Source organism: Haematobia irritans, chromosome 4, assembly GCF_050003625.1.
Source record: "Haematobia irritans isolate KBUSLIRL chromosome 4, ASM5000362v1, whole genome shotgun sequence".
Classification (NCBI taxonomy): domain Eukaryota; kingdom Metazoa; phylum Arthropoda; class Insecta; order Diptera; family Muscidae; genus Haematobia; species Haematobia irritans.
This window is the reverse complement of record NC_134400.1, coordinates 227,480,103-227,624,281: the sequence shown is the minus strand read 5'-3', so window position 1 is coordinate 227,624,281 and position 144,179 is coordinate 227,480,103. Positions and strand designations below refer to the sequence as shown.

The 144,179-nt window shown below is 34.0% G+C and overlaps 6 protein-coding genes and 2 long non-coding RNA genes across 21 annotated transcripts; 5 read left to right on the top strand and 3 right to left on the bottom strand.

Moving 5' to 3' along the window:
- Positions 1-30,536: 30,536 nt before the first annotated feature.
- On the top strand, positions 30,537-76,023 carry tna (Zinc finger MIZ domain-containing protein tonalli). 6 transcript variants are annotated; one of them, XM_075306316.1, is made up of 11 exons: positions 30,537-31,655; positions 60,763-61,309; positions 63,644-63,886; positions 68,236-69,044; positions 69,107-69,225; positions 69,508-69,640; positions 69,717-69,930; positions 70,001-70,803; positions 70,871-71,021; positions 71,084-71,470; positions 73,930-76,023. In XM_075306316.1, the coding sequence occupies exons 1-11, from the start codon at positions 31,591-31,593 to the stop codon at positions 74,059-74,061; spliced, it is 3,603 nt and encodes a 1,200-aa protein (XP_075162431.1). In that variant the 5' UTR covers positions 30,537-31,590; the 3' UTR covers positions 74,062-76,023. The 6 variants fall into 6 exon arrangements, with proteins under 6 accessions (XP_075162431.1, XP_075162433.1, XP_075162436.1 ...); XM_075306318.1 differs by lacking the exon at positions 30,537-31,655 and adding an exon at positions 32,519-32,646; XM_075306321.1 differs by lacking the exon at positions 30,537-31,655 and adding an exon at positions 58,039-58,133.
- Positions 76,024-86,789: 10,766 nt separating this feature from the next.
- Positions 86,790-91,365, bottom strand: LOC142233398 (ATP-dependent RNA helicase DDX42). The gene is made up of 2 exons (XM_075304298.1): positions 89,989-91,365; positions 86,790-87,935 (listed from the first exon to the last, which is right to left on the bottom strand). The coding sequence occupies exons 1-2, from the start codon at positions 91,357-91,359 to the stop codon at positions 86,904-86,906; spliced, it is 2,403 nt and encodes an 800-aa protein (XP_075160413.1). The 5' UTR covers positions 91,360-91,365; the 3' UTR covers positions 86,790-86,903.
- Positions 91,366-96,584: 5,219 nt separating this feature from the next.
- On the top strand, positions 96,585-97,488 carry Blos4 (biogenesis of lysosome-related organelles complex 1 subunit 4). Its single transcript, XM_075307362.1, has 3 exons — positions 96,585-96,741; positions 96,948-97,019; positions 97,074-97,488. The coding sequence occupies exons 1-3, from the start codon at positions 96,676-96,678 to the stop codon at positions 97,401-97,403; spliced, it is 468 nt and encodes a 155-aa protein (XP_075163477.1). The 5' UTR covers positions 96,585-96,675; the 3' UTR covers positions 97,404-97,488.
- A 2,282-nt stretch (positions 97,489-99,770) lies between these two features.
- On the top strand, positions 99,771-101,708 carry LOC142236287 (uncharacterized). Its single transcript, XM_075307552.1, has 3 exons — positions 99,771-100,061; positions 100,116-100,582; positions 101,405-101,708. Exons 1-3 carry the CDS (start codon positions 100,050-100,052, stop codon positions 101,433-101,435), a joined length of 510 nt encoding a protein of 169 aa, XP_075163667.1. The 5' UTR covers positions 99,771-100,049; the 3' UTR covers positions 101,436-101,708.
- Positions 101,709-113,402: 11,694 nt separating this feature from the next.
- LOC142236418 (uncharacterized) lies at positions 113,403-114,018 on the bottom strand. The gene is made up of 2 exons (XR_012722023.1): positions 113,662-114,018; positions 113,403-113,616 (listed from the first exon to the last, which is right to left on the bottom strand). It is a non-coding gene; the product is annotated as an uncharacterized LOC142236418 (long non-coding RNA).
- A 581-nt stretch (positions 114,019-114,599) lies between these two features.
- Positions 114,600-115,683, top strand: LOC142232944 (selenoprotein F). Of its 3 annotated transcripts, none has more exons than XM_075303669.1 (4): positions 114,600-114,816; positions 114,911-115,027; positions 115,079-115,203; positions 115,260-115,683. In XM_075303669.1, the coding sequence occupies exons 2-4, from the start codon at positions 114,980-114,982 to the stop codon at positions 115,627-115,629; spliced, it is 543 nt and encodes a 180-aa protein (XP_075159784.1). In that variant the 5' UTR covers positions 114,600-114,816; positions 114,911-114,979; the 3' UTR covers positions 115,630-115,683. The 3 variants fall into 3 exon arrangements, with proteins under 3 accessions (XP_075159784.1, XP_075159785.1, XP_075159786.1); XM_075303670.1 differs by having other exon boundaries at positions 114,895-115,027; XM_075303671.1 differs by having other exon boundaries at positions 114,601-114,816; positions 115,082-115,203.
- A 4,822-nt stretch (positions 115,684-120,505) lies between these two features.
- Crtc (CREB-regulated transcription coactivator) lies at positions 120,506-127,912 on the bottom strand. 7 transcript variants are annotated; one of them, XM_075303884.1, is made up of 4 exons: positions 126,884-127,615; positions 126,575-126,751; positions 126,161-126,387; positions 120,506-123,618 (listed from the first exon to the last, which is right to left on the bottom strand). In XM_075303884.1, exon 4 carries the CDS (start codon positions 123,506-123,508, stop codon positions 121,037-121,039), a length of 2,472 nt encoding a protein of 823 aa, XP_075159999.1. In that variant the 5' UTR covers positions 123,509-123,618; positions 126,161-126,387; positions 126,575-126,751; positions 126,884-127,615; the 3' UTR covers positions 120,506-121,036. The 7 variants fall into 7 exon arrangements, with proteins under 7 accessions (XP_075159999.1, XP_075159996.1, XP_075159998.1 ...); XM_075303881.1 differs by lacking the exons at positions 126,575-126,751; positions 126,884-127,615 and adding an exon at positions 127,630-127,912; XM_075303883.1 differs by lacking the exons at positions 126,575-126,751; positions 126,884-127,615 and adding an exon at positions 127,634-127,912.
- Positions 127,913-137,622: 9,710 nt separating this feature from the next.
- On the top strand, positions 137,623-138,150 carry LOC142236124 (uncharacterized). The gene is made up of 2 exons (XR_012721910.1): positions 137,623-137,872; positions 137,941-138,150. It is a non-coding gene; the product is annotated as an uncharacterized LOC142236124 (long non-coding RNA).
- Positions 138,151-144,179: the final 6,029 nt, after the last annotated feature.

Below are 144,179 nucleotides of genomic sequence, written 5' to 3'. Positions count from 1 at the left end.
TTCTTTGGCTCGGAATCAATACCAAATTTTTTAAAGTAAAGACAAAATCTTTGGAACCGAGTATGTTTTTTTTTTTCAGTGTGAGAGACATATTTTGTTGTCAATAAATATGCTTGCATTCATGTTGGTAGGTGTCTGGCACATGAACGAAGAACCCCAAAAATTTGAAATGTTTAAGTCTAAACATAATAATAATAGCGGAGAATTCTACATATTTCTGAACAAATTTATTTAAACAAGGAAGTAATTAACTATTTGGGGCCTTTCCACAGTACGAAAAATTTTTTGTTTGAACATATTCTGATAATATATATGCTTAAAACTGAATATGATTGGGAGTACACGCAAAAAACTAATTCTTTCCTCCCAAACGAAATTTTAGACAAACAAAGTTCGTTTCTCATTTGCTTTTCGTTGAAAGGAAGTGTATTTGGAAGAAAATTATATATTTTTTTTTTTTTTGTGATAAACGTTTATTCTTTTCCGGGATGTAAAAACAATTTCATAAAGACTAACTCAAAAAAATTTTTTTCTGGCTAATTGCATTTTCCCTCACATCTTTCCCACTTCCACGAAGTTTTTTAGTTCTTAGCACCTTTTTCTGTAATACAAACAATGTAGAAGAAATTATACGATTTTATAAATTTTTAAAATTTTTTTTACCTTTCGCCTGGACGGAGAATCGAACCGCGGACCATGCAATTTGTAAGCCAACACACTATCCACTGAGCCATGTAGCCGTTAAGAAAAATACATTTAGTTGGGCACCGTGGAGCAGTGGTTATTACGTCTGACTTGCATGCCAAGGGTCGTGGGTTCGATCCCTGCTTCGACCAAAGTTTTTTTTTTGTTTTGTTTTTTTTTTTACATATATTCCAGATATGATCGGAAGATTCCGAAAAAATTTTCAACATTACATTCTACTATATTACATTTTTACTATGAACTGTAAAATGTGTCTTATTAAAGACCTAAATTTAGAAAAGAACAGTGTTTGATATAAACGAAATGGACTGTGTTGTTGGTTCAAAAATAACTTTTTTTACTGAAAAAATAAAAATTTTGTAACAAACGAATTTTTTTGGTGATAAAAGTATACTTTTCGAAGCAATTCAAAAAAGCTCTAACAAAAGAAAAACGTTTTCGGTACACGTTTTCCAACCGTTTTTTTTTTTTTCTTTGCGTGTATATATTACAGAGGCGATGTTTTTTGAGGGTTGCACGCTTAATATACTATACTAGACAGTGTGCGACAAAACATATGCACGAACTCATACATAATTCGATAGGTAGCTAATGACTATGAAACCTTATGTGGATTAATATTTTTTACTTTATTCATAAAGAAATTATCTAAATTGAATTAAACAAAACAATAGTAACTCTATTTATTGTATCCGACAAAACAAATGCACATAATTTATTAATTATATAAAAAAAATAAATTTACTACTAGTGATACATCCACACTCAAAAAAAAGTTTACTTGGATCCAAAGATTTTGACCTTCTCTTAAGGATTTTGGTATTGATTCCGAGCCAAAGATGCGGCTTATTTAAAATAAAGACATTTTTTAGCGACCTATCTGGACTTAAATCTAGGATCAATAAAATTAAAATTAGGATTCAGATCTCATTTATCGAATTTTCATTTTCTTTTCACGGTATATTATGAAAGTTATTCACGTACAAACAAATGCCAGTTTAAAAATCCAAACTATAGCGGCTACCTCAAAGTAACAACGTTTTCTTAATTCTAAAAAAAAATCCAAAAAACTTTAAACCAAAGATGCTAAATCCGCAAAATAAGTCTTACCCTATATTTGAAGCTTTTTTATCTTAAATCTTAGAATTCAATATTTCAGTTAATTTAAGGATGATTTCTTTAAATAAAAATGTGTTTCTTTATATTAAGGAAAATTTTCCTTAGTTCAAAGATATACGACTTTAACGCAGGGACGCAATTTTGTAAATTGCGCATCCTAAAATTTAGGTTGCATAATCTTTAATATCACGTAAATATTTTTTTTTTCAGTGCAGAGAAGGAATATGATCACTTCAAATATTTTCCAAGAGCAAAATGTTAGTTTTACACGGTGAACATGGAACATTCATAGTTTACGGAATCAGATACATACTTTTCCAGAAAATAACATGGTTGCGACAAACATGTTACATGTTTCTCGTTCAAAAATAACCTTTTCCTCGTGAAACAAACCTTTATTATTAATCGGATTATTGAACGATCTTCCCGTTTACTGGTTTTTCTCTGTCGTACTTTATTTATGGGATCTTGTGAACCTCAAGAACCAAAACGGCTCACAGTTTGCGAAATAACATTATAAAGGATTCCAAATTTGTTTACAAACTTGGATTGCACCTGTGGCCATTTGTATGCAGGGGGGGGGGGGGGGGGCAAGTTAACAATTGTTTTTTTTTTTTAAGAATTCTAAAAACATTATTGTGGTGTAGTTTACATTGAACTTACATGTTTGGAAAACGGGTATAGTAAACGCTGTTCTTTTGTTGTACCCCCGTAAAAAATTATACGTGCAACATGTAAATTTATATTCTAGTCTTATAAAGAACTTTAATTGAACAGATTTTTTTCTCATTTTATTTACACTTTTGTACGTTACTAAAATACATAAACTAAATCTTTACTTAAATTATTTAAATTTTTAGCCATAGAAAATATTTATATGTGCAAAATTATAAAATTATATAGCTATGCCAAAATAAAATTAAGATAGTTTGATTAACTAATACGATATAGTATTGCCCTTGTTTATTAGTACTTGCTGTAATCGGTGAGGCATAGAACATAAAGGGTGATACGGTCAAAATTTGGTCAAGGGAAACGCGTGTAAATCGGTGAAATCGTTTATTTAAAAAATCAAATTAATTTTCTTTTTCAAGTTCAATTAGTATAAAATTCAGGAAAAATATTCAGTTAAGCTTTCGCTTTTCCAAATCCGAATTGCCGGGCCTCACGCTTGACACCTGCCATCAGATTTTGTACAGACACCTTGTCCACCTTCTTCGCCGCAGAAAGCCAGTTTGCCTTGAACTGCTGCTCGTCCTTAGCAGTTTTTTTGGTCTTCTTTAGGTTCCACTTGACAATAGCCCAGTATTTCTCAATTGGGCGGAGCTCTGGCGTGTTGGGAGGGTTCTTGTCCTTGGGAACCACCTGCACGTTGTTGGCGGCGTACCACTCCATGGCCTTTTTACCGTAATGGCAAGATGCCAAATCCGGCCAAAGCAGTACGGAACAACCGTGTTTCTTCAGGAAAGGTAGCATACGTTTATTCAAACACTCTTTCACGTATATTTCTTGGTTGGCAGTCCCGGAAGCTTTGAAAATGCTGCTTTTCAAGCCACAGGTACAGATGGCTTGCCAAACCAGATATTTCTTTGCGAACTTTGACAGTTTTATGTGCTTGAAAATATCTGCTACCTTTCCCCTTCCTTTTGCCGTATAAAACTCCTGTCCCGGAAGCTGCTTGTAGTCGGCTTTGACGTAGGTTTCGTCGTCCATTACCACGCGTCAAACTTCGTCAGCATCGTTGTGTACATCCTCCGGGATCGCGCTTTGGCCGTCGTATTTTGTTTATCATCGCGATTTGGAGTCACTACCTTCTTGTAACTCGATAGTCCGGCTCGTTTTTTGACTCGATGCACGGTTGTAGATGATACACCCAGCTTATTTGCGGCATCTCGGAGAGAGAGGTTAGGGTTTCGCTTTAAACTACCGGCAACTCTCTTTGTCGTCTCAGTGGCTTCCGGTTTTCGATTTCCACCAGATCCAGACTTCCTGGCTGTCGACAAACGTTCCCCAAACACTTTAATTACATTTGTAACGGTTGATTTGGCAACTTTTAGCGATTTTGCCAGCTTTGCGTGCGAGTAGCTCGGATTTTCGCGATGCTTGGACGGCATTTTGACAACTGAAGAGTGAATTCTACATTCTACACACACACACCTTCAAAATGAGGGGCGTTCAGGTTTTTTTAAATGCAAAATTGAAAGAAATACGTCAAGTTTATATTGACCAAATTTTGACCGTATCACCCTTTACCAAGTTTTTCTGAGTTGCCATATCGATTTTTCCCATTCTGCCGTAATTGCAGACTTCAGTTCTTTGGGTGTTGTATATTGCTTGGACTTCGCAAATATCTTAGCGGATAATATGCCCCAGATCTTCTATAGGATTTAGATCGGGACTTAGCGCTGACCAGTCCAGTAAAGGTATATCACGAGACTTAAAAAAGTTTTTTGTGATGCATGCAACATGGATGGGACCATTATCTTGTTGAAAAGTCCAAACTTCACCATATAACTCATCTGCAAAATCTATTAAATTGTTCTCCAATAAATCGGCATATATCTCTGCTAATCGTATTGCGGTGTCGATTTGTCGCCGATGCAATTTCTCCAATTTTTATGCCAGCTAAGTCCACTCCGATAATTTTCCCGCGTTTTTCCTCTAAAAGTTCACTTCATCGAGGCATTTTTCACTAAAGATTAAAAATTTGCACTAAATTTCTTCTGAATACATAAAAAGAACATAAATGTAACTCACCCACAATCTATATTTATTATTCACAACGAAACTGTAATGAGCCTGTGCACTCTTCAGCGAAAAAAATGTAAATGATGTACAATGCACATATAACTATTTTCTATTGAACTTCCAACTTTCATTACAAATTTCATATAACGGTACATCGAATTGGTGTCTAGCGACAAAATGGCTAATGATAATCATAGCATATATGGTTATAAACATCGTACCGTTATTTTCGTCCAAAAGAGAAATGAAACAATTTTTGCACATATATTTATTTCACAGTGCTAGTCTTTTGAATTTCTCAGAAAATTTTAAACCTTTATCATCAAAAAAATTTTTGTGTTACAGAATTTTTATCATTGTTGTTGTTTTTTGATTTCAGCTTAAAAGCATGCATTGACTAAACTACAAGTGTAGCTTAACCAACAGAGGAAAAGAATGTTTGTCAAATTTATTTGGACAAAGCCCTATAGACTGCAAGATGGTTGGATGGATGCACGTTTCGGAATTACCATATTCCTCATCAGCATCCTCTACTTGCAGCAAAACTATCAACCAATTATCAGAATAAATTCAGGCAGTTCATTGAACCCAACAATGAACCACACTCGAACCTTCCGAAAAAAGGTTTTACATGATAGCCAGCTTATGCCGAAATAAATTCGTACAAACATATCTCTTTTCCGTTGCCACCGTCAAATCATCGATTTGAGTGCAGTTGGCTGGGTTTATTTTGAGCGTGCTTCCTCTTCTTTCATTCGTTTTGTTTTGTTATTGTTGGTTTTGTTCTTTAATCATTGTTGTCGTTTTTTTTTTATTTCAGCTTAAAACCATGCATTGTATGGGATTCGGAGCAGATTTTTTATTGCACCATCATATTACTGCACCATCACTTTATTGATCTACATTTTCGTTACCATCTTAAATCCATCAATTTTGTATAAAAAATTATGTTTCAAGACAAAATTCTAAATTCGGTCGGGGCCGAACCTGCACCATCACTTTATTGATCTACATATTCGTTACCATCTTAAATCCTTCAATTTTGTATAAAGAATTATGTTTCAAGACACAATTTGTTAGATTTTTTCAAAATCTATAGACTTAAAATTTAAGTCGGCTCTGGAGTGGAACACAATGTTAGCAAAAAATATGGGAAATATTTAAATCTAAAGCTAAGTGTAGGCAACTTCGCAAAAGTGCAAGATAATATGAGTCATTTTTACAAGTTTTCGTCTTACACAGAAAAAAAAGTGTCTCGTAAATTTAAGAAGATTTTTACAATAATTTATTACAAGAATTTTCCAGAATTTTAGTTCATTTTTCGTATCTTCAACGAAAATTAACTACTCGAAAGGAAATTTTACAAATTCTAAGTAGCAATCGTTTAGTTCATGGCCTACAAAATACGATGGAAATTTCCTTATGAAATTTCTTAACTGGTAGTTAAAAAATCGTTTGTCATGCTATAAAACTACTTGTGAAATGTAAAGTATTTTCTAAATAATAAGTGCAATTTACCATAAGATTTTTTGTATGAGAAAATATTTTTTACGAAAAATTAACTTGAAAGTGGATAGCAATTTCTTACTAACAATTCCTATTTATTGATCTACATTTTCGTTACCATCTTAAATCCATCAATTTTGTATAAAAAATTATGTTTCAAGACAAAATTCTAAATTCGGTCGGGGCCGAACCTGCACCATCACTTTATTGATCTACATATTCGTTACCATCTTAAATCCTTCAATTTTGTATAAAGAATTATGTTTCAAGACACAATTTGTTAGATTTTTTCAAAATCTATAGACTTAAAATTTAAGTCGGCTCTGGAGTGGAACACAATGTTAGCAAAAAATATGGGAAATATTTAAATCTAAAGCTAAGTGTAGGCAACTTCGCAAAAGTGCAAGATAATATGAGTCATTTTTACAAGTTTTCGTCTTACACAGAAAAAAAAGTGTCTCGTAAATTTAAGAAGATTTTTACAATAATTTATTACAAGAATTTTCCAGAATTTTAGTTCATTTTTCGTATCTTCAACGAAAATTAACTACTCGAAAGGAAATTTTACAAATTCTAAGTAGCAATCGTTTAGTTCATGGCCTACAAAATACGATGGAAATTTCCTTATGAAATTTCTTAACTGGTAGTTAAAAAATCGTTTGTCATGCTATAAAACTACTTGTGAAATGTAAAGTATTTTCTAAATAATAAGTGCAATTTACCATAAGATTTTTTGTATGAGAAAATATTTTTTACGAAAAATTAACTTGAAAGTGGATAGCAATTTCTTACTAACAATTCCTATGGTTAATAATTGTTGGTAAAAAATTTCCCAATGAAATATTTTTAGTTCACATGTAATTAAATTTATAGACATTTTCTTCAAAAATTGGTAGATATCATTTCATGAAGTTTTTGCTAATTTTAAGTTAAACGTTTCATCGTTCTTATACTGATATGCATTTAAGAGTATTGTTTTTAGAGTAAATTGTGGACAGATGCGATGAACTAATGCATAGTACAGAGATTTTTCTCGTCAAAGTGGAATATGTTTAATGTAAAGATGATGTTACTTGATTTTTTTTTTTGAGAGTGAGAGCATGCAATGCAATAATGAGAAATGGTAGCGAGTGATGGGGATGTTGTGTATATCTGAGCGTGGGGTTGTTTTTGATCTTTCAGTGGTTTGTGTGTGTTTATTATTGGCGAATGGTTTATTTGTCTGGATGAGGTGTTGTTTTCAATGAAGGCACATGTGTTTTTGTTGTTGTAGGAATGTTTTGGTTTTGCTTGGTTTTGTTTGGCATGCTTCAGTTATATAGTTGGCGTTGGCGTGGGCTGTTGCATCTTTTTAGCAAGTATGTTACAAGGGAATATAAAGGTATGGAATATTTTGGTTTTTTTTAGACATATATTGGTGTTTGTTTATTAAAACTTTGAAATGAAAGTTATTAATATTTTAGCGATGAGATGTACGATGGCGAAGTGATGATCGGTAGCTTAGAAAAAAAAAATTATTAAGAATGTTCAATATTTAGGAAAAAATGCTGAAATGGAAAGTATATTGAAATTGTTTTATCTAATTTAATTTTTATTATTCAATGTAAAAAATAAATATTCAATTTCAGAGTAACTCCAGATGAATTTGGAAAATTGTTTGTTACACCTCAGCGTATAGTTTAATGATAAATAGGTAAGAGTTCTTTTTCAATGTGGTTTTCTTTTAAAAAATAATATTCTTTATGTATATTATTATTTGCTAATTATTATTATTATTATTTTTTTAACAAGTTTCATGTTTTTCTTTGTTGTAAAAAAATATCTAAGTTAAGAACAACCCCAGATGGATTCGGGCAAATTTTTATATTTCTCCTCAGCGTATAATTTAATAGAGAAGTGGCAAGTTTTCTTTTAAAAATTGGCTTTCTTCTCACTAGAATATTTACGTTTTAATGACATTTTTATTGTCAAAAATTACAGGTTTTAATACCTTATTTTAGTATTACTTTAATCAAATATTTTTGGAAAATGTTTGTTACACCTCAGCATATAGTTTAATCATAAATTGGTAAGTATTCTTTTTGAAATGTGGTTTTCTTTTAAAAAGGATATTTTTTATTTATATCATTATTTGCTAATTATTATTATTATTATTTTTTTTTTTTTTTGAAACTAGTTTAATGGTTTTCTTTGTTGTAAAAAAAATATTTAATTTCAGAGCAACCCCAAGATGGATTCGGGCATATTTTTATATTCCTCCTCAGTGTATAATTTAATAGAGAAGTGGTAAGTTTTCTTTTATAATTTGGCTTTTTTTCACTAGAATATTTAAATTTTTATGACCTTTTTATTATCAAAATTACATGTTTTTAATACCTTATTTTAGTATTGCAATAATCAAATATTTTTGGAAACAAATTTAATATTTTTATTGTAAAAAACAAATATTTAATTTCAGAATAACAATTTGGAAACATTTTTATGAATTGGTAAGCTTTCTTTAACATTCTTTTAACCAGAATATTTAGTTTTTTTTATGCATATTATTTCTTTAATTAGATTTTTTGGAAACCAATTTAATGTTTTCTATTTAATGTAAAAAATAAATATTTAATTTCAGAGTATACCCAAATGAATTTCGATAACTTTTTAACTTCAGCGTACAATTTAATAGAGAATTGGTAAGTTTATATTAAAACTTTGGCGTTCTTTTAACAATAATATTTATTGTATTATGTCCTTCACATCGATAACAACACAGTTTTATGAGTTAATATATTACTTAATTCATTATTTCTCTAATTGTTTCAGGTACAAATTTTATGAGGTACGTTTATCTAAGAAAAGTTGAATTCCTTACACCATTTAATAAAATGCCCCCAAATATGGTAAGTTACAAGCTAATTTAAAGAGATTAAAAATTATATTTTATTACATGTTAATTTTTAACAATTTTCATTATTCCTTCCATTTTTTCCAGAAAGATATGTGAATATAAAGGGTGATTTGTTAAGAGCTTGATAACTTTTTTTAAAAAAAAAACGCATAAAATTTGCAAAATCTCATCGGTTCTTTATTTGAAACGTTAGATTGGTCCATGACATTTACTTTTTGAAGATAATTTCATTTAAATGTTGACCGCGGCTGCGTCTTAGGTGGTCCATTCGGAAAGTCCAATTTTGGGCAACTTTTTCGAGCATTTCGGCCGGAATAGCCCGAATTTCTTCGGAAATGTTGTCTTCCAAAGCTGGAATAGTTGCTGGCTTATTTCTGTAGACTTTAGACTTGACGTAGCCCCACAAAAAATAGTCTAAAGGCGTCAAATCGCATGATCTTGGTGGCCAACTTACCGGTCCATTTCTTGAGATGAATTGTTCTCCGAAGTTTTCCCTCAAAATGGCCATAGAATCGCGAGCTGTGTGGCATGTAGCGCCATCTTGTTGAAACCACATGTCAACCAAGTTCAGTTCTTCCATTTTTGGCAACAAAAAGTTTGTTAGCATCGAACGATAGCGATCGCCATTCACCGTAACGTTGCGTCCAACAGCATCTTTGAAAAAATACGGTCCAATGATTCCACCAGCGTACAAACCACACCAAACAGTGCATTTTTCGGGATGCATGGGCAGTTCTTGAACGGCTTCTGGTTGCTCTTCACTCCAAATGCGGCAATTTTGCTTATTTACGTAGCCATTCAACCAGAAATGAGCCTCATCGCTGAACAAAATTTGTCGATAAAAAAGCGGATTTTCTGCCAACTTTTCTAGGGCCCATTCACTGAAAATTCGACGTTGTGGCTCGTTAGTAAGTCTATTCATGATGAAATGTCAAAGCATACTGAGCATCTTTCTCTTTGACACCATGTCTGAAATCCCACGTGATCTGTCAAATACTAATGCATGAAAATCCTAACCTCAAAAGAATCACCCTTTACTAATGATGAATAAAAAACTAAGGAAAAGTCAACATGTCCAAATAGCGAGTTAAAATAAACTACTTTCTTGTTCCACGTGGTCATAATTTTTATTCACAAAAACATTGTATTAAGAACTCTCATCATAAGTTTTTATAATAAAGTACTTTTGCTTAAAGAAAGTTGAATTTTAATGTATGAAAATTTTCATAATAGTAAAACGGGTTGTTGTTCTTTTATTTATTTCATTTCTCTGTACTGTGGAATGATTGATTTAAAAATAGTTTAGTCGTCGACATTTTAAGGAGACTGTTAACCACTTTTTATTATCGGGTTTCTCAAAAAGTAAGCAGGTAAACCAAAATAATACTGACATTTTAACTTGGTAGGCGTATATAAATCTTATGGTGTTGTAAAAATGAACTAAAATACAATGTTGTAGATTAACTAAAATTTAAGAGAATTATAAACTAGACAAGTTGAAAAAAATCTTAAGGGCTAAATCATGGTCAATATTACTACAGTTTAGTTCATTTTGCAATGGAAAAGGGTTCACTGTTTTTTCAGTGTAGCTACGGTGATTTTACATGGAAAATGTGGGTATTTTGGGCATTTTTGCCCAAACTGTATATTGTACTCCTTGTGCAAAATTTAAAACAAATTATTCTAAAACCCTGATTTCTGGGGTCTATAAGTGGATATCGGGCGAAAGATATATATGGGAGCTATATCTAAAACTGAACCGATTTAGGGTTCTATTCTGAACCAAAACATATACTTATGCCAAATTTGAAGTCGATTGGACTAAAATTGCGACATAGACTTTGATTACAAATATGTCTTTACAGACAGACGAACATGGCTGGATCCTTCTGAGTGTTGCAAACTTTTAATACCTTGTTCCACAGTGTGGCGCAGGGAATAAATACTTTTTATTCCAAAATCACAGTCCACTTAGTTTATATAAAATACTGTTCTTTTCTGGCTTTTAGTTTTGAATAAGACACATTTTGAGGTTTTGTAGTAAAAATTTAATGTACACTGAAAAAACAGTGAACCCTTTTCCATTGCAAAATGAACTAAACTGTAGTAATATTGACCATGATTTAGCCCTTAAGATTTTTTTCAACTTGTCTAGTTTATAATTCTCTTAAATTTTAGTTCATCTATAACATTGTAGTTTAGTTCATTTTTACAACACCATAAGATTTATATACCCCTACCAAGTTAAAAAGTCAGTATTATTTTGGTTTACTTGCTTATTTTGTGGGAAACCCGATAATAAAAATTGGTTAACAGTCTCTTTAAAATGTCGACGACTAAACTATTTTTAAATCAATCATTCCACAATACAGAGAAATTAAATAATTAAAGGAACAACAAACCGTTTTATTATTATGAAAATTTTCGTACATTAAAATTAAACTTTCTTTAAGCAAAAGTACTTTATTATAAAAACTTATGATGCAAGTTCTTAATACAATGTTTTTTGTGAATAAAAATGATGACCACCTGGAACAGAGAGTAGTTCATTTGAACTCGCTGTTTGGACATTCTGACTTATCCTTTTTGTAGTCATCGTAGGTAATTTTTTCACATATCTTGCTGGAAAAAATGGAAGCAGTAATGAAAATTGTTAAAAATTAACAACATGTAATGAAATATAATTTTTTAATTCTTTATTTTAGCTTGTAACTTACCATATTTAGGGGCATTTTATCAAATGGTGTAAGGAATTCAACTTTTCTTTGGAAAACGTATCTCATAAAAATTGTACCTGAAACAATTAGAGAAATTATGAAGTATTCTATATAAACTCATAAAACTGTGTTGTTATCGATGTGAAGGATATAATAAAATAAATATTCTAGTTGAAAGAAAGACAAAGTTTTAATATAAAACTTACCAATTCTCTATTAAATTGTACGCTGAGGGGAAATATAAAAAGTTGTCCAAATTTATTTGGGTTACTCTGAAATTAAATATTTATTTTTTACATTGAATAAAATTATGAAATAGGTTTTCAAAAAATATAATGAAAAAAATAATAATATGATTAAAAAACCAAATATTCTTGATAACCCTAGACAGTCATTATTCGTCAAAATGACGACACGTAATTTCATTTTCGATTTAAAATGCATTTTAGTCTATTGAGAAATGGTAAATTTAAGTTATACTAATTCGACCGTTTCAAACCGAATTGAATAAGAAAATAAATTCAAGTTTGGTTCACTTTTTCGCTCACGATGAAAATTATAGCGTCTTGAAATCAGCTGTAGTGAAAATGACGAAGGATGACGTTAATGTACAAAAAATAAGGATGACTGTCGAGGGTTAAAATAAAGTTAAAGAATCCTTACCAATTCACTATTAAATTACAGGCAAAGGAGTACTAAAAATTTGTCCAAATTTTTAAGGGGTTATTCTGAAATTAAATATTTGTTTTTACATTAAAAATATTACATTGGTTTCCAAAAAATTTGATTAAAGAAATACTAAAATAAGGTATTAAAAACCTGTAATTTTGATGATAAAAAGGTCACAAAAACGTAAATATTCTAGTTGAAATAAAGCTAAGTTTTAAAAGAAAACTTACCAATTATCTATTTTTTAAATTTGTTCGAATCCAACTGGAGTTGCTCTGAAATTAAATATTGATTTTACAACAAAGAAAAACATTAAACTGGTTTCCAAAAAAAATAATTAACAAATAATAATATACATAAAAAATATTATTTTTAAAAGAAAGTCATATTAAAAAAATACTTACCAATTTATGAATAAACTATACGCTGAGATATAACAAAAATTTTCCAAATTCATCTGGAATTGAATATTAATTTTTTACATAGAATAATACAAATTTCAATACACTTTCAATTTCAACATATTTTCCTAAATATTCTTAATAACTTTTTTCTAAACTACCGATTAAATATTAATAACTTTCATTTAAAAGGTTTAATAAACAAACACCAATATATGTCTCAAAAATCCAAAATATTCCATGCCTTTATATTCCCTTGTTGCATACCTACTTAAAAGATGCAACAGCCCACGCCAACGCCAACTATACAACTGAAGCATGCCAAACAAAACCAAGCAAAGCCAAAACATTCCTACAACAACAAAAACACATGTGCCTTTATTGAAAACAACACCTCATCCAGCCAAATAACCCTTCAGTTCTAGGGACTGGTCACAAACCGGTCGTTTCACCTGTCCTTTATAACCGGTACAGGTCCTTTAACCGGTTAGGTGACCGGTGAAATTAACATGGAGTTGTCATAGGAAGGGTCAATTGACACCTACATAGATACCTACAAACCAATCCTTTGACCGTTTGTTTTCAACCCATCAATTAACCGGTTCAAATAGACATGTTAGAGAGACAGTTCTTAAAAAAAAGTTTTTATTTTCTTATTATCTAATTTTTACAAATTGGAAAATTTTTCGCTCCGACCAGGTTTTGAACCTGGGTTTACTGGCACCATAACAGAACGCCTTAACACACTCAGCCCCAAACGCCATTGAACACATAGCGTCGAAACGTCAATTTAAATGTTAGTGATATTGGTAGGAAATGAACAAATGTAGGGAAATTATAACTGAAGAAACATATCTAAAAATAGAACTGTCCCTGTTATAGATGCAAAAGGGCCAGAAAAGTGTGAATTAACCCCATGATAGACACATTTGAACCGGTTGTGTTCTAAAGACAATTGCATGAAGTGGCTACCAATTGGCTAAATATAACCAGTCCCATGACCAGTATAAAATTCCAACTGCTTGGAAAAAGGGATCAATTGGCACCAAAAAAACTGAAGGGAAACCATCCGCGAATAACAAACACACACACACAAACCACTAAATGAACAAAAATAAAAACAACCCCACGCTCATGTATACACAACAAAACTCAAGTAACATCATCTTTACATTAATCACATTCCACTATGCCGATAAAGATCTCTGTACTATGCATTAGTTCATCGCATCTGCTGACAATTTACTCTAAGAATAATATTCGTAAAGGCACACCAGTTTATGAACGATGAAACGTTTAACTTAAAATTTGCAAAATTTTCATGAAATGTTATCTACCATTTTTGACGAAAATGTCTATAAATTTAATTACATGTGAACTAAAAATATTTCATTGGGTAATTTTTTACCAACAATTATTAACTATAGGAATTGTCACTAAGAAATTCATATCCACTTTCAAGTTCATTTTTCGTAAAAAAATATTTTCTCATACAAAAAAATCTTATAGTAAATTGCACTTATTATTTAGAAAATACTTTACATTTCACAAGTAGTTTTATAGCATGACAAACGAATTTTTAACTACCAGTTAAGAAATTTTTTAAGGAAATTTCCATCGTATTTTGTAGGCCATGAACTAAACGATTGCTACTTAGAATTTGTAAAATTTCCTTTCGAGTAGTTAATTTTCGTTGAAGATACGAAAAATGAACTAAAATTCTGGAAAATTCTTGTAATAAATTATTGTAAAAATCTTCTTAAATTTACGAGACACTTTTTTTTCTGTGTAGTAGTATGTAATGCCGATCATTTGAAAGCTTTGGAAATTTTTGGAATATATGTAAAATTCCATTATTTCTGTTTCCAAAAGTTTTATTTAGGGCATCGTTTGTAAGAAATTGGCCGACTAAAGGGTATGTTTCTATTAAGTAAAGTTTCTCTAAAGATTCCAAAACCGTGCTTTATAAATATAACTGCTAGACTGTATGCGTTGCTTGTTCCTTGATGGCTACATATAGCGATAATTGTCTGTTGATGACAATAAGAACTACATGGCCCAGTGGATACACTAATAGAAAAAGTTTCGTTATATTGAAAATGGATGAAACAAATTCGTTAAAGGTGAGTACTATGTTCGGGTTTTTCACCAAAACACTAAACTAAAAGTACAAAAATATGTATGAAGACGATTATATTTTGATCAAGTCTTACCAAATAATGGAAGGAAAAGGTAAAAGGAATTGATTGCAAATAATTTTATATTTCTATATTAATTAATTAAAAAAGTAACCGTGAAAATAAGCTGGTTTTCAGCTTGAAAACTGAACATAGTACTCAGCTTAACACGACAAAATTTTTCGTTATTATAAAGAATTTTAATGAAATTTTGTTTGTGTGTAGTGTGTTGGCTTACAAACTGCATGGTCATTGGCTCGATTCTCTGTCTTGAAGAAAGGTAAAATTTTAACAATTTATCCCTCTCATGTCCAATGTTGCCTATAGGAATATTGTTCTTATAGCTTCTAAGTCCCGTTAGTTTGATTGTTCGGGATGCGATTTTTTGCATTACGTGACGAACCAGGATAGCAAGGACTTTGTTTTTTTTCATTTCATGTGTGAGTCAAGACTAACATGTATAACGCATAAACAATTTTTAAGCCCGTGCATTTTAATTCGGGCATAAAAGGGTTAAAAAGTCGAATATTTGTTTCTACACCCAGATAAAAGTGTCTTCGAAACTGTAGGAAAAAATGTTCATCAATTTAGTTTAGCCATTTTATTTTTGTGTGAAATAATAAAATTTAAAAAAAGTTGATCAATTTAGTTTAGCCATTTTATTTTTGTGTGAAATAATAAAATTTACTTGTTTCAGTAAAAAATCCTAAACTGAAAGCAGTTAGGAATAGTTCATTAACTAGAATAAGGCATGGAATTTTACTAATACCGTTTTCTACGCTGGGTATAAGAATTTACTACTGAACAAAAAAAATTTTATTCACTGATAACAAAGCATTCGTAAAAATAAACAAAAACCGAACTAAAACCAAGTTTCCTCAAATTTAGTAAAATGTCTTGTAAAATGATAATTCTGACTTCCTTTATTATAGAAAGCTTATCATACACTCGAATAACACATAGAAAAATAGTTTAGTTCATTCGTACTAAGAAGTATTCAATCCTTTCAAGTGATTCACACTTGTTAGAATATAGGAAAATTTCCTACATATCTTTTATCTACCTGTAATCGATACCTGTGATCGATGTAATCGATATGTTTGCGCGTGGGTTGTTTTTTTTTAGTTGAAATCGCGTTGTTATGGAGAGATTGTTAAAAAATAATACAGTAAAATAATATAATAAAAAACAAATAAAATATATAAAATTTTTGTTATTTTAAATTAGTGAGAAAAATTTTTGTTTTTTGAAAATTGGTTTATAAAAAAGAAAACACCAGCAGAATAACAACCCCTTCATTCCTCTTCATTTTAGAATCTTCAATTATCAGGCAATATTCAGTGATGCTAACCTTTTGTGAAAAAATTGGTTTAGGATTTTTTGTTTATATTTGTAGGTATTGAAATTGTAAAAGGTGTACAAAATTGCTAGGCAGCAACTTATTCAAAGTGAACGGTACTAGAAGAAGAAAAAAATACGTTTTAATATTTCAAGGCCAGTCGATACTTTTGATTCTAAATAAATATATTTAATATATTAATAAAACATGTCTTTTATTGAAGAAAAAATTGCTTATATAAATACATAAAATTGTATTTAAAAACGAAGGTAAGCAGTTCTAATTTTGAAGTAAAAGGTTTACCACAAATATGTAAGATTTGTCCAAATGAATGAAAAAAGTTCAATAAAATCATTCCATATGTGAATTCAATTCAGTTAAATTTTTTCATTCTGTAGTATAGTGGTACATAAATATAGGAAAATGTTAACTAATATATGGAATGCATTCTACCTAATTTCTACGAAAATCGTATCGTTCAAACAAATAAAAATGTCTTTGGCGCTATACGAAGTTCAACTTTCTTCACAATGAGTTCATTTTAACATAAAGAAGGGTCATTTTTTTCTGGGTGTACATTGTTTGTACCGGGTGATTTGTTAAGAGCTTGATAACTTTTTTTTTAAAAAAAACGCCTAAAATTTGCAAAATCTCATCGGTTCTTTATTTGAAACGTTAGATTGGTCCATGACATTTACTTTTTGAAGATAATTTCATTTAAATGTTGACCGCGGCTGCGTCTTAGGTGGTCCATTCGGAAAGTCCAATTTTGGGCAACTTTTTCGAGCATTTCGGCCGGAATAGCCCGAATTTCTTCGGAAATGTTTTCTTCCAAAGCTGGAATAGTTGCTGGCTTATTTCTGTAGACTTTAGACTTGACGTAGCCCCACAAAAAATAGTCTAAAGGCGTCAAATCGCATGATCTTTGTGGCCAACTTACCGGTCCATTTCTTGAGATGAATTGTTCTCCGAAGTTTTCCCTCAAAATGGCCATAGAATCGCGAGCTGTGTGGCATGTAGCGCCATCTTGTTGAAACCACATGTCAACCAAGTTCAGTTCTTCCATTTTTGGCAACAAAAAGTTTGTTAGCATCGAACGATAGCGATCGCCATTCACCGTAACGTTGCGTCCAACAGCATTCCACCAGCGTACAAACCACACCAAACAGTGCATTTTTCGGGATGCATGGGCAGTTCTTGAACGGCTTCTGGTTGCTCTTCACTCCAAATGCGGCAATTTTGCTTATTTACGTAGCCATTCAACCAGAAATGAGCCTCATCGCTGAACAAAATTTGTCGATAAAAAAGCGGATTTTCTGCCAACTTTTCTAGTAATAAAATTCAATGATTTGCAAGCGTTGCTCGTTAGTAAGTCTATTCATGATGAAATGTCAAAGCATACTGAGCATCTTTCTCTTTGACACCATGTCTGAAATCCCACGTGATCTGTCAAATACTAATGCATGAAAATCCTAACCTCAAAAGAATCACCCTTTATTACAGACAAAGTGCTGAGAACTAAGTAGACAACGTAGAATTGAGAAATATATATGAGAGAAGATGCAATTAGTCGGAAAATTAAAAAAAATACTTATTTTTGAGTTAGTCTGTATTAACTTGTTTTAACATCCTGTAAAAACTCAACGTTTATCACAAAAAATCCTTAGTTTTCTCACAAAAAAAAAAACTTCCTTGCAGCGAAAAGCAAATAGTAAACGATATTTGTCTAAAATTTTGTTTGGTTCGAAAGAATTATTTTTTTGCGTGTGTTTGTACGGTTCTATTCACCAACATTTTTTATTAAATTTTTGAGATATTCTTGTGGTAGAGAAAATGTCATTGGGCTGAGGACATTTTCTTTTTTTTTACATTTTCAGCGAAAAGAAAAAATGAGGTACTATATTATATATTTGGATCGATTGGAACGGAACTCGTTAAAAGAGATACAGTGCTGAAGTGACAGGATAAGGAATGTGCAAAATGGTACATAGTACAAAGTTTTCGACGTTTTGATATAGTGAGTTAGTACAAACACGTTCTACACAGTATCCTTTGGAGTGTATATTTGGTATAATCTCAAAAGTGTCGAAGGAAGATAAAGTGTGTTTGTGCATTATACATTGATACATTTTACTTACAAGAATTCCTTTCATGATTCGACTATGATAATAATGATGACGATAACAACGATGGTGGCGACAGCGACAATAATAATGATTCTGCCTTCGGTTACGAGGATTATTAGGAGGAAAATGTAAACAAGACGAAAAAAGGTCCGATAAAATCCCTCAACATATTCACTTTGTCATGGACATAAAGGAGAAAAAAGCATCATCGTCATCGTCATCATCAACATCATTCCCATTGTATACAGATGTATACACTTAAATACATACTAGATATATATGTATGGCTATGAGTGTAAGTATTAAGTACACAGCTTTCACATACATACACTCACACAAGGGTATTCGTATTCTTAACTACATCGCTTCTATGTGGGAACCTGGGAGTTTTCCCCAACCTTTCATTTGATACAGACCGTTTGACTGACTTACAGCGACATTTCTATGCCCAGCCATCCACTCAAGACCTTCGTATTTCTGCCACCCATCAACTACTCGCACTCACACAAAATCGCAAGAGACACCTTCATCGAATAATGGGACAACAAGAGTAACAAAAAATCTCCACCACCCCCAATTCACACATACACACAAACACCAACACACTAATATCCAGTGGGGAAACAATAAGTCATCACTTCACTGTTGTCAGAACTTGGTGTGGCAGAAAAAGACTGAATAACAAGCCAAAAGGCTAAAAAGGCATTTTAATCATCCCACAAAATCCAATTTAGCAGGGATGCCTAGTTGGTCTCCATTTCGCATTAGTAAATCAAAAACCCGCTAGGGCAGTGTTGGGCACACTCCCTCCCTCACCGGAAAATTTCCAAGTCATTTCGAAAATGCTATTTAGCTATATAGTTGACATTTTGCTCGGTCGAGACCACTTTTACGGATGAGCTAGAGTTGGGTAGTTCGCGAACGAACTAGTTCATTTGAACGGTTCACTGCACCCAGAAAAAAGTGCCTTCGAAACTAAAGGAAAAAATTTTCATCAATATAGTTTATCCATTTTATTTCCATTAAGGTACATTTTTGTGAAAAATAATAAAATTTACTCGTTTCAGTAAAAAAATCCTAAACTGTAAGCAGTTAGGAATAGTTCATTAACTAGAATAAGGCATGGAATTTTACTCATACTATTTTCTTCGCTGGGTATAAGAATTTACTACTGAAAAAGAAAATTTTATTCACCGATAACAAAGCATTCGTAAAAATAAACAAAAACCGAACTAAAACCAAGTTTCTTCAAAATTAGTAAAATTTCTTATAAAATGATAATTGCGACTTCCTTTATAATAGAAAGTTTTTCATACATACGAACAACACTTGGCATAGAAAAATATTTTAGTTCATTCGTACTAAGAAGTATGCAATCCTTTCAAAACTTAAGGAAACACACTTGTTAGAATATAGGAAATTTTCCTACATTTCTATTGTCTACCTGTAATCGATACCTGTCATCGTAATCGATGTGTTTGCGCGTGGGTGTAATCGATATATTTGCGCGTCGGTTGTTTTTTTAGTTGGAATCGCGTTGTTTTGGTATACGGAGAGATTGTTAAAAAATAATATGGTAAAATAATATAATAAATAACAAATAAAAAATATAAAATATTTGTTATTTTAAATTAGTGAGAAAAATTTTCGTTTTTTTAAATAAATCTATCAATGTTCGTGATAGTCTATAAAGAAAGTAAACACCAGCAGAATAACAACCCTTTCATTTTGGAATCTTCAATTATCAGGTAATATTCAGTGACGCTAACCTTTTGCAACAAAAATGTTTTATGATTTTTTTATATTTGTAGGTATTGAAATTGTAAAAGGAGGACAAAAACGTTAGGCAGCAACTTATTAAAAGTGAAAAGTACAAGAAGAAGAAAAAGTGCGTTTTACAGTTGATAATATCACACGGAAATTGGAAATAGTGGAATAATAAACTAATATTTCAAAGAGATTCGATGCTGTTGATTCTTAATAAATATATTCAATATATTAATAAAACATGTCTTTTATTGAAGATAAAATTGTATTTAAAACGGAGGTAAGCAGTTCTAATTATGAAGTAAAAGTTTTACCACAAATGTGTAAGATTTGTCGAAATGAATGAAAAAATTTCAATAAAATCATTCCATATATGAATTCAAATTAGTTAAATTTTTTCATTCTGTAGTATAGTGGTATATAAATATAGGAAAATGTTAACTAATATATGGAATGCATTATTCCTAATTTCTAAGAAAATCACATCGTTCAAACAAATAAAAATGTCTTTGGCGCTATACGAAGTTCAACTTTCTTCACAATGAGTTCATTTTAACTTAAAGAAGGGGTCACTTTTTTCTGGGTGTGCAATGAGCGAGCTGAACTAGTTCACATTTATCGTTCTTTTCCGTTCATGTCAGTTTAGCCAACTAAGCACATTGTATCACTTTGTTCGCTCAGTTATTTTCACTTTCCTTAAAAATTTGACAATTTTCTGTCATTACGCTTATATCGATCTTTTTACACATAACCTGTTCAGGATTCTTGTTGAATGTGTTTTTTGGGATGAATAAATCAACGCGAGGCTAATATGTATCTTCTATGATGAACTGGAAGAAAGCAACAACAGAAGTTGAAATGAACCGGTCACTGACCGAAAGTGAACTAATGATCTAACTGACCGAACTAGTTCGTTGATCGAAAAAGAGCTGAAGTGAGCGATCACTACACTGAACTATAATGTCCAACATTAGGATGAGCTAATAACGAACACGTCGTGATAACATGTTATCTATGTAAGGGGTAAGAACCTCTCATAGTTTCACCAATTGTTTCCAGATTTGCAGATTTCAACCATGAGGTTATGTCACGGTTTCACAATATGAAATAATTTCTCTGTTTTTCTTAGCAACCAAACAAGTGTGACATGTGTACAAATACCAAAAAATAATAAAAAAAACATTGCCTCTCTAACATACGTCCCAAGCCTGTTTTGAAAGAAACACGTATATTTTTGGATACTACGGAAACATTATGTTGTATATGAACGTATAATATATTTGGAAGCACTTTGCCTAAACAATATTATGTTTTTGGCAACAAAATGAGCGTGTTCTTAGGTTAGACAGCCATTGTGTTTAGTCTATTGTGATACCACAAGTGGGGAACTCTCTATCTCTATCAATGAATGGTGCCTGATTCCATATTTATCTCAATGACAGGGACCTCATTTTTATAGCGGCGTTTCACATAGCCTATTTGTATGCAGTTTCGACCAAATATCAAAAAACTTTTTTTATTATCCCTCCTCAGTAATGCTGGTGACATTACTGAGTGTTTCAAAGCTTCTCTAAGTGGTTTCTCCGCAATATGGAACATAGTTTAGACTCGGTCCCTTGTCATTGAGCTAAACATGGAATCGAGCAGCACTAAGTGATAGGAAAGAAGTTCACCGCTGTGGTATCACAATGGCCTGAATAGCCTAAGTTAACGTGAAATATCGGGCTGTGACTATACCTAACCTGACCTAACCTAACCTAGTATGGGCCTATCACAGTACTATCCCACAAACCCTCGCCTCAACCAGCAATCCCAAATGCTTATGATAATGTGTCAGAGTGTGACATTAAATTTTGTGGTTAAATTATAAAATGTGAAATGTAATCAATCTCTTATCGCTCAGAGAATATGGGTTAAAACATACCTACATAATTTAATTTCACCACCAGTACTCCCGCTTAGAGCTCCGGCGTTATGACTACCTACCAGCTATCCCCATATCAGATTCGTGTGACAAAACAACAACCTTAACGAAAGAAGAAAAAATAAAACATATTTCTCGTAACGCTCGTTTCCATGTCGTTTCTGTTTACATTAAATAACCGACAAACCTTTTTTGGAATGCTTTGCTATGGGACGGAAAAGTCGCTGCCGAAGACAAACAACCCACTTGCCCACCCTCTCTTTCCACTTCACAAAACACAACAACCATAGGAGAATAATTTTACATTCACACGGCCAAAAGCCAACATCGACAAGAACAATGGCCTCGACAGCGAAGAATTTACCAACTATGTATCAGGTTTTCATTACAGTTTATCATTCATTCTTTCACTGAGTCTACTACTACTATAGCAAGCAATACACCACAATACAGGCCACAAGCATTCATACCCTGTTTGCCTGTCCGTTCATCTGGATGTCTGTCTCATTGCAGACGATTCTTAGCAGAGGGCGAGGTGGTGATACCCATCCCTCTTAGCCTTTTGTTAAGTGAAACAGTTATTGAAAGATACACAAACAAATACATACACACAATTATGATGATAAGATAGCAAACAATTCCTCCATTCATGCATCTGAGCATGGATGATGAGGATGGGTAGCAGTGGAATGAGTGAGTGATAAACAGCACAACATTTGAATAAGCATTACTGAGAGCATATATTTATAACTCATATCGTAATCCCGAAGAGAGTTAATGCCAACGAGAGAGAGAGGTAGAGTACTTCCGAACAAGTGAGAGAGTGCGATTGAGTAAGTGCGAGATGGCTTCATTTGTGTGTCGACACGAACGTCCTTAATAGCAGCTCTACAATGTAGTCTTCATATTATTAACAGGTATTGTCATTACGTATTTGTTGCTGACGTTTGGTGTTATCTATCAGTTACCTGTTTTCACAAACACACCATGCACCCACACTTGTGCAGAGTACGAAGAAGCTCAAATTGCACACTTGGCCGTTTCATTACCCGTCGTACGTTCATGAGTCTGATTGAAATATCACTTTGTATGACTTGTGTGAGATAGTAATACCACCAAGTGGAAGTACTTCATGAAATTAGGGTGATCGAAACCTACGGTTAACCGACATTATTTGCAAAGCAGTTTGTCTAGATAACTCCGATTTACGAAAACAAAAAGAAGATTAGCAGCATTACACAAAGGTACGAGCACTGTACACGCATAAGAAAACTGAAACTACGAAATAGCCAGATTCAATCCCACTCAAAAATAATTAGCTGAAAATAGGTTGATTTTAAAATCACATTTCATTCATAGTAGCCAATTTTAGTGACTACATCCTTTCCAATTTGTATCGAATTCGTACCATTCTAATGTGCAATACCTTATTCTAGGTATATATGAGATTGATTTGCATGTTTATATGTCTGTCAGAAATATTGATCATATGCTCAAATTTATGTTCTGTTTGGCTGAGAGTCAACTCGTAAGTCAATGTATCACACCTGTTCTGGCAAACGTTTTCCAAAATATTTTCCAAATTGGCTGTTTGCGTAGCCAGATTATTAACATAAATTTTAATACGCGCTATTTCAAACCGTTCCAATTACGCGACAATATGTGAAAACCAGAACAGGCCCGTATCATGTTAAAATGTCCACCCGGTAATACTCATTTGAACACGGAATATATCAGTCATACCAGTTCAGTTCACCCAGAAAAAAGTGCCTTCGAAACTAAAGGAAAAATTTTTCATCAATTTAGTTTATCCATTTTATTTCCATTAAGGTAAATTTTTGTGAAAAATAATAAAATTTACTCGTTTCAGTAAAAAAATCCTAAACTGCAAGCAGTTAGGAATAGTTCATTAACTAGAATAAGGCATGGAATTTTACTCATACTATTTTCTTCGCTGGGTATAAGAATTTACTACTGAAAAAGAAAATTTTATTCACCGATAACAAAGCATTCGTAAAAATAAACAAAAACCGAACTAAAACCAAGTTTCCTCAAAATTAGTAAAATTTCTTATAAAATGATAATTGCGACTTCCTTTATAATAGAAAGTTTTTCATACATACGAACAACACTTGGCATAGAAAAATATTTTAGTTCATTCGTACTAAGAAGTATGCAATCCTTTCAAAACTTAAGGAAACACACATGTTAGAATATAGGAAATTTTCCTAAATTTCTATTATCTACCTGTAATCGATACCTGTCATCGTAATCGATGTGTTTGCGCGTGGGTGTAATCGATATATTTGCGCGTCGGTTGTTTTTTTAGTTGGAATCGCGTTGTTTTGGTATACGGAGAGATTGTTAAAAAATAATATGGTAAAATAATATAATAAATAACAAATAAAATATATAAAATATTTGTTATTTTAAATTAGTGAGAAAAATTTTCGTTTTTTTAAATAAATCTATCAATGTTCGTGATAGTGTATAAAGAAAGAAAACACCAGCAGAATAACAACCCTTTCATTTGTCTTCATTTTGGAATCTTCAATTATCAGGTAATATTCAGTGACGCTAACCTTTTGCAACAAAAATGTTTTATGATTTTTTATATTTGTAGGTATTGAAATTGTAAAAGGAGGACAAAATCGTTAGGCAGCAACTTATTAAAAGTGAAAAGTACAAGAAGAAGAAAAAGTGCGTTTTACAGTTGATAATATCACACGGAAATTGGAAATAGTGGAATAATAAACTAATATTTCAAAGAGATTCGATGCTGTTGATTCTTAATAAATATATTCAATATATTAATAAAACATGTCTTTTATTGAAGATAAAATTGCTTATAGAAATAAATAAAATTGTATTTAAAAACGAAGGTAAGCAGTTCTAATTATGAAGTAAAAGTTTTACCACAAATGTGTAAGATTTGTCGAAATGAATGAAAAAATTTCAATAAAATCATTCCATATATGAATTCAAATTAGTTAAATTTTTTCATTCTGTAGTATAGTGGTATATAAGTATAGGAAAATGTTAACTAATATATGGAATGCATTATTCCTAATTTCTACGAAAATCACATCGTTCAAACAAATAAAAATGTCTTTGGCGCTATACGAAGTTCAACTTTCTTCACAATGAGTTCATTTTAACTTAAAGAAGGGGTCACTTTTTTCTGGGTGTTCATATTGTTTGCCGTTAACCTTTATATTGTAAAAAATTTCATGCAGCTTCCATGCAAATTTATGTCCAGATATATCATCCTAGATATTTGTCTTTAAATATATAACGTTCCGATGGTCTAAAATGTGTGTGTTCCAAAAATCATAATTCAACAGATGAAGGGACGTCCCTATATCCAAATTCCACGACAATAGACTGGCTAAAAACTAATTTGCAATTTCTTGTAGTGATATCGGTAAATACAAATTTCACAAAATACGTGAGGCTTAAAAAATAGAACTCTACTTTGAACTTTTGAAAAGTCTATGTTTCGAACATAAAACAGAAAGTAACAGAGCATTTCAGCAAATATTGAATCCTAATTAAATAATGGACTGATTTTTTTAATTTCAACTTTGGAAAATATCAATCCATGTGACGGAGATACATTTAAATTAATGCTGAAGGTTGCATGACACAAGCGTTTAGTGGTGGGGTCTTCAGTGAACGTCACTCAACTTTGAGTCGAATGCAAAAAACTTTTGCATCGATTTGCCAACTGGCCATAAAATCGATTTCAACCACATATCACATTCAAAAAATAAATGCATTGAAAATATGGCAACAACAAATAAACAAACAAATGACAGGCACACATACACACACATTTAAATATGTATCCATTCAAATATGCACCAAGTGATGGCGACTGTAAAAATGATTTAAATCAAAGGAGAGCAAAACAACGACAACAACATCAAATAAAAAGACCAACAACCGAAAACAGTCAGCAGCCAGTAGCCGAAGCCAGCAGAAGCGAAAAAAGACGAAAAATTTATAAAAGCCAAAAGTATTGACATATGTGCACATAATTACGAATATACACGAGAATAATACTACCACCGCCACCACCAACAACAACAACGACGACGACAGCAAAACAATGCCAACAGCAGCAATCATAATAACACCAGCAATAGCAACAGCACAAGCAGCAGCAGTCAAGGCAGCACCATGAAACCAAAGCTTAAAATAAAGTGTATTGTTTGTATGTAGCACGGGAATATGGGCGACATACAAATGTCCATACATACAGACATTTGTATCTCCTCAGTACACACGTTCTGATTAATGCTGTTGCTACATATCAGAGTGCCAGTGTGTATGTGCAGATTTATGCGACGTGGTGTTGTGTGTACATTTCGGAATTGTAATATTGAATTAAGTGTGTATAAAAGTTGCGTCGCCCAAAAGACTACCAACGACCGACCCCGAGACCAAAATACAAAATAAATAGCTAAGGACGGACAATAACAACGGATGGCTATGCCATACAAACAATCGCTACCATACACACACACATCAACTCAACGTTGTCACACACATCCAACCAAATGAAGAGAAACAGAAACAAATCGAACAACGAAGAGCGATAACACAATGAAATGTAAAGCAAGAGCACTACAACAAAAACCAACAAACAAACAAGTAGCAGACGGACGGACGGACGCACGGACAGACAGACAGACATTACAGAGGCCGAGAGGAAGAATCGAACCGCACTTTAATGTAGTACTCACATCACACTCCACTCGATAATAATGGAATAGTGGATGTGCCAACAGCCAACAAACAATTTCATACCCGGTATCGTGTTGTATCTCAAATACAACAACAATGACGGCCACAACGCCAACAGCAATTTTCGAACCTCGAATACAAATTCCAAATGCATACAACAAAACGATGAAATTAAATCAATTTGAATTGAAACAATTGCTTATTTAGTGTTTGTATGTTTTCGCATATAGTTTGCGTGTATGTGACGGGCAAAAGACTACTACTCTGTCTGCTTGTCGTCGCCCGTGCATAACCCACATGTTGCAAACACCAAACAAAGTATGTCAAACATCATCTCCAACACCGAACTATTTATTACACAATGCCTTCTTCTGATAGCTTTAATGAGCCGTTTTGCCATTTTGCCACATTGCATGAAGTCAACAGCTTTACGTTTCACTTACTGAGTTCTGCTCGTCATATTTATTTATTTTTCAATGGCATTTATAATTTGAGATTATTTGCTTTTGACCATTTAACATCTATGAAATAGGGTTTCCGTATTGACGTGAATATTGCAGACAACTTTTCGGCACAACAGCTTTTAATGGGAAATAAACATATTCTGAGTCGATCTAGCGATGCCGGTCCGTCCGTGTGTTGAAATCACGCTAGCTTCCGAACGAAACAAGCTATCGATTTGAAAATTTGCACAAGTACACACAAAAAACTATGACCAAAATTCTTCCAATTAAAATTTTAATTGAGTTCTACAAAATTTTCAATAAAAAATTGAATTGGTTCAAGAAATTTTTTAATTGAAACAAAAATCAATCACAGAAATGAATAGTATCAATTAAATATTTAATTGGATAAATTAATTGTTTAATTGATGTTGGCGATTGATTCTATCATTTTTGTAATTGAAAACATTTCAACTAAAAATTAATTGGATCAATTAATTTCGTACACAAAATAAATTTCTTTCTTTGTAGGTGTTATTGATATAGGTCGGATGAGCCATATCAGACCACTTTTTAGTATAGCCGCTTAGAGCAAACAATTTCATCCGATCCGGTTGACGTTTGGTACGTAATGTAAGTCTATACCTTCTAGCAAGAAGAAATTGACCCATATCGGTCCATATTTATATATAACCCCTATATAAACCGATCCTCGGTGGCCATGTCGAAATTCGTCCATATCGGACCATTATTATGTATAGCTAACATATAAAGATTTGGCTTGTGGAGGCGAAAATTTCATCCAATCCATATCGGACCATAGGTATAGCCCCCATATACACTGATCCCCATATTTTGATTGTGGATCCTCTTGGTCGAGCCGTTTCACCATTTGCTAGGTTTATATTTTACTCGTTTGAGAAACGGACATGGAAGTTACTACTTGAATTGGGTGGCATGTACTTGAATTAACTGCTTGTGTATTCGTTGCAGAGGTTTGATACAAATATTGGTACGAGATCGTATGATGCTCCGATGCCAACCCCCGAAGGAGAAAAAGCACAAAAATATATTATAAATTCTAACATACCAGTTCCCACCACAAAAACTACTCCAGTCAGCTAAAATTCAATGTACTACTACTACAAAAATTTTTGGTATTGATTTGATTTGAAGCATTTTTACTTTTATAAAATTATGAACCTCTATCCAAGTGTACAGCTTTATAATTTTTAATGCTTATTTTACATTCATTTTGATCAGTAATGATGTTCTAATTTCAAAATATGTTTTTTTCAGAGGAGAAAATAAATGTTTCGACATTAAATTTGGAAATATTAATATTTGGAGGGAGTATATTTCTTATTTTCTTATTTCAAAATTGCGGAGTTTACAGCTAAAACAAAATTGCATACCCCCGAAGTGACTAATTTGCAACGTCTACAGGTCAGCCCGTGGACCCACTAGTGATCCACAAATTGGCAAACTTAGAGGAAAACACCTCGCTTTCATACAAAAAGTTATGTTAATACCTTTATCCACTGTGCGCCGTTCGTTCTCGGCTATAAAAAGGAGATCCTCTGTCATTGAGCTTATCATAGAATCGGGAAAGACTCTGCGATAAGAGATAAGTCCACCACTGTGGTATCACAACGGACTGAATAGTCTAAGTGAACCTGAAATATGGGGCTGTCACTATACCTATACTTAACCTTCCCAGAAAAAAAATTTGGAAGTTCTTCCAAAGGCACAACTTAAAAAGCACTTGTAGAAGATGCACTCCCAATGATGTTCTTTATTTTAACTACTCAGGAAGTTCTTTTAATTCAATTTTTTATAACTTTGTTTTTTCATACTTTTAATGGGTAATTTTAACTTTTTTTGTTTCAAATAGGTTAAAAACAGAGTAAGAATTCATAAAATGGTACAAATCATTTAAATTTTGTCAAAAAAAATGCTTAATCCAATCTGAAAAAATGTGAATTTTTAAAAATATTTGAGGTCAAACGTTTCCGACAAGCGTTAGAATCCATTAAAAATTTAAAAAAAACTATACAAATTATTTATTTGACAAAATATCACAGAATTTTTTAATTTACATCCAAAACATAGAATTCGGATCCACCTAAAGAAGTGATGCAAATTCAGTGCAACTGCTGTTGAAATGGAGGACTTCCGTCCTATGACAAGCCCATGTTAAATTCATCTGTTCTACCTATATTTTGCACCACTTCCGGATCCAAAAAGAACATTTTCATTACTTTTTTGGCTACGCTTTGTTGCTGGGTTCTAAATCATTATTTTTAATGTACAATCAAAAATGCTCCTCTAGAGACGGACTTCACAAGAAGTTCTTCTGAGGTGATAAATAAAAATCCTTCGATTCATTCAGTTTTTGCAATAACTTTAAATTTTTTGAATGTTACTGTGTTTAAAACTCAAATAAAATCTCAAAAGTGTACTAATCCATTACTCGGTTGTCGGGGATATTGGATAGTATTATTAGTCGAAAATAATTATAGACCAGAGGTGTGCACGTGAGTAATATTTTACTCACGTACACTCACGCACGATATTGTTTAATAGGACTCACACACACTCACGAAAAGAAACTTTATACTCACACACAAATATGTCGTGACTCACGAATAATTTTATGATTAATTTGCCTGAGGGATGTGTCTGAAAACATGAGCTAGATATCGTTATTAAACTCAACATCCTGGATGTCACTAAAATTGTAAATGCCATCAGCGTGAGTCACAACAATTTTGTGTCACGTGCACACCTCTATTACAAAGAATTGCATATTTAAAGGTAATTAAAGGTAATTATTTAAAGGTATTATTACATTTTAAGGCACTTACATACAATGCGCATGTTACCCTTCGGGGACAATATAATAACAATTTAATCTCTTCTACCTAGCCATTAAGAAATCCTAAAACAAACACCTGGCAGCTCTATCTCTACCTGACAATAAACACTGGGTGGGTGGTGGTGTTGAATCCAAAAATCGAGCGTACAGTTTATAGGTTTTGGAAGAATTTGGTTCGAAAGAGTTCGATGTTCGACCGCATCGTGTTTGAGACTGCTGCATGTGCGTATTTGTTCGATGTATCTATTGTCGTGGTTCGATATGTCTTCCGACACGTTGTTACCAACCTTCGTATTCGGTAAATGATTTTGTGGTTTTTGGTGTTGTTGGTCCCATTTTGTTGTGTCTTCATAATCGCCATTGTCATCAGTCAGTGAGTTTTGAGCGTGTAGTAAATCGGTCGGATATTTAGTTCCTTTCTGGCCGCTGTCAAATATTCGTCATGTGTTAAAATCGGAGAAGCGAGTGTATCTGATACGACGCTAGCCACGGGCTTAAACAATAACAACAACAATTCACAATAATAAAACAGAATATATTAAATAAACGCTACAAAGGAAGCTAAAATCAGAATCACAAAAAAAAATATTTTATATTAATTAATACAAAGCGTCTACTAATGTGAATAGTTCATACTGTGTGTTCCGTAAATGCTTTTGCAATATGTGAAATTCCACAAGCATAGAAATAAATAAACAAACTTGGTCGAATAAATTAAAATTCGACAATTTTTTCAATAACGGAAAACCGGTTAAACTGTCGCGTTTGCGAATGCTGCAAGTGTATGTGTGTGTGTCTGGCAGTGAGTGAGTGAAGTGAAGTGAGTGTGTCAAGTGATACGTTTGGCTTTTGTTTACCATAGCAAACAAGATAGATCACTTGTATTTGTACAGAAAGAAAACAAAAACAAACCCCCTCGCAACTCTGCTCCAAAAAGATGAATATGTAACTAGGAAGGATTGTTTGCGATCTAAGCTAATTTTTAAGTAACAGTCAGTATTTCACCGACACAAAAATTCCTAATTCCACTCACTACAACAACAATCACAACAAGACAAACAAATAAACAAAAGAGCAAAACAAGTTTCAGTTCCTCAAGCTCTGCTTAGCACAAATAAAAATAAAATTTAAGTGTGGATTGTGGCGTCTACAAGCATCCAAAATCAAAACAACTCAAAACCATCACCACCTTAGCAGCAGTATTACAGTTCCAAATACCAAATAAATCAAAATCACTGAACATCACAAGAATTATTCCCAAGTGTTTATATTGGGATTACAAGAATGTGACTTGGAGCACCATTCCGGATAGTTTTAGTCTGCTTGTTTTTTTTTTTTGTGTTTCTGGGGGAGCAGTTTTTGTTTTTCTTTGGAAAAGCGATACACTCTCATCAGCGTCAAGCAGATTTGTAAAGGATTTCGAGAAATGCAAATAATTGTAGACAAAATTCCCATGTTTTCGAAGCAAACAACAAAACGCAATTCCAAAAAGTAAGTACATTTCACAGAAGCTCCACAAGCACCGCAACAACAAAAACCAAATATTTTAAATAAAAAATAAATATAGATCGAGCGAGTGAGTGAGTGAGTGTGTATTAGTGTGAGGGTGTTTTAAAAATAGTTTCCCCCACCCCAGATTAAATTAATTTTCCATTGCAAACCAACCAATCAACATATCTACTCAGATGAAATTTCAAATCAAACAACAACAAAAAAATCCACTTTGGAGTGGTGTCTATGTGTGTGTGTGTAAATTATTTCTTAACGAGAAAAACATCAAGGGTCCCTCTCTAAAGTTTCTACCTAATGCCTAAGTAATTAAAAATGTTGACAAATTTAAAATTTCATATGAATAGAGCCACCGTAATAAGTGAATGAAAATCGACGGATATCAATTAAAGAAGTGAAATGAAGTTAAAAATCTTTCAATAATCCAATATTACTATTTAATGCTTGCCAACCTGGCGGCCAAGTTATAAAACAAGCACAAAAAACAACGCGATTGAGAAATCAGTTCGACAATGAATAGCGATTGTTTTGTCGTATTTTGACAAGCTGAAAAATTAAATGAGAAAACGGAAAACATCACAACAACACCACGGACCCTCTGTGTGCAACAAATACGCTGCTCCACAGTCTGCAGCCATCTAAGGCAGAAATGATTCAACAGATTTTCTTCATTGAAATGCGCGTGCAATAGCGTAAGCAGCTGCCTCTCAGCTGCTTTTCGCGTAGGCTTAAACTCTCTCTCTCTCTTACACCGTTGCTCACGTTCTCATTGTATACGCGTGCTCGCGCTCTCTCCCTCTCTCGAATTCGTTCTTCCTCTCTTTCCCGTAGAATTTGGATTAATTTGCTGTACAAACAATAGCAATCGACTCTTTAGCGCCCGCACCCGCTGCCACCCCTCCATTCAAATTTGTCGTTCATCAGCAACAATTCAATGTAGTTGTTGTAAACAAAACAAAAATGTTAAATTGAGGTAAAATATCTAATTTTTTAAGCGAAAGAAAGAAAATAACAAAACCCAAACACACACATAACTAGCAAATACACCACTGCGCTATTAGTGCCTCAGTACACTGTGCTCTTTGCTTAAGATTATTTTGTTTCTTTTTTTTGATTTTGTTGCCAAAATGAAAAATACAAAGAATCAAAAGATATTAATTAGATATTTTATTTACAATTTTTCGTTTCGTTAGTTTTCGTTGCGCGTTTATTTTACTAAGGCCCTCTCTACACTTAGAAAAAAACCTAAATTTAGAATAATGGTTTTTAATTCTATTAATGTATTTTTGCTTTATGAATATTTCTGTTTCGATAAACTAGGAGTCGCATGGTTAAAATGTAATTATGTAGAAAATGTTAAAAAATAAAATAATATTTGTGAATAAAAATGTTTTAAAACATTTGAGTGTTTGGCCAATTAAATTGATTTTCAGTTTTGCTATGAATGCTGAATGAATAGTCGGGAAGAATGTAGACCATGTAGTTATGTACGATGATCATTAACAGTTTTTTCATCGTCTCAAAATCAATCATTGCATTAATAGAAAATCGTTGTCATGTTTAAGACTCTTATCTCGGATTGTTATCTTAATGAATTATCTGGTTTGAACAAAATTTTTTTCACAACATTGGCAAAATAATGGATACAAGCAACGAATAGGAAAGCCGCCTTTTAGTGTAGGCATATATTTCGACAAGTTTTTTTTTTCAATGTTTGTTTTCACATTATTTACCAAAATCCGAAATCAGATATTTGCTTTATTTTAGAAATAAATGGTCACTTGTTTTGAACATAATATCACAATGAATTGAAATTTTAATTTTTCATATCTAACTTAAATTAGAAATAGTAAAATTTCATAAGAAAAAGCTAACAAAAAATCATGCTTCAAATATTCGATTTGAATTCTTTATTCAAAAGCAAGCTGTTTATTCCCTAACCCCAGATCGTTTTTCTTACATTTTACGGTTTGGTTTGTTTTGTGCAGTTGTCTTTTTAAATATTTTACAATTTATGGTATCCGACAACATTCTTAAGCCGTTGACCGAGTCTGAAGACTTTTATGTCTGACTGGTGTTGGTGCCGTGTTTTGTTCCGTTGCTTTGTTTTATACAACAAAGATCAAAGAATTCTTCCATACAAACAAAAAAGAAAGTGCGACAAAAAATTAAATGCAAATTTGTTTGCGATATTTTCATCAGCCTTATTTTTAAATCATTTTGATAGTCTTTGTTCGGAGTATTCAATTATGTCTGTATTTTTCAATATGTTGTTCTTGTTATTTTTCTGAATCATATACTTATAAGGTAATTGTCTTCGATTTTTTGCTTTTTGCCAGATTTTATTTTGTTTGTCGGTTATACTTTACTGTGTTGGCTCTGCTTAATGCCATTTAGATCTTTTTTAAAGTTCCAGACAAAATAAAAACCATGACCAGTAGAAGTCATATCATAGTACAACTGCGCACTCTGAGCGACGTTTAATATAATAAATACGTTTATTATAAAGGGTGATTTGTTAAGAGCTTGATAACTTTTTTTTAAAAAAAAACGCATAAAATTTGCAAAATCTCATCGGTTCTTTATTTGAAACGTTAGATTGGTCCATGACATTTACTTTTTGAAGATAATTTCATTTAAATGTTGACCGCGGCTGCGTCTTAGGTGGTCCATTCGGAAAGTCCAATTTTGGGCAACTTTTTCGAGCATTTCGGCCGGAATAGCCCGAATTTCTTCGGAAATGTTGTCTTCCAAAGCTGGAATAGTTGCTGGCTTATTTCTGTAGACTTTAGACTTGACGTAGCCCCACAAAAAATAGTCTAAAGGCGTCAAATCGCATGATCTTGGTGGCCAACTTACCGGTCCATTTCTTGAGATGAATTGTTCTCCGAAGTTTTCCCTCAAAATTGCCATAGAATCGCGAGCTGTGTGGCATGTAGCGCCATCTTGTTGAAACCACATGTCAACCAAGTTCAGTTCTTCCATTTTTGGCAACAAAAAGTTTGTTAGCATCGAACGATAGCGATCGCCATTCACCGTAACGTTGCGTCCAACAGCATCTTTGAAAAAATACGGTCCAATGATTCCACCAGCGTACAAACCACACCAAACAGTGCATTTTTCGGGATGCATGGGCAGTTCTTGAACGGCTTCTGGTTGCTCTTCACTCCAAATGCGGCAATTTTGCTTATTTACGTAGCCATTCAACCAGAAATGAGCCTCATCGCTGAACAAAATTTGTCGATAAAAAAGCGGATTTTCTGCCAACTTTTCTAGGGCCCATTCACTGAAAATTCGACGTTGTGGCTCGTTAGTAAGTCTATTCATGATGAAATGTCAAAGCATACTGAGCATCTTTCTCTTTGACACCATGTCTGAAATCCCACGTGATCTGTCAAATACTAATGCATGAAAATCCTAACCTCAAAAGAATCACCCTTTACAATGATAGACTGACTATACGATACCCTACTTACAATACTCCTTGAATAGGCAGAATAAAAATAATCGTAAAATCGATTTTAGATTTTCAACCATTTCTTATTTTTGACTATCACAACTCCTTTTAAGTTTTTTCTTTATATTCATTCCCAGCAAAAACTCTCATTACCCGGTAGTCTTGTATGTATGCCTATTTAAAAATTAATAACCACTTATTAATTGGCATCGCTCCGGATTACATTTACGTACACATGTCCTAGGAAGAAAGTACTTCTCCCCAGGCATACTTTCGGCCATGAAGTAAGTAGTGCTTTTAGAGCATTTAATCACATAATATGTAATCACTTATTCGTAGATACACCAAAATTTGCAAAATAGCCACTTATTGTCGCAGGCAACCAAATCTCGAAAATATTGGTTTCTATCGCCGATTACAATGGATCAAATGGCGAGTAATGCTGTAATAGGAGCATTACTTGAATAGAAACGAATATTGTATATAAAAAAAAAAAAAAACAAAAATCTAATAAATCATCTAAATAAGATTACACGCAAATTAATTTCACACTTAAAATAGAAATAAATGTAGGTTGTTTAATGGAGTTCACGGATGAAAAAGACTGTTTTTCATATGTTTGGCTATAAACATTATATGTTTGGAACACAAATTTTTAAACACAATATTTTTGAGTGCAAGCATATAATGTTCATAAACTAGCATAACATGTTTGGGACATATATGTTAGAACATATTATGTTTGGGACATAAAATGTTTGTAAATATAATATGCTTGGATGCAAGCATATATTAATTTAGAAATAGCCTATAAACATATATGTGTTTAGTAGCTTGGAGCGCTATTTAACAGAGAGCGATATTGAATTAAGTTGGTGGTTGTTGCTTGTTATTACAAAATTAACATTTTATTTTTCCTTGGGCAATTGATCAGCTACTTCTTTGATCCTTACAAACTGTGTGGTCCGCTGTTCGAATCCCCGTCCGGCAAAAGGTAAAATTAAAATAAAAAAAATCATACAATTGAATAATTTCTTCTACAATGTTTGCATTATAGAAAAAGGTGCTAAGAACTAAAAAATCTCGTGGAAGTGAGAAAGATGTGGGGGAATATACAATTGGGCAGAAACAAAATTTTGAGCATTCAGGTCGAAAACCTATGTTGTTAGCACCTATATTACCTGTTTATTTTCATAATTCATTATGATTGTAAATAAATAAATAAATAAATAAAATTTTGAGCACAATATTGTTTGGGATAATTTTTTTTTAAGCATATAATATTTTTGGGTGCAAAATGCTTCCAAACATATTATATGTTCACATAATAACATATTGTTTTTTGGAAGACAACATTATTGAATTTGGATGCAAAAATACAAAATGTTTGGAAGTTAGACTCCCCAAACATATATTGTTTAGACCAATATGCTTTCAAACATATTATATATTGGAAGAGATCAAACATATAAATGTTTGGGCAATACCCAAAAATGTATATGCTTGAAGCAAAATATGTTTGGGAGTATATGTTACAGAAGCGATTTTTTGTGAGCGTGTTGGATTAGTGAATTACGTTATAATATATCCAATAGTCAATTCACATTAGGTTCGAAATCTACTAAAAATGGATTTTAAGTCCCTTTTTGTAAGGCAAATGGGATTTGAAATCTAGTTTAAGTGCGTTTTTGGAAGTGTAATGTGAATGAGGTGTAAAGGTTGAATTACATACCATGCGTCAATCCGTGCGTTGATGGAAGGGTTGATTTTTTTATTTGCGACAGACTATTCGAGCTTTTGATTTCAAAGAGAAATTTCAACTCTTCAATCATCGGCGCATTAAAAGCATGGTATGTAATTCTACCTTAAGAAAGCATTTATTTAAAACATGATATGTTAATGGCATTAATTTAAAGCACAATATTTGTGATAAAAATGTTCAGAATTACCGTTACATTACATATTATTTTTGATTTTTTAAGTAAAAACTCAATTATGTGAATAATTATACCTAATGGTACCAACATTTATTCTATTTTATTAAGTCATTAACAGGCAACTGCATAAAAATTTGAGAATAACAATTCGAAAATTACCGAGAAGTATTTATTTTTGTCATTACAAGTTAGTCATTATAACTCACTGCATTGTAATGCAATGTGTAATGACAGCTGTACTCCTGGTAATGCCAATTGTAATGAGATGTGATTACCTAGTTTTTGCTGGGTTGGTTTCAATGAAATTGAAATGTCCCAATATATAAGGAAAATTGAACATATTTCCATTCCCAATAAAAATAAATAAAATGCCACACCCACCAATGTGAATCCTGAATCCTTTCCTTGAAATTATACGTATCTTACATTATTTGGGGAAGTGCAAAATAAAGAATCATGAAAACACCGTACATCTTGAAAATTATATATCTAACATTTTAAATATTTATAAAAAAAAACAAGTAAGGAAAGTCTAAAATCGGGCGGGGCCAACTATATTATACCCTGCACCACTTCGTAGATCTAAATTTTCGATACCATATCACATCCGTCAAATGTGTTGGGGGCTATATATAAAGGTTTGTCCCAAATACATACATTTACATATCACTCGATCTGGACAGAATCTGATAGACTTCTGCAAAATCTATAGACTCAAAATTTAAGTCGGCTAATGCACTAGGGTGGAACACAATGTTAGGAGGAAAATGTTGGTATTTTGACCATTTTTGTCGAAATCAGAAAATATATATGGGAGCTATAAATATTAACAAAAGAAACAAGTAAGGAAAGTCTAAAGTCGGGCGGGGCGACTATATTATACCCTGCACCACTTCGTAGATCTAAATTTTCGATACCATATCACATCCGTCAAATGTGTTGGGGGCTATATATAAAGGTTAGTCCCAAATACATACATTTACATATCACTCGATCTGAACAGAATTTGATAGACTTCTACAAAATCTATAGACTCAAAATTTAAGTCGGCTAATGCACTAGGGTGGAACACAATTTTAGGAGGAAAATGTTGGTATTTTGACCATTTTTGTCGAAATCAGAAAAACATATATATGGGAGCTATATCTAAATCTGAACCGATTGCAACCAAATTTGGCACGCATAGCTACAATGCTAATTGTACTCCCTGTTTTAATTAAATCGGAGTAAAAGATTGGCCACTGTGGTCATATGAGTGTAAATCTGAATCGATTTCAATAAAATTTGGCACACTTGACTATAGTACTAATTGTTCTTTTTGTGCAAAATGTTAAGCAAATTAGGGCAAAACTCTGGCTTCTGGCGCCATATAAGTCCATATCGGGCGAAATATATATATGGGAGCTATATCTAAATCTGAAGCGATTTCTTCCCAAATCAATAGGGTTCTATTCTGAGCCAAAACACATACTTGTGCCAAATTTGAAGTCGATTGGACTAAAACTGCGACCTAGACTTTGATTACAAAAATGTGTACGGACAGAGGGGCATTGCTATATCGACTCAGGAGCCCACCCTGAGCATTTTTGCCAAAGACACCATGTGTCTATCTCGTCTCCATCTGGGTGTTGCAAACACATGCACTAACTTATAATACCCTGTTCCACAGTGTGGCGCAGGGTATAATAACAAGTTTGTCTACTACATTAATATAATATTCAAAATTATTTCATAAAATCGAATATTTTATATAATCATAATTTCTGTGAAATTCGATTATGAAAAATCAAATATTCGAATTTTGATTGGTACACTGAAAGAACAGGAAGAAAACTTTTGGTTAAATTTAGAAAATTTTGATTATTTTTAGAAAATTTTAACTAAACAGTATTACCAACGCTGGCATCACGCCGATATGACAAAAATAAGTAAATAGTTTTCCACAAATTCCAGAAAATTAATTACACAAATATAATTTTTTTACTTGTTAAAGAAAATTTTGTAGTTTGAAGGAAAAAGTTGGAGTTCAAAATTGCAAGAACGTCTATAGTGACATAGGAAGTTCATGATAGACGCATTTGTAGTAAATTTTACAAATTTAAAGTAATAATGAACTAGTTTGTGAGAAATACGAATTTAGTAAACCTTTATGCTTAATTTGTGTATAATTTTTTCCCCATTTTTTACTTCATTTAACTAACGTACGCAAAAAATTATTAGACTAAAGGAAACTTTCTCCAAACATAATAATTTCATAAACTAAAATAAAGTTAAGTTGGCTTTAGTGAAATAGAGAGTTCACTGTTTTTTTTGAGTGTAAGAATAATCGAATATGTTGACTTGAGAAAATCTACTTTTATCTAAGAGCTCTCCATTTGAACCAGTAAATATTTTCATATGGGTAAATTCAATGGGAATCAATCAGAAATAAAGATGATTTAGGTATTCGATTGTTAACTCAGTAACTCCCACCTATCAAACTAAAATGTGGCTTGTCTCTTCGTTCTTGATGATTATCAAAATCTATCAAGTACGGAGCTAATATGATTTAAATAAATATTGTCGTAGTCTCACTAATGCTAAATTTAACTTATTTTTTTTTTTGCAAAAAATATTTGTCTGTAGTTAAATTGTATAATTTTTTAGAACTTTTCCACAGGCAAATGAAATTTTCCTTATCCCAAATATGTCTCAAAAATTATATGAACTATTTGTGGGTATAAAGCTCAATTACCGTAAACATAAATTCGATGTGCACTAAAGCCTTGCACCCTCAAAAAAATCGCTTCTCTAACATATGTTCCAAACATATTTTACAGGAAGCACATATATTATTGGATACTGCCAAAACATTAATATGTTTGTTTTATGTGAACATATTATATGTTTGGAAGCATTTTCAGCCCAAAAATATCATATGCTTGGAAGAATTTTCCCCAAAGATTGTGCTCATTCCCTCACATAATTTTCACTTCCACGAAATTTTTTATTTCTTGGCACCTTTTTCTGTAATACAAATAATGTTTTACCTTTCGCTTGGACGGAGATTCGAACCGAGGACATAAGCGTAGGAAGGCCTCTGGGGAGGGGGCTTAGACCCCCCAGAAAAATTTTAGCCCCCCCAGAATTTGAAACTCTATTTATGATTTTCCATTTTTCAATAAATGTCAATAGTTTTTTTAATTTTTTTAACAACTAAACAAGTATATACAATCGCCCAAAGTTCCGCTAAAGACTTTCATGAACAATCGAATTACTTGGGTTGTGGTAGCAGTTGCCGATGACAATGTTTGAAGTCAGATATTTCTGAAATAAAGCTGTGGTTGACCTTTTGATTGATTTAGTTTAGTCAATTTAATTAAAAAAATAGTAATTGATATTAAAACTATTCTTTCATAAATTGGTATCTTAATAATGCTGCGAAAAAGCGTCGCCAAAAAAGTAGTGAAATGTTCTTTTTGGATGTAGAAGTGGTGCAAAATTGGCGGAGAAGCAATGAATGTAATATGAGCTTGTCATAGGACAAATGTCCACCGTTTCAACAGCCGTTGCAATGAATTTGCATCACTTTTTAAGGTGAGATCCGAATTCAGTGTTTTGAATGTGAATTAAAAAATTTTGTGATATTTTCCCAAATAAATAATTTTTTTATTGTTTTTATGATTTTTAATGCATTCTGACGCTTGTTTGGAACGTTTTTCTTCGAATAATTTCCAAAAGTATAGATTTTTCTATAATGGATTTAGCAGTTTTATGGCAAAATTTGAATAATTTGTACCAATTTATTTATTCTTACTCTTTTTTTAAACTATTTAAAAAAATAGAAAACAAAAAATTACACATTAAAATATGAAAAAAATGAAGTAAAAAACTTCCTGTGTAGTTAAAATAATTGAGGACATTTTTGGAAGTGCTTTTAAAGTTGTGCCTTTAGAACAACTCACAATTTTTTTGCTGGGAAAAGTGTGGAACTACTTTTAGTTGCTTTATTATAAATTAATTGTCGAGTTATTTTGATGTCTAATTTTTTATTCAATTTTATGTAATAAAACATTAATTGAACCTATAAGTTCAGTCTATACATTTTTAGCTAGGGGGGGCTATAGCCCCCCTAGGAAAATTGCCTAGCTACGCTAATGACCGAGGACCATACAGTTTGTAAGCCAACACACTATCCACTGGGCTACGTAGCTGTTATAGTCACCGGTACACAATTATCGCTATAAGTTACATTTATATAGCATAGCTTGCAGCACCCACGAGCCCATGCAAACATAACATTATTTAACAAAAACATATATTTGTTGGCCACGTGGAGCAGTGGTTAGCATGTCTGACTTGCATGCCAAGGGTCGTGGGTTCACTCCCCGCTCCGACCGAACACCATTTTTTTTTTAATTTACACATTTATATTTATACTATACTACATGTTTATAATGAAACTTCGAAATGTGGGTGATTAAAGATTTACAGTCAGAAAAGAACAGTGCTTGATAGAAACGAAATGGACTGAGCTTTTGGATAAAATATTATTTTTTTTATTGCAAAAATAACAATTTTGTAACAAAAAACTGTATAAAAGTTTGAAATTTTGGAAGGAATTCAAAAACTCTAACAAAAGAAGAACGTGGAGTCGAGTATAAACATACCTAAATAATTTTATAATATACACATAAATTTATTTAGGCGTGAACATTTGTTTACTAGCATTTTACACCATTGCATTTAAAACTTATCGTGTTTTGTACTTAATTTCAATTTTATCTTTAAGGCCGGTATTAAGTTGGCATTATCGCTCTAAAATGACGCTGTGTTGCCTTTTACTTTCCTTTAATAATTCATGTTAAAGAAAATAAACTTTTTCAATTGCTTTAGCTGCAAAACTCGAACTTAATGCCCGCTTTTATATTTGAAGGTGTCCGCCAACTCCTCTTGGACTACTTATTAATAAAGAGGAACTAAACTTTGTCTTTATACATTTTACTGTTTAATTTTTCACTATTTCCTCCTTTTTTCATTTTACTGTCCCAAATCTAAAAAGAATATGGTGCCCATTCGTTATTTTTATGAAGATCCCTTTGTAATTTGTGTATATTTTCCACCGTTTTTTTAATTTTCTTCGCCTGAATATTTTGACTTACTCTTTGTACGTTGCGACTTCTTTTAACGAACCAAGAAAAAAAGATTGTGCCCATAATGCCAAAATGATAAACAAAATACATGTCCACACATACATAAAATGTTGCTCTCAAGTCGAAAACACATGCTGTTTTTTTTTCAAATGTCTATTCTCTTGATTCCGAATGTCTATTCTCTTTACTTCGCATACTCATTCTAATATTCAAATTAAATAATATTTAGACTTAAGCATATCAAATTTTTGGCCTTATCATAAAACAATTTTCCGAAACAACATACACAAATAGCTCTCTTTCGATTCTATCGCCGTGTTATGTTGATATCTTTCGTCAACCCTTCCGGTTTCCATCTCTATTTCTTGCTCTATACTCTCTCTGTGAATAAAATAAAATTAATAAAATATCACAACATATATATGTTTACTTGAAATTTGTAAATTTATATATGTTTACATTCACACATTAATGCCCCAAACATAATATATTCTAACATATTAATATATGTGTCCCAAACATTTAGTTTTAGCTTAGAAACATTACATGTTTGCACTTAAATATATTGTGTTTAAAAATTGTGTCCGAAACACATTTTGTTTATATCGGAACATATCAAAAACATATTTTTCTCACAGTGTGTCTTTTACTTTTAGTTCATTTTTTCTATACCAGGTTTATTATAATTTAATAAAAATACATTTTAAGTGAAATAAAACTTTTAATTTTTTTTTTTAAATTTCAATCAAAAATGTGACTTTTGATACCAAAAATATTTTGCGTTTTTCTGGCTATTTTTTTAGTTTTGTTGTGTTTTTATTTCAACGCCGAAGAAATGGTGGACACTTTCACAAAGCATACATTTAGACTGAACTTAAAAATATTGGAAATATTGTGATTATGTTCCCCATCGACTCACTACTTTCTACTGTACTTCCACCTCGTTGTGTTGTTATTCGCAAACTCCGTGCATTACACTAATGGAACATTTTAAAATTCAATTCGAAAGAATTAAGTGAATTTCTTACAGAGTGTTTGTTGTTGCATTCATTTCATATTGATAATTTTGAATATTTCGTAAATATTTTGCTATTGGTTTTTTGTCACCCAGCTTTATGAGTGTACGAGTTTCTCTTCTTTTTTTTCATTTACGAGTTTTTTCGCTTATTTTGTTGACGATTTCAATTTTTGTTTCATTTTAATTGTTATCAGAGTTCAAATATACGAACACATATAGTTACACATACATATATCGTACTTACTATCTATATGTATGTGTATGCGTTTGTACCAGCAAATATATTTGCATGTTCATGATTATATGGGAATGTTCTGCACACAGTACACAATATTCATAAATATGCCTCTGTCGAGAACCAAACATTGGGACTTTTGAGGTGATTGTCTACTACCTATAGATGTATGAGTGGATGGTTGGTTGTGTGCGTGTTCGTACGTACCTGACTGAGTGAGTTAGATCAATTCCAACGCTGCTCTCCGCACCTGAGCAAAAGTGTTGACGGCCAGAGGTGTCGTTACAATCAATTGTTATTTACACTGTCACTGTTATCGACGATGATAACTTTGGAAGGAGATGGCTGGAAGAATCCAGTTACGCCACAAATTGATTTGTAATGAGCCCAAATAGCTGGCAACTTCTATGAAAGAGAAGGAAATTTAAATTGCTACAAGTTCGAAAATGTAACATGACAGTGGATAATTGTGAAGGTATGATGATGTTGCACAATTCCCACCTCCCTATGGACAAAGTACGCAATTAGGTCGTTTTAAGTGAAAATTTAAGTTTTGGACAATTAAATTTCACAAACAAAAAAGGATAAAAATATATTAAATATTTCATCTTCGCTGAGACTTGAACCTGTGTTTTGCTAATTACGAGAACTTTAAATGCATATAAGAAAGTTAGTAAAAACACCATACTTTGATACTATCAATCACAGTTTTAATTGGACATAACAAATATTTGATAAAAAAATTAATTGTTTTAATTTGAAAATTTCAATTAAGTTTTTAATTGATTCAATTAAAAATTTAATTGATTGCAAAACTCAATTAATTTTTTGAATCAAAAATTACTTTCTTGACTGAATTTGTGTTTTTGGTTTGATTAAAAAAAATGATTGTTGAAAGAATTTTTTTTTTAATAAAAAAAATGTTCATATTTTTTTTAGAAATATTTTGGTGATATTTTTTCTGTGTAGGCCACTTCAACTGGCCCAACTTACAGTCAAAAGTGATTGCCTGAAAATGTCCAAATAAATTTTACAGATTTTTAAATCAATTGTTTGCAAAGAATCTCCAAAAACACATCCATTTTGAATCGGTATAAAATTAATTAAACATTTCCTTATGTTAATGAAAAAAATAATTATTTCAATGAATAAAAACAAGACTCCTTATGCGGCCGTCTTACAAAGTAAATTTTTCAACTAGCAGTGTTTAAATGCTAACAAATTAAGAAAAAAATATTTGTTGAATATTTTTCACCCCCGTTGCTGATGTATATTGATTTTATGTTAGAATACTTGGGTGTGAGAAAAAATAGATTTAATGCTTTAGTAAAGGAAGAGGAATTTTTGGTTAAGAATAAATGCATCGAGAATAATCGAGAGTATCTCATCTTTTCTCTTGCTCATTCTATGCACGTACCAAGTTATACAGACACACATATACATATATGGATTTACATTCATTTACACCCAACCACACATATGCTACTCATGTTTGCTATGGAGAATTCATTGATCTTACAATGGGAGAAGAACGAATGGTTATTTTCGTTTATTCTCTCTGCCTTTCTCGAGACGATGATGACGATGATTTACCGATTAACAACTCGGGCAAATGGCAGATGGGCCGCTCTAAAGGCACAAACAATAGATATTTCCAATGCATACACATATGCGAGTGTTGGATGTAAATGCCAATGTTTCAATTTTGCTTTATTAATTAATATATGTGAATGTGGCGGATAAATTTCGGCTTGGTAGGTGTCGTTTTTTGTTTTGAGGAATGTCTGAACCGTGTTAGTTGAATATCACCCCAAAATGCTGCAGATTTCTGTTGATGCCGACAGCAACATGACTGATGCTCTCTAAACGAATGTAATTTTAGGGAATTTCCATCGATCCCATTGTTTGTATTTTTGTATCTTAAATGTTTTTGTAAGTAGCTATATATGGCTTTAAGTAAAACAAAAGAAAATATCATTCATACCTGCGTGTCTGTGTGTGTGTGTGGATGTGTACGTATTCTTAGGCAGCTGTGCGAAGAGTACTGAAATGTGGCACGTACAGCATATAGCTACAATAAAGAATGAAGGGACAAATGATTATCTCCCCTCCCCCCCAAAAAAAAACATCATGGGAGCTTCCTGGTAGGGGTGCTCGCATTGTTAACTTCCCCAACAGACAATAAATTTGTTGTTCTTTACGCGTACTTGCCAGTGTATATATACCAATACACTCCAGAATGTCTATTTAAAATGTAGTTTTATATCTACCAGAATCTTAGCTCCACTTCTCAATGTAAAGCATCGTCAACATCATCGTTATTGCTATCATCGCCATATGGTTATAAGTTTTCGTTTTTTTCGTAAAACATTTCTAGGATAAATCACGATTTTTGTTCTGTCTAACATTCCAAACATCTTCATTAAGTTGTTGTTGTACTCATTGGCTTTTTTTTTGTGCTCTATGATTTTGGAAGCATTCCAGAAGTTTCTTGGGAAAAGTTTCTCGTGCGCTATCAGAGATTAATGCTGCTTTGGTATTGCAATGCAGTACTTTTTGGAAGCAACAACAGAAGAAGTTCTCAAGTATCTATGGCTAATGTTCGGTAAGAGGTTGTTTATATAAACGCAATCGTTCTAGGTTCAATTTGAGTGTTGGTTGGTTAGCAAATGGAGCAGTGGAGAAAAGAAATTATTTTGGGAAATTGTGGATGCTTGGCGACAAATTTAATTTAAGATTGGGTGGGATGAGGCCGTTTTCGATTGTGACGCTTCTAATTCTTAATGTCGGGATAAAAATGGTACATACGAATTTATCATTATAAATACTACAATTGGCTGAATGTAGTTGATAAAAAAATTATAATTATAATAAGCAAGAGCTGTCCAAACCCAATAAATTCCGAATGTCGGAAAACGATCAAGTTCTCTGCTAACTTGATCTATATAGGCAACATACGTGTTGTTTCCACCATTTGAAACCCCAAGAAAAAGAGCCTTTAATACCTATAACTACATTTATTTCCATCAAAACAAATATATTGATATACTCTACTAAATATCAATTAATATACTCTACCAAAATACCATTTAGAAAGCCCAATTTTGTCTCTCAGTGTATAGAATTTATCGCATTTAATATTTTTCCAAATTTAAATATCACCATATGCAGTCAATGTAGTGAATCCAACCGCGTTTAAGGTCTAAACAGTCAAAAAATATGAGAATCGAGTGGATGAGAACAATTGAACAAATGAGCACCTTCGCTCTTGTCGTCTGTGTGAGTCGCTACACACAGACTGCAGAATTCATCATAACCTTTCTGCTGCTGTCTACACTTATCATTCACCCGAAATGAACTGTTTTGATTTAGTGTTTGTTGGTGTTTTCGTTTATATCTCCACTTTGAACAAACAAAAAATCAATCGTGCACCACATTCACACACTCGCATTTGAATTAGTTGCCATACAAATATGTCTTTCCACAGCATACAATGCAGGGCAGGTTTCTTGCACGATATTCAAAATTCACACTTTTTCCATCTCCACCAAAACTAACACATTACCTAAGCACGAACTGGCATTTACTCAAACAGAAAACATCTTCAGTCTACCGAATTTGTTATGTAGACTTTGCGTCATGCAATTTTCAAAATTATGAAAATGCAAAATATAAATGAACCCGAATCTTATTCGCTCGGAGATAACATAGTAGAACTGGTACGAAAATTCAAACTACATAGGCTCAATATCGCCAATAGTTTTAGCGAATAATATGCAATTCCAAAAAGACAAATTCAACTGCATTCATTCTCATACTATGTTATATGGTTATACACGCTACAACTTTTGAATTACAGTCGAACATGGTCATAACGAACTACAATTGGCGTTTGCTTTTATTTCCATACGTCATTATTAACTTCCACTTTAGTGCAATTTGAAAGACATTTCCTTTAATTTTTCTATTGATCTGACTTTCCAAATTCCAAAATAATTCTTATTTTGAACTGAGTAAAAATTATGTTCGCTATAACCATATATTTGCTACAAAATTAAAACAAAAAAAAAAAACTCGTTGGGACCTAAACAACAGTTCGTTATAACCAGAGTTCGTGTTCGACTTCAGGAAAAACTAATCGAACGGTTGTGGTATGTTAAACACTGTAATTTCCTCCCACTCAAAATACTTGAAAACTCTAAACTTCTTCTCTAAATACACCCTCAAAAAAATCGCTTCTGTAACATATACCCCAAACACATTTTGCTTCTAGGTCTCTCTTTCTAAACACATATATGTTTATAGGCTATTTCCAAATTAATATATGATTGCATCTAAGCATATTATATTTACAAACATGTTATGTCCCAAACATAATATGTTCTAACATATTAACATAAACATGTTATGCTAGTTTATGAACATTATATGCTTGCACTCAAAAATATTGTTTTAAAAAATTTGAGTTCCAAACATATAATTTTTACACCCAAACATATGAATAACCGTCTTTTTCGTCCATGTAGAGCACATAAATATTGAATGAAATATCCTAACGCATTGACGCATGTGTGTATATGTAAGGCAATATTTATTTATATATTTATGCCTATGTATGGTGCTCCGCATTACAACTTTTGTTCATGAATGAACTCTTACACGCAAACACACACACAACACATTGGAAGTCATTTTGATGTCAATCGAAATTTTAGCTCAATAGCAAATCCAAGGGAAATTGGATATATATCGTGTTGCTGGTTTTCGTTTCTCAGTAAACAGAGACATAGAAAGACAAAATACAAACATTGCAACTATCACCAGGGTAACGACAGATCAATTCCTTAAGGATTTCGAGGGTGTATGAGTGTGTGTGTTATGGTATAACCAAGACGCTAGGAAACCCCGAATCCCCGAAATGCCAACTTTATTAACCACCGCCATCTGTCCGCTACACATACCCATCAAGAGTTGCAACTCAAATGAGACAGTCCGATTTGCCATAACCACTACCACGACTCATAATCATAAACAGCTTCACCCAAACATTTGACTAACTGAATGACAGACAACTTCCCGTCACAATCTCCAAGGGGAGAGAAGTAATTTAAGCTACTCGAAAACAATGCAACGCTTATAGAACGAGAACATTGTTCAAAATTTCTCATGGGAACTCATCGTCCGAATCGAATACAGGCCAACCAAACCAAAGGCAAGAGAGTACACCCAACACAATTGCCAGGATAAAACTCTCAACATCGAACATCAACAAACAACAAGAGCAACCTCATCGTCGACTCTGTTTGAGAAAAATATGACGCATTTTATGCACTCCCAAGCATTTATTATTTTTTGGGGTAAATTATAAACATGGTCTTCGTGGTCACGTGCACGAATGGGATGGAGGGATGATAGAAGAACGTAGTACCACCATTCAATGGACGACATATGTGTATACATGCATTCCAGAGGAATGGGTTCTCAGCCTAGATAACAATGGAGTGTAAAGTGGGGTTGTTACGGCAAATCAGCCGGTAATCAACCCTCGTTCCATAGATGCCATTCACTTTTGCATATTTTCTTCTTGTTGTACACGCGTCGCTTGTGGCTGAATCGTTCTTCGGCGAGTCTTTAAGGGGGTTCACTGTTATTGCTTATCCACTGGTTGCAATGCGTGCAACTCTATTAATATACTCGTAATAAAATTATAATGTAAGTCTACAAAATATTAGAGTTGCCAATTATCTCCACAACGTATAAAAGTTGCCACTCTGTCATTTTGAGAAAATTCTATCACATTTAATCATTCTAAGTATGAATTACTAAATAAAATCCTTTAAGTATTCTCATATTTGAGAAATTCAAAAATGTACACAGTATTGGCCGCATCTTGACTACTACCGATAAATAATTTTCACGCTTAATTGTCAGACTGAATAAAAGTCGCACCAGCATAAGTACCCAAAATTTGGATATATTCAACGGGGTAATTAAACGGGGATAACTGTATTATGATTAAGATGATGGTATTGAGAGCTTATTTCAAAAAGTTTTTGTGTTGAAAAAAGAATTATCGAATTTCGAATTGCAATGTGAATATTTTACAAATCAGTATTGGGGGTTTCGAGGTATACGAAACAGTGTTGAAATCGAATCTAATTATTTTTGTATCTTGGTTCTTCTTAGTGAATCGTCCAAGAAAAACCACAGCCCGAATCTTAAGTACCCTCCACCAGGGATTACGTACAAGGATATATTAAGGCTATCATCCATAACACTAGTTTACACTGAAAATGTACATTCGATGAGAGGTGACTTTTCTTATGTATTTTGATCTAAGCATACTATATCTCGAATTAGAAATGTCCGATTATATCGTTAATCGTTTTATATACAGGAGTCTATAAACAATTATCAACCGATATGAACAAATTTTCTCATGGTAATTAGATGGGGGTCGCATTCTTTGGAGCCATCAATAATTATGGACCGTTATGGACAAAATTGTGACAAATTTGTGCAATAATATTCTTGTGTGTGAATGTAAATTCCTGCCACACATATCGTGCATGAGTGAACATTTTTCCTCGCGAATGTTTGGGCGAGTAAATTGTTAATCACACGCACACGTCCAGTATATATAATTGAGATTCATTATGTTTGTTGTATTCTATTATTGCGTATGTGCAATGTAGCCACCGAATTCTTAATAAGTATACGCTACTGTGTACCACGTATGTAACAGGTTGGCTGATAAGTCCCCGGATAAGTCCCCGGTTTGATTTTTAGCACAGTATTTTGAAGTGCAAGCATATAACGTTCATAAGCTAGTATAACATGTTTGGAACAAGCATGGTAGAACATATTATAATGTTTCTGGATGCAAATTTCGTATAAACATAGATATGTTTAGAAATGTCACAGAGAGAATATAGAAAAAAAGAGAAAGGCAGCGACGGAGATAAATAACGAAAGACATGTAAAGGTATTTAAAACGTCAACTTTAATGTGCAACAAATAAAAGTGAAGGTAACTGAAATAAGTTAAATTGGCTTTAGAGCCATGGAGGGCTAACTTTTTTTGAATCTTATTATACACTCAAAAAAAAGTGAACTCTCTATTTCACTAAAGCCAATTTAACTTTATTTTAATTCATAGAATTATTATGTTTGGAAAAAGTTTCCTTTACTCTAATAATTTTTTGTCGTACGTTAGTTAAATGAACTAAAAAACGGGAAAAATTATACACAAATTAAGCATAAAGATTTAGTAAATTAGTATTTCTCACAAAATAGTTCATTATTTCTTTAATTTTGTAAATTTTACTACAAATGCGCCAATCACGAACTTCGTATATCACTAAAGGCATTCTTGCATTTTTGAACTCCAATTTTTTCCTACAAAATTTTCTTTAAGAAGTGAAAAAAAATTATTTTTGTCTAATAAATTTTCTCGAATTTGTCGTTTATAGTACTGTTTCTGAAAATGTTCAAAATTTTCTAAAATTAACCAAAAGTTTTCTTCCTGGTGGGTTTACTGTTTTTTCAGTGTAAGTGAGCTCTACAAAATTTTATTTTTTATTAAATGTGGACTCATAACTACCAAAAGACATGAACAAGTCACCACCTACGATTGATTAGAGCATCAGTAATGATATGAGACAATCTGGCAACACTCATATTCTTTTAAATATAAATATTCCATCAATCAATGTTTATATTTCCATTGTGAGTTTGTTGTGGATGAAACTGTTGTTGGTATTGTTGTCCGATATGCTGCTGATACGCTCTTCTGTGCGTGTATGTGTGTGAATGAGTTTTGAGATGTCATAATGCGATATTCGTGAATTCAGCCTTTAACGTTGTTAACCTTCATTTAATGATGATGTTAAATACCTCTTCGGCGGTCATTGTATTTCCTACGTTTTTGTCAATCCTTGATTCCGTCGAAGCATTGGAAATCCTACGGCGACAACCCTTAAACTGGATTCAGTTCTACAGTTCCGCTTAACGACAGCACTTTTCCCACAGGCCGTGTTTGTATTAGATAACTTCACAAAGTGATTGTTTCTTTAGATTTTGCGACATTCATTTTAACCTCCTGCGTTGAAATAAAATGCTTCCGTTGGGCAGACATAAGGGTTGTGATTGTTCAATGGTTTTTGCCGATGATTGCTGTACCTAACAAAGTCCAGACGATTGAGGTGGTGTACAACATTAAAAAATAGCGAGAAGATGGGCGTTCTTAGTCGTACTTGGCTATTAACGATGTGACTTTCCGCCTTATTCTTCGTGATTACTTTTCATCATCACATTTGAAATTGTGTCCAAAATATGTCCATTCATCCTCTAGTATATTTGCGTTCAATGTTTCCAATGTGGTTCTGCAATGGACATCATCGTCAGATCCATATTTAATATCTTTTTACGTTCACATCTTGCTTGGGACAGTGAACGTTGTTTTCTCTCATAAAAACAACCGGAATGTATTTCTTCAAACTTTTATCGTTAACAAAAATCAAATACGATGCCATGGAAAGAAGCTATTCCTCTATTATGGACTCCTTTTAATGAAGGATATTTGAAATTGTGTCCAAAATATGTCCATTCATCCTCTTAGTATATTTGCGTTCAATGTTTCCAATGTGGTTCTTCAATGGACATCATCGTCGGATCCATATTTAATGTCTTTTTACGTTCACATCTTGCTTGGGACGGTGAACGTTGTGTTCACACATAAAAACAACCGGAATGTATTTCTTCAAACTCACAGTGGAGACTAGCTTTTATAGATTAGGCAAATAGTAGGGCAATTAACAAAAATCAAATACGATGCCATGGAAAGAAGCTATTCCTCCATTATGGACTCCTTTTCAAAAATGTTATTGGAACTAGAAACCAAACGAATTTCCATCGTAAAGGTGGGGTTTAACTCTCTATATTAAGAATGATGAATATGGCAATACTTGAAGGTTTAAAGAACCTTTTCACAAACTTATTAAAATTCACTTCAAGCAATCGATGTCATCCACTGAAAGGAAAATGTTCGTCATGAGAACGAATTTTTACGTCCCGGTGACGAATTTTTCGTCAAAAATGAGCTAACGTAACATTTCATCCCGGTGATGAATTTTTCGTCATGGCGATGAATTGTAATTCATCACTGTGATGAACACATTGACATCCCATAGATCACTATATTACGTCCAGGTGATGAAAATATTTCATCTATGCGATTATGTTTTTCGTATCTGCGATTATTCTCTTTCATCCATGCGATGATGAAATTCTTCAAAAGTACGATTCTCCTTCGTCGTCGCTACAAACGCGATCGTCACAGCGATGAATACTTTTCCTAAATTTGACGTAATCTATTCATCAATATGATGTAATCGATCCATATTAAGACGAATCATCCATTTGATGTAATCGATTCATTAATATGATGTAAACCGCTCATAAATTTGATGTATAATATTCATCAACATAAGTCAATGTTGTGGTAAGGAGGAGAAATTTATATTAATGAATGGACGGATATTATTATATTCGTCCACTAGATAATTTCCGTCATTATCACAAATTTGACTTATATGGTGAATAGATTACATTAAATTGATAAATGGATTATCAGAAATATTTTCTACGACACTTAATAAACAACCATATTGTTTTTTTTTTTTAATTTAAATTTTATTTATTTTATTTATTTTAAATAAGGTACAACTAACGAAATAAATACGTACATAAAATGTATCATACAAATGCAAATATCTGCTTTTCTTCGAAAGCAGTTGATTTTGATAAATTGACCATCAAGATACACAAACATGCTGTTATCTTAATAGTGTTTAGATCACCAATAGCAAGGATGAAAAGTTTTTTGGGTTCAGCCTGTGAAGTAAAAAATTTATAAAGAAGAATTTAAAAATTGATATTTTGAATTATTTTCCTTTTGAATAGTCAGTTTTCATAGAACGAAAAATGTTGCGGCAATTATCTGTAAATTTAGAAATACTTCCACAAATGTTTGTAAAACAGTAAATTGTCAGAAATAAAATTGAAATTACACTTGTTATCTTCGCTAGAACACTCCATTGTGTTCTTCAAAATAGTAACGAATTAATTTTCTATTTGTTCTTGTATCGCAGGCGCTTCTTCTTTATTAGGTGAATGTTTTGTTCGAACATGCCTCTCAAAAGAAGAAGCATCCTTGAATAATGTCCCACAACATGTTCGACTGTCTATGTGCTTAAGCAAATGATAACATTTTAAATGCTTACAATTTTTTTTCATTTTGGTTAAAAAATGTATCGCATATAACACTTCATGTCTTTTTACTCACTTTCACAACTTTATTCAATTACTCTTTATTTTCGGCATGCGCGACCACCTTCACACTTTGAACTAAACTCTTCAACTGATAAGAACCATTTGAGAAATTCTTACCGCACAAAAGAAACCAACATCTCTACCACACAACTACATATGAATGTGTTATTGCATTAGTATTTGAATACACATCAACGGAGTAGATGAAATGTTTCGTCTATTTGATTATTTTTTTCATCAATTTGACGACTTTAATTGTTCTCATACATCTTGGAAGCCAATTTAAAAACAACCATGTGAACAAATGTTTGCTCAAATTCTCGTTTGAGTTAAGTTAAACGTGGAGAGAGCATGAAGTACCCAACAAAAAAATAACTTTGCTCTCATTAATAAAAGCCATAGACAATAGATGTTATATAGATAGGACATGTGTCTCTTAAAAAAAAATGTGTCAGTTTTAATTTTCTGACATTTCGTTTTGATTTTTTCGAAAAGAGTCAGTTCCAAATATGAATTTTCGTGCATTTGCTTTTGTGTTGTTCGTAAAGAGCAATGCTACTCAAAATTAAATTTCGTATTTTCGCGGTTTTGGTCACAATTTTTTGTTCAAATATGAATTTTTAATATATTAATTTATTTATAAATCCTCTGGTGCATCATAAACGTTCCAATTTTGTGTAAAATTGGCAAACTACAAAATGGAAAACGAAAGAGATTGTAAGCGTGCTTTTATTTTTCTCGTTTATTCTTAATCTTCGGAACTGTCAAACATAGTTTGACACCCATGGCCCATCTATGTATTATAAGGTCTATGATAAAAGCTGTCTACAGTTATTTGAAAAAAGAAACGTAGCAACAGTGTTGCCAGGCGATTTTTGATTCTTCCCCCCAAATCTTAAGAAAAAAACCCTAAATTGATCTAGCCTTTTTTCAAAAACCCCCAAAAAATTTAAGAATGTAAAAAGTACAAAAAGGTTCCCAAATTTCGTGAAAAAATCACTTCAAAAATTAAATTTAACACAAATATATATACTGAAAGAATAGTTTTCTTTTCTGAGAAACGAAATTTTAGACAAATTAAGTTTTCGTTTGATGCTAAAAAATGTTCATCGCATAGACGAAAACGCATTGATGAAACTGAATCGAACGCTTTTTCTTTCGGTGTTTGTTAAATTGACTCTTCACTGTAGTCGAGATTTATTAATACTCGTATGTGTGAGTGTTAAAATCACCCGTTAAAAAGGTAGTTAACACCGCTCAATCCCACACACATACACACACCCACTCTAATACATTGTGCCATAGACCCGAGGGACGGACAGATTGACTGAATGACTGACAGATATACCAGCCACCAGCGCGCAGAAACAAAATTGTGTTGTTTTTATTTTGCCCCTCTCTTCTTTCATTTTTTTGTTTTGATTTGTTTCGTTTTTTTTCTTTTCTTTTTGTGAATAAAATGAAACCAATAATAGCGACATAAACAGCAATAGGTAAACCTCTGCGGTAGTGGCATGAGTAAAACATGCATTGAACCACCACCACTAGCCACACCATCTCATTTGTGAAAAACATGGATGTAAATGGGTACGAGTGCATCAATACCCTCATAAATCCATGTGTGTGGATGTATTAGCACAGTTTCAATCCAAGAAACGTCGTCGCCATAAAAATATTTTTGACAAATACGTCAAAACCAGAGTTGAAATCTGAGAGGCGCTTCAATGATGTTGTGAGCGATTTTTTCGAAACGAGTGTACACTGAAAAATATATATACCTTTTATGAAAAGTTTTTTGAAACGAAATTTGCATAATATTAAGAACAACTTACTTTAACATAAAGAAACTTGAATTAAAATAATCTTTACAGTCTTTATTTAAAAACATCTTATTTGAAAAAATACATTTATTAAAATAAAGAAACCTGTATTAAAGGGAAAACAGTTTTGATTTAAAGAAATAATCATTAATTGAACAATGATATTGAATTTTTCAATTAAAAATAAAAACTGTTTCAAATATATGCTATAATATAATAATGCTCGTATTAAGATTATGCCTCCTAAATTTTGAGGTATTAAACTTACACAACGTAAATACAAAATTTTTCGTAAAAGAAAATATAATAAAAAGGAATGTCAATATCTTTGGATCCAACGATATTAATATTTTCCATTCTCTCTTGAAATCCAAGTAGCCTTTTTTAAGTGTACACTTTATACGAAAATTTTCCACACTCTTGTGAGTTTTGTAAAAGCTAAAAATCAAAATTATTATTTTTTTTTTCATCTAGATGGTCCCAAATAATACGATTTAGTAAGGCCGCAGTCTAGACCGATTTTATGAGAAAAATTAGATCTCAAGCTTAATAAAACTATTGACATTTATTAGGCGATATTTGTAAATATCGGATGATACATTCGACTTTTCCAAGATTTAATATATGAACGTGTTCCAAAGTAAATTTTGTGGCTTGCCAATGATGGCAGAATACGACTTGCAAATTTTTAAAAAGTTGCACGATTTCCAAAATATTCAATTTTACAATTCCTAAAAGAAACCTTCTATATGTCATCCACCGATCAAAACGACTTAAAATACCGGTTTAAATAATAGTTAATGAAATTAAATTAAAACGCCCTTCATTCATTGATTACACAGAAAAAAAATTCACCAAAATTTTCCAGTTAAAGTCTGAATTGAGTTTTAATAAAAATTTTAATTGATTCAACAAATTTTTTAATTGCAACAAACATCAATCGCAAACATTAATAGTATCAATAAATTTTTTAATTGGATCAATTAATATTTTAATTGACATTCAATTAATTTTTTTGAATGACACTATCATTTCTGTGATTGAAGATATTCGGGATTATGAAGATATTCGGGATCCAATTACGCACACAAAAATATTTATTTTATTTTATTTTATTTTTCATAAATTTGACAATTTATATGATTTGTTATTGGGAATAGCAATATAAATTTGTGTGTATGTATGTGTGTGGTCAGATATTAAATATTGCTAACGGAATGAGAAGCATCGTTGTTATTGTTGTGTGCAACGGTTATGGTGAGCATTATGTGTAGCACGTAATGAGCCAGTACAACCTTGTTTAGTGCGTTGCTAACAAACCTATAGGCATATGAACGGTTGAAGGGAGCGGCAAAGGACGGACACAGTGCTTAGAGAAGACAGACAAACGTATATTACTTATCGTTACGACAAAAATCACGACTCACAATACGAGATGATACGATAGTTAGATGCGATTGTTTTTGCCTCGAACGCCAGTAATTGACGAAGAGAGCCAGTGATGCCAATTTGGTGCTTTTAGCACCAAATTTAGTGCTTATTGATTTTGTTTTTAATCAATATTAGGGATGTTTTCTTTTTGCACTGGATGCAACATTTATATGGGCTATCCAGAAAATCGTTGCACTGGTGTTCTATCCAGAACATCTCATCAGTGCAAGTCGCGCAGATGTTGCCAGATTGTATTTGGATAAAGTGACGCATCATCGACTCACAATAGCAATTTATTGTGATTATTTTATCGAAAAACATGAAATTCAAAGTGATACAGTGTCATAAATAATCGCAGCAGTAAATATTTATTACTAATTGGAGCATTTCATACATTAAAAATGCAAGATTTCACTTCTTTTCTGTGATTGTTTTTAAACAGCTGATGACAGTGTTGCATATTTATGGAGATGTCCTGGATAAACGAGTACTCTGTTTTCTTTTAGTCCTTAACGGCTTAGCATATCCAGTGCTAAAAGAAAACAGCCCTATTGGTATTTTAGGGTATTCGTTAGAAATGTCAAAGGACGAGTGACGAATAAACGTTTGTATTAAATTCACAAAGTACTCATAACTGAAATAGGCTTCCTGCAAATATAAAATGTCGAAAAAATTACAATAGAGGGTCATACGAATTCGAAAAACGAAAACTTTTTTTTTTTTAGTCATGAAATTTGTACCAATTAAACTTCTTATCAATAAGAACTATTTATACAAATTTCGTATTATGGTTCAGAAAATAGAGGTTGAGAAAAAATTTAAACTGCTTTGGAAAAGTTGGATTTTTTTAGTAGAGCATTGAAGGAAGGTGGTATTTTTGATGCTTTTTGGCCTTCGGGAGTTGGCATCACTGAAGACAGCCGCATACATTCGCACCACTAAAAGTTTAGCTGATTTATTTCAGCTTTTTGTTTTGCTTTGCCTTTCCTCAATGTGCTCAAGAAAACAGATAGAAAAAAAAACGAAATAGTTTCGGGTATTTGTGTTTTTGTTTTTCTATTGGTTCAAAATCAAGTGTATATTTATATAACACTCACAGGTACCTAGCTACATTCATATTTCTGGTACGTATGTATCGATACAGATAGTACACGATGTCGGTGTGTACAGATAGTCGACAAACAAACACACTCGAACAAGTCCAACATAGATGTGGGGCCAACTTTCAAGATTTTCGGAAGATTTTTTGTCCGTGTAAACTTCTATTCAAGCCGGCGGCATAACATAGGTATGCCAGAGTTTGCTTTCAGTTCATTGTACAAAAATACAAAAATTAAAAAGCATTTTAAAATTGGCCCATTTAGACCATTCAGTTCCACGGTGATGCAGCTCAGAAAAATTGGTGATATTGGTGATTATAAGAAGGGACAGTCCTTAACCGCCATATGTATATGGATATATATATATATATATATATATATATATATATATATATATATATATATATATATATATATATATATATATATATATATATATATATATATATATATATATATATATATATATATATATATATATATATATATATATATATATATATATATATATACATATCCTCTAAGTTTATAGGCCCACCAAATTGTATCAATTCATGGCATCCTTTCGGGTACATCCATTTCACTTTTAAAAGCCATTTTCGATGACGGTACACAATTATGTTAGAATATAAATAAAATCTACAACTTTATCAAATTAGAATATTTTATGTTAAAGGCGACATTCAATTTTTCACCTTCTTGGTGAGCGCACATTTTTTAATTGTGACAAAAATTCTTGAATCTAATCTAGGTCATGATTCGAAATTTTAATACTGAAATTTCGAAAGAAAGTATTCACTTTGGTTTTCCTCCTATAGCAATAAATTGTGTGACTGCGCCGATCTATTTCATATGAAATTTGAAATACGAAAATACCTTAGGAGCCAGATATTAAAGTTGGGTAATTTTGGTAATTTTCAGAACCCCCAAAAACAAATATTGTTTTCCTAGGAAGTGGATTTCTATCGATAAAGTGCCGGAAGGAGAAGAAAATGCCAACACAAACACCCGTTCACACAGAGAATAGTGACTATGAATAACAGGTCTTTAATTGGGTCGTTAAAAAATTGTATGTGGCCCGTACAGTGCCCAAACGCTTATCATCATGTGATTCCACTCATACACATGAGGATTTGCGTGTGTATGTGTGATCGGGTAATTTTAAATGTTTAGTATCTTCTGCCTATAGTTTAATAATAAAAACAATAATAATGATATCTATTCAAAAAGGTATTAACATTTTGATTTCCATCATTCCCATTCGTCATCCAATGGGCAGTGGTGATGTTTGGTATAGCAGCAGGAGGTGAGTGGTAGTGAGTGGCTGAGGAAACAGCGAGTATTGTTCTCAAAAGCTCTACAAATGTTTTTGATTTATAAGATTTGTATTTTTTGTCTATTTTTTTTTTTGTTTTCTTTTTTTTATTATACTTCGGCTCATACGTCCGTGCGTCCGGCCATCTGTATGTATTGGTGACAGGCATATGTACGCATGCATAAATTGCCATCCAGTGCATTTGAACGTTCCATTTTAATACTAACTTGCAGTCAGTCGGCCTTTCAATCGAAGCAGACAATGGCATATTTTTTATTAAGCTTGAAAGTTTCTGGACAAGCCAGAATGACACAAAGAAAGATAAAAGATCATTTCTGAGGTCTAGCGTGGCTCGTTCCCGTCTCGGTGAATATTAAACATGCGTTTAACGTCAAAAAGTATTCAGGTTTTCAAGTAAATAATGTCAAGAGGTTTGGATTAGAGATTCTTAAGGATATCTAAGTATAACACTACCTTAAGTCGATGTACATCATTCATGTATCCCAATGTTGGGACACATGTGCGGCTTTTCACCTGTTGCCATCAACCCCACTCCTCTTACGAATTTGGTAGTCTGCAGAAATTCATATTTCATTTCCCTATTTGGGTAATTTCAATTTAGTTTATGTACCTTGGAAATTTGAATGTGTCGTCCTTCCAGCGTTCAATTCATCGAGAGGAAACTGGTTTCTTGCTTTCGTTCTCAATGGAACGGTGGCTGCAAGTTCAGTGTTTCCTTTGAATTTTATCACCTTGCATGTCTCCAACATATGTTGTGCGTCTGTCTCGTCGCCATTACTACCTGGGCGTCCGTCTGTATCAGAATTTCGGACGAAAAGCAATCAGACAAATTACCAGCTGCCGAAATTGTACATTACTGTATGCGCATGCGTATGTGCTGGTAAAAGGTAAGGCTGCATTTGTCTCGTCCCATTCGTGGCAATGAAAATGAAACTTCGTTACAAGGTAATGCAGCTTACGTTTCTATGGATATACAATATCCATCTGCACAATGTCGTACATCTTAGGTGCATTGCTACGATTGTGAGTGCTTCTCTTTATATTAGCTCGTGGCAATGTAAGAAAGAAAGCAAAACAAACTTATTTGTCCTGGGGGTTGGATATTTCCTTATATTTAAGCTGTATAATTTTTGGGACAATTGTTGTTCTCTTTATTTAGCCAATTTATTTTCCATTTTTTTTTTTAATTTCTTTACACACACACTCACATACTTATCAACATTTATGTGTAATCACATTTGAAATGTGACTTTGTTTAATCTGAAAAATTTTCAACTTCTATTTGGTTTTAGAAAAAATGATGAAATGAATGTCCCATCAGGCTCCTCAAGGGCTCCAGCCTTAGGGGGCCAAATATCACCACCGGGTAATTATTCATCTTCAGCGGCAGACAATCATCTACAACATCAGCAGCAGCAACAACAATTTCAGCAACAACAACAGTTCTACCAGCAGCAACAACAACAGAACTTCCACCAAACGCACCTTCACCACCACCCGCCACAAAATCCGAATTATCTTAACCAAAATCAATACTCGGGAAATGCCCCATATCTTGGTGAATCGGACAGCCTGCGTTCCTTGAACAATACATTTGGGCCGAATTCGGAATTCACCTCGTCTCCGGGCAACAGTAGCAGCAGTGCCATCGCAAACTCTGACCGGCTTTCATTTCCTTTAACCAATCAGCATAGGGAGACTGGTGGTGTGGTTAGTCCAGCTTTAATTTCACCCGCATCGTCCAATTCGGGGAACACACTGTCTGCCAATTACAATAATATGGTAACAGCGACTGGTGCACAACAGGCCAATATGGATGCAATGAGTGGCTACAGTCAGGTAAGGTTCAAACCATCACACTACTACATGAGAAATAAGAGTCGCCCCCAAAAAATGTGGACTCATCTGACTCAAATTTAGCCGCCAATTAATCAAAAATATTTATTACAAATATAAAAATGTATTACTAATTGTTGTATTTTCTGCCAAATTTTTGATCTTTCGATCCACAATTATTCAATATTAAAGGTAGGTACTATGTTCTGTTTTCGAGTTGAAATTTTCGCGGTTACTTTATTAAAACAGTTCAATATGAAGCAGAAAAATTAACTCACTTGACGCGCAGTTTCTTTTTCCTAAAAATTTCGGCGAAGCTTTACAGGAATATGTTTATTTTCATTTATAATTTTGATTATATAAGGAAAAGTAATCGCGAAAATAAGGTGGTTTTCAACTCGAAAACCGGACATAGTACCCCCTTAAAGGTGAGTACTATGTTCGGGTTTTTCACTAAAACACTAAACTAAAAGTACAAAAATATGTATGAAGACGATTATATTTTGATCAAGTCTTACCAAATAATAGAAGGAAAAGATCCAAGGAATTGATTGCAAATAATTTTATATTTCTATATTAATTAATTAAAAAAAGTAACCGTGAAAACAAGCTGGTTTTCTGCTTGAAAACTGAACATAGTACTCAGCTTAAGGCCGGTACTATGTTCATTCTTGTGAAAATTTTTTATAGAAACCATTATTTCGCACATACACTCTTAGAAAAATATGTTTTTCATATGTTCCGATATAAACAAAATGTGTTTCGGGCACAAGTTTAAAACACAATATATTTAAGTGCAAACAAGGAATGTTCCTAAACTAACACTAAATGTTTGGGACATCTATGTTAATATGTTAGAATATATTATGTTTGGGGCATGAATGTTTCATAAAAATCATATGTGTGAATGCAAACATATATACATTTACAAATTTCGACTAAACATACATATGTTGTGATATTTTATTCAAAGCGACAGAGAGAGTATAGAGAAAGAAATAGAGATGGAAACCGGGAGAGTTGACGGGAGAGTCCACGTGGCAAACAAATGTATGTTTCTGTTAAATAATGTTATGTTTGCATGGGCTCGTGGGCGCTGCAAACTATTCTATATAAGTGTAACTTATAACGATAATTATCTACTGGTGACTATAACAGCTACGTAGTCCAGTGGGTAGTTTGTTGGCTTACAAACTGTATAGTCCTCGGTTCGATTCTCCGTGCAGGCAAAAGGTAAAATTTAAAAAAATTATAAAAGTGAATAATTTCTTCAACATTATTTGTATTACAGAAAAAGGTGCCAAGAACTAAAATATTTCGAGGAAGTGAAAATTACGAGTAGGTTAGGCAATGAGCACAATCGTCTTTGGGAATAATTCTTCCAAGCATATAATATTTTTGGGCTCCAAATGCTTCCAAACATATGATATGTTCACATAAAACAAACATATTAATGTTTCGGCAGTATCCAATAATATATGTGCTTCCTGCAAAATATGTTTGGAACATATGTTAAAGAAGCGATTTTTTTTGAGGGTGTAGAAAGCGGTGTTTATTTAGGTAACTTGGAGCTCTATTTATAGGGAGCGATATTGAATTAAGATGGTGGTTGCTGCTTATTATTACAAAATTAACATTTTATTTTCCTTGGGCAATTGATCTGCTACTCCTTTGATCCTTTGTATAGTTTCGGAACAAAAATATATTCCGTGTTTGTGTTATAAACCCACACAAATAGTTTTAATAAATAAATTATTTCTTAATTCACATTGCAAATGGCGTCATGCTATAAACGTCAGTTTTTCAACTCGAAAAAAACAAAGTATCACAAATGGAAAAATTTCGCTAGTTTTTCGCATTTTTTTAATTTTGTATGGAGTTTCAACGCGAAAACCGAACAGAGTACCGGCCTTTAGGTTTCTATAATAATTTCGCAAAAATCTTGTAAGATTCGTTGTACAACTAATCTCATAACCATTCAGATAATTTCGATTTGATTTTATAATGGATAAATGTTCCCCACCGAATATACAAATTTTTATCGGCTTGGCCGTCAAGCCGCCGCGGAGGCAAAATTTTAGTATCAGCCTCCGCCGATAAAAATGGGTCGGCTTCATTCTCTGGTTCGGATACATTTAATTTGATTTGATTGAATAATTAACAGTAGCCAAATACGCTAATTTGTATCGTCTCCGGCGACAAACCGCCGCCGTAAAGGTTGATTATCAGTAAATTTCATTGGTGAATAGGAATTGCATGCGTTGCTACATAAGATATATACAAAAACCGCCTACAACCTATATCTGCTGTATAACAGTTTCCGTTTTATTCTCACAGATGGGCGGTATGCATCCCGGAGTTAGTTCTGGAATGATGGGCACCACAGCGCAATCACATCACCAATATATGAGTAGTAATGGTGGAATGAATCCTGCCGCTATGGGTCCTATGTCTGGCAGTGGCAATGGTAACATGCAAATGCATCCCATGAACGGAACATCGAATGGAAATGGACAAATGGGTGCTATGCCAGGTTACAATAATGCGGGCCCAGGTGCAGCAACGGCGAGGCATCATCAGGTGAGTAATTCATCCAAGAAATTAACCAGTAACTACACGGTTGAAAAAGACTGTTTTTCATATGTTTGGCTATAAACATTATATGTTTGGAACACAAATTTTTAAACACAATATTTTTGAGTGCAAGCATATAATGTTCATAAACTAGCATAACATGTTTGGGACATATATGTTAATATGTTAGAACATATTATGTTTGGGACATAAAATGTTTGTAAATATAATATGCTTGAATGCAAACATATATTAATTTAGAAATAGCCTATAAACATATATGTGTTTAGTAGCTTGGAGCGCTATTTAACAGGGAGCGATATTGAATTAAGTTGGTGGTTGTTGCTTGTTATTACAAAATTAACATTTTATTTTTCCTTGGGCAATTGATCAGCTACTTCTTTGATCCTTACAAACTGTGTGGTCCGCTGTTCGAATCCCCGTCCCGCAAAAGGTAAAATTAAAATAAAATAAAAAATCATAAAATTGAATAATTTCTTCTACAATGTTTGTATTACAGAAAAAGGTGCTAAGAACTAAAAAATCTCGTGGAAGTGAGAAAGATGTCGGGGAATGTACAATTGGTCAGAAACAAAATTTTGAGCATTCAGGTCGAAAACCTATGTTGTTAGCACCTATATTACCTGTTTATTTTCATAATTCATTATGATTGTAAATATATAAATAAATAAATAAAATTTTGAGCACAATATTGTTTGGGAGAATTTTTTTTAAGCATATAATATTTTTAGGTGCAAAATGCTTCCAAACATATTATATGGTCACATAATAACATATTGTTTTTTGGAAGATAACATTATTGAATTTGGATGCAAAAATACAAAATGTTTGGAACTTAGACTACCCAAACATATATTGTTTAGACCAATATGCTTTCAAACATATTATATATTGGTAGAGATCAAACATATAAATGTGTGGGCAATACCCAAAAATGTATATGCTTGAAGCAAAATATGTTTGGGAGTATATGTTACAGAAGCGATTTTTTGTGAGGGTGTACGAATGTTTAATGGGTTCTACTGATTTATATTGTCATTTCCGTGATGGAAGCAGTTTCAAATAATTATTCGATATTTACTTTTAAGTAAAGTAAGCGAATGTAGAAGTAACAGTCTGGGGCTTTAAACACATATATACTTGAGGCGAAACACAATATAATTTCACGTTACAAAAAATAGTTTGAATAGAATTTTTTATTGTGTATGATGAACCCTCTATGTAAGAACATATCGCCAATCTGTCTAATTTACAAAACCAAAAATGGCATTTTCATTCAGCGTACATGCTAAATATAATATTGAAAATAGCAGAATTTTATTTGCAATTAATAAGTTCGTCTATCAATAAAACACGCATTTTTTTTTTTCAAATTGACTTTCGGTTATGTTAAATTTAAACTAATCGATTAAAAGTGAACATTCTCATCGCTGTTTTGTCTACACTTTTTGTTGGGTGATAGAACCTACAATCGAAATGTACATACTTAAACATACATCGATGGGCATTTTCAGATTCTGATTACAATGCCGGTACGTACCATAAATTTTCATGAATGATCAAAATACCTCCCAGCAAAAAAAGCGTCGCCAAAAAAGTACACTGAAAAAACAGTGAACCCACCAGGAAAGATAACTTTCGATTAATTTTAGAAAATTTGGAACTTTTTTAGAAAATTTTAACTAAACGGTATTACAAGCGCTGGCATCACTCCGATATGGCAAAAATAAGTAAATATTTTTCGACAAATTCAAGAAAATTTATTAGACATCTCTAAATTTTTTCAGTAGTTAAAGAAAATTTTGTAGTTTTAAGAGAAATCTTGGAGTTCAAAATTGCAAGAATGTCTTTAGTGACATACGAAGTTCATGATGGACACATTTTTGGTAAAATTTACAAATTTAAAGAAATAATGAACTATTTTGTAAGAAATACGAAATAAGGAAATCGTTATGCTTTATTTGTGTATAACGTTTTCCCGTTTTTTAGTTCATTTAACTAACATACGCAAAAAATTATTTGACGAAAATAAACTTTTTCCAAACATAATGATTCTATGAACTAATATAAAGTTAATATGGCTCTAGTGAAATAGAGAGTTCACTTTTTTTTGAGTGTAGTGAAAATGTTCTTTTTGGATCCGGAAGTGGTGCCAAATTGACGCAGAAGCAATGAATTTAACATGGGCTTGTCATAGGATGGATGTCCACCATTTCAACAGCCGTTGCACTGAATTTGCATCACTTCTTAAAGTGTGAGGCGAATTCAATGTTTTGGATGTGAATTAAGAAATTTTGTGATATTTTGACAAATAAATAATTTTTAAAATTTTTTATGAATTTTAATGCATTATAGCGCTTGTCTGGAACTTTTGTGATCAAATATTTTCAAAAATTCGAATTTTTTCTACAAAGGATTTAGCATTTTTTTCGGCTAAATTTAAATAATTGATACCATTTTATTAATTCTTAATCTCTTTTTAACCTATTTGAAACACAAACAAAATAAATTTCCCATTAAAAATATGAAAAAAGCGAGTTATAAACAAATTGACTCAAATTAACTTCCTGTGCATTTAAAATAAAGTTGTGCCTTGAGAAGAACTTCCAAAATTTTTTGCTGGGCTACTATGTAAAGACTCCGATGAAAGTGCGATGCATTACTAATATGCATTATTAATATCGCATGTCGCTATTTCGTTCGTACTTTACCCATTGTTAGTGAACTGCAATAAATAAATGTAACGTGTATGGGGGAATAAGTTAGTGTGTGTGTAGGGGGTATGTAGACCTATAGCTACCAACATCTACCTTGGTGCAAAAAGTACACCATAAGGAGTTCTTACAAAACAATCTCACTATTTCACAATCCATGTCGAAATTTATATTCAATTTGAAATCCGAAAAGAATACGAATAGTTTTACAACAAAATTCCAATTGGAATATCCCATCCGGATCATACCTTAGAATAATTGTATTGACAAAGAATGAGAAGTGAATTGAATTTGGATTTACATCCATTTATAGTATAGTAACAAACTGCTGCAATCGATTTAACTTCTCCACCTGCATACATTAGCAGCATTACCTATCGGGTGGGTTTTCACTTACACTTCCACACTAGGTATGTATATGCATACGGCACATTCACTCAGTTCCTTATGAGACGCGAGTATTTAAATTCAAATTCGAACATTTGTCTATATCTCTGATATAACATTGAAATAATTATAAAGTATTGTTGAGACGATTATTTCAATGAATGCTCGTACTGAGGTAAAACTGCTAATTTATGAAATGCCAAGTGTGATCGGAATTACATGAAATATTCTAGTAGGGCGATGGAGTATTCTTGAATAATAGACATGACACACTCGAAGAAATTCGTTTGGCTAAAGCCTGAAAATAGATTGTTTGATTGGGTTACTCTTTTGAATCTATTAAAACGGAAAGGTGAAATGTTGCACAATCAATACCCTTGGCTGAACAAGATTTACCGCCTGTTCGTGGAATTTTCGTTCTCCTCGAGACGAACGATTCGACTTTTAGTTAAGACTTTTTTCTTTCCAAAAAAAAAAAAAAATAATAATAATAATAATAATAATAATAATAATAATAATAATAATAATAATAAATAAAACCTCGTAGTTTGTTTCCATACACACAAAAAATAATTTGATCAGACTTTTTAAACCTTTTGGGATTTTTGGTCAAGTTGAAATCTTGCAAAGCAAATATATCGTAATTCTTTTTTAACCATTGCCATATTTGTTTCTAACAATAATTGTAACAGCAAACGAAATCTTCGTTGGTCCAAAATTTCGTCTTGACCCAGTATTATGCATAAGCGTAAAATGGTCTCTGGGGAGAAGGCTTAATCTTGAATATATTACCCAACGCAGCTGTATTTGCTAATTTGGTTTTCCTTTTCCAGCAAACACTTTGGCTGGGTCTTTAAGTTGGGAAAAGATATATCAGATCTATGCAAATCATAAAGGCAACAATGAGAAATTTTCTTGTTGTTCTACCCACAGTAAAATGCAGAAGAAAAATAAAAAACACAGCGGTTGCCGCTGCAACATTTTTGAAATTCTCGAACAATAATTCTGACATGTTTCGGGGTTCAAAATGTTAGTCAACGGACTACAATTTTTGTTGGTTTCAGCCAAACATTATGTATCGTGTCAATGAAACAGCTGTGCACTTGTAAATATTTTCCATCCGTTTAAGTACTAATCGGATGAGATTGCCCTATTGCCGAAATTAGTCTGTAAACTAGAGAATATTGGCAAGACTATGCACAATTTATGTAAAATTTGAATTTCTATTTTTAGATTTCACCTATGAATCAAATGCAAAGTATGTCTATGGGCAGTATGGTGGGCATGCAACATGGACATGGTGTCATGGGTTCGGCAGCCGGTTCGCCGAATGGTATGTCTCTACATCAACAGCAGCAGCAACAACAACAAATGAGCGGAATGAATGTTATGTCTAAAATGCAAGGTATGGCTAGTGGAGGTTATAATCAGAGACGCATGGCCCCCTATCCCAATCCTCAAATGCATGCGGTCCAAAAGAGAGGCGGAATGTATCCCATGAATGCTCAAAATATTCCACAGCAACAAGGACCAGGCGGTATACCACCATATGGTGCTCCTACCAGTCAAATGCATCATCAAACGGGTAGCGGTGTACCTATTCCAATGCAAGCAGGCTATGGCCGAAGTGGACCAATGGCCGGATATGGTAGACCAACGAATTGTGGAAGCATGGGATCGATGGGAGCTAGTGGTATGGGTCCTGGCAGCATGGGAACAGGAATGGTTCCCGGTAGTATGAACGGTGGAAATATGGGTCCCGCAAACATGGTTCCGGCAACAATGGGCCCTAACAATATGGGTCATGGTACGATGGGTTCTGGCGCTATGGTGCCCGGTGCAAGTATGAGCCCTGGCTGCATGACTACAATGCAACGATTTAATCCTGGTGCCAGTTATGTTGGCAATTCACATCATACGCAACAGGGTCAGTTTTACCCAGGTTCCCAACCCGGTATGAGTAGCGGAAACCCTGCTGGTGGCATGTGTCCGGCTGGTCCCGGTTCTGCCTCGAGCACTGGAAATCCCTATCAGAATCAAGGGTGAGTAATGCAATCACTCCACTAAATTTCCAAAAATATTAATTCGTTTTTATTTCAATCAGTTTCCAACAAAATTATCAACATAGTCCAGTTCCTGGAAATCCAACACCTCCACTAACACCCGCCTGCAGTGTACCCTATGTCAGTCCAAACCCCGATATCAAACCACAACTGGATAATTGTAAGTTCTTATAGTAGTACTGCATACGAGTTTAATGCTAGTTCTAGGATTACTCACTATTTTGTCCTGAAGACACTTTACACCATAGTATTTCTATGGATTATAGATAGATATTCGGGCCAAATCGTGTGAATATCCAACTGAGTGAATGGCATAGTAAAAAGTTCACTGTGACACAACATTGCCAGTTCGCACCACTACCTATTGTTGCTTTACAAAAAAAAAAAACTTTTGCTTATACGGGCATTTCTCTTTATTTTCCCCCTTTTTTTGGCGAAATAGGCGAAGAGATGAGATTGACATTCCCAGTGCGTGATGGCATTATACTGCCACCGTTCCGTTTGCTGCACAATCTATCAGTGAGCAACCATGTATTTCACCTCAAGCAAAATGTCTACAACACTCTCATGTGTCGGTAAGTCTGTGTGAACTCCGCATGCTCTTCCTAGAGGAATGGGTTTTCATTGAAATTTTGCTATTTATTAATAAAGGTCGGATTTGGAATTGCAACTGAAATGTTTCCACCAAGATGATCGGCAAATGAACACCAATTGGCCCCACACAGTGACGGTGTCTGCAAACGCAACACCACTAAATATTGAGCGCTCCGAGAAGACCGGCCAGGCACTTAGACCACTCTATTTGAAATCGGTTTGTCAACCTGGTCGCAATACGCTACAGTTAACTGCAAGTTCCTGCTGTTGTGTAAGTTTCTCGCATATAACATGAGTGGGGAGAAGCATAATCATTAAAAACTATTTCCCGTATTCTACAGTCCCACCTTTTCGTTTTGCAACTAGTCCATCGGCCCTCCGTGCGGCAGGTTATGCAAAGTCTTCACAAGCGCAACTTACTTCCATTGGAGCATAGTGTGGCCAAGATCAAACGATACTTTGCCATTGGAGTGGTGGGTGGATCCACAACACAGAATCCCGATGGCTCCACTAGTGTTACCAACATGAGCGAGGCCAACAAATGTGTAAAGATCTCATTGAAATGTCCAATAATGAAATCTCGAATTCGTTTGCCCGCACGCGGTTTAGAATGCAAACACATTCAATGCTTCGACCTCGAGGGTTATCTAATGATGAACAGTGAGCGTGGCACATGGCGTTGTCCGGAATGTAGCAAGCCGGCTTTAACCGAAAGTCTAGAGATCGATCAGTATTACTGGGCCATTTTGAATACTCTGAACAATTCCGATGTCGAAGAGGTGGCCATCGACTCTTCGGCGAATTGGAGAGCACTACAAGGTAATATGCACGGTAGTCCAAACAACCACACGCCCAATGGAGGTTCTAACCCTTCGACAGCATCTGGAACATTGCCGTCTCCAGGCACTAGTGGAGCCACACCATCCGCGGGAAATGCCAGTGGCATGACTTTACCTGCCATTAAACAAGAGAATTTTTCAGATGACATCACAAAAGTTATGTCGCCGGGTTCCACTCAGCTACCTACTTGGGATAATACACAAGCCATGAGTCCATTCAATAGCCACGATATGAATTCAATTGCTAACGGCAACATGATTGGAGGTGGCGGCTCAAGCAATCCAAATCAAAATGCAAATAATGGGTAAGTGCATATATCGATGGCAATCCCATTTGTGTGCCGCTTTAAATGCGTCATTGCATCTTTATAGGGGAAATAGGGGAAACTTCGATAGCTTCAACAATCCTCAAACGCCTGGGGAATCGCAGCCAAACGACTCCACGCACCAACCAAGTAGTATGGCGCATTTACACGAGCCTCTGGATCAATTAAATGCAATGGAGAAATCTCTCACAGACCAGGTAATACGATGGCCTTTGAATAAGTTAATCATACAATTCTAAAATCTTCATGTACTTTTCAGATGCCTCATACTCCTCACACACCACACACGCCTGGCGGAACTAGCCATCCGCTGACTCCGGGTGGTCCTCCATCAGTAAGCTCGGCCCACAATGAACCAGCCAACAATAGCACAACGAATCTTAATAATTCAAGTAGCCATAATTCTCCACAAAATCCGGGTACGCCTAACAACCGACCCGTTAACGGCGGTGGTAATCAACCGCAGGACACTCAACAACTTCAGCAGCAACAACAACAGTCACAACAGGAACAAATAATTAATTCCTTGATCGGGCCTCAATCATCATCAGACTTGGTGAATCTTAACGAGGGTGATTTGAATGCCGAACTGAATAGTTTCGATCCATCAAATATGAACAACACCGATACCACAAACGATTTGAATGTAAGTAGAAATTCTATACCAGTGCCACACTAACGCATGAATACGAAAACAAATGCAATTTACAAACAATGCAGTTTGCTCAAGAAATTGTAAAAGTCGTCTTGAAGAATACTTTAATCGTGTTATAGTATTTCCACTTCAAAACCTTTTACATTTCAAATGAACCGTTTTTCAAACCAAATGAAATCTTCTTCAAGTCAAACGAATTATTTTTCACAACCAATGAAACCTTTCCATTTCAAATTAAACTTTATCCTCCTTTTACATTTCAAATCAATTCAAATGTCAATTTTTTATAATCGTGCGTTACTACACGAAAAGAATAGTTATTTCCTTTTAAATGAAATATTAGAACAAAATATTATAGACATTGCTTTTGGTTGTAAAAAGAATTATTTGGAAGAAAAGTATAGCAAGTATATAGCTATCCAAATTTTCGAGAGAAATTCCATATGGTGATCACTCCATAATTTATGTTCGACGACATAATCGATACTCAACTAATTTATGTATCGATTTGTTTCATATCACAAACAAATCTTAAGTAATATCCCAGCGGCGTAGTTCATGTGCTTGGAAGGCCTTTTTCCAGGCCTGTCTAGGCATTACAGAGGCCTGCTTAGGACATTACACCTTCCTTTCCATTTAACATAGGGTGAGATTGGAGGGCAAGGCCTTCTTTGTAGCTTACATAAAAGGGCGTTCACCAGCCCTCTAAACAGAAGGAGTTCTACAGGGGTGTATATAAGAATTCCTACATAATTACTGAAAATAAAACCACACCTTCGCTCCTTCTTATTACAGGCATGTTGCAGCGCTACGTCAAGAAGGTGTTCTGTAGTACAGGGCGGTCTTCCCTATACGTTCTCAAAAGAATGACTTTATCATTACTAGACATAGTTATTGTTTTAATTCAGATTTATTGTTACAATAAGAAGTTTCGAGTTCAAAGATAGATAAATAAATAGATAATTAATATAAAATTAAAGAAAAAAAAAATATACAAATTTTTAAGTCAGGACTTCTTTCGCCACATTTGTTGTTGAGATCTGGAAGAATTTAAATTCAAGAAATTATAGAAAAATAATGGCCCTTTTTGGGAAATTGAAGGCAATCCAATTATGTTAGATGCTTGTCTACTTATATTTGTAAGTGGGATTTTATAAAACGAGCGATTGACTTAGAAAGGCATTGAAAATGCATTGTAATTATAATTAAATAGCAATGCAAACAAATTTAAAACTATATTTTAAAAGAGAGCCCAAGGCAAATCTCCTGCTGCATAACTTTAACACCCATTCACAATTTCACAAATTTAAAAACACAAAACAAGGAACGCGTCTGTACTTCACAAAATCAAACTGAACGAACGAATGGCGTGAATTGGCATCCGCAAAATTATTATGCACTTTTATTATCGTTTATTAACATATGCAAAGACAATTAATGAAAATATTTTCTGACATAAATATTTTCTGTCATAATATGAAATAACCACTTGACTTCCAAAGGCATTACAAATGCATTCTAATTATATATGAATAGGGATGTAAACAATTTTAAAGCTCTCTTTTAAACGAGAACACAAGACAACTCTCTTGCTACATCATTTTAACACCCATGCTATACAGCTTCTATAAAGAAGGCAAAGAGAATGACTGGGTGTATAAAATGAAAAAGTAAATGAAACGCAATGCTTAATTACAGGTCTGATTTTAGAATGCCTACGATGAATGTAAAATCAGTACACATGCATGTCTTATAAACACAACTCCTTCCAATTTAAGGCATTTAACATGCCTGAATTTGTAAGGTCCTTCTCGATTCCGCCGCTGGGATGACAGCAGTCGGTGTCTGCAGATATATTTTTTGTCTATTGAAAAACAAAAAAATACTTTTTTTATATTGTATATAAAAATACCCAAAATGTTGCCATTCAAACATTTTGTTTTCTGTTATGTTTTTCTACGATAGCCCCTAGTTTCACTAATTTATTTGTTTAAGCCAAACAATTTTGTGATTAATAGTTAAAAAATAATACACGTGTTTTAATATGTATAGGTAAATTTTTATTGAGCTCGAGCTAACTTTTAGAGTGATGGTAAAATATTCAAAATATATTCCAAATACTAATTCTGCATAGAGAGCAAAGCTGTCCATATTAGTTTTGAAGAGTACAGTGATTTTTTTAGCTAAAAAAATCAATAGATAGTCATATCGTTACACTTGATCTAAGCCCTACCACTAAATCTAAGCCCAAAATGGAAAATTTCCTCAGTATTTTGTTTCCAAGATGTGACATTCACGATGGCAATCAATTTGTTAAATATATTTTTTTATTAAATAAATCAACACTTTTTTCACTGCAAAAAAAAAAAATTAAGATTGCATTTTCAATTGACTTTCTACATATACAGTGTATTTAAAATATATTTTTAAAATTTCCATTTTATTTTCAGCTTTTATCTGATGTAGACCCCTTGGAAATTCTATCCTATTTGGAGCCGCAACCCGACTTGAATACGCCACCATCCAGTGGTTCCAGCAATAATAATAACAATGAAGATATATTGGCCTCCTTGTTCGATTAAGTATTCGTTGGTACGTTGGAGTTAACGACAAAAAACCTCGATGAATTGGTATCACAAAGTTATCCTATCTAACTTTCACTGTACATAGTATTATTAAAATTAAAAGAAAATTGTCATAAAGTTGCAAACAAAAGTACGCCGCATCAATTGCAAAATCGGGCAAAAGAAGAAATTTACAAATAAGGACAGCCAATCAATTCAAACAAAATGATATGTGATTACAATAAAAACTAAAATTAAAACCAATCTGTTGATTATCGAAAATAAAATACGCATTATGATTGATGATGTACATTATCGGAGTTATAAATAGCATAGCTTGTTTTGATACATAAAGTAATTTTCTGAATGGACACATTGCAAGTCAAACCAAATCCAAGGCCCTTAATTAATTTTCCTTCTGTTTTGTTTGCTGTTTCTTTTACATTCTCTTGTACAAAGTATTGATTTTATTTTTTATAAGAAGAAAATTGTTAAATATTTTTAAAGTCTTTGGTGCCGCATACACGTCTCTAAATACATACATGCCCGCAAAAATCATTCTGAAATTATATACATTTATTAATACATAATGTAAGCACAACCACAACAAAACTATTATATTTAATTATATACATATAATATACAATTTAATTTAATTTAATTTTAAACCAGAACGTAGATAAAAACTAAACTAATTTTACTTAACAGACCCATATGCAAAGTATTTAATTAAGAGTATTCAATTAAGTGTATAAACAAAACTCCCACTTCGCATTAAGCTGTACATAAAAATCCTCCCCCCCCCCTCTCGCCCCCTCCCCACCCAAGTTCGACGACTTTTCCTACGCCCCCTTATTCAATTCAATATACAAACACTAAATTATATATGTATGTAGATGCAAAGTGAATAAAGCCAAGTGTACACAAATTTTTAAATTCGATGAAAAAAAATTAAAACTGAAAAATAAAAAAATAAAAACACAAAAGTTTATTCCATCTATTCCCTTATTGGCAACTATGAATTTTATTATCTCCTCAACTCACCATCCTTCTCATATTCCTCACTTTATTTTTGATTTGCAAAATTCTTCAAAGATAGCTGCGTTTCACAACTGTTATACAAACATACACACTTTCAAGAAAATGTTAATATGCGTTTAACGAAATGGGCTATGATATATAAGAAATATTTATCACAAAAAAGGACCAATTTTCATTGTAAAAACATAAACATTTCCGTGAACCACGCGAACAATAGCCCCATTTGTCCACTAACTTACGTTCCAGTGAAATACAGGCAAAAATAAAAAAGCAAAAAACTAAAGGCAAACAAATCAACTCAATTACGAAATTCCCAGTAAAATATTTATGTAAATATCACAGGTAGTTAACTGAATATTGTAAATCCTAGCACGTATATTAGATTTCCTTTTCCAGTACGTATAATAAGTAACTTATTCAATTCCATTCTGAGTTTGACATTTTCGGAATAGCCATTTCTTGTGGATGCTTCGTTGCACGGAAAGGCTATTCAAAAAGATGCCGCTTGGAATGAGCGAAAGTAGTGGTTTCAATATGTAAAAAACTAAACAAAGAAATACCATTTAAATGTTAAAAATAATTTCAAAATGCCTAAAACTATCATACTACTTTATAGTACATAAATACATACATATAATACATTATTATATATTGTTTCGCTTGTGTAAACAAACAAAAGTGCATAAATGTGATTTTATCAAATAAAATTTAACATTTAAATCGAATTAAACGAAAAAAAACAATACACATTTTAGATTTCTCTCGACCTTTTTGAATTAAAATCCTATCCCTGTACAATGATAGCAGAAAATATTGAAGAGATTCCCACACTACTGAATGTATCGGAAAGGAATAACAAAATTACAAAAATGAAATACGCATTAAATACTTCAAATCAATAAATAATCATTAATAAAAATCAATTTGAAAAATGCAAAATTTGTTTTCTTTATTCCTCATAGAGGGGAGAATAGTATGCGGAGAACGTCGATGGAGAATTTATTGTGCTGTTCGTGATATGAAAACCCATTCGAGAGAAAACCAGTCACTCGAATTCCAATCGATTTCGGTTTTTTGTTAGATTTTCATTTCTTTTGTAGTTTTGGCCTGAGAATTGAAAAAGGTTTTCACTTTTTTTCTTGTATACGATCGACCAAAATCATTTTCTTTGAATAGCCTGATATTCTTTCTCTCACAAAAGTTTTGTCTTACATCCACCCAAAGGAGATCACTATTTTCGCGCACAGAAAAACATTTTTGGACATGGTTGCCGCGAAGGTAATGAGAAACGCTGGAGTCGACCAAAATGGATCCACTCGACAGCCCTGATTGAAACAACAAGAGCGGCTCTGTTGATTTTATGCTAAAATCAAAACAATAAAAATAGGCACGTGACACGAAATTGTGGTGGCTCAAGAAAATTTTCGTGACTCACAATTCAAAATGTGTCTTATTAAAGACTGAAAGTAAGAAAAGAACAGTGCTTGATATAAACGAAATGATCTGTGTTCTTGGATCAAAAATTATTTTGTTTTATTCCAAAAATAAAAATTTTGTGACACACGGCTAAATCAACAATTTTAAACTAGCGCACACGCAGAGAAGGTATATTATCACCGCAAGCATGGTGACAAAAATGTTGTTTTCTCGCTAAATATAACATGCTTGCCGAAATCAGATACAGAATTTCCGAGAAAATAACATGGGTGCGACAAACATGTTACAAGGTCACCATAAAAAAAATCATTTTGCTCTTGAAACATGAGAAGTTCGTAACTAGTAGATCTAAAACGTGACGCCATTTGCAATTTCATTTGGAAAATTAACTAATGACAAAATTGTATGTAATATCTGTAGATGAAAAATATACCAACTGATTAACTAACTAAAGGGTGATTTGTTAAGAGCTTGATAACTTTAAAAAAAAAAAAACGCATAAAATTTGCAAAATCTCATCGGTTCTTTATTTGAAACGTTAGATTGGTCCATGACATTTACTTTTTGAAGATAATTTCATTTAAATGTTGACCGCGGCTGCGTCTTAGGTGGTCCATTCGGAAAGTCCAATTTTGGGCAACTTTTTCGAGCATTTCGGCCGGAATAGCCCGAATTTCTTCGGAAATGTTGTCTTCCAAAGCTGGAATAGTTGCTGGCTTATTTCTGTAGACTTTAGACTTGACGTAGCCCCACAAAAAATAGTCTAAAGGCGTCAAATCGCATGATCTTGGTGGCCAACTTACCGGTCCATTTCTTGAGATGAATTGTTCTCCGAAGTTTTCCCTCAAAATGGCCATAGAATCGCGAGCTGTGTGGCATGTAGCGCCATCTTGTTGAAACCACATGTCAACCAAGTTCAGTTCTTCCATTTTTGGCAACAAAAAGTTTGTTAGCTTCGAACGATAGCTATCGCCATTCACCGTAACGTTGCGTCCAACAGCATCTTTGAAAAAATACGGTCCAATGATTCCACCAGCGTACAAACCACACCAAACAGTGCATTTTTCGGGATGCATGGGCAGTTCTTGAACGGCTTCTGGTTGCTCTTCACTCCAAATGCGGCAATTTTGCTTATTTACGTAGCTTATTTATGTAGACCATAAATCGGACGTAAAGCGCGAAACACATTTCGAACCGAACACTGATTTTGGTAATAAAATTCAATGATTTGCAAGCGTTGCTCGTTAGTAAGTCTATTCATGATGAAATGTCAAAGCATACTGAGCATCTTTCTCTTTGACACCATGTCTGAAATCCCACGTGATCTGTCAAATACTAATGCATGAAAATCCTAACCTCAAAAGAATCACCCTTTATAAATCGAACCACTCTTACCAGGTATACCGGTATGAAGTAAGTGTCAAACGTTTCGACAGGGAACATTTGTTGTGAACGAGCCCTTGCTATGACATCTGTGAAAAATATTTAGTATTCATCAAGTCATTGAGCAGGCAACATCATATTTTTTTCATCGTGTTAAAAATGTCGAATTTCACTTTCAGAAATGATGATAGTGATGCGAGAAATGAAGAACGTTGACCACCAAAAAAAGTTTGAAGACGCCGAATTGGATGGAGATGACACTCTGAGTCAAAAGCAAATGACTGCAATGTTAAATATATAGCTCCATACAAATTGATCCCAGATTTGATTTCCAGATCTTCCTGGAGGTGCAAATTTCTTCGGTTCCGCTTGAAATTTAGAACAGGGTCTTAGTCAATGCCTTCTAAGAATTATGCAAAAATTGGTCCATATCGGTTCATAATTATGTATCAAACGCCTGAACAAGCCTATTCGAAGTAATCGATGTTCTAGTGACAGCAATACACTCCACGGATACTTCGAATATTTCAATTAACGAATAGAACAGAAACACTGTAAAGCGATTACCGTGTCAAGCATTGCAGAGCCATCACTTTTCAATATTTTGGTTTTGTTGCAATCGTCACGATACGAGTAAAACATAACATTTTTAGTGAATATAGAATTTTTTGCTTTAAGGCCGGTACTATGTTTATTCTTGCGAAAAATTTTTATGGAAACCATTATTTCGCACATAGAAAACGGCGTTTTTTTAGGTAGCTTGGAGCGCTATTTTACAGGGAGCGATATTGGATGAAGTTGGTGGTGTTGCTTGTTTTTACAAAATAACATTTTATTTTTCCTTGGGCAATTGATCTGCTATTCCTTTGATCCTTTGTATAGTTTCGGAACAAAAATATGGTCCGTGTTTGATTTATAAACCCGCACAAATAGTTTTTAATAAATAAATTATTTCTTAATTCACATTGCAAATGGCGCCGTGCTGTAAACGTCAGTTTTTCAACACGAAAAAACAAAGTATCACAAATGGAAAAAATTTCGCAAATTTTTCGCATTTTTTGGTTTTGTATGGAGTTTCAACGCGAAAACCGAACAGAGTACCGGCCTTTAGCAAAGACGAAACTTCGTATGCGACACGAAGTAACTATCAACCGAAAAACAAACACAATCGTCGATCAATTGACTGGCAGAAGTCAGTGAATCAGTTGACTGGCAGAAGTCAGAAGACTTTGAGCGGGTCTGTACTTTTTAATATATGTGCCAAAATAGGAATGGAGAGTATGTGTGTTGCATACTCCTATAGTTGAGAGAACGAAATAACTTCATTTACACAGCAATGGAAATTATGAAACGAAGGGAATTGGAACTCCGATTTCATTCGAATACTTCAGGACTTGCTTGCGTTATTGGGTTCTATGTGTTCTGTTTCACCATTTGCAAGGTTTATATTTTACTCGTTTGAAATGTACAATGAAGTTACGAGGGCGGTTCGGAAACTTCTTAGCCTATCAATGAAAGAGAATAGTTTTTCAAAAATATTTTTATTTTTCAATATAATCTCCTGAAACTTCAATACACTCAGTCCAACGCTTTTCTACCAATTCTAACGCTTGCCAGCAAGGAATTTTTTTAGATTTGGAAACAAGTAAAAGTCACTGGGAGCTAAATCAGGAGAATAAGGTGGGTTGTCAAGCAACTCGTACTTTAATTCGTTGATTTTAGCCATTGTTAAAACATTCTTGTGCGCTGGTGCGTTGTTTTGATGAAAAATTATTTTTTGTGTTGTAAGCCAGGACGTTTTTCTCAATTTGTACATTTAATTGATCCAAAAGTTTGCAATAGTTTTCTGAATTTATTGTTTTACCCTTTTGCAGATAGTCAATCAATAAAATATCTTTGAAGTCCCAAAAAACCGTTGCCATAACTTTACCAGCCGATTGAATTGTTTTTTGCCTTCTTTGGGCACTTCCTCCAGCTTCAGTTCATTGTTTGGATTGTTATTTTGTCTCTGGAGTATAGTAGTGGATCCATGTCTCATCAACAGTTATGAAACGACGCTTAAAATCCATTTTATTTCGCTTAAAACGATCCATACAAGCTTGAGAAATGTTCATTATTATGCGTTTTTGATCGACTGTTAACAAATGCGGAACCCATCTTGCAGAAACCTTTTTCATCTGTAGTTCTTCATGCAAAATTAAATAGACTCGATTATTTGAGATGTCCATGATATTAGCAATTTTGCGCACTTTTATTCGTCGATCATTTAATACCATATCATGCACTTTGGCTACAATTTCTGTTGTTGTTGTTGTTGTTGTAACAGTTTATTGTGATCTCATCCATTTCATGTTATACGCTTGGTACATCAGCTTGTTGGCAGATCAAGGAACTCTGCGACTAAGATGGGGTGTGTCCAGAGTGATCTGGTGGTAAGTCGGGTTGGTTTGGCTGGGCAAGAGAAAAGATGACGCGTGACGTGTGGCCCTTGGTTGCAAATTGGACAAACGTCAGCTACGCTGCTATCAATCACCGATAAGTAGGAATTGAGGCGGCTGCACTTGCCTGATCTTAAAATGGGCCAAAACTACCCTAGTCTGCCGTGGGAGGTCTCTTTCCTCCGGTGCTATGGGCGGTGGTCGGACTCCAAGAACAGGATTAACCTTGTAGCTTCTCACCGCTTCAGCTACAGTATCCTCATGAATCCTGTTCAAACCTGCCTGGTACGCTGCTTGATCTAGAGGCTCTCTTTTATAGCGCTGGATCTCGCGCTCTAGATTATGTATATCAACCCTTACGTTCCTGGGTGGTGGTTGTGTATCCATAAGATGGTGGTTTGGATGATTACTGCGATAACAACCCAGGAGATACTGCTTTGACAACATGTAGTTGTGTCTTCGCACAGGGATGATCTTTGTCTCCACATAAAGGTGATCCAGGGGTGTGCTGCGGAGACACCCAGTCGCAGTTCTAAGAGCAGCGTTCTGGCAGGTTTGTATGTTATTCCACTGCGTATCACTGGTCTGCGGTGTCCACACTGGCGCTGCATAGTTTACCACTGACCGGCCAATTGCCTTATAAGTAGTTAGCAAGGTTTCTTTGTCCGCACCCCAAGTACTGCCGGCTAGTGACTTGAGGACCTTGTTTCTACCACGGAGCTTATTACAAATTGCAGTGGCATGGGCAGATGACCTAAAAAGGCTGTCGAATGTGACCCCAAGAATCTTGGGGTAATTTGTGGTCGGAATTATTACTCCATCGACTCTGATATTCAACTGCCTGCGCACTTCTGCCGTCCATGTAGTAAATAGTGTGGCTGAGGATTTGGTGGGGGATATCCTCAAGTTTCTCGCAGTGAAATAACTGGTAAGATTAGCTATGTAGACGTTCAACCGATCGCAAATGTCATCAACATTGGGCCCAGATGCCAAGATTGTACAGTCATCCGCATATGATACAATCTCGACGCCGTCAGGAGGGGGTGGAATCGAGGACATGTAGAGGTTAAACAGTGCCGGAGATATCACCCCACCTTGGGGAACTCCCTGTTTAACTCTACGCGGTCTTGACTTTCTGTCCCTGAATTCCACGTACGACTGGCGTCCACACATATAATTCAGCACCCAACGCTTCGCTCCTGCCGGTAGGGACGTATTCTCGATGTCCTCAAATAATGTGGCATGGTTGACCGTATCGAATGCTTTCGATAGGTCAAGCGCCACGAGGACCGTCCTGTGACACGGCCTGGGCTGGTTAAGTCCCTTATTAATATGTGTCGAAATGGCATGTAAGGCTGTTGTCGTACTGTGTACCTTACGGAATCCATGTTGATGGTGGGCAGCTGGAAAATTCTCCACAAGGCTGGGGAGGAGTAATGCCTCAAGTGTCTTGGCTACTGGCGAAAGAAGGGATATCGGTCTGTACGATTCACCTTTGCTCGAATCTTTGCCCGGTTTCAGTAGTGGAATCACCCTTCCCATTTTCCAGACATCGGGTATAATGTGTGATTCCAAAGACAAATTGAGGAGTCTGGTCAGGTACTCAACTCCCAGTATTCCCAGATGCTTCAGCATTAGCATTGAAATTCCGTCAGGGCCCAGCGCCTTAGATGGTTTCGCGCTGTTGACGACATTGGTAACTTCGGCTGCAGTAAATTGTGGTGTGTCATCGGCTCGGAGACCACGTACACGACGGGTGGCTCTCCTTTTCGCTCTATCACTCTCGGGATGCTCGACAAACTGTCGGTTGAAGTATTTGGCGCACCTCTTCGGATCAGTCACAGTCACGTCGCCAAATGTGACTGAAATCCCATCATCCCTTGTGGAGGGGTTCGAGAGTGCTCTAACTGTTGACCACAATTTACCAGTTCCTGTTCCTAAGTTACATTGCTTCAGGTGCTCTAACCAAGTGTTCCGCTTGTGCTCGTCGACTATCTTACTAATCTCTAGATTTAGTTCTCTGATTCGGGAGCTCTGAGACGGGAGCTCACTGAAGCGGCGATCGGTGTATTCTCTGAAGCCTTCCCAGTTGGCTTTCTTTTGATTAATAAACGTCCGGCGTTCAGAGGTTATGAAATCGGAGGGTCGGTTGATGGTGAGAATTATGGGGAGGTGGTCCGAACCCAATGAAATGACGGGTTGCCAGGAGACGTCATTTATCAGACCGACCAGGCGATGCTAACGATAAATCTGGCGAACTGCTGCAGTCACCCATAATTCTCGTGGGGGCCTCTTCGTTCACCGTGCAAAATGTGGAGTCGTCTATCTGCTCTGCCAAAGCTATGCCCCTCTGGTCATTACCCAGGAGAGAATGCCAAAGTTCATGGTGGGCATTAAAATCTCCTAGAACCAATCGGTTATGCCCGCTCAACAACCACTCAATGTTTGGGCTATAACCAGGAGCACAGCTACCAACCGGCGGTATGTACACATTGTATAGCTCTATCTCGGCAGCCCCACACTTAACTGCTACCCCCATACATTCCATGTACGGGTCATTAGTGTCTAGCACAAGCGTGATAGGTCTATACTGCACGGAACGGTGTAATATGAAAGCCAGGCCACCACCTCCATTTCTTGTGCGATCCTTCCGTAGGACATTGTACCCATCACAATGTCGTAGGCTGCAGGTGGGATTCAGCTTTGTTTCCTGGATCGCCGCGACCCTTATCCTTTTCCGATTCATAAAGTCTACAATCCCACGGCGGCGGGTTCTACGCACCGGATTGACCCGATGGATACCAGCCATCGGCCAGCGGCTGCCACCTCAGTGTACGTGTTGTCTCGTCCATTTTTTCGTGTTGGAGAAGGTGCATCCCGGGGAGCCTTCTCCGCCTGCTTTTGGTCCGAGCCGGGATAGAGGAAAACCCCGGACCATGGTACTGTGCCGTCTGCCGAAATCGAATTCACCATCGCTCGGTTTCGGTGAGGTGTAACCGGTGCATGGAATGGGTGCACTTCCGGAATTGCTCCGGCCTAACATCGCTGCGGGAGTATAGTCAAACTGACTTCGTGGCAGGATGCTGTGCCAATGACAGCAGCAGTGGGTCATCTGATTATGTGACCCCACCGACTTCTCCCGCACAACAATATTCTCCGCCGCAGCATCTTACACCGAATATTGTTGTACAATTTCTGTTGTTGTTGCTGTTTTTGGACGTCCACTACGTGGTTCATCTTCAATGCTTGTACGCTTCATCTTCAGTGCTTGTTTAAATTCAGCAAGCCAATTTTTTACTGTTGCATATGAAGGAGCACTTTCACCTAACACATTCACCATATCATTATGAATTTCTTGTCCCGATTAAACTTTTTTATGTAAATATTAAATGACAGCACGCATTTCTAATTTTGCGGATGCGACTTTTTTGAACACCTGTTTCTATATGAAGGAGTTGCCAGATCGAAACAAAATTTAACATGTGTTCATAACAGAGATGGAAGTTTCCAAAACACTTAACTTTTTTCTGTTTATACATATAAGTTTCCGAACTGCCCTCGTACTACTCTGAATGTGTGGCGTTCTCAGCGGCGTAAATCGAGAGCACTTTCGAATTAAAGCATCCACCAGCCCTTTTTTTAGAGTCAATACTCATACGATTAGGTCTTATAAAATAATCTCTTCCTTCTTTGCAAAAAAAAAGTTGATACTCATTCATCATTCATTGCACAAACTAGGCCTTAAAAAGGTCTGTATTTGCTAAGATCGCTATCCCTTTTCTCATAGTATACTTGTCGAGGCCTTTTTTATGTGTGTTTAAAGGCATGTGTTTAAAGACACATTTTTAAAGAACTCCTAATAGGCTTTGTTTGGTATTATGAATTACAATGTGTTCTTGCAACGAGGCAAAATAAAAGATCTTTAAAAAGCAATTCATATTCTCATAGCAATCTCTTATAATTTACGAGAAAAGCCCTAATGCCATAAGCCAATTTATAAGTTTTTCGAGAACGAGTCAAAAAAAAATGTAACGGCTTTAAGAAGCAGCTCATGTTCTCATATGCACACTTATTTAATCTAAGAGACCTTTGATAAGCCCTTATGACGTAAGTTAATAAGTAACCATAAGTTAAAAATAAAAATAATTTTGCACAATTTGAAGCAACACGTGTTTCTTCCTTCAGATTTGTGATTTCGTTGAAGCAAGTCGCGATATTTGTTTTTTTTTTGGTAGCTGAAGTGTCAAATATGCGGTAAGTATATATTTTTTGACGAATATTATACTATATTACATATATAAAATAATTTTTTAATCATTTTACTTATACTTCTGCCATGAAAGCTTATGTTCTGTGGAATATGTGGAAATAAGACGTCCAACACAAAATCAGTTCCTATGAAGAAGGTGATTTATTTTTTTATAGTACAATTTTATATAGTACAAAATAAAATAAAAAGAATTCTTATTTATATATGAAATTTGGAATAGGTCTTATATAAGGTATATAAACAAGGCTTTTTAAACAGCCTTCATAAAAAAGGCATTAAATTGGCATTATTATAAACTCCTATTAAAAGGCCTCTATTTATATATGCTTCATAAGGCTTTTTGATGAATACATTTTAAAAGGCCTTATTTTATCACACATTATAAATAACTTATTTGACGCTACTCCTAAAAGGCCTTAAAATAATGACTTTATATTATCCCTTATGCTGTAAGTTGAAGTCGGAGCCTTTGTTCGGCAATGACACCCAGTGTAAAAAATCAATGAATATGTAATGGGACATTAATGTCTTGTGTCTTCATATCAATGCCTTTCATAAGGCCTTATGAAGAGCGATTTCCGCTGCTGGGTTGAAGTAATTGCTCGTATATTCGTTACATAGCCCCTATAACTAACAGCTTTTTATTTTCGAACGGATCCAACGCCTACTTTCCCGCCCCTTGGCGGCCGGTTATAAATACTACTAATCAATACTCAAGTCTCTACTAAACACATACATTTAGGTATTTAAACTAATCCTACACCAGTATTCAATATGATTCATGCCATTTTGTAAGAGACAAAACTCCTCTAAGCTATCAGATAAGGAAATCTTCACATCCACATGCAGTGGGAAGTAAAACCGAGTGAGTGTTGCCACTTTTTGCAATCTTTATTAAATAGAAAATGTCTAGTAAGGCCCACGGGTCGTTGATGACTGGAAATAAGTTAAATGATCAGATCTTCACATCCACATACAGTGGGGAGCAAAATCGAGTGAGTGTTTCCCCTTTTTTTAATCTTTATTAAATAGAAAATGTCTAGTAAGGCCCACGGGTCGTTGATGACTGGAAATAAGTTAAATGGTCAGATGAAACAAAAATAAACCGTTTTTAATCTGATGCAATAGAGCATTACTGGTAACGACCTCCGAACATTACTGGTAATGACCTTGAGAATCAAGTTGTATTTCAAAAAGACGACAAACCCAAGCATACTTACAAAATAGTAAGAAATGGTTGTCGGCGCACAGTTCTCATATGCTCAAAAGGCTACCACAAAGCCCCTATTTCAAAACCATTGAGAATTTATGGGATTTAACTCAGGTTAAAAGGTGCTTGACATTGCACCAAAGAGGACCAAAAAATTGCGATGAGATCTAGAGCCAAGTTCAGCACAATTAGTCGGATATTCCAAAAGAAATAATAAAAAAAACTTAGTAGAAGTATGTCAAGGCGAGTTAAAACCATAATTAGAAATAAATGAATATGGGCTAAATACTAAGATATTCGATTTTAATATATAATGAATAAAGTACAAAACTGGATACAGACTTACTTTTAAAAAATATTCAATTAAAAATTTAATTGATTCAACAATTTTTTTAATTGAAACAAAAATCAATCACAAAAATTAATAGTACCAATTAATTTTTTAATTGACTTTCAATTAATTTTTTAATTGATACTATCATTTCTGTGATTGAAGACATTTCAATTAAAAAAATTATTGGATCAATTAATTTCATGATTGAATCAGAAAAAAATTTTTGTGTGTAGGTAAAATGCAATTTTAGGGTTTCAGTAAATAAACTTGTGAGACCTGTTTCGATGTGTAACATATAATTTGGTGTGTTGTCGGGTAAGAAAAGTATCTTCTTGATAAAGAATCTGAAAAGCTGCTCTCCCCTTTTTTTAAGGCCTGGAAATTGCGCCTTCTAATCTGAAGAAATCGTATCGATAGATCGGTTTGCATATGGGCTATGTCACAAAATTTTCCGATATGGCTAATTTTCAATTTTGACCTGTCTTCCTAATTTTAGGACGATAGTTGCATACCAAAGATATCCAAAGAAATTTGTAGGAAAACATAGAAAGCGCACTACTTTATAGTGACATATATTATTTAATTTTAAAAAAATCTCGCGTTCTCAAGAATGGAAAAAGTCCATGAAAAACCTATATTGTTTGCCATATATAGTAGCAATTAATTTATTTCGCTTGAAATATTCTTGAAGCTTAAATTATAAGATGCTATTTCGAACAATTTTGCATTTAGATTATAAAACTAAAATTAATCCCATCGACTTTTCTTAGCTTTACGTTTACTTTCTGCCGATTCGTTGTTGTTGCCAATGGACGAAATTGATGGAGGTGGTGGAGCCGGGGCTGTAAATACGCCTGTTTCTGGTAAAGTTTCTTCCCATGTTCGATCACTCGATGGCTTAAATTGTGACATATACTGAGTACGAAAGGCTTCCCTCATTGCTGCGTAGCGATCGGTGGCGGGACCAGCCGATGATAGTGACTTACTGGTGTTTGCATAACTGCAATTGGCTTCATTTTGTGCTGACGATGCCTTTTGGCCAAGACCACTGCGTTCGCGGTAGCCCAACCCAGCATAACCACCCGAAGGCTTTTTGCCCTTGCCTTGCTTAAAGCGAGAACTTCGAAACCAAGAACTCTTCATTGCCAAATCCATCAAATCCTGTGGTACTTCCTGATCAGCTCCCTCCAAGTTGCGGACCAAATGCCCAGCAAACTCTTTATCTTTGTCTGTGACCAATGTATACGCTGTTCCTTTTTCACCAGCTCGTCCTGTGCGTCCAATACGATGGGTATGTGTATCAATATCTCGTGCAATATCATAGTTCACAACATTTTTTATGTGAGGTATGTCCAATCCACGGGCAGCAACATCTGTAGCAACTAATATATTGCATTCCTTACGTTTGAATTGTGTAATCACTTTATTTCTGTCGGCCTGATCCATATCACCATGCAATAGGAGGCAATTATACTCTTTAACCATTAAATTATTCGCCACTGTTTCAGCATCAACCTTCTTGGTCACAAATATTAAAACGCTTCCTTCCGATAGAAATCGCACTAAATTCAACAGTAGCCAATTCCATTTCTGAAGGGGATTGGGAAATACGAACACATACTGAGTAATATCTTGATTGGCTTCATTAAGATCTCCTTGAACAATACGAACAGGATCTGTGAGTACATCACGGGCCAATCGTTCAATGCGCTTTTTAAATGTGGCAGAAAACAGTAATGTTTGGCGATCGGGCCGAACATGATTACAAATAGATCGCACCTGGAAATAAATATTGGATAAACTGATATTAGTGGTAATGCCGATGAAGTTTTAATATTTTTAGCGCAAAATCATGACCGTAAGAGTTCATTTGTGGGCATACAGTCCCACTTTACACATACATATTGTTTTAATATTTTTCTTGGTTAGATGTAATTTCTACACACACCTTTAGACTAACAAATGATACCATAATTGCGCAGCAAAAATTTTGAAAGTTGCTACTGCAACTTAAGAGTTCTTAAGAATTCAAAGTTCTTTTAATTCAATTTTTTACAACTCGATTTTTTCATTTGTATATGGTAATGTTAATTTCATTCGTTTTTAATAAGCTAAAAACAGAGTAAGAAATAAATAAATAAAATAAAATTAATAATGGTGATGGTACAAATAATTCAAATTTTGTAGAAAAAAATTCTGATCACACCATAAGAAGTGTTGCAAATTCAGTGCAACGGCTGTTGAAATAGTGAGCATATGTCCTATGACAAGCCCGTGTTAAATGCATCGCTTCTGCGCCAATTTTTATTTATTTATTTATTTTTATTTTCATGATGTAATTCATATAAATTACAATTTTGCACAATTTCCGAATCCAAAAACATTTTCAATACTTTTTTGTGATGCTAAGCTTTTATTTATTGAGTCTGTATGCTACATTATAATTGGGTCTGTATTAAAATACATTCATATGTCATAATGTATTTCAAACGTCCTAGCGAATCAAGTATTTTTTTAACGATGACTGCGCCGTTCGCAATTTACAATGGCCCATCTTATGCTAGCAGAAATCAACATTCAATTTATTTACTGCTTTTGTACTGGATTGTGTATAGTGAATGTCTGTTGTTACCAGAGCTGTGGAGTCGAAGTCGAAAAATTTTGCTTGACTCCGACTCCCGCTAAACAAACATTTTAAAAACACTTCATATTTTGTAACTAAACAAATATTCACGCAAATTGGATTGCATTGCAATTACGCTGCAATTACGCTGCAACTTTCAAAGTTGGAGATTACTCTATGTATCTTATAGTAAATATAAGAATGGAAAAATTTTAGCATTAGCTATTTAGGCTCTCAGCTAAATCTAAGAAACTATATTGGCATATTGGTATTTGGGTCGACTTTAAGCTCGAAGATAGGTAACACCGGACAATTTTGTGATATAGCACTCATATATAAATCGATCTTCCGATTTGGCTTCTTGAGCACGTAGATTAGGTTCGACTGGTTTGTCCAAAACTGTAGAATTTTTTGCTATCGTGAAATTTTCATACGATATGCCAGAATATGGGATCTCCAATGAAATATGCAAAATAAGGCTCCTATGTTGTAGGCTTACATAAACCGATTCTTTGGCGCACTTTCATTCGATTCGGCGTAAATTTGGATTGTAGGTTATTTTGGGCCACAAAAACACATTGTTTTTTTTGTTGATATCGACAAACGCCAATTATTTTCCCCCAAATTATTTTTTTTTTCAAAATATTGTGTTTTTTATACATACGCTGAAGATTGTTGGTATATGTCCATATTGTGACGGGTGTTACAAACACACTTAGGGCCGTTCTCATATAATTCGGATTGGCTTTAACCGCCCGTTAACAGACATATTCACATTTAAATTCTAGGCGGCTCTAACTATAGTTTTATCACAATGGACTGAATAGTCTAAGTGAGCCTGAATCTTAATCGGGCTGCCACTTTAACCTTAACTATAGTCACATGTTGTTTTCCAACCAAATATAAAGCTATCACGCTTGATTTCCATCAGGAATATCTTTATTTGCGAATGCCATAAATGATAATGCTTTTGTAAGCTTGTATACAATAAAATGAAATGAAAGAAATCTGCCAGCGGTCAAACGAGTGGTTAAGAAATGAAAGCAAACTGAAATTGGTTAATTCCTTAGTAAGTTTTGATGGGAATAATTCGTTTTTGTTAATTTATATTACGCTCTTGTTCGTTTTTTTTTTCTATTTCAATCAATGCATGACCTATGGCCGTTCAGTTCCATTAAATACAAAAATATACTTTTAGGGCCAACTTACCTGTGGCTCAAAGCCCATATGAAACATTCGATCGGCTTCATCAAGTACTAAAAACGTAACTCTGCGTAAATTAGTAGCTTTCATTTTGACCATGTCAATCATTCGACCAGGCGTGGCCACTACGATTTCGGCACCCTGTTCCAGTGCTTTGCTTTGTTCCCACTTCGACCCGCCGCCATAGCAGCAAACAACATTGATGTTGTAGACCTTCCCGAATTTCTTTGTTTCATTGTAAATTTGCAATGACAACTCTCTGGTAGGTGCTAAAATAAGACCGATGGGACCATCGCCTGTTTTCAGTTCACGTTGGTCCATGATGTGCACTAACATAGGCCAAATGAAGGCAGCAGTTTTACCTGACCCGGTTTTGGCAATTCCAATGATGTCACGACCTCCCAATGCAGCAGGTATAGACTGGGCTTGAATTGGCGTCGGCTGTGTGTATTCCGCTTTGCGTATGGCCTTCATTAGAGTCTCATCAAATCCAAAATGAGCAAAGGATGTTACCGGATTTGGTGGCTCGGGACCGGTAACTCTCACGCCCAGTGTCTTGCGCAAATCCCTTATTTTGTCCTCGCTCAGATTGGAAATATCTTCATGAGGTGTATAGAAGTTTTTCTCAAATGGTTCATATTCAATCTGAGAATGGTAAATTGGTGGTAATGGGTCTATGTCTTTTTTTTTTGGAGGCACTAATGGATTGCCATCTTCATCATACTCGATTTCAACATCAGAATTGTCGTCTCTTAGACCGGCTTGTGGGTTTTCTTCCATATAGCGATAATAACTTTCTTCGTTGTCCTCTTCATCGATGTCACCACGTACACCCTTCGCTTGGGACCTTTTACTAACTGCTGAATTATTGTCTTCTTTGTAGCTCTTTTCTTTTTCCACTTGACGCTCCAAGCCGGCCATGAATTGATCCAATGGATCTTCTTCCGAATCACTACCATGCGAGTTCGACGATTTCTTGTTTCCTGGAGAACCCGGTGCCGGTATATATAGTTGTGGCTGGTCATCGTCATCATCGAAGTAATCATCTTCGGTGCCACAGCCCTTCCTTTTGCCAAGATAATTTTGTGAGTTTGTGAACTGGCTAATTGATTCCAAAGTGGAATAGCCATGTTTAGATGTTCCTGCTTTGGAGCCGCCCATAAATTTTTGATACCCACGGTTATTCAGGGACGATGGTGGTGGCACAGCGTTCATCGCAGCCCGATTCGAAGAGGAAGCCGATTGTTTATAAGGAAATCCTCCACCACCGATTCCACGATAGCCGCTCATATTTTTGCAGTTCAATGAAATCTCCACAACGATAGAAAAATTATATCCACCAACCACCAAAACAAAACAAGTGAATAAACTGCGCATGAAGGTTCACATGCTACGATATTTGTAACCAGTGTTGCCAGTTTTCTTGTCTCTGGGCCCCAAATTAGATCGCTTTCCTCATACCCAATAAACACAAACGTTTGAAAAATTCTAAATTTCAACAATTTTTCAAAGGATTAGGGCAATATTCAAGTTGAGAAATTGTTGAGAAAATCTCGTTCTCAACAAAAAACAGACATTACCCTCAACAGTAAAATTCGATACAATCCCAATAAACACAAACGTTTGAAAAATGCTAAATTTCAACAAATTTTCAAACATTTTTTCAAAGGATTAGGGTAATATTCAAGTTGAGAAATTGTTGAGAAAATCGCCTTCTCAACAAAAAACAGACATTACCCTCAACAGTGAAATTCAACACATTAGCAATAATATCTCAAGTGTTATCCTCAAATTGAAATGCATCGCTACTCAAACAATTTTCGATGCGAGTCAAATTCACAATTAACATCGTTGCAAATACTTTTCAACCTAAATTTGTATGAATGATATCCCCACTTCAAATTGAAAGTCAAACCCAAAATTCTATGAATTTTGTATAATTTATTCATCTTCATCAAATAATAATACACTACACTACGTAATACACTACAATATCAATTGATAAATAATAATCTTATTAAACATATCAACAAATAACAAAAAAAAAACAAACAGCAAAACTTTAAATATCTTAAACATTATTCGTAAACACTTTTGCATTGATAATTCGATTTCCTTCCTTTTGATGTCATAAAACAGCATTAAAATTTATTAACGTGCGGGCAATTTGAAATTAGGAACGTACTGGACGGCGTGTTAGAATTGATTACCAGCAGAAGGAATTCACAAAATATCCATTTTTAACTGATAATAGCATATGAATTAAACAGACGATGTGATGCACATTTTCATCCAGAAGGTGTTGATTTCAACAATTTGTTGAAAAATAAATATCTTATTAAACATATCAACAAATAAGAACAAAACAACAAAACTTTAAATATCTTAAACATTATTTGTAAACACTTTTGCATAGATAATTCGATTTCCTTCCTGTTTGTGTCATAAAACTGCATTGAAATTAATTAGGTTAGGTTAGGTAGCAGCCCGATGTATCAGGCTCACTTAGATTATTCAGTCCATTGTGATACCACATTGGTGAACTTCTCTCTTATCACTGAGTGCTGCCCGATTCTATGTTAAGCTCAGTGACAAGGGACCTCCTTTTTATAGCCGAGTCCGAACGGCGTTCCACATTGCAGTGAAACCACTTAGAGAAGCTTTGAAACCCTCAGAAATGTCACCAGCATTACTGAGGTGGGATAATCCACAGCTGAAAAACTTTTTTGGTGTTTGTTTGCAACAAATTTGTATAATTTCATGCATTTTTCTTACTGATTTAGTTTTCACTTTAGCAATTTTAGCGGCTAAACTCGAACTTAATACTCACCTATAAACCATTCATTTTTCATCATAATGTTTGCAAGAATGTAACATCCAAAAATTTTAGTTTTCTGCAAAAATATTTAAATTTAGTGACTTCACTAAAATGTTGATTTAATTTTTCATATTGACTTACCAATTATTATAAACTATTTGAAACAGTTCCAGTTAATTGTCCAACATTTTTTCATCGGCCAGCTTTTTAATGTTTTCAAGAACGTTGAATCCATAATTTTTCGGCAAAGAGATATACATTTAGTGACTTCCTTACAATTTTATTTCATTTTTTATTTTCACTTACCTATTATTATAAACTATTTGGATAAAATTCAGTTATTTGTCAAAAATTTTCCATTTTTTTATTTCTTCCACTTGACCACGAACTTCGTTGCACAAAGAAGTATTATGCGCTTTACAGACTATCAGTTATTCCGGACGACAGTGCTCGTGTCGAACATATCCCATATATTGTGCACATTATAAGTTAAGTCCGAAGGCATAATCGATACTGCTGCATGTTTATGGGATCGATAACACATTTACCGATTATTTAGTCATCGCCGATAAGTCGTATCGATCCGACACACTGTAAGATTCTTTACAAACACCGACATTCCGTCCGGAATAAATAATAGTCTGTAATGCGCATTACAGACTATCAGTTATTCCGGACGGAATGTCGGTGTTTGTAAAGAATCTTACAGTGTGTCGGATCGATACGACTTGTCGGCGATGACTAAATAATCTGTAAATGTGTTATCGATCCCATAAACATGCAGCAGTATCGATTATGCCTTCCGACTTAACTTATAATGTGCACAATATATGGGATATGTTCGACACGAGCACTGTCGTCCGGAATAACTGATAGTCTGTAAAGCGCATAAAGCGCAATACGCAGTTGATGTGGCGCTAGCAGTCAGGGGAAAATTCCCATCAACAGTTAGAGATATTATACAGAGAGCCCTCCGGATGACTGAGAAATGGGCGAAAGATAATGGTCTTGGGGTAAATCCTGCAAAGACAGAACTAGTCATGTACTGCAAGGATCGCAAAACTCCCACGGTTAGTGTGTAAATATAACCATAGCGATAGGCGGTAGGCGAACACTTATTTACGTGCATTTCTTATGGGAAGCCCAAAATCCGCGACGGAATACCGTGACGGCTAGCGGCGTGTCGCTAAATTAAAACTTATTCTAACTCCTTGGCGAAAACTGGTATAGTGTTGCCATCGCTTATCAATTTTTTTTTTAACTCACCACTAGGAATTGCTGTTGCCTGGACACGTGTAGATTATTTTTTCTTGAAATAACTCAACAAATAACAAGCCATTGTATGTTTTTATTCAACTTCATTGTTTAATATTGTCAAAGCGTGCTGTATTGACAACAAAAACGCTAGGAAACGTGAAAAAGGGAATTATTCGCCGTCAAGCTTATTGTATTTGCCGTTGCGGCAAAAGTGTTTCGCCTACCGCCTATCGCTATGGTTATATTTACACACTTAGGCCCATTTCCTAAGGGGGTATTGAAATTCCCTTTAGAGTGTGCAAAATACCTTGGCGTTATTTTGGACAGGAAGGCAGTGGTTAGATCTATAATGCTATATGGTGTTGTAGTCTGGTGACAAGTTTAGACAAAGTTCAGCGTATGGCGTGCTTGTGTATCTCAGGTGCATTCAGCAAGACAGGAACAAATTCCCCTAATGTCATACTGCATCTATTGCCTTTAGACATTTTGGCCAAACAGTCAGCTGCAACAACGGTTGTGCGGTTGCGCGAGCTATCCCTGTGGTCGGAAAAAAGTTACGGTCACAGTTCGGTCCTCAAAATAATGCCAGATGTGCCTAATGCGCTTTACACACTATCAGTTATTCCGGACGGAATGTCGGTGTTTGTAAAGAATCTTACAGTGTGTCGGATCGATACGACTTGTCGGCGATGACTAAATAATCGGTAAATGTGTTATCGATCCCATAAACATGCAGCAGTATCGATTATGCCTTCGGACTTAACTTATAATGTGCACAATATATGGGATATGTTCGACACGAGCACTGTCGTCCAGAATAACTGATAGTCTGTAAAGCGCATAACGTAGTGGATTACACTTTGAGACTCTAATTCCCAATAGTGAGGCGTGGTTTGCACGGACCCCTGGGAATAAAAGATATATAGATTTCTACACTGATGGCTCCAAATTGGATGGACAAGTGGGTTTCGGAGTATATTCTAACGATCTGGAACTTCGAATAGCGAAAAGATTACCTGATCACTGTAGTGTTTTTCAGGCTGAAATATTAGCAATAAGAGAAGTGGTGAATTGGCTGAGAAGTAATGCTCCAAGCAATATTGGCATTAATATATACTCAGACAGTCAACCTGCCATAAAATCCTTGGACTCTGTGTTCCTCAACTCGAAAACGGTCATCGACTGCCGAAAATCTCTCAATGAGATGGCTGAGCAGCATAATATTCACCTAATATGGGTGCCTGACCATAGGAACATACTGGGGAACTGCGAAGCGGATGAGTTGGCAAGGCTAGGGACTACCTTACATAGGGACTACCAGGGGAACTAGAATCTGTTGGTATGCCTCTGGCTACCAGCAAGTTCTTACTGCGTGAGAAGGCTGTCATGATGGCAAATGTTCGATGGGAGAATTGCAAGGGTTGTAACGACACCAAGCAAATATGACCCCATTTAAACTTAAACCGCAGACTAGATATGCTAGTGTTCTCGAGACGCCAGATATCACTCCTGATATCTGCTATAACGGGTCGCTGCCTGATAGGCGATTTTGCAAAAACTATTGGTGCGAAGTATAATGACTATTGTATGAGGTGTCATGATGCGGAGGAAAAGGAATCAATAAAACACCTCTTGTGTGAGTGTCCTGCATTTTGTGTAAGGCGTAAGCAAATTTTAGGGGCATATAGCTTCAGATTACTGGCGGACCTGGAAAACGTTAACTTAAGGAGTCTGCTAATGTTTTTGGAACAATCTGGTTGGTTCAACAGAAGAAAATAATCGAGAAGGTTCAGCGGTTAAAACTAGATGTGTCCATATGTAATAGGTACTTTTAGTTAATGTGGTATCACAATGGACTGAAGTGAGCCTGAATCTTAATCGGGCTGCCACTTTAACCTAACCTAACCATACCTCAGCTCCGTATCGGGTATATGTTCAACACGAGCACTGTCGTCCGGATAAACTTATAATCTGGACGGCGTATAAGTGAGCCTATCGGGCTGCCACTATACCTAACCTTTATAGAAAAATTGAAATCAAAAATGGCTATATTTCTAGCTAAAGGCCGGTATGCACCTCTAGCGAAATTTTCGGTAGCAAAAATTTATTTAAGTCTACAACAAAAAAACAGGGCTGTGTACACAATTTTTAAACCAGCTAATCGCTTTTAAAAATTGTTAATATATGTTCCAAATATTCCTCAAATAAATTGTTTATTATTTACAGACCTTTTAAAACTTTTACGCACACAATGATTGTAATAAATTAAATGTTTGCTGCCAAAATATGCTTTTGACAACCCTGTTATTTTCATTAGAGGTACGTACCAACTTACGAAATTGAACGCTACCGAAAATTTCGTTAGCATAAATAGCAATGCATTTCTTATGGGAATGAAATTTTTCGCTAGAGGTGCATACCGGCCTTAATATCAATTTTCCAAATTGTTTAGTAACTCAGCATCAAAATAGCTAGATCTAGCTATAAAATAGCTAAATTGACATCACTGACGAAACAAAATATTAGACTACCGTTAATGTTAGTACCATGCCCGTGTCAAGATTTTATGAAGTTTACATCCAAATTACAATTTTGGGATTTTGTTGGCCAAAAGTGGAATGGTTGAAAAGGCATCGGAAGACTACTCGAAACTACTGTTGCAAAGTGCAACCTTAGAAAAAGAGGTAAATTTGTGGCAAGAAACATTAATAATATAAGATGAGCAAAATAAGATTTCAGATCCATGAGTCAATAATCGTGGATCAGTGTTTATATTCTGCCAATCACTGTTTAGGAAGTACAGAATACAAAAAGAAATTAAATTTTCTTAAATATTTTTGTGTCATTTTCGAAAATACAAAGCTAACCATTTTTTAATGTTGTATTTTAGATTAATCCTATCTGTATGACCATAGAGGATATGATAACACGACTGGACGAGCTGGAATCTTTATTGGCTAACGTAAACTATTAAAAATATACACTTATTTAGGAAACTAACAAGCTCTTCATTTAGGTTAAAGGCGAATCAAACATTCTTATTGAACATTCAAGTGGTATATTGGCTTTCGAATCCAGTTTCCACGGTCTTAAGCAGCGTATAGATAGATTGGAAACGTTCATTAATGTTGTAGACTCGAACGTCAATGATGCAGAAAAGAGCATAGAAAAGGCCGAGTCGGAACTCAATATCACTGATTACAGTATTAAAGGTCTAATATTCAAACCGCTATTAGCTAAAACTCCATCATCAATGGACACACGCGAACCAACACCTTCACCCAGTAATTATTCGGAACACCAACCTATTCAAATATTCCAAACGTCCGAATATTTCAAAGACTGAATAAAATAATATATAATTGCACACTCAGCATCGGAAACCTCCGAAAAATTTTTTGTAATTAATAAATATAGAATTTTCATTTTGAGATTAATGTTTTTATTATATATTTATTCAGAATTTCATATTTATCAAATATTTGTACAAATAAGATTTGATTGTGTTCTTTAACACTCTCGACCCCGAATTTTTATCGATATCTCGTAATTTTTTTTTACTCTCATGTTGAATTCATTTAAGAAGCTCTAGCCAAAATTTCGGGCCGTCACGCACATTCATATTTATAAAATATTTGTACGAATAAGATTTAACCATTTCGACACTGAATTTCTATCGATATCTCTATTTTTTTTTTTACTTTTATTCATGTTGAAGTCATTTAAGAAGCTCTAGCCAAAATTTTGGGCCGCCACGCCCATTCGTTTGGGCGGGAGAGAAATTTGCCTGTGTGGAAAGTTTGGCAATTGTGGCTACAAAATAGTTAGTTTTGTAATTATATACATATTACGTTTTTTTCATTTGTTATTATTAGAGTAAATATACTTGGGTGTGCACAAAAAAAATTTGTACTCACGCACGCCATGTGGTGTACGCTCTCGTGTCTTACGACAATATTCTTGAGTCCCGAAAATGTTCGTGACACAACACCAAAATTCTTGTGATTCACGACAAATCTCATGACTCGATGCAATTACTGATGAGAAGTAACATTCAGAACCATTAGTAAATAGCGTGATATCCGGAAAGGTGATTAAAATCGGCGAGCTTAAATTTAATTGTGAACGTGAATTTGTGAGTGTGAGTTTTATCATGAACATTAATTTTATCATGAGCGTTATTTCGGAAAAATTTTACTCACGCACAATCACGAACACAATTTTATTTTTACTCTCGCACGACACATTTTTGTCTAGTCCCGTTCACACACATTCACGAGATTTAGTTTGAATTTCATTCATGGATTCGCGTGACTAAAAATATGTACTACCATAATTGCCCAAAGTTGCCCACAGGCAACTTGACAAGTTTAAAAATTACTCACCTGTTGTTTTTTGCAATTCTAAGATTTGACTTCCACAAATATTTTATTTGATATGTACTACAACAGATTAAAAAAAAAAAAACTTTCAACATTTTTGGTAAAAATTAAAAAAAAAACACGTGTATAAAAATCTTTTCCAAAATTCGCAAATATTGTTTTCTTGAGGCAGGTGCTTACTAATGACAATAAACTTGCTGAGTGAGAACCAAATTAGCTGTTATTTCTTAAATTTAAAGAGAACACTTGTAGCTCGCGATACCGTTACGGTTTTATGAACAAAAACAAAACCAACAAAAAATTTAATTAATTTATTATTTATTCTTTCTTTCCGAAACCAAGACCCATGGCCATACATTGTTTCCAAAAACATTACAACTAATCTTAAATTATAAAACAAAGAACAAAACCTTTAAAAATAACATAAATAGTATATTTATAGTATATTTATTATATTATGTATTAATAATTGACTAAAAGAATTTAGGTACAAACGAATAAACTATAATTAAATCAATTAACAAGAACCCGGGTATGATTTGTATTTCTCTTCAAATAGATTTCACCTTCCATTTTGATTGAACTCTTAACGCAGACCAAGAAAATACATAGACATCGTTTGACAATTGGTGATATATTCCAATGCCTTTGGTAGTAGATACTTCATAAATATTTGCTGAAACCAAAAGAAGTCTGCTGAAAAAGGTAAAGCAGATGTTTCCTTAAAATGTCTGCTTTGTTAAGTTCGATTACAGTAAAACCAGGTATAGTTTGGCTGAAACAAACAAAAGGTTAGGTACTACTGTTATACATAATCTGTATATATATCAAGTTGAGGCAGACACCGACTGTTGTTTTTAGTGGATTTTCTACTATGTGTGTACGTTCAACAAACCAAAGACAATAAACTCTAGGAAAATAGGAAATTGGCTACTGAGGAGATCAAACCATTTACCGTGTTAGTTTCATACTTTTCGTTTATCGAACCAAACGCGTATACGATAAGTATTGGCATAGCATTAAAATGCAAATAAAAAGAAATTAAGTGCCCGAAATAAATTTCCATAAAGGCGAATATGTAATTTTTTTGTTGTTGCCTAAAATTTAACCTTGTTTCATTAAGAAAATTAAGTTTTTCATTTAAAAAATAAAAACGAAAAACAAAAAAAAAAATAAAAACGTGTATGAAACTAACATGGTCAATGCAACATTTGGAATGACGCAAGCCAATTTCCTATCTTCCTGAAGTTTATTATCTTTGCAACAAACTACTACCAAAACACAGATGTCTAAATACATATTAAAAACTCATTTTTCATAGCTTCTTAAAAATCGAACATGCCGATGGAAAATGCTGTACCAAGCATTGCAATCCCATAACCCCTAGTTTAGATATGAGCAATTCTGCAGTATTTTTGCACACTCAGTAGAGAGTTACTATAGATTTGGTTCATGTTCGAGTTAACGGTCTATGTATATAGTCAATTAGCACCTCAGAGAGCTATACAAAACTTCGGTTGAGGAGGTCGCCTATATATAAAAACTTCGCTTTATGGCGTTTTCATCCAGTCGCATTTGAAAAGGCACAGTGAAACAAGTGTTAACGAGTTATGGAATTAATAGTAAGTTTGTATAAGAAATCCGAACCAAAAGTGTATCTCATGATGTCATTTTAGGTGTTAATAAGTGTGTTTTCGGTATGCCTGGGCATTCCCACTCAATCAGACATCCAACTAAATCACCCCTCTCCCGTTAATCCAAGTGTTTTGATTGAAGAGAAACCAATTGAAAAGATTATATTAATCTCCGACGCTAATGAAATGGTTAAATATAAACCCCAAATCAGCACCCCATTGTATCCTACTGCACTGCCGGAGGAGAACGTACAACGTCGGAAGTTTACTATTAGCAAGCGCGACATCCCAGTTCCACTGGTTGCGAAACATAAGCACCCTGAGGTCTTACCTGCAACGGAAGTTCGGGAGGACCAAAATAATGCTACAATTTCAGTTCTTAACATTGTAATCCACGAGCCTCATTCCACTAACGAGCAGACAGACCACACTTCTAACTCCGAACAAGTAGTCACACAACACCCTTTGGTACGACCAAAACCAGTCCCAGTATCCGAGCTCTTTGCAAGGTGAGAAATAGTAGTGATTCCTTATACCAAAAGTACTAATACCACTATCCAGTACCAATGGAAACATTTATATTTTAACTACATATTTTAGTTAAAATGTACTAAAATAAACATGTTTTCATGGTGGATTCACTTTTTCTTTTGAGTGTAAAAAAGAGAGTGGAATAGAGAATATGTCGAGGCGTGAGTGAAATTTCATTCACACTCACGCACATTCACGAAGTAAAATGTTTGTTCACGCACGTTCACGAAATGTAAACCGGTACTCACGCACGAACTACTTTTGAAGACTCACGCTCACGCACGATTCACGACAAATACACGAGACTCACGGCAAATTCAAGAGACTCACGACATTTTCCAACCGGGAAAGAGGAAAGGTAACAAAATTAATAAATAGGAGATAGTTCGACAGCTAAATAGAATTCAGTTATCGTATCAGGAAGAATTAAATCTTGATTTTTTCGTGAGCGTGATTTTGCAGAAATTTTATTCACGCACATTCACGAACCGATTTTATTTCTCACGCACGCTCATGCACGACATATTGCTGTTAGTCCCATTCACGAAAGTTTCTTCAGATTTTGTTCACGAGTCACGTGATTCACGCGTGAATAACGCGTGTCATGCGCACACCTCTAATATCGAGCTTCAATTTGTGACATTTCAGGCGTAAATCCTCAAAGGGATAAAGTCCTCTTTAATACATAAAATAATTAAATGAACATTTATAGGATAATGTTAATTTGTAAAATATAAATTACACTCAAGATATAAATATGCTATGCTCGAATTAATAACATTCTTTATGCGTTATTTCAGGCATCATGATGGTCCCGAAACATCAACTTAATCGTACAGTAATGATTTGAGCTGGATGAAAGTTGCGTTATGTTTGAAACCTGAGAAGCCATCTATGATTTGATTTGTGTTGATAAAATATAAGCTTCGCCGTATGTATTTTCCCACTTTTAATTTACAATTGCTATATAAATAAAGATGGATTATAGTACCAACCTTTATATAAAAAAACTCTTGTAAAAAATGTGTATAACATTTTGCCCTGAGATCAGTTAATATTAATATTAAAAGCATCTTGAAATAAATAAAAAAATTTATGAACCAATTTTGGTTTAATTTCTCTCTGAGTATTTTTGCTATCAAATTATGGGTGCAGTGGGTGCAATTATGGGTATAGTTATAGTCCATACCCATAGATGCACAACATTTTTGGACAATATGTGAAATTCGACAGTTAAGCAATTCTTTTATATGTCACTTTGGTATATAACTGCTCTCATATATTTCCAGGAATATGACTATAAAATATACACCCAAAGAAATTTGTTAGTAGGGACAGCAGAAAAGTCTGCTAAAACAGCAGAAAGTCTGCTGAAAAAGGGACAACAGTCACTGTTTGCTGAAATAGCAAACATTTCCTGCTATTTTTGAAGCTCGATTACACTAAAACATGTTTTATTTTGGCTAAAACAAATAAAAATGTCAAGTTAGTGGCTATCCTAACATAATTAAAACAACATTTTATGAATATCTATAGTATTTGACCAAAAATCTGAATATTTATCGAATTGAGGCATAACAGCAAACAAAACATTTGCTGATCGTATTTAGGAGCTTGTAAGTATATTACACTACAAAAATATACCAAACACTACTTTTGGTTCTTAAATATGCTTTGGGGAAAAATTTATAACCTAAAAATTTTATAAATTGTTGTTCATTTGGCCCTGAAGTACAAAAATATAACAGCAGACATCGACTGCTATTTTTAGCAGACTTTTTTTCTATGAGTGTATTTAAATCATTTTGAGTTACATTTTTTGTGTAACATTTTCAAGGAAGCAACATTAACTTAATTATAATGTAAATCTGGTTAAAAACATGATCGACGGTATTTGCATGAAGTTGCCAATATTTTATTTTATTGTGGACTATATCTTAAATAGTCTATATCGATTTCTTTTTATCAGCATAAATGCAATATATGGAATTGGCCTATAAGTGGAATGGATTATTCAGCAATCTATACACGGTTGAAAGACTGATTTTCATATGTTTGGCTATAAACATTATATGTTTGGAACACAAATTTTTAAACACAATATTTTTGAGTGCAAGCATATAATGTTCATAAACTAGCATAACATGTTTGGGACATATATGTTAATATGTTAGAACATATTATGTTTGGGACATAAAATGTTTGTAAATATAATATGCTTGGATGCAAACATATATTAATTTAGAAATAGCCTATAAACATATATGTGTTTAGTAGCTTGGAGCGCTATTTAACAGGGAGCGATATTGAATTAAGTTGGTGGTTGTTGCTTCTTATTACAAAATTAACATTTTATTTTTCGTTGGGCAATTGATCAGCTACTTCTTTGATCCTTACAAACTGTGTGGTCCGCTGTTCGAATCCCCGTCCGGCAAAAGGTAAAATTAAAAAAAAAAATCATAAAATTGAATAATTTCTTCTACAATGTTTGTATTACAGAAAAAGGTGCTAAGAACTAAAAATCTCGTGGAAGTGAGAAAGATGTGGGGGAATATACAATTGGGCAGAAACAAAATTTTGAGCATTCAGGTCGAAAACCTATGTTGTTAGCACCTATATTACCTGTTTATTTTCATAATTCATTATGATTGTAAATAAATAAATAAATTTTTGAGCACAATATTGTTTGGGAGAATTTTTTTAAGCATATAATATTTTTGGGTGCAAAATGGTTATTCCCCATCAAGTAATAATAAAATTTGCAGCAAATATGCATAATTTTATGCCCATTTTTATTGATATAGTTTTCACTTTAGCGGCAAAACTCAAACTTAGTACTCACCATTATGAACCGCTATTCAAGTATACACCTTGATCAGTTTTAATGCTTTCGTCCAATTCATTTTGATCAGTGATGTTTTTCAACTTTCAAAATATTAATATATGGAAGGAGTCTATATTAATATATGGAAGGAGTCTTATTTCAGTTGTGCGTGCTTTTGTGAATTTAATACAAACGTTTTTAATGACATCTTTACCAAATTCGAAAATTCGACACTCATCGCTCGACTTTCCTACAGAATACCCTAAATAACAATATTAATTAAAAAATAATCAATACCAACTTCATAACAATCAAATTCTATATTTGGCAATAATATGAGTTTCTTCGGCTCTTGAAAGTCTAATCAAAATTTTTGTATCAATTAAACTTAATACTGTTCAAAATAGAAAAAACACCAAAAGCACTAAATGAAAATGCCAGAAAGCACCAAGTTGGTGCTTTTTTTGAAAAGGCACCAAAAAGGCAATTTGGTGCTTTTTAGAAAAAAAGCACTAAATTTGGTGCTAAAAGCACCAAATTGGCAACACTGGGTGGAATTTCAACATTATTTTAAGGGCTGTTTTCTTTTTGCACTGATAACCAGTGCTAAAATAAAACGCAAAAAAATTTTCAGTTCAAATTTCGATTTTGATTGGCAACACTTGGTCCCCAGCTGTCAAAATGAAATTTTTTGTTTACAAATAAAAAAAGAGGATAGAGACCGCCAATATATAGCAACAAGTGAATTTTGATAATATTAAATATATATACATAAACTAAAAATTAATAAACCAAAGTTTGTGGTGGTAATTTGTATAATAATTGTTTTTGCCCTAAATCAACTTGTCGGTAGTGAAATGGATTTGGAAAATGGATGGATTTAAATAGTTCTGTAAACAAGTGGAACAATTCCAAAAGCTATTGAGAGCTTTACAAAATGAAATTCTACCTATATCCGCCTTACCCCCAGAGCCTGAGCCACTACAAACAAAGCCGATTACAAGTGTTGCGGACACGGATAAAATGGAAATTATGTCCAAGAATTGTGCAGAACTAAAGCAGATACTGGCAAACAATTGCAAGTCCAAGAAGAAACAAAAGGAAAGTCTATATCTAACTTGCAATTGTCCTGTATTGCAAGGCTGTCAATGAAATACTAGCGCATGCCGCGGAAGTTCCTTCTCCCAATGACATAATTGTAACAGAAGAGTCTGTTGAACCCAGGGCTGTGGAGTCGAGTCAATTTTGCTCGACTCCGACTCCAGCATTTTCCATCAGCTCGACTCCGACTCCGGGCAATATAACTAAATCTCATTTTAATTTGTAGTTCTATTGTGGGGGTATCATAAATGGATCGATATAAAGTATCGTATTTATTTATGTGTAGAAAAATGGTCTTAATTTCACACTTGTTGCCAATTGAACTCTATATTTCAAATTTAGGGCAATGTCTGTCCTATATTTACAAATATATTTACAATTTTTGATGGCAATTTCGGAACAACGCATTTATGATTCATCAGTCGATAGATATGTATTAGAGGTATAGGAAAATTTGAGTCATTTTTACAAGTTTTCGGCTTAGGTAGTGAGTATCAGTGAGCATCAGTAAGAAAAAAATTGAGAAAATTTGTTATAGAAATAAAATGTGTAAAAAGTGAAAAATTGCTATAGAAATACAATTTTGAAAAAAAAAAAATGTAGAAATAAAATTTTGAAAAAAAAATATCAATAGAAATACAAATTTGAAAAAAAAAAATTGTGTATTGAACAAAATTTTGCAAATTTTTCCATAGAAGTGATATTTTGCAAAAATTTCCTATAGAATAAAATTTGGAAAAATTTTCAATAGAAGTAAAATTTTGCAAAATTATCTAAAGACACAAAATTTTGAATAAATTTTTTTATAGAAAAAGAATTTTGACATAATTTTCTATAGAAATAAAATTTTAAAAACATGTTTGTGTAGTAAGTAAAATTTTGCAAAATTTTCTATATAATGAAAATTTTGAATAAATTTTTTATAGAAATAAAATTTTGACAAAATTTTCTATAGAAATAAAATTTTGACAAAATTACAATAGAAATAAAATTTTGAAAAAGTGTAGTAAATAAAATTTTGCAAAATTTTCTGTAGAAATAAAATTTTGCAAAATATTATATAGAAACAAAATATTGACTAAATTTTCTATAGAAATAAAATTTTTACAAAATTTTCTGCAGAAAAAAAAAATAAAAAAATTTAGTTTAGCCGGAGTCGGAGTCGAGCAAAATTTTTGATACTCCGGCTCCAGCAAAATCTTCAGACTCCGCCTCCACAGCCCTTCTTGAACCAGTGCCAGTTTCTAATTAGATATACAATACCAAATTTTATTATATGTATCTCTTTCTTGCACTTGCTGCTGTGCTCTTTACACATTTAAATTGTTCCTATCATATGGACTTATAATTACTGATACTGATATTGTTCCAAATTAGCCCTTTGGCCTTGGTACATTGACGTAATTCATAAAATATAAATAAAAATGTTGCTACATTTAGTTCATTAAAGAATAACCATAAATCCATACGATATTATATCAAGCTCTTCAATTGTTCTAAGGGCTTTAATTCACCACCACATATTTCTCTTTCTCATTTATATCATATTAAACGAAAACAATATCTATTTCGTATTTGTTTATTTTTTTTTTTATTAAAACGATAAATAATAAATGACTTTCGTCTTACTTGTTAAAGAAGATTGTAAAAGCTTTTAATTATTGGATTAGTGATAGGCTTTGTTATAGTCATGGCATGCAAATACACGAAATGTCTGCGTGTATGTAATCCTCTTTTCTACACGGATGAAAAAGACTGTTTTTCATATGTTTGGCTATAAACATTATATGTTTGGAACACAAATTTTTAAACACAATATTTTTGAGTGCAAGCATATAATGTTCATAAACTAGCATAACATGTTTGGGACATATATGTTAATATGTTAGAACATATTATGTTTGGGACATAAAATGTTTGTAAATATAATATGCTTGGATGCAAACATATATTAATTTAGAAATAGCCTATAAACATATATGTGTTTAGTAGCTTGGAGCGCTATTAACAGGGAGCGATATTGAATTAAGTTGGAGGTTGTTGCTTGTTATTACAAAATTTACATTTTATTTTTCCTTGGGCAATTGATCTGCTACTTCTTTGATCCTTACAAACTGTGTGGTCCGCTGTTCGAATCCCCGTCCGGCAAAAGGTAAAATTAAAATAAAAAAAATCATACAATTGAATAATTTCTTCTACAATGTTTGTATTACAGAAAAAGGTGCTAAGAACTAAAAAATCTCGTGGAAGTGAGAAAGATGTGGGGGAATATACAATTGGGCAGAAACAAAATTTTGAGCATTCAGGTCGAAAACCTATGTTGTTAGCACCTATATTACCTGTTTATTTTCATAATTCATTATGATTGTAAATATATAAATAAATAAATAAAATTTTGAGCACAATATTGTTTGGGAGAATTTTTTTTAAGCATATAATATTTTTGGGTGCAAAATGCTTCCAAACATATTATATGGTCACATAATAACATATTGTTTTTTGGAAGACAACATTATTGAATTTAGATGCAAAAATACAAAATGTTTGGAACTTAGACTACCCAAACATATATTGTTTAGACCAATATGCTTTCAAACATATTATATATTGGTAGAGATCAAACATATAAATGTTTGGGCAATACCCAAAAATGTATATGCTTGAAGCAAAATATGTTTGGGAGTATATGTTACAGAAGCGATTTTTTGTGAGCGTGTATATTATCCATTTTTTGAGGCTCAACAAATGATTTCTCACCTGCCCAAAGCATGCGAACGTGTATTTAATTGTTTGTAATTATCCTTTGGTGTGATGTTGGCGGTAGTGTTATGTAGGCATCCACGTTTCTAACCCACCAAAAATGGCGCATTCAACAAGTTAGTTTTGGTTTGATAAAATTTTCTCAGAAATAAAAAATTAAAAAAATTTCTATAGAAATACAGATTTCGTAGATTATTTTTGGCGATATGGACTAAAGACCGATGTGGACCAATTTTTGCATGGCTGTTAGAGACAATATACTAACCCACGTACCAAATTTCAACCGGATCGGATGAATTTTACTCTTTCAAGAGGCTCCTGAGGTCAAATCTTGGGATCGGTTTATATGAGGGCTATATATAATTATGGACCGATATCGACCAATTTGGGTATGTTTGTTAGAGACCTTATACTTACACCACGTACCAAATTTCAACCGAATCGGATAACTTTTGTTCCTCCCAGAGGCTCTGGTGGTCCGTTTATATGGAGGGTATAAGTAAAAGTGGTCCGATATAGCCCATTTTCAATACCATCCGTCCTACATCAATAATAACTACATGTTTCGTCTCCTTCTGGGTGTTGCAAACATATGCACTAACTGGTCCACAGTGTGGACAGGGTTTAAAAAGGGGGTCGGAGCTCGTATCCTGCAAGTGAACATTACTGATTCAGGCATTCGAATACTACAAACTCCACGAGAGTAAAAGTGAGTACTAAGTTCGAGTTTAATTGCTAAAGTGAAAACTAAATCAGCAAAAAAGGCATAAAATTATACATAGAATAGCCCAAAGCAAATTTTCACAAAGTTTGTATTCCTTAAAATGGATTATTAGAGGAAAGTAATAGTGGAAAACGACGAATTTAGCGGCTAAACTCAAAATCCAAACAAAATAGTATTTGTTTATTTACTTTTTACCATTTTTCCATGTTCGTTTCTTCTTCTTCTCTGTATGTGACATTCACTTGAGATGTGTTTCTTTCCGAGTATTACTTTAAGGCCGGTACTCTGTTCGGTTTTCGCGTTGAAACTCCATACAAAATCAAAAAATGCGAAAAATTTGCGAAATTTTTTCCATTTGTGATACTTTGTTTTTTCGTGTTGAAAAACTGACGTTTATAGCACGGCGCCATTTGCAATGTGAATTAAGAAATAATTTATTTATTAAAAACTATTTGTGCGGGTTTATAAATCAAACGCGGACCATATTTTTGTTCCGAAACTATACAAAGGATCAAAGGAATAGCAGATCAATTGCCCAAGGAAAAATAAAATGTTATTTTGTAAAAACAAGCAACAACCACCAACTTAATCCAATATCGCTCCCTGTAAAATAGCGCTCCAAGCTACCTAAAAAAACGCCGTTTTCTATGTGCGAAAAAATGGTTTCCATAAAAATTTTTCGCAAGAATGAACATAGTACCGGCCTTTAGTTGCCAACTCATATTTTGACAACTAAAAAATCGCATATAATGGTGACTCTGGTGCGACTTGCACTGATAGTTGCTATCAGTGCAAAAAGAAAACAGCCCTTTACTTGATCACTTCATACAAATGACTGTGTTCATTTTGTAAAGCTCTCAATAGCTTTTGGAATTGTTCCACTTGTTTACAGAACTATTTAAATCCATCCATTTTCCAAATCAATTTCACTACCGACAAGTTGATTTAGGGCAAAAACAATTATTATGCAAATTACCACCACAAACTTTGGTTTATTAATTTTTTGTTTATGTATCTATATTTAATATTATCAAAATTCACTTGTTGCTATATATTGGCGGTCTCTATCCTCTTTTTTTATTTGTAAACAAAAAATTTCATTTTGACAGCTGGGGACCAAGTGTTGCCAATCAAAATCGAAATTTGAACTGAAATTTTTTTTGCATTTTATTTTAGCACTGGTTATCAGTGCAAAAAGAAAACAGCCCTATCTTTATATCGAGTAGTTTTTCAGTTTCGAGATGTTTTGTAAAAAAAACCGATTCCAAAAAACACGAATAGATCGATTTATGCCTAATGCTTAGTACCATGGCTGAATAAGGAGGTTGAATCACGATAACAAAAAAAACAACTTTCAATATGTTGTTTACAATTTTAAGAAGTTAAAATCAGCTGATAAAAGAATCGTATGGCATTGGTAAAAGTGGCAATTATTTATTCTTTCAATTGTCCTGAAAAAAATAATTCAAATCAGAGAAAAATAAAGGTTCAAATTTAATTGCGTCACCTATGAGTGATTGTGAAGTGGATAATTCATCCGAGGAACGCCGATATGAGATAAATAAGACTATAATACCCACCAAAGTTAAGAATGGAAGTCAGTCAAATGGATCTTCGCCATCTATTAACAAAAACAGTTTATGATGCAGTTTAAAAACTGATGTGCGTGGTATTTTGGGTCTGGAATATGTTATCAAGATACTCAAGTCATCTTTGAACAATTCTCCAGCTTTGAATGCGCGAGTTTGTTTGAGATGCATTTCCTATGCAGTGTGATTTGGAGAGCTGCAATCACCATAAACATATGATTTTGACATCATAAAATTTTGTCGAAATAAAAAAAATTGTAATCATATGGGCCTATGATTTAACCTTCTTGTTCAGCCATGCTAAGTACTAAGTTCGTTTCTGCGAAAGACGAATATCTTCATCTATCTCCGCAAATAGGGTTTCAAACCCAGGGATGTTAACTTATTTATGCGAAAAAATATACCTCCCTATTTTTTCGTGCGAAATATCCAGGGTTGTATAAATATGTGTTTGAAAATCCTCAAAACAAAGATTTCGTATTTATTCCGCGCTAACGTTTTTTGTATGGAGTATAACAATTTTTCGTGCGAAAACGTGATCTTAGTACTAGGCTTAATGCTTAGTGCTAAGTTCGTTTCTGCGCAAAACGAATATCTTCATCTATCTCTGTAAATAGGGTCTCAAACTCAGGGATGTTAGCTTGTTCATGCAAAATAATGTGCCTGCCTATCTTTTCGTGCGAAAAATCCAGGGTTGTATCCTGCCAGCATTTCAATGTTCCATTTCATCCTCATCGCTACCACAGACTCGTAAGTGACACTGTAACAATCGCCAACTGTGATAGTATTTTGCCATCACTATTCGCATGAATGTATTTTACCATCACTATTGTTACAAGAGCCATTTTATATTTTGTGAAACACCAAGCACAACTAGCTTCTTATAATTTATTTAAATACAACGATAATGAAGGGCTGAAAACATAGTTATTTCGCTTAAAATTGTGAAAGATATATTGGTGAACAGTTTTTGACTTTCCAAATGGAATAAAGTGATAGTTTTTCGAATATTTTTCCAGACACGCTGCCTCCATTGGGAATAAAAGCACTGGCTGATAGACGCTACAACATGTAACTTGCAACTTGTAACTCAACATCAATCTTTTATTAATGCATAAAAATATGTTAAATGTGATGTGATAGTCGTATAAATGTTATATTTATAAGAATTTATAAATATTTAATCAAATTAATAAACATCTGAACAATCATGTTTTACTTGACCACAATGGTTCTTTTACAACTATCTTAAAATGCACTTTTTCTGATAGTTTGAAGCGGCTCTTATTGGCGTCCTTCTAAATGTATCTAGAAGGGCACCTAATAATTGCACTCATGCGATACTTTTTTGTAGTAACTTGGCGTGGTACAACTTCTCAATAGTGACGGCGCTTTTCCGAGGAGTTTTGGATATCGTATACGACTGTTTTCGACGTAATGGGGATTCTCAGAAGCGCCCCCAAATTCAAAAAATGTTGGCAGGGATATGAAGGCTATAAGGAATAAAGATTTGTACTACGTCGAGGAAGAAATCGAAGAAAACAGCACGGTTACTCAAATCAATATTCTTCAAGAATGGCATGATCGACTTGGCCACCTTAATGAGAAGGATTTGAAAGATATCACAAAGAAAAAGAAATTGATGCGGACATATGTACTGATGTACAATTAAATATTTGTGAAACGTGTATTAAGGGGAAGCATACCCAAAAGCCATTTTCGAAATCTGAAATGAAGTCAAATGAACTACTAGATTTAGTTCATACAGACGTATGTGGTCCAATGAAAGTGAATTCCTTGGGTGGCAGTAGATATTTTTTGACTTTCATTGACGATAAATCCAGATGGTGCGAAGTGTATATCTTGAAAAAGAAAAGCGAAGTGGCTGAAAAATTTATTGAATACAAAAACCTTGTCGAGAAAAGAACTGGATGCAAGATAAAAACGATCTGATAATGGCACGGAGTACACAAACAAATTTTTTACAAATTTTTTAAAGAATCACGGTATAAAGAATGAATTTACGGTCGAATATACGCCACAGCAAAATGGGTCCAAGTTTCTGGGCAGAAGCTTTTTTGAAATCCTGAACCGGAACAAGAAGTATTGAAATGGGAATTAGAAGACAGCAAGGCAAAATCCGACTTGATTTTGTCGATTTCTCTAGCGGAATTGAAGCAGATAAAAAAACTGCAAGACATCCAAAGAGGTATGGGATAAATTACATGGAATTTACCAATCAAAGGGTCCTGCTCGTAAAGCCATGCTCTTGAAATCTTTGATTTTGTTAAAAATGAAGTATGGAGAGGACGTAAGAGAACATATAAGAAAGTTTTTCGATATTGTAGACAAAATAAATGAAATGGATTTACATATGATGTCGATGATTTGCTGACAATAATGTTATTGTATATTAGTCATTTAGAATTGCGATAGAGACTCAAGAGTAGCTTGGTACAGAAACACTAAAGGTAAAACTTTTGGAGGAATATGAAGCCAGGAAAAGAAATTTCATTGATGAACCCACTGATGCTATGTTTGTGAAAAAAATCAAAAGAAGTGCGAGCATAACAAGCCAAAGGGTGAGAAATTTCATTTTTGATGTTATAGCTGTGGAAAAGTTGGACACATGGCAAAAGATTGCAAATTCAAGAATACGAAAAATAATGGAAATATTAAAGGTAAGAACGATGAGACATCGAAAAATGCTGATATAGCTATGATTGTGAATGCCGGAAAAAGCAAATGGTGCTTAGATTCGGGTGCATCTTCACATATGTGCTCGGAACGGAAAAAGTTTTTTAAAATCCAAGAAGCATCAGCACAAGTATTACATCTGGCAAATAACGAGTCAATGGTGATGTAAGAATGAATTCGAAAGGCGGCTGCACAGCAAGATTAGAAGGTACATTATTCGTCCCAGATTTGCGTTCGAATTTGTTGTCTGTAGCGAAAATGACAGACCATGGATTTGAGGTAAGATTTTCAAAGAACTCTGCGGCATTTCAAAGTTCCATTTCATCCTCATCGCTACCACAGACTCGTAAGTGACACTGCAACAATCGCCAACTGTGATAGTATTTTGCCATCACTATTCGCATGAATGTATTTTACCATCACTATTGTTACAAGAGCCATTTTATATTTTGTGAAACACCAAGCACAACTAGCTTCTTATAATTTATTTAAATACAACGATAATGAAGGGCTGAAAACATAGTTATTTCGCTTAAAATTGTGAAAGATATATTGGTGAACAGTTTTTGACTTTCCAAATGGAATAAAGTGATAGTTTTTCGAATATTTTTCCAGACACGCTGCCTCCATTGGGAATAAAAGCACTGGCTGATAGACGCTACAACATGTAACTTGCAACTTGTAACTCAACATCAATCTTTTATTAATGCATAAAAATATGTTAAATGTGATGTGATAGTCGTATAAATGTTATATTTATAAGAATTTATAAATATTTAATCAAATTAATAAACATCTGAACAATCATGTTTTACTTGACCACAATGGTTCTTTTACAACTATCTTAAAATGCACTTTTTCTGATAGTTTGAAGCGGCTCTTATTGGCGTCCTTCTAAATGTATCCAGAAGGGCACCTAATAATTGCACTCATCGGAAAAGCGCCGTCACTATTGAGAAGTTGTACCACGCCAAGTTACTACAAAAATGTTTCGCATGAGCGCAATTATTAGGTGCCTTTATAGATCAATTTAGAACGGCGCCAATAAGGGACCCTCCAAACAATCAGAAAAAGTGCATTTTAAGACAGTTGTAAAAGAATCATTGTGGTCGAGTAAAACACGTTTGTTTAGATATTTATTAATTTGATTAAACATTTACAAATTCTTAAAAATATAACATTTATACCACTATCACATTACATTTAACATAATTTTTGGCATTAATGATGATGTTGAGTTACAAGTAGCGAGTTACATGTTGCTGCGTCTATCAACCAGTGTTTTTATTCCATGGAGGCAGCGTGTCTGTAAAATATCTGAAAAACAATCACTTTATTCCATTTGGAAAATCAACAATATACCTTTCACAATTTTAAGCGTATAATCTATGTTTTCAGAACTTTATTTTCGTTTTTATTTAATTAAAATATAACAAGCTGGTTGCGCTTGGCGTTTCATAAAAAAAAATGGCTTTTTTAACAGTAGGGATGGCAAATTACTTGCATGTACTTTTTGATGTACCTTTTCATGATGGTTGAAGTGACATTTACGAGTCTGTGGTAACGATGAGGTTGAAATGGAACTTTGAAATGCTGGCAGGGTATAAATATGTGTCTGAATATACACAAAACAAAGATTTCCCCGCCTATCTTTTCGTGCGAAAATTCCAGGGTTGTATAAATATGTGTCTGAAAATGCTCAAAACAAAAATTTCGCATTTATTCCGCGCTAACGTTTTTTATATGGAGTATAACAGTTTTTCGTGCGAAAACGTGATCTTAGTACTAGGCTTAACGTTTTTTATATGGAGTATAACAGTTTTTCGTGCGAAAACGTGATCTTTGTACTAGGCTTAATTTGAAAGGGGTTATCATTAGCTTGCTAGAGATGTATATTCCAAAGTAATCGGTTCACCAGAACCGGTTTTATTAACGATTATTTACTTAGACTTTAGAACCGAATAACCGGTTACCCGCCTACAGCCGCTAGGAAATCTACTCTTAGAGTTCTACCATCTACAAAGTTTTGGAAGAAATCTGAGAGAAAATACCGGGATTTCGGGACGGTATCTTAATTTTATGCCAAGGCGAAAACGTGGTCTTGGTACTAGGCTTAATTTGAAAGGGGTTATCATTAGCTTGCTAGAGATGTATATTTCAAAGTAATCGGTTCACCAGAACCGGTTTTATTAACGATTATTTACTTAGACTTTATAACCGAATAACCGGTTACCCGGCTACAGCCGCTAGGAAATCTACTCTTAGAGTTCTACCATCTACAAAGTTTTGGAAGAAATCTGAGAGAAAATACCGGGATTTCGGGACGGTATCCTAATTTTATGCAAAGACGTCCGTGCACCACGCAAACATGACCATATACTAGCAGATTTGTCCACGTAACGTGTTGTGTAGTATAAAGTACCGTATAACCGTGTAAGGTGCTCTTTATTTAATATTTGCCGTCTAAGTATTTTTGTTTTTGGATTAGTTTTGTAAAATTACTGAAGACGAGATTTGGTAAGTTTATTTTCTTACGGTTCATGATTTTATTCGATTAATAAAAGAAGTGAAAATGTTTAGGTATTTAAGGATTAGTTTTTTTTTATTATAGCATTTTCGAAGTCTGAGAAGCACTTTGTTCACTGGATCGGAGAAAACAATTGACGTGTTATTTATAAATATGGAGACTTGCAAAATGTTAAAATTATTTTATTTGTTAATGATAGCCGTAAGTTGTCACATTAACTCATTAATGTGAGTAATCAAGATTCATGTACAGCAGGTTTTTTCTGGCTCCCTTGGTGAATTTACAGCGCAAGACTGTAGAGAACTGGGTTTCATAAAAGGTCAGTTGATGTGTTCTTCCTGCGAGAAATTGGACGACTTTTCCCTGGAAGCCCTCAAGTAAGCTGTTAAAGTTACAATAAATTGTTTGTGTCAATTTTTATCCTCCTTTCTAGGGCTCATTGTCGGGAATGTTGTACTTTGGATCAAACGCCAGCAGCTTATCGGTATCCCAAAGCTATACTCGAAGTGTGCACTTGTAAATTCCGTGCTTATCCGCAAATCCAAGCATTTATTAAAAGCGGTCGTCCTGCAAAGTTCCCAAATTTGACTATAAAATACGTTCGCGGTTTGGATCCTATTGTTAAACTTTTGGACAAAGATGGACAAGTCAAAGAAACACTATCTATTACAAAATGGAATACTGACACGGTGGAGGAATTCTTTGAAACACATTTGAACAATGTGGCTTATACTGGAGGCAAGCAGTCTTTTAGTGTAATCGAAGAGGAAGATGATGACTACCTCAAGACAAACAGGGTATAGTGAAGCTATATAGTTAAATTGGAAATTAATAAATGAGTGGGTATATTTTCAAAATTTGTTCATATTTATCTTTGATTTGCTTAATGATTACGAATTGGGCCAGTCCAAATCCATAATCAAAAATTATAGGAATGAAAATATGTTATGAAAAAGCGGATTTAGACGGAAGCGATCCACCATTCTGCTTGTTGCTTCAGGAAGAGGCTAAGTGAAGGAGGTTGTTGCGTGCTCCAGTCACTTGACCTTGATAAAGCATTTCTTTATTGGTGGAAAATTATTCAATAAATTTTTAATTTCCTTCGCAGCATGCAAATTGAGTTCGTGTTTGTCTATTAGAAAACAATATTTATTCATTTATCATGCTAGCTGTACTATGTTTATCCCAAGAATCAGTTCTAGGGCCGTCGTTGTGTATCGTTATTGTTAATGATTTGTGTAGTGGCATAAAATTCTATATTCTTTTGTTTAGTGGTTTGTTTGTAATTCTATATTCAAATTTTGTTTAGTGGATTATGTCTATGGGTGTGCTTCAGAATAGAATAGAAGTTAAGAATTAAAATTAATTATAGAAAGTGATTGAAATATAGTATAGCGATTACAAATAGTTTCGTTTTTAATTAATAAATTAATTGAATTTTGCAATTCACATCAATTAAAAATTTAATTGAATCAAAAAATTAATTGAAATTTGCTAATGAAATAATTGGATCAATTAATTTTGTGATTGAATCTAAAAAAAATTGTGTGTACTTTTAGGTGTAGTGGCAGCCCGATATTTCAGGCTCACTTAGAATATTCAGTCCATTGTGATACCACAGTGGTGAACTTCCGTCTTAATACTGAGTGCTGCCCGATTCCATGTTTAGTTCAATGACAAGGGACCTGCTTTCTTTAGCCGAGTTCGAACGGCGTTTAACATTACGATGGCACCCCTTAAAGAAGCTTTGTCGCCAGCATTACTGAGATGCTAATCCACCTCTCAAACATATTTTGGTGCTCGGTCGAAATTGGGATTGCACCAAGAACCCTTGCATGCGATGACGATGACGCCCGTCCGTTAACTAGGAAATAACGAACTGGTTATTACTATCAAGAGGATCTATATTAATTCTATTTATATTTATGAGTAGGATAAAGTGTTTTACGGTATTTACATTGGAACACTATAATTCATTAAGATCCAATGTTAAGTTTTCTTTGAAATTGGATATAATTTTAACTTGCAATTGTTTTTTGTATTGTCGAGAAATGCTATTAGTTTGGGATACACTCGTAGAAAAATAAAAACTGCTGTTAATGGCATAGACTGAATTTAGTTCTTCAGCAAACAAAAATGCTACAAGCAACTGCTGAAAAGTATGTTGCTGAAATTTTCTGCTGATCAAAATAAAATTATAAATTCACGCCTGTCTATTTGCCAAGGGCTTTCCTGTTACTGTAATTTTTAAACAGTCGGACATCTAACTTTCAAAAGTAATTAATAGTTAATTGTGTTAAATTTCTTTTGTTAATAGCCCATTCTCATTCATTTAGAAATTTATCAAAAGTGGATTTGAAATCCCTTAAAAATCAAGTCTATTACTATTTTTAATCCTGTCAGAAAAATTTTAATTAAGAATTTATAAAATATATCCATAATTTTTTAACTGTCTTATTCTTCCGAGTTTGATTAAAAAGTTAATTGTATCAATAAATTTGTTAATTGAAAATTTTAAAAATTTCAATCATTGACTTAATTGACATTATGTTTCTAGTTTGATTAAAAGATTAATAGTATCAATTAGTTTTTTAATTGAAAAGTTTTCAGCTTCAATCAACTTTTTAATTGGGAATATTTTTTTTCGTGTATGAATTTATTCATATTACAAAATTCTGAGTCAAATTAAAAATTTCCAAAAACGAGGGTTTCATTTAGATTGCTCCTTTCTATTGCATTATGTATACTCAACGTAAACAAAAACTATTTCACATTGTTCATGCACTAAAAAAACGTTCACTTTGTTCGTACACCAAAACAAATCTAAATCTGTCACTATAGTCAAATTGACCTCCCAAGTAGTACGAATTCAAATGTATATATTATCTATAAAATGTGGAATGAAACGTTAACCCGTGGAATTTTTAATAGCTTTAAGATTTATTTGAAACAAATAACTTTGTTATTACATTATACATTAACGGGATTTCGTTTTATGTCATCCCCATTATTATTATTATAAATGTTCAAATATTTTACAAATAGAATAATGTACAGTAGGTTTAAATTTCATATTATATTTTAAACTTAAAATGTTTGTTTTATTAATTATTTTATATGTAGTCAAAAATATAGTTAAAAAAATAAATACATTAATAATTTCAATAAAAAATAAAAGTGTGTAATAAAAATACAATTTAAAAATTTAAAAATGTAAGCATATTCCATACGTTCTCTATTATTTGTTAAGATAAACCATTTGTGTTTTTGTTTGATTTCAGTTTATACAGTATGTGTGGATATATTCGTTCTGAAGGATATAAAGCTTATTAGTTTTTCGATAATTTTACAATATTTTTACAATATTGTTAAAAAAGGTATTACTGTAGGGGTACATATTTTTCCATTGGGTTGATGCCTTTTGTTCAATAAGGATGTTACATTTTCCTCCGGGGAATATTTGACAGTTGTAATTGGAACTAAATTTATAGGATTCCACGTAGAGTTGAAGACGTTTTCATGTCGACAAATAGGATGTATGCTGTTTTAGTTATCATGAATGAACGCTGAAATAATTACATCGGAATACATTGCTATTTTAAGCTAATTTATTTAAATTGGTCTGATCAATGGAGTTTTTCGTCTACATTCAGCATACACAATCAAGCATTGTGAATCGAACGAATTCGCCTAATCTATAAATTTCAGAATGAACCATACTTAATTAAAAAAATGTCATCTGGCTACCAGCAATTTTCCCGCTATTGTATAATACAACTAGTTACGACTTCGCGTTGCATATGTATTTTTGTGAAGATTTTTTCTATTGCTTTCAGTAATCGTTGTTGTTGTTCTATTTAGCTCAGCATTACTGCCATAAGCTTGAGTTAAAGTAGTATATGTTTTAGAAAAAAAGAATTGTGTTTAAAATAATAAAAGACTTAGATGCGAATGAAAACAAATCGAAAAAAACTTTTAGGACATCCGTGTAAAAGTTGGTGGATCCAATCATATCTAATAGGGCTTGCCGATATTCGACAAAAAGGCAACATTCGGCCGAATACGATTTTTTAATATATAATAAAAAATTTCGAGAAATTTTTTTTAACTTTAACGTATTTTATTGAATAAAGACGTAAACAATGGTCATGTTTTATACTACTTTTTACAAAATGTGACAGTTTGAAAGCATATTCCTTCATGTTTCCTTGTTATCACATAATAAATCGCCTATTTAGGCAGTTATTATATACAATAAAATCAAAACGATGACAGATGTGTAATGCGGTATTTATTTTTTGCCAATTCTAGTCAAATTGAGTGGCCAACTACTGGAAATTCCACCAATGAAGAAATCGATTGCCTTTTATGCCATATAGACATAATATTTTGATGAAATAAACGCCGAATAAAAACCGAAGTTTAAGGTTTAAAACTAGTTTTTGTTTTCATAGTAAGTAATATAAAATATTCACTGCGTTTTAAAGATTTCCCTAATATACACAATTATATTTTATAATAAAATTGGTTTGGTAACATTGATTTTAATGCATACAACAATGTCAAATCTCTGTTTTTTTGTTAAATTGGATTTGATTAGAGTGGTGTCATTTGCGAGTTTTGATTAGATACAATTCAGTACTAATTAGATCTAACCATCTTTGATCTATAAAGATCTCGGCACATATTTAACTAAACAGGTCCTCCAGATTTTACACGGACACTGGCAGGGCAAAATTTTTCATGCTAATGGCGTTTCACTAGCCTCTACATATTGGACTGTTTTCAAACCCTCTGTGAGTGTATTTCGATTATCAGCCCGCCATGACATTTTCATTCATTATTACAGTCGTGGAGAAGACTAAAAGTTCACAGAAACCGATGATTTAACTTTTACTTTAATATTATTCCAAAGGAAAAAATATTTCGAATGCCTATATGGGTGTGTGTACAGTAAGCTTTTGTTATACATATTTGAAATTCATACATACATTCTGTGGTATTTATTTGGGTTTTGTCACGGATCTAAGACACTTTGGGGGACTAGTATTAACATGATTACAATTACAGATTAGTTGTGACCTTTGATTATGTCATTTTTGTTGCTTCTTCCCTATGGTTTGTTGTTGATTTATTGCACATACTCGAATTATGTTACATAAATTGCATTTTTGTTTGTTTGAATGGGTGTGTTGATGATGTTTTTTTTTTGTACCAAATAAAGTATTTAGTTTATCAATCTAAATCTAAATCTCAGAGAAAAATCGCATTCCGTACCTAAATGTATACAAACTTATTTTGTAAAGTTTTTTCTTTTTTGTTTTTACTTACTCTTACGATAGAAGTAGTTATAATGATAAGATGTGTAAAACCCATCTATGGTATATCCATACATTCATACATATATCTTAAAATAACTAAGAATATATATATATATATATATATATATATATATATATATATATATATATATATATATATATATATATATATATATATATATATATATATATATATATATATATATATATATATATATATATATATATATATATATATATATATATATATATATATATATATATATATATATATATATATATATATATATATATATATATATATATATATATATATATATATATATATAATCAAGGATGTTTCTAAATACGAAAAGAATTCGAATGAAGTTTGCGGTAGTATATATAGAGACTGCATGTTACTCAAATTCCAGATGTTTTTATAGTTACTTCCTCGACTTCTTGTGGGAGGAGAGAGAGAGAGGGGAACGATTACAAATGATTTTTGTGCTTTAAAAACAGATACTAGTTCCGAAGATAGATTTTAAGTGCTTATTTTGCTTTCGAGGTTGTATGACGGCGATGTCTAGAAGAAGAAATTACGCACTTCGTCGACATTGTCATGAGCTTCGCCGTCATTTAAGCCGCTTAGTATGTCATCGTCGATTGGATCCTTATGCAATGTTATGTTAACGTCATCTTTATCTCCCACTAGGTCACCGATACCACTACAACTACTGCCGCCCTCACCATCTGTATGGCATTTGTTAATGACTAGTGTTGTTGCTGTTGCTGTGGAAGATGGAGGATTTCCAAGCACTTGTGTCACATCGACTGCTGGACCCAAGGGATCGAATGAGTCCTCCAAGAGTATGCCACTTTCAATAGCTGCAACAGCTTCCTCGTAGTATCAGTTAAGATCTCTACGAAAACTATCCTCTATTGAAGGATCGGAAATCATTATGGGATTTTGATCGGACAGCATCTGCATGCCGGGCTCGTCGATTTGCCCAAGGTCCAAATCCAGATTATCGAAAATATCACCGGCAGCTGAAGAATAATCAGAGAAGATTATCTGCGGTATATTTGTAGCGGTTGTGGGGGTGGTGTGCGTTTGATTTTGTTGCTGCTGGGAGTTAACATGGTTATGTTGCAGATGCTGATGATTTTGGTTGTTCATGTGGTTATGATGGTGATTATTTAATATCTGCGCCGAAGAAGAGGGTACCGGAGATATACTACCGCCCAAGATGGATAACCCTGGAGACGATACCGATAACGGCGAAGGCGCGTGATGGGGCGAATGCATGGGTGAATTATGTGGTGATGTCTGTACCGACAGTGAGAGCTGTTGGTTGTGAGCAGGAGAATGCGAAGGCATTGGTATTGGTAAGGGTGACGAGGGGGTTGGCGTGCAGTGAGAAAGGGGCGATGGTATAGGTGAGGTATTGGCCGATACCAAGTCCTGTCCTCCGTTATTGTTCATTAAACCTGTTCTGCACGATGTGGGCCCATTGGTTGTCGAGGTATTTGCCGAAGAGTTGTTATTCATGTGTTGGAAATGTTGCGAATTACTGTGGTGCTGCTGCTGACGACCATCCCTACTAGTGTTGTTGTCGATAGATGTGCCCAAATTATTGTTGTTATTGCTGCAATTTGTTGTGGTGCTAGTGCTTTGTGTCCTTGTCGAATTGGCGGAAGAAGAAGACAAGTCACCCATGTCATAAAGCTTATTATTGAAAACGTGGTGCTGCTGCGGCCCTTGGCCAATGGCGGTTCCCGTTGTAACGTATTTATCAAAATCCAACGCATCATAATTATTCTGTGGTGACTGGCAACTGTCTCCCAAATGAAATTGCTCAAAGTCATTGTGAAATGTAGAATGTAGGTTATTGTAGACCTGGTTGCTGTCTATCGCACCAAATGATGTCTGTTGTATTGTTATTGACTGATTTTGTCCACCGCCGCTATTACTTTGGCAATGTCTTATGGGACTACCAGGTGCACTTGTGTGTAAATCGTTAGATGGACCCGATATCAGAAGGCCGGGTGAGGAACCTGGACTTGGAGGATTTAGAGGTTGGCGATATTCAGTGAGATTGCCCGCTGAACTACCTGCTCCCAGTGTTGGTAAAGTGCTGAAGCTGGTATTTGGATTTTGTGCGGCATTTTGTTGAGACACATTGACTGGTGACTGTACTGAGAGGTTGGTGAATGATAAATGCGGTGACGTTTGTTGGTTGTTGGCCGTAGATATATTCGCCACTGATGTGGGAGAGTTCTCTTGCTGGTGATATGGCGAAGGTGGACCACACCCACCGCCTCCACCTGAGGGCGGGCTGAATGGACTTGGAGACTGATCCCTTTCGTGACATCCATTATTTGGATTCGGAGACAATAATGGTGACAGAGTGTTATGTTGCTGAGGTTGTTGCATCATCTGTGGTAAGTTGTTGGATACGGGAGCAAAGTGCACAGATGTAAGGTCAGGCAATGAACCCGTATTGGCAAAGCTTCCCATAACATTTCCTGGTATATTCGAGTTGTTGAACTTATTGGCATTGCACAATGTTTGCTGTTGCATGTGATGCTGGGAATTTTGCAGTTGTTGACTTTGAAGTTGGTGATGTTGTTGTGCTTGTTGTTGTTGCTGCATTTGCAAGCGCTGAATATGCAACTGCTGCTGCTGCATTTGTTGCTGTTGTAACATGGTATTTTTCCTCCGTTGTGCCTGCGGACTATAACTACGACCTATATTTGGCGAATGAGATCTCTGACTATGATGCTGTTGTTGGTGGCTTGTCTGACTGTGCTGATGGTGATAATTGGCATGCAATGAGTTTAAGTCACTGTTCTGCGGCGATGTTCCGAAATTGCCTTCAGTCATATTCAATGTTTGATGCAAGGCTGAGTCGGAGTTTGATCTGCGCCAACTTGTATCCATGGGTGGACTCAGATACGTATTTTGCGTACTATTCGGCATGCCACTCAAAACCAATCCGCCGGCAGTGCTTCCATATGGAGATCTATCCTGTTTTCTCTCCGACGGCCTTCTCATTGGCCCACCACCCATACTGCGCCCTCGAGACTCGCGGTATGGCCCCGAAGAAACAGCAATTGGACCGCCAGAAATAGTATTGGCATCTGGCGAAGCTCCTCCTCCACTAGCCCCACTACTACTTCCACTACCACCACTTCCCCCAGTTAAACTTGCATTCCCATGGATGGACACGCTATCTGATGCGTCTGCATTGTTCAAAGTATTAGTGTCGACACGAGTAGCTTTCACTTCATTCATGATTTTTTCAAACTCGGCAGTCCCTTCGGCTTGCTTTAGCCTCTGCAGTGCTATCTTCTCACTGAATTTCCTAGGGTTCGCCATTTTTAACCGATTGGATTAGTAAAAATGTGCGTCCCTCTCACTCGTAAACACCTTCTCCTCTACTGCGGAACAGTTTCTTCGATTGCTTCCTGTTGGTGTAATGCTTTATACTGGTGTAATCGGAGTAGAACCCATAATATGGAATAATCAGTTTAGAATAGCGATGTACCAAAAGGCCAGCACAATTTGACCATGGGAGGTTATTCGAGACAGCAATCCAAAGAGAGGAGACATAAAAGGAAAGAAACGAAAGCTTTAGTTACAAATGATAATGGAATCAAAGATGGAATTTCTTTATTTTGCAGATATAAATAAATTTGCATTTATTTCATATTTTTCTATAAGAAAGTCATGCTTCTGGATAGAATAGCATTATTCAGCAATAAACGCTTATATGTCAGCATGTTTTCTCTGGGACCTTGTTTTTTTGTTCAGTAGCGCAACATAATGTCCGTGATACTGCCATATTGCATACTCTAGCTACGGCCTTAGTCAATTGCAAAATTAATGTCTCATAAAACATTAGAAGTCAAATGTACCCAAAAGATTGCCGAAGTTGTGGTACTTAAAGGGTACTTAAAAAATTATAAGGGCAACATCAATTTACAACAAAAATCCGAGGCAAATAAAGATGATACAAAATGCAAATATGCGCTCCAATTAGATAGTAATGGCGAAGCCAACACAAAACCCTTTAATTCATTAGCAATAACTCATTCCGAAAAAGAATTGGGAATGGAAGAATGAAGGCTTAGCCAACCATTGGCAACGGACACTTGTTTTCTAAATGTAACAAAATTATTATTAGTGTCGTTAAAAAATAGTTCAATCATTAAACAAGTTCAAACTGTACAGCGGTTCAAACTTACAAGTAAGGAGTAACAGTAAAATGCGTTATTCTTATATGACGAAGGTGCGGGAAATCGAAACTCAAATAGTGGAAGTTTTAAAGCAATCCTAACGCCCACACAAAGCAGGTGGAGGAGAATAGAGAATCTCAGCTATAATGACTGCAGAAAAATCAACATGAACTTAAATATTATCACACCAGATTGCAAAACAACAGAATAATTTGATTTGTATAGAATCTGCGTTACAGCGATCATATAAGTTCATATGTTTATTGAGTTATAGGATGTAGTTTTGAGAATGTAATCTATTTTACATTTCTTCTCCTCATAAGCAAGATGGTTAAGTGTAGTAGGTCCTAACGCAACCCCCGCTGGTTCTGTAGTTCCGGATCTTACTCATATGGAATACGTCCGTTCCTTACTAGGAAAGAAATTTCTCATAGACTTGTGACCCATTCCGGAACATAATTTTACAATTTTTCCAAGTTTTGATAAAATCGAAATCTCGAAAAGGACGTTGATAACTTTCCATTCACAATCTCAACAATGTTCTATGCATAGTAACCGTGATGTCTCACTGAATGTGAAGGATGAAATGTAGTAACAAGGCAAACATTTTGACAAGATTAACTTATAGTAGGACAACCAATACAATACAAATCAAGCTTCGAACATTTGAGTAAAATTAATATGTTTTGGAGTTTAAATCAATATAAAGTCCGTGTTCTTCATTTCGATTCAGCTCATTTAGGGAACATTCCGATTGTAAAGGTGTTCTTCAATCCGAATTAGAGAAAAATTTCTCCGAATATTTTAGAGAAAACGCAAGTAATCTAAATCAATTAGAATGACAAGATATTTCAAAATACCCATCCAAAATTGCATTAAAAGACGTGTTTTTGTAAAATAGAATATGTTTTCTTGCTGATTTTTGCATTAAATATGTTGTCGCATAACATTAAGAAATATGAATTTTTAGAATGATTTTCTCTAAATGCCCGGAAAAAATTGAGAGCAGTTAGAGTTGCCTTAGTGTTTATGAACTCAAAATCGCCTATATAGACTTACACTTACGCAGCATCCAGCATGTCCATGGGATCTAAAGAGTTCCTAAGGCAACGTATCCAAAAATAGATAATAAAAGTCCAGGCGGGATTTTTAATAAATCACAATTTTTTCAGCCGACTCGAAAATGAGGGTCAAAACCACTCTAATTTAAGAACAGGAAATTTGTACCGAAAATATTTAGAGTGGACTTTCTTGTTTGGTCGTATTCGGAATAGGCTCGAAAATAAAACATGGCTGTAAGTATCAAATATTACTCAAATGTAATTTTGGATCAATAGTCAGGATTCAAATGAAATACTCTTCTTTTCAAATGCGGGATAGGCAAGGGTAGCAGACTGGTAAGGGTCTAACCTCGTATACCGTTTAATAGTTTCAGTAATCCACAATAAGAAAGTTATAACATCGTAGGGCGTTGCTAACTTTGAAGACAACTGAGACTACTTTATGCCGCCATCTCAACAATATTCCATTTAAAGGAGTTTGTGTGATGTGTCATTACTTGGGATGTCCATAGAAGGACGGAATATTATACCAACGCATATGCAACGTAATTCTTTGGATTGACGTTCCAATAATTGATCTCTATCCGACAACATACACATCATTATATATCCTTTAGAAACTGCAAAAGTACTTCCCTTGTTCTCCTCATCCGCTTCTCTGCCAATTATTTACAATTACACATTTTTATTTAAATAGGAGGATTGTTCCATGATTGCATTTCTATACTTACAGTGTATGTATTGAACCACAGAATGAAATGTGTCCCTTGTGCTTTTATCAGCTGGCTGTCGTTTTGTAATTATACCCCCTTTCTGTTGCTGCTGCTATTGTTGCTGTTATTTTCAGTCGTGATGTTAATCGGGGAGTTCAGATAGTAGATGCTTAAGAAAGTATTCACCGATCTTCATTAATGTTCACTAAATTTTGCAACATTTCTTTATGCATAATTGGGTTGAGCTAGAACACAAATGCAGAAAAACAAAAGTTCGCGCTTTTTTCCCTTTTGGGCGCAAGGGTGATACCACAAAACAACGATGATGACGGTGTGCCCCCTTTCGTTGTTCTTGTGTACACGGTTTTGAAACGCAAAAGAAAAACAACAGGGAACGAAATAACAAAAACAATAATAATAAAAAGTAAATACCACGAGTTTTAATATGAAGCGCTCTATCTGTGTATGTACGTACATATACGGCGTACCGATGGATGAATGTACGATGGTACGTAAATATAAACTACATACTGTCGTTGAATGTCGTTTTCGGTTTTTGTTGTTCTTCTATACCAGACAACCAGCCAGTTGCGGTAATAGAATGAGTAACTTTGGGGAGTCGCACACGCGAAAGAGAGTGTAAAATAAACAAAAATAAGCAAGTTAAATTGTGACTTAAAAATAAGCGCTTTGCGAGCAAGACAGAGTTTCTGCCCCCAAATTTGGGGAAGAGATACTAACAAATCAAATTAATGGACCCTTAACGTGATGTGTGTCTATCGATGGAATTGGTAGTTTTGGTCTTTAGTATTTGATAGATCTTAATATAGTCTATTATAGCAGCACCTGTTCCGCAGGATTGGCTAAAATCTGGCAACCATACAATCAGCTTTCCAAAAACCAGATTTAGCTAAACATGTTATTGCCATCACTTAGTGGATCTGCTGCTTCTTTTATATATTTTGATGACAAACAAATCCACACCTTTACGATGAACTTTTTGGCAAAGGTTTTTTGATCTGGATAGATTTTTAATTTTTCTTATTGGGATATTTGATAGAAACACATATGTGTTGTTGTACCAAAGAAAATTCCGACCATTGGAATACACTTCAATAATACATCCGAGTAAATTCTTTGACACTTTTTTCGCGATACTATTCCTGACATATTTCGAGATAGTATCTGTTGTATAGACAAGATGATGCGTTATTGACAGTGTGGATTTTGTGACAGATTCACCAAATTCTCGACCCCAATTTTAGATTAATTTCGAGTTCTAAAGTATTTTTAATATTTTTCCTTCTTATCCGTTTTTATTATTATACTGTATATCTATGTCCATTGCAGTATTTTGTTGGTATTGTTTGCTGCTGCGCCGTGCCTCTTCTTGCTTTTCTAATTGCATTTCTCTGGTGGTGTTGTGTATTATTATGCACACACAACATTCCTTAACTTGCACATTTCAGTTCGTAGCATGTACATACATACATATGAACACTCATACCGAGGCTGCGAGAGTCCACATACACACACAACAAATTCTATATTTTCTTTATATGACAAATATTCATAATGCTTTTTATCCGAGCAGTTTAGAATCGCGACTTCCTTTAATATTCAAGTTTATCTTAGCACTTTCACTTCGCCTTGTGTTGGGAATACAGTCACAGTAACTTATTTAGCCGTTTTTCGCTTCAAAATTATATTTTATTCATCGAAAAAATAAATTTCTTTTTACAAGGTAGTGGTGCCAACCAATCAGCTGGGTTAAAAAAATTTTCTAGTGACATAAACTGTCAGTGCGAATAATCAATGGTCTGAACGTAACGTGAACGGTAAAAACTTATGGATCCGATTAGTCAATCGTAACATTGCAGTAAATGTATCGTGGAGTAGATAGTCTTCATTTTTGAATCACGTATTGCATGGCTGAATAAGGAGGTTGAATCACGATAACAAAAACAACAAATTTCAATATGTTGTTTACAATTTTAAGAAGTCAAAATCAGCTGATAAAAGAATCGTATGGCATTGGTGAAAGTGGCAATTATTTATTCTTTCAATTGCCCTGAAAAATAATTAAAATCCAGAGAAAAATAAAGGTTCAAATTTAATTGCGTCACCTATGAGTGATTGTGAAGTGGATAATTCATCCGAGGAACGCCGATATGAGACAAATAAGACTATAATACCCACCAAAGTTAAGAATGGAAGTCAGTCAAATGGATCTTCGCCATCTATTAACAAAAACAGTTTATGATGAAGTTTAAAAACTGATGTGCGTGGTATTTTGGGTCTGGAATATGTTATCAAGATAACTCAATATATGTGATATGTTCGACACGAGCACTGTCGTCCGGAATAACTGATAGTCTGTAAAGCGCATTATAAGTTAAGTCCGAAGGCACAAGCGATACTGCTGCATGTTTATGGGATCGATAACACATTTACCGATTATTTAGTCATCGCCGACAAGTCGTATCAATCCGACACACTGTAAGATTCTTTACAAACACCGACATTCCGCCCGGAATAACTGATAGTCTGTAAAGCGCATGAGGTAGCGATGGGAATGAAATTGATCTTTGAAATGCTGGCAGTCAAATTAAAACATTGTTCAAGAAGTGACAAATGTAAAAATGGAAACTACAAAGTTATCAATGTTTGCTTCAAAGTATGAGAAAATATGTGACTCGGATCACAAATTGAACGAATTCTTACCATCAATAATTGGTGCCACTTTTCGACACTTTTCTGTCATCGTTTTAAGCAATTTCAAAATACATTTATTTTATTAATTTTGTCAGAGTTAGCACATACACCTATAGAAAAATTATTACCATATGGCAGTGTTGGTCAAAATTGATTCTAAATAACGAATAAAAAGATAACGAATAAATTCGATTTAGTTTTTATTTGGAATAACAAATAATTTTTTTATTCTTTAATTTGTGAAAACAAATAACTTCAATTTATTTGTTATCTTTTTATTTGTTATTCGAAAGTTTCAAATAAAATTTCAAATAATAAACGTATGTGAAAAAAAAATTCTCAAAAATGTATTAAAAAACAGTCAAAATGTAACAGGTTGGCTGATAAGTCCCCGGTCTAACAAAGAAAAACACATTTTTTTGTCAAAATTCGTTTTTATTATTCAACATAGTTCCCTTCAAGAGCGATACAACGATTATAACGACCTTCCAATTTTTTGATACCATTTTGGTAGTACTCCTTCGGTTGTCTCAAAATAGGCCTCAGTTTCGGCGATCACCTCTTCATTGCAGCCAAATTTTTTCCCTGCGAGCATCCTTTTGAGGTCTGCCAATAAGAAAAAGTCGCTGGGGGCCAGATCTGGAGAATACGGTGGGTGGGGAAGCAATTCGAAGCCCAATTCATGAAATTTCTCAATGACTTGTGGCACGGTGCGTTGTCTTGGTGGAACAACACTTTTTTCTTCTTCATATGGGCCGTTTTGCCGCGATTTCGACCTTCAAACGCTCCAATAACGCCATATAATAGTCACTGTTGATGGTTTTTCCCTTCTCAAGATAATCGATAAAAATTATTCCATGCGCATCCCAAAAAACAGAGGCCATTACTTTGCCAGCGGACTTTTGAGTCTTTCCACGCTTCGGAAACGGCTGTCGATTGGACTCAGGAGTGTAGTGATGGAGCTATGTTTCATCCATTGTCACATATCGACGGAAAAACTCGGGTGTATTACGAGTTACAGCTGTAAACACCGCTCAGAATCATCAACACGTCGTTGTTTTTGGTCAAATGTGAGCTCGCGCGGCACCCATTTTGCACAGAGCTTTCACATATCCACATATTGATGAATGATATGACCAACACGTTCCTTTGATATCTTTAAGGCCTCTGCTATCTCGATCAACTTCATTTTACGATCATTCAAACTCATTTTGTGGATTTTTTGCTGTTTTCGTCGGTAACCACCTCTTTCAGGCGTCTACTGCGTTCACCGTCCTCCGTGCTCATTTCACCACGCTTGAATTTTGTATACCAATCAATTTTTGTTGATTTCCCTGGGGCAGAGTCCGGAAACTTATTATAAAGCCAAGTTTTTGCTTCCACCGTATTTTTTCCCTTCAGAAAACAGTATTTTATCAAAACACGAAATTCCTTTTTTTCCATTTTTTTTACAATAACAAAAGTTGCTTCACAAAAAACGCTCTTTCTCACAAACTAATTGACTTGCAGACGTCAAATCTTGACACGAATCATTTGAAGGTTGGTACTATATAAAAATAATATGCATTTAATACTAGCGACGCCATCTATGTGTCAGACCGGGGACTTATCAGCCAACCTGTTAAATCTATTTTAAAACAAAATAAATTTAACGCATTTTGCTCATGTTAGTTTTTAACATAGCACGCTTTTCAAATAATTCGTCCGATAGTTTATGTGATCGTGGTAAATTAACCATCGTAGCGTAAGAAAATAAACGCTCTACAGGAGCAGATGAAGGTAACGGCGTGTCAAATTGTATAAAAGTTTCTTTGACGGCTGGATATTTCGACAGACATTCCATTGTTGTATCCTTATCTGCTAGAAAATTGAGTACCTGAAAAATAAGTTATGAAAAATGATGGTTTATACTAGTTAGCACATTTTACCTCGAGGTCAGCATTAGGAGGTGATAATATGTCCGTAGTACTTGATAAGAAATCAAAAAAGTTGTCTTTATTATCAAGAGGCTTGCCTTGTTCTACGCTTTCTCTATTTTCCACCGAGGCATTTATGGAAGCTATTTCGTTTTTCAGTAAAGTGAATAGACTGTGCTGAATATCAGGATCAGCGTTGCCAATTTAGCTTTTTTCCGCTAGATTTGGCTTTTTTTTGAAGACGTTTAGCGGGAAAAAATGCATTTGGCTTTTAGCTTTTTTCTGGCTTTTTTTCATGACCCTTTTAGCTATTTTTGGCTTTTTTATTTTCGACATGTTTCTATTGAAATATGAATAAAACGGCATTTTTATCTAAGCCTTGCTGCAGAGATTAAGGTTTTCCACATATTTCAAAGCTCAGTTGAAACATTAATAATGATTCCAGACATTATGCGGCCATTTTTGCAGCAAAAACGCCTTGTTGTAAAGTTTTTTCCTCATATTCATAAAAGTTATCGTAAACTTTTAATCTGCTATTACCATACAAATTTGTTAGATAAACTGTCAGTAAATTATTGGGAATATTGACATTTGACTCGTTTATCATTTGTATGTTATTATAATATTCTAAAGTTATTACAATATTACTAATTAATATAGTAGGTGTGAATCACTTTGTGCACTGAAAAAATATTGTCGTGAGGCCAAAGATTTCATCTCCTTAAAATACGAACGCGAATTTTGGTTATAATAGCATTTGTGAATTTCTCTTATATAAACTGTTTTCCTTGTCCAAAAGCCGATAAAGTCGTTTTGTCCTTATAGTTAAGTGATTCAGCTTAAAAATGGGTATCTTTTCATGAAAGAAGGCTAGGGTCAATTCTAAAATTAATGAAATAGTCTTTAAATGTGAGGAGTTTTTGTATCTTGACCACAAACCAAAATAGCGTTCAAAAATAGAAGATGTTTTTCAACACTTTATTTTAAAAACGTATACATATAATAATTTCTACTTAAGGCCGGTATGCACCTCTAGCGAAATTTTCGGTAGCAAAAATTTATTTAAGTCTACAACAAAAAAAAAACAGGGCTGTGTACACAAATTTTAAACCAGCTAATCGCTTTTAAAAATTGTTAATATATGTTCCAAATATTCCTCAAATAAATTGTTTATTATTTACAGACCTTTTAAAACTTTTACGCACACAATGATTGTAATAAATTAAATGTTTGCTGCCAAAATATGCTTTTGACTACCGTGTTATTTTCATTAGAGGTGCGTACCAGCTTACGAAATTGAACGCTACCGAAAATTTCGTTAGCATAAATAGCAATGCATTTCTTATGGGAATGAAATTTTTCGCTAGAGGTGCATACTTTAAAGTCGAGTCTGAATTTAGAAATTTAAGTTGTCGTTAGCACGTTTTTAAAGCACTTTAATAGCTCATGAAAAGGAAAATGTTTTTACTGGGAAATGTAAACTGTAGGTATTTTCTACAATTTAAATAAAAGTAAGGTATTTCGAATTTCTCACAATTTCAAAACCAAACTAAAATTTTACTTAAAAAATTGACAAATCATTTTTTTATCAAATCCAAAGCATGCTTAGATTATTTAATATTTTAAAATAACAAGTAAATAAAAAAGAGGTGTTGGGAAGGTAGTTCCCACAAAACGAAGGACTTCCAGTAAAAATTTGTGATAGTAATCAAAATGTATCGATTACGCAAACAGAGCTAATATGACTTAGATACTGTCTCACAGAAGTGGAATTAAAATGAATTAAAATGAAAATAATATGTATTTTAAGTGAAATAAAGCCTTTAAGTTTGTTAAATTTGAATCAAAAATGTGAATTTTTATACAAAAAAATTTAGCTTTTTTTCTAGCTTCTTTTTTTTGGCATTTTTTAGCTATTTTTTTTTGGGTAAATCTAGCGGTTTTTGGTGAAACAATTCTGGCAACACTGATCAGGATGGACATAGCAAAACCATTTGTTTTTTAAATTTTGGATACGTAAGCGCGGCTATTACAGCATCCTCTGATATCTTGCCTTTAAAACTTAACAGGTCCGAGAATCGAGTATTATTTTATGTAATTAAAATCTTATTCTTTTAGAAAATCTTTTATATTTAATTCACGCCAGAGTTGTACCATTTGTTCTTTTTCCGTGTAAATTTGAACAAGTGAATCGTACAGGGAATTCCATCGCGTTTCGCCGGGTCTGCGAAGAGTGTGGCCAAGGACATTTTTAACTATTTCAGCTGACTTCGACCGATTTGAAGTTCTCCAAAGAATATTGCACTTTTTCATAACACTGTGATGAACTTCAAAAAGGCTAATATTTGATTTAAACACACGCTTGAATTCACTTGATGCGCATAAATTAAGTATGTGGCTACTACAACGAATATGATTAAGCAACACCTCATTCCCGGATTTCAACTTTTGTTGGTTTTAATCCTCCTCACAATCATATTCACTATAACTTTCATATTTGTCGGCAATCTCTATTGCTTCCCTTTCTACTCCAAAAACTTTGAACGCCTTTACAAAATTACTTCCATTATCAGTGACGGTTGCTATCAATTTTGTGGTGTCTATGTCATATTCAAAATGTATTTCATTCAGGATTTCAGCCACTATATCATTCGAATGCACACCTTTAAAACGTCTGCATGAAAGCGCCGCTGATTCCCTTTTCAGGTCGCCTAAATGTATCCAGTGGGCAGTGACTCCAAAGAAACTTCGCTTATGTGATGACCAAATATCAGCAGTTGTACAAACAAACTTGCTCTCTTTAAGTTTTAGCTTAGTTTACACCACATGACTCTGAAATTTTTTATCTATTTCACGACCAAGCTGGAGCCTTGAAATTAATTGTCCTGAGGTATATGCTTCACATATTTTTTTGAAGTATTGATTTTCTACTACTCTAGGAGACTCCAACGAATCAATTACAAATTTTGTAACAACTTCGTTCAACTCAAAGAGACTCCCTTGTTTGTCTCTTGCACACTTGTTTCTCATTACCTCCTTCGCTTGAGAACGTTTTAGGCGTTTATAGCTCTGGTACTCTTCAAACGCATCCTTACCATGTCGACTCTTAAGGTGAGATATGAAGTTTGATGTTGAATTTTTCTCTCCATTTATCTTAACAAAATCAGGCTCACATTTCACGCACACAGCACAATCAAAAATGGAAAAACCAGATTCACTTGAATCACTATTTTTGGATGTTGTACATTCCGGTTCCATTCCTAGTTATAAAGACAATTATCGCTCCTCAAAAAAGATTATTTTATCAGAAGAATTCAATAAATTCAATTTATTTGTTTTCGATTCAAAAAAATTATTATTTCTATTACAAATAACAACTACCGAATGACGAATAATTATTTGTAACACAAATAAACAGATAACAGTTGAAATTTGATTTCAAAAAAATTCCAAATGAAAAATAACGAATAAAAAATTATTTGTTATTTGAATAAAAATTTATTGAATAACGCCCAACACTGACATACGGGCTCAAATCGGTATCGTACGTTATTGATAGTTAGCCAACCCAATCAATACAATATCAATACCAAACGGTACAGGCGGTACGCAAAGCTTAAATCTGTTGTTCTTTTTCCATTTGTTTTGTTTTGTTATTGTTGGTTTTGTTCTTTAAGCATTGTTGTTGTTTTTTTATTTCAGCTTAAAACCATACATTGACTAAACTACAAGAGTAGCTTAACCAACAGAGGAAAAGAATGTTTGTCAAATTTTTTGGGCAAAACAAATGGAAAAAGAAGAGGAGGCACGCTCAAAATAAACCCAGCCATGTGAATTCAAATCGATGATTTGACAGTGGCATAGGAAAAGAGATATGTTTGTTTCGAATTTATTTCGGCATAAGCCGGCTATCAATGTAAAACCTTTTTTCGGAGGGTTCAAGTGTGGTTTTTGTTGGGTTTAATAAGCTGCCTGAATTTATTCTGATAATTGGTTGATAGTTTTGCTGCAAGTAGAGGATGCTGATGAGGAATGTGGTAATTCCGAAACGTGCGTCCATCCAACCATCTTGCAGTCTATAGGGCTTTGCCCAAATAAATTTGACAAACATTCTTTTCCTCTGTTGGTTAAGCTACTCTTGTAGTTTAGTCAATGTATGGTTTTAAGCTGGAACAATTCGTATTTTTAGATTATGGAATAACATTTGTGAACAAACTATCTTTTTAATAATTTACATTTTTTTAATTAAATTGACCCCGGGATTTGTATACGCTGAACTTCTATGAATATGTAGCTAACATAAATATTTGTCCCAAACCACAAATCTAACATGTCAATGTCTTCGGCAGTCGATATATGGCTGTTCTACAAAAGCCTTATTTTATTTCCCGTGCAAAAATTGCCGCAGAAAAACTAAACTTGATGAAGATCTTCTAAAAGGACTCTATATTTTTGTAAAGTATTTTCCAATAAGAGTTGGTATTTTCGTATTCGAAGAAAATTTTAATGTTTTGAGATAAATGCTCGGATATTTATTTCATAATAAAGGGAAAAGTATGCAGTTGATAATGAAAAGCAAATTTTAGACAAATATATGTGAATTCTATCGTTGAGGCTGTGATTCGACGCTGGGTTGATAGCATTCTTTCACATGGTCCGACAGGAAGGTTTTAAAGTCGCAACATCTTGGTGGCTTATTCCCAGCCAGCATTTAAAAGTTCCATTTCATCCTCATCGCTACCACAGACTCGTAACTGACACTACAACAATCGCCAACTGTGATGGGGGAAAGCGTATCAAACAGTATGAAATGTACATGAAAGTATATTGCCATCACTATTGTTACAAGAACCATATTTATATTTATATTTTGTGAAACACCAAGCGCAACTAGCTTATTATAATTTAAATAAAAACGCTAATGAAGTGCTGAAAACATAGTTATTTTGCTTAAAATTGTGAAAGGTATATTGGTGAACAATTGCTGACTTTCCAAATGGAATAAAGTGATCGTTTTTTCAAATATTTTACAGACACGCTGCTTGCATCGAGAATAAAAACACTGGCTGATAGACGCTGCAACATGTAACTCAACATCATTCTATTATTAATGCAAAAATTATGTTAAATGTGTTCTGATAGTGGTATAAATGTTATATTTATAAGAATTTATAAAAGTTTAATCAAATTAATAAAAATCTAAACAATCGTGTTACACTCGTACTTGACCATAATGATTATTTTACAACTATCTTAAAATGCACTTTTTCTGATAGTTTGAAGGGGCTCTTATTGGCGTCGTTCTAAATTTATGTGAACGGGCACCTAATAATATTGGATTATTACTCAATAATGTTGCGCCTTGATTGTCATTGTAGATTTTTATCGTTTCTTGTGTTCCCATGACTTCTTGTAGAAACGTTCGTAGATAAATAGCTTCTTTGGTAGAATCTGAAATCGACATGTACTCGGCTTCTGTACTTGACATTGCAACAGTTCTTTGCTTTCTGGATTCCCATGTTATGGCTGCATTCGCAACCTTGAGTGCAAATCCGGAATACGATCTTCTATCATCAATATCTGATCCCCAAACTGCTTCAGCAAATCCTGTTAGAGATTCGTCAGTCATCTTGTAATGTAAACCATAGTTCTCAGTTCCTTTTAGGTATCACAGTACTCGTTTACCAGCGATCCAATGAGCTTTACCATAGTTGCTATTAAATTGGCTAAGTACACTTACCGCCAGGTACATTAGTGAACCAACTAAATTTTGATATGGTAAATTTCTTACTTCCTCCTTTTCTTCCTTTTTCGACACATTTCTTTAGACAACTTTACGCTACTATTCAGAGGAGTACTTACTGGGTTCGAGTTTATCATATTAAATCGTTTCAATATTGTATGGACGTACTTCTTTTGTGACATTGTTATTTCCTTGGTTTCCGGATCTTGGTTGAGTTCTATTCCCAAGCACATATTCAATCTTCCTAAGCCCTTCATTTCAAAGCATTTACTTAACTCCTTCTTGAGTTGTTTCCAACTTCTCTCATCGTTTGTTGCGATTATGAAATGGTCGACATAAATTGCTACCAGGGTTATAGCTTCCCCTTGCTTTGAAATGTAAACGCACGGATCAGAATCAATAGGCTTCAGTTGCAGTTTCTGAAGTTTTTCATCCAACTTTTTATACCACTGTCGTCCCGATTGTTTTAACTCATAAATTGATTTTTGGAGCAAACATACCTTATTGTCCCCATAGACTCGCATTTATTTTTGGTTCAGTATATCATCAAGTTCTTCCGGCAAATTCATGTAAATTTTCTCTTCTAGTTCGCCATTTAGGTATGAAGAGACAAAATCGAGTTGGTATACGTCAAGTTTTAACTCAGCAGCCAATGCCATTATCAAACGGATAGATCCAATTCTTGCAACTGGGGCAAAAGTTTCACTGAAGTCTACACCAGGGACTTGACTAAAACCTTTTGCCACAAGTCTCAATTGATTTTTGGAGCAAACATACCTTATTGTCCCCATAGACTCGCATTTCTTTTTCGTTCAGGATATCATTAAGTTCTTCCGACAAATTCATGTAAATTTTCTCTTCTAGTTCGCCATTTAGGTACGCAGAGACAGAATCGAGTTGGTATACGTCAAGTTTCAACTCAGCAGCCAATCCCTGCCAACATTTTTTGAATTTGGGGCGCTTCTGAGAATCCCCACTACGTCGAAAACAATCATATACGACATCAAAAACTCGTAGGAAAAGCGCTGTCACTATTGAGAAGTTGTACCACGCCAAGTTACTATGAAAAAGTTTCTCATCAGTGCAATTATTAGGTGCCTATTCCCTGCCAGCATTTCAATGTTCCATTTCATCCTCATCGCTACCACAGACTCGTAAGTGACACTGCAACAATCGCCAACTGTGATAGTATTTTGCCATCACTATTCGCATGAAAGTATTTTGCCATCACTATTGTTACAAGAGCCATTTTATATTTTGTGAAACACCAAGCGCAACTGGCTTATTATAATTTATGTCAATGAAAACGAAAATAAAGTGCTGAAAACATAGTTATTACGCTTAAAATTGTGAAAAGTAAATTGGTGAACAATTTTTGACTTTCCAAATGGAATAAAGTGATAGTTTTTCAAATATTTTTCCAGACACGCTGCCTCCATTGGGAATAAAAGTACTGGCTGATAGACGCTACAACATTTAACTTACAACTTGTAACTCAACATCAATCTCTTATTAATGCATAAAAATGTGTTAAATGTGATGTGATAGCCGTATAAATGTTATATTTATGAGAATTTATAAATGTTTCATAAAATTAATAAACATCTAAACAATCGTGTTTTACTTGACCACAATGATTCTTTTACAACTATCTTAAAATGCACTTTGTCTGATTGTTTGAAGGGGCTCTTATTGGCGTCCTTCTAAATGTATCCAGAAGGGCTCCTAATAATTGCACTCATGCGATACTTTTTTGTAGTAACTTGGCGTGGTACAACTTCTCAATAGTGACGGCGCTTTTCCGAGGAGTTTTGGATATCGTATACGACTGTTTTCGACGTAGTGGGGATTCTCTGAAGCGCCCCCAAATTCAAAAAATGTTGGCAGGGTTTAGATCAATTTCGAAGGACGCCAATAAGAACCCCTGCAAACTATCAGAAAAAGTGCATTTTAAGGTAATTGTAGAAGAATCATTGTGGTCAAGTAAAACACGATTGTGTAGATGTTTATTGGTTTGATTAAACATTTATAATTTCTCATAAATATAACATTTTTCGGTTTATCTCATCACATTTTACATAATTTTTTGCATTAACAAAAGAATGATGTTGAGGTTTAAGTAGCAAGTTACATATTGCAGCGTCTACCATATAAAGGGTGATTCTTTTGAGGTTAGGATTTTCATGCATTAGTATTTGACAGATCACGTGGGATTTCAGACATGGTGTCAAAGAGAAAGATGCTCAGTATGCTTTGACATTTCATCATGAATAGACTTACTAACGAGCAACGCTTGCAAATCATTGAATTTTATTACCAAAATCAGTGGCAGAAAATCCGCTTTTTTATCGACAAATTTTGTTCAGCGATGAGGCTCATTTCTGGTTGAATGGCTACGTAAATAAGCAAAATTGCCGCATTTGGAGTGAAGAGCAACCAGAAGCCGTTCAAGAACTGCCCATGCATCCCGAAAAATGCACTGTTTGGTGTGGTTTGTACGCTGGTGGAATCATTGGACCGTATTTTTTCAAAGATGCTGTTGGACGCAACGTTACGGTGAATGGCGATCGCTATCGTTCGATGCTAACAAACTTTTTGTTGCCAAAAATGGAAGAACTGAACTTGGTTGACATGTGGTTTCAACAAGATGGCGCTACATGCCACACAGCTCGCGATTCTATGGCCATTTTGAGGGAAAACTTCGGAGAACAATTCATCTCAAGAAATGGACCGGTAAGTTGGCCACCAAGATCATGCGATTTGACGCCTTTAGACTATTTTTTGTGGGGCTACGTCAAGTCTAAAGTCTACAGAAATAAGCCAGCAACTATTCCAGCTTTGGAAGACAACATTTCCGAAGAAATTCGGGCTATTCCGGCCGAAATGCTCGAAAAAGTTGCCCAAAATTGGACTTTCCGAATGGACCACCTAAGACGCAGCCGCGGTCAACATTTAAATGAAATTATCTTCAAAAAGTAAATGTCATGGACCAATCTAACGTTTCAAATAAAGAACCGATGAGATTTTGCAAATTTTATGCGTTTTTTTTTTTAAAAAGTTATCAAGCTCTTAACAAATCACCCTTTACCTTTCACAATTTTAAGCGTAATATCTATGTTTTCAGAACTTTATTTTCGTTTTTATTTAAATAAAATATAACAAGCTGGTTGCGCTTGGCGTTTCACAAAAAATAAAATGGCTCTTCTAACAGTAGTGATGGCAAGATACTTTCATGTACATTTTGTACTTTTTGATATGCTTCCCCCATCACAGTTTGCGATGGTTGTGGTGACATTTACGAGTCTGTGGTAGCGATGAGGATGAAATGGAACTTTGAAATGCTGACAGGGATGCCATTATCAAACGGATAGATCCAATTCTTGCAACTGGGACAAAATTTCACTGAAGTCTACACCAGGGACATGACTAAAACCTTTTGCCACAAGTCTAGCTTTATATTTTTCAATATTACCATCTTTATTGTATTTCTTCCTAAGTACCCATTTACAATCTACGACTCTCTGTCCTCTAGGAAGATTTACCACAGCCCATGTTTTGTTCTTTAATAATGCTTTATACTCGGCTCTCAATGCCTTCTTCCACTTTTTAGCTTCGGAACTTCTTAAAGCGTCTTTCACATTTAATGGTTCATTGTTGTTTATCATACTAGCAACGTTCCCTTCAGGATTTCAAAAAAGCTTCTGCCCAGAAACTTGGAGCCATTTTGCTGTGGCGTATATTCGACCGTAAATTCATTCTTTTTACCGTGATTCTTTAAAAAATTTGTAAAAAATTTGTTTGTGTAATCCGTGCCATTATCAGATCGTTTTTACCTTGCATCCAGTTCTTTTCTCGACAAGGTTTTTGTATTCAATAAATTTTTCAGCCACTTCGCTTTTCTTTTTCAAGAAATACACTTCGCACCATCTGGATTTATCGTCAATGAAAGTCAAAAAATATCTACTGCCACCCAAGGAATTCACTTTCATTGGACCACATACGTCTGTATGAACTAAATCTTGTAGTTCATTTGACTTTTGGGTATGCTTCCCCTTAATACACGTTTCACAAATATTTAATTGTACATCAGTACATATGTCCGCACCAATTACTTTTTCTTTGTGATATCTTTCAAATCCTTCTCATTAAGGTGGCCAAGTCGATCATGCCATTCTTGAAGAATATTGATTTGAGTAACCCTGCTGTTTTCTTCGATTTCTTCCTCGGCGTAGTACAAATCTTTATTCCTTATAGCCTTCATATCCCTGCCAACATTTTTTGAATTTGGGGGCGCTTCTGAGAATCCCCACTACGTCGAAAACAGTCGTATACGATATCCAAAACTCCTCGGAAAAGCGCCGTCACTATTGAGAAGTTGTACCACGCCAAGTTACTACAAAAAAGTATCGCATGAGTGCAATTATTAGGTGCCCTTCTGGATACATTTAGAAGGACGTCAATAAGAGCCGCTTCAAACTATCAGAAAAAGTGAATTTTAAGATAGTTGTAAAAGAACCATTGTGGTCAAGTAAAGCATGATTGTTCAGATGTTTATTAATTTGATTAAATATTTATAAATTCTTATAAATATAACATTTATACGACTATCACATCACATTTAACATATTTTTATGCATTAATAAAAGATTGATGTTGAGTTACAAGTTGCAAGTTACATGTTGTAGCGTCTATCAGCCAGTACTTTTATTCCCAATGGAGGCAGCGTGTCTGGAAAAATATTCGAAAAACTATCACTTTATTCCATTTGGAAAGTCAAAAACTGTTCACCAATATATCTTTCACAATTTTAAGCGAAATAACTATGTTTTCAGCCCTTCATTATCGTTTTATTTAAATAAATTATAAGAAGCTATTTGTGCTTGGTGTTTCACAAAATATAAAATGGCTCTTGTAACAATAGTGATGGTAAAATACATTCATGCGAATAGTGATGGCAAAATACTATCACAGTTGGCGATTGTTGCAGTGTCACTTACGAGTCTGTGGTAGCGATGAGGATGAAATGGAACTTTGAAATGCCGCAGAGTTCTTTGAAAATCTTACCTCAAATCCATGGTCTGTCATTTTCGCTACAGACAACAAATTCGAACGCAAATCTGGGACGAATAATGTACCTTCTAATCTTGCTGTGCAGCCGCCTTTCGAATTCATTCTTACATCACCATTGACTCGTTATTTGCCAGATGTAATACTTGTGCTGATGCTTCTTGGATTTTAAAAAACTTTTTCCGTTCTGAGCACATATGTGAAGATGCACCCGAATCTAAGCACCATTTGCTTTTTCCGGCATTCACAACCATAGCTATATCAGCATTTTTCGATGTCTCATCGTTCTTACCTTTAATATTTCCATTATTTTTCGTATTCTTGAATTTGCAATCTTTTGCCATGTGTCCAACTTTTCCACAGCTATAACATGAAAAATTAAATTTCTCACCCTTCGGCTTGTTATGCTCGCACTTCTTTTGATTTTTTTTTCACAAACATAGCATCAGTGGGTTCATCGATGAAATTTATTTTCCTGGCTTCATATTCCTCCAAAAGTTTTACCTTTAGTGTTTCTGTACCAAGCTACTCTTGAGTCTCTATCGCAATTCTAAATGACTAATATACAATAACATTATTGTCAGCAAATCATCGACATCATATGTAAATCCATTTCATTTATTTTGTCTACAATATCGAAAAACTTTCTTATATGTTCTCTTACGTCCTCTCCATACTTCATTTTTAACAAAATCAAAGATTTCAAGAGCATGGCTTTACGAGCAGGACCCTTTGATTGGTAAATTCCATGTAATTTATCCCATACCTCTTTGGATGTCTTGCAGTTTTTTTTATCTGCTTCAATTCCGCTGGAGAAATCGACAAAATCAAGTCGGATTTTGCCTTGCTGTCTTCTAATTCCCATTTCAATACTTTTTGTTCCGGTTCTATCGGTTTTGGAAAACTTCCATTGACATATTTCCATGAATTAATCTTTATTAATAGCGCCTCTACTTGAATTTTCCATGTATCAAAATTATCCTTTCCTAAAGGTTCGATTTTCACATTTGTAAAACTCATTTTGACACACACGTTCTTCTAGATTATTCTTTATTAGCGCACTGGGAGCGGGATGGGTTCATAACATGTGAGAATTTGGTGTTCCAGATGAAATAAAACGCGCACAAACAAATTTGTCGATGTGAATATAATGAAAGTTTTATTGAGGCAAGCTAAAAGTATCGATGTACAAAATTTTCTGACACAAAAAGTAAAACAACTTCAATGACTACTATGATTCGAAAACAAATAGTTCAAACAAGTTAAAATCTATAAAGTGTTATTTTGCTATTTACAACAGTATTACAAAAAAAAAAACAAAAACAACAGAATTCAAGTACATCCAAATGTCAGTTTTGTTTATAATTTTAATGTTAGTAAACAAAAGATATTAAATATTTTCAATTTGTTTTGTTTACATTTTAATGTTACCTATGTAACCAGCAAAGACCATTAATAAAGAAGACGTGAATTGGGCTTTGATAGTGTTAGTAATAGAAAACGGAGATTAATCTCATACTTGTTGGAAAAGCTCTCCGAACTTACTGGTTTGATGCAGACAATTTTTATTTAGCTATTTTTTCCAAAATTTCAAGCAAATTTCTGTGTCGGTTGCACTAAATTATTAATAAAGTGTTTCACGAAGTGTTTTTGTTCGTTTAGGAGTTAAAAAAATTGCTAAAATAAGCGAATTAAGTTTTGTTACGAATGTAAAATGAAAAGAGAAACCGAAAAAAAGTTGCAATGTCTCATGGAACATGTATGATATTAATCTCTGTTTCTTCAAGAAAAAGAGGAAGAACAAGCTTATCTCACGTCTTCTTTATTAATAGTCTTTGGTAACCAGTAGTAACCAGACATGTTTTTGACAATAATAACCTGTGGCCTGTAAAATGTAACCAATAGAATCTACGTAACTACGTATTAAGTTCGAGTTTAGCCGCTAATTTTCACTAAAGTGAAAACAAAATCAGTAAAAAAGTAATAAAATTATACATACACCCTCAAAAAAAATCGCTTCTTTAACATATGTTCCAAACATATTTTGCAGGAAGCACATATATTATTGCATACTGCCGAAACATTAATATGTTTGTTTTATGTGAACATATTATATGTTTGGAAACATTTTGAGCCAAAAATATTATATGCTTGGAAGACTTTTTCCCAAACACGATTGTGCTCATTCCCTAACATACTCGTAATTTTCACTTCCACGAAATTTTTTAGTTATTGGCACCTTTCTCTGTAATACAAATAATGTTGAAGAAATTATTCACTTTTATAAAATTTTTTAAATTTTACCTTTCGCCTGCACGGAGACTCGAACCGAGGACCATACAGTTTGTAAGCCAACACACTATCCACTGGGCTACGTAGCTGTTATAGTCACCAGTAGATAATTATCGTTTTAAGTTACATTTATATAGCATAGTTTGCAGCGCCCACGAGCCTATGCAAACATAACATTATTTAACAGAAACATACATTTTTTTGCCACGTGGAGCAGTGGTTAGCATGTCTGCCTTGCATGCAAAGGGTCGTGGGTTCAATCCCTGCTCCGACCGAACATTTTTTTTTTTTAATTTAACATTTA

What these genes read in the sequence shown, in the direction of transcription:
- tna (XM_075306316.1), top strand. Translation starts at nt 31,591, where the DNA reads ATGCAAATAATTGTAGACAAAATTCCCATGTTTTCGAAGCAAACAACA. An exon ending in TACAACACTCTCATGTGTCG is followed by an intron (nt 69,641 to 69,716) that starts GTAAGTCTGTGT and finishes TTATTAATAAAG; the next exon opens with GTCGGATTTGGAATTGCAAC. An exon ending in CTGCAAGTTCCTGCTGTTGT is followed by an intron (nt 69,931 to 70,000) that starts GTAAGTTTCTCG and finishes CGTATTCTACAG; the next exon opens with TCCCACCTTTTCGTTTTGCA.
- LOC142233398 (XM_075304298.1), bottom strand. Translation starts at nt 91,359, where the DNA reads ATGCGCAGTTTATTCACTTGTTTTGTTTTGGTGGTTGGTGGATATAAT. An exon ending in ATATGGGCTTTGAGCCACAG is followed by an intron (nt 87,936 to 89,988) that starts GTAAGTTGGCCC and finishes ATTTATTTCCAG; the next exon opens with GTGCGATCTATTTGTAATCA.
- Blos4 (XM_075307362.1), top strand. Translation starts at nt 96,676, where the DNA reads ATGGTTGAAAAGGCATCGGAAGACTACTCGAAACTACTGTTGCAAAGT. An exon ending in GTGCAACCTTAGAAAAAGAG is followed by an intron (nt 96,742 to 96,947) that starts GTAAATTTGTGG and finishes GTTGTATTTTAG; the next exon opens with ATTAATCCTATCTGTATGAC. An exon ending in TGGAATCTTTATTGGCTAAC is followed by an intron (nt 97,020 to 97,073) that starts GTAAACTATTAA and finishes CTCTTCATTTAG; the next exon opens with GTTAAAGGCGAATCAAACAT.
- LOC142236287 (XM_075307552.1), top strand. An exon ending in GTATCCGAGCTCTTTGCAAG is followed by an intron (nt 100,583 to 101,404) that starts GTGAGAAATAGT and finishes GCGTTATTTCAG; the next exon opens with GCATCATGATGGTCCCGAAA.
- LOC142232944 (XM_075303669.1), top strand. Translation starts at nt 114,980, where the DNA reads ATGGAGACTTGCAAAATGTTAAAATTATTTTATTTGTTAATGATAGCC. An exon ending in TTTATTTGTTAATGATAGCC is followed by an intron (nt 115,028 to 115,078) that starts GTAAGTTGTCAC and finishes ATTCATGTACAG; the next exon opens with CAGGTTTTTTCTGGCTCCCT. An exon ending in TTTTCCCTGGAAGCCCTCAA is followed by an intron (nt 115,204 to 115,259) that starts GTAAGCTGTTAA and finishes CCTCCTTTCTAG; the next exon opens with GGCTCATTGTCGGGAATGTT.
- Crtc (XM_075303881.1), bottom strand. Translation starts at nt 123,508, where the DNA reads ATGGCGAACCCTAGGAAATTCAGTGAGAAGATAGCACTGCAGAGGCTA.